The sequence below is a fragment of the Arvicanthis niloticus genome, chromosome 22 (genome assembly GCF_011762505.2).
Source record: "Arvicanthis niloticus isolate mArvNil1 chromosome 22, mArvNil1.pat.X, whole genome shotgun sequence".
Lineage (NCBI taxonomy): Eukaryota > Metazoa > Chordata > Mammalia > Rodentia > Muridae > Arvicanthis > Arvicanthis niloticus.
In genome coordinates, this window is record NC_133429.1 from 13,262,570 (window position 1) to 13,406,748 (window position 144,179).

Sequence of the window (144,179 nt, forward strand, 5' to 3'; positions counted from 1 at the left end):
CTTACTTCAGGAGAAAGGGAGATTTCAGCTCATTACTTACGGAAGGTGTTTCATTGTATTAAGCAAAGGAGAACAGGGCTAAGACGGCCACAGTTGAATAATGAAGGAAGGAAATGAACCAATTCCTGCTTTAGGGAAGTATCTAACAGCTGTGCACCCAGCTGCAGGAGAGAAAACAATGGGGGCGGGGGAGGGGGAGCTGGGGGCGGGGCTGGGGCTGTGCATGCTGAAGCCACATGGTACATTTCTAAGAGTTATTTGCATACTCTGTTCGTAAATGCCAATTCAAGACCCCAACAGCCTTGAGGGTGGGGTTGCTTCAGGGAATATTTTATGCAGAAAACCATTAACTTCCCGAAAGTTATCCCAAATGAATGAACACCACCCATGGCTTCTGCAGGAAGGGAAACATTACTTTTCTATTGTAAGAGTTTACTTTCTGGAAATTACCTGCCCTCCAACTCAATAAGATTTCCACCATCACTTAAAGAGATGCCCGTCAATTGTTTTTTTTTTTTTTTCCCAAATGAGAAGTCTTTTGCTATTACGTTTAGTTTATTTTCTCAGTTGAAAACAGCTCTTCAATAAAATATATATAATATTGTTGAATGGAGAATAAAACAAGGTTGTCCCTAGCTCAGTAGACAGAATTGAAGTAACAATTGATTTAATTAGGCAAAAAGGGCATGTCAGTGGGGTTTTCTGAGGCCTCGTAAAATACATTGTAGGGGAGGCAATTCTGTCAAGCCTGTATGTACAGTCGTGAGAGGTGTGTAATTGCTATATAAATATTCATTGGGATTCTTGAGTGAAACCAGGTACAAATGAAACAAGGGAAGTCCAATATCAGATTTCGCTTTCCAGGAGGATAGCCCCTCTCGGTGTCCATCACTGCACATCCCAGATCTCGCAGAGGAGTGGGGTGAACTTGTGGTCATTCACCCTCCAAGACATCAGCATCTCAGCGTGGTGATGGTTGAATGTCCGAAGTTCTGTCAGGCGACCCAGGAGGCAGGCGAAGTGCTGAGGGTTCTCGGGCTGGTAGATCTTGCACAGTTTTTGTAGCACATCAAGCAGAGGTTCCTGAAGTTTCTCCACTGCCTCTCTATCCTTTATATATTGTCTGTCTATGTGAGGGTTTAAAATAAAATAGCAAGATTTTAAAAAAGTGAAAAAAAAAAACCAGCAATGGGGGGGGGGGGTAATTATGGCAATTGCTAATCTTTTAAAAATGTGTGTGTTTATACATACATATAAATATTGTGCACTTAGATACACAAAATTTTCAATGTTAACAAAATTACTTGCATCTACATACACACATATCTATGCATATACATACAAAGATATATACACACATGTGTACAATGGACTTACATGTAGACCAAGATAGGGAACACCAATGCTCCCAGAAGTCCCCCTAAACTCCCTTCCCAATCAAAGTCATTGAAGAAAACCCACAGAACAGGTGTAAGCATCTTTTCTCAGGGGAACATTCCCAGACTTCCTGGGTCATGGGAGATCTGTGTGTGTAACTCTAGGTGGCTCTGCCAAATTTTTTTTTCTTCCCCTTAATCATAATTATTAATGCCCAAAGAATACCAACTAGCAGCTGCCTATTTATCACATATAAAAAAATCATCTAAGGCTAGCACGGTATGTTTTCTAAATGACAAACACAGTAGTACTTTCCCCCAAATTATTAAAGTCGACTTTAAAAATAGATTTTATGCAGAGAGATATTCAGGTCTACAATTTTTAAAACAGTAATAAGATTAGAGGCACATAATTATACAAACAGTGACTATTAAGTATGTCTTTGAAGAGTCAGACAGTGGAACATCCTAACTTTTAACAAGAGCCCTGTAAAGAGTTTCCTAAAGGATACACCCATCTCTGCTAGGTTACAATGTATAACATGTCTTTGATGTTTGTACACAACACAATGGTGTCTTCAATGCTACAATGTATACCATATCTTTGATGTTCGAGCACAAGTGTCTCTCCTAAGAGCCCTCCCTGACAACTAATAAACATGCCATTCTCTCTCCCACCTCCTTCCCATCCAGCCTCATCATTGTACGGTTTTTGAGATGAATTCTCACTATAGAGCCCAGGTTGAGCTCAAATTTGTACTCTTCCTCCATCAGCCCAGTGCAGACATTACAGGCACAGGGCACCGGGCCTGCCTATTATTATTACATAGTTTGTAGAAATTTTGTTATCTTTCTCATTTTTCTAGAACAATAGCCGCATAGGAGTGCCATTCAATTTACTCCTAAAGCCTAGAGCCATATTCAATGAGTAGGAGATGTTCAATGGGCAGTTATTGAAACCATAAGGGTAATTTTGTTTCGATATTAACTGAAAGTATATTAAGATAATAGTAACGTTCTATTTGAGTTTTACTTTCTTTTTGTGTCTCTGTGTTTCCCATGCTTTCTTTAATCCGCATCCTCATGACTATGCTGGGAAAGAAGCAAACAGTATAAAAATACAAGCATGATAGTCCGATTACCTGGAGAGAGGATGACGATTGCTGTGAGCAGAGCGTACTCCTCCTGAGTCATTTTCAGTTCCCCAACACTTTTATAGAAACTGAACATCGGGGTTATATACTCATCGGAGATGCCTGCGTAGGAAAGTTGAAAGGGCACAGTTACCGTAACAGGTTTTTAATTCTAGGTATCATTATTGTGGGGAGTGTGTGTGTATGTGCATGTATGCGTGTGCATGCATGTGCACGTGTGTGTGAACGTGTGCGGGCATGTAGAGGTCAGGGTATAATTTTGTGGCGTTGGTCCTCTCCTTCACATGGATTCTAAAGATCGAAGATCTAATGATGTAATGATCAAAGCCAGGGACATGTGACCATTCACGTTTGTCTCCATACACATACAATCATTTAGTTATAATAAATTATACATCTCAGCCAAAGGCGGTGTGTGGTAAGACCAGTAAGCAAAATCTTCCAAGGACAGCCTCCTGAAGGATGCATTTGTATTTGAAATCCGTACTGTCTTTGTTTGGCCACCAGTGTGTAACAATAAATGATAATGTTCGTGGGTTAGAAGAATTCCCATAATTTCACTTTATGCAAATACTTGTTTTTTTTTTTCTTTTGTTTTTTCGAGACAGGGTTTCTCTGTGTAGCCGTGGCTAACCTGGAACTCACTTTGTGGACCAGGCTGGCCTCGAACTCAGAAATCCGCCTGCCTCTGCCTCCCAAGTGCCGGGATTAAAGGTATGCGCCACCACTGCCTGGCCAAATTACTTGTTACTTTAAACAATATCAAGATACATTCAAGATAGAGAGTAACTTTAACAATGAACAAAGCATGATTGTGCTTCTCTTCAGAAGCAGAAGCATCCTCACTGAATAAGTTGGCCAGAGTTCTTATGAATGGGTTTGGATCTACCTGAAGTACACATTGCCTGCCAGCCACTTATCAGTATGATGTCACTTTTTTCAAACTCAGTACGTCAAATATGAAAGATTCCGGGTAGGGAGCAAACCTCCCAACTTTCTCCTAACCCACATCCTGATGTCTCCATTTTCAGTGATGGACATCCCTGGCATCTAGTTGTCCAGGTTGACATTCTGGTGTGCGGTCCTGTGGGCCTCATTGCTTCTCTTCACCCAGGGTGCCTTACCTTCCTGTAGCTCTTGGCACCGAGTTAGTTTCATCCAATGATGTCTCCTTATGTGGCATATAGCAACTGCTTCCTCATTCATCTTCCTGTCTTGTTTAACTCTCTTTAACCCACTCTCTATCCAGATAATGGAATGGCCCCCAGGAAGTTCAAATCACATTCTTTCTCCTCACTCGTTACAGACCTTAAGGACCTCTCCATGGCTTTTACCATATGCATGCTTTTCTTATAAATGGGGACCTCTGCCTCTTTCACCATCCAAGACTGTAGCACACTGAGTCAATTCACCAGGTCCTCAGCACGCACTATGCTCTGTGATAGGTACTTCTTGGTCACTCCTTTCAAGCCCACTATGTCAAATACCAAAGACACCAAGGATAAACCAAACCCTCCCCGCTTCCTACAAATCCACTCATTCCCTCTTGTTTCTTCGTTAAGTTTTCTAAAATCCCTCCAGACCAGCAGTTCTCGGCCTTCCTAAGGCTTTGAACTTTTAGTACAGTTCCTTGTGTTTTGGTGACCCCACCACCACCATAAAATTATTTTGTTTCTGCTTCAGAACTGTAATTTTTGCAACTGTTATGAATTGTAATGTAAATAACTGCTATGAAGGCTATCTGATATGTGACAAGCGGGTTGAGAACTACTGTTACTAGCTAAATACAGAAAAGTCAGTAAGTTGCCCAAAGAGACAGCCAGTGAGAGGCAGCACCATGACTCCAGCCAAAGTTGGCAGGCTTTGACTCAGTTTCCCCTGCTTTTCCATCACACAGTTTCCCTCTAGCCAGGTTCAACATCAGTTTCCCTCAACTATTCCATTTCCCCAGTGTCTGCACACCCACCACGGCTGTCTCTGCTTGGAATCCCCTCATTCTCCTTGAACTTTGTTCTTGTTTGTAATTTAAGACAACTTGTGTCATTTTTCCCCTACTTACTCAAATATTAATTTGGAGCTTGTACTACACATGGTCTCATTCCAGAGAAGAACTGGTTAGGGAGTCGAGGAGACAGGAGAGACGTGGATGACTTGCTGATGACTGGAGACGAGGATCAGTCTCCCAGGACTGGTCCACCTGAGAATCCATTGCTTTCTCCCTTTCTAAGCTAAATCTAGAGCCACAGAATTCTGGCTGAGCTAAATCAGAATATAGTTGGACTCCCAATGCTTAAGAGTATGACTATGAACGTATACCTTATAAAGTCAGTTTGTCAGCAAGTCAAATCCTCACTCTTAGACGAGCTTGAAGTCTCTTTCAAACTGAGCTCTTGGCCTCTCCCAGAGATTCAACACACCACACGCCACTACCCTCTCCCCAATCCTTTGACTATGTGTTTGACCCTAGTGGATTCCCTTAACAGCTAAGCCTTTGTTTAACAAGTGGGAGGTGACATCACATGGAAGAGTGCCCTTTATCCAGCTGCTACATAACTACCCATGACCAGATGAGACACAATGTTCAAGGACTAGAGCGTGAACCTGGGAATGCTGCCCACTGTTTCCATCATAGAGTTAGAGGTCGTGAGTCAACTCTTGAGCCATGGGACCAGAATATCAGCTTTGTGATAGCGTCTCCTAGATATGTCATGTACTACAGCCATGACATCTCAACAACATGGCTGCCTACATGAGATCTGCATAGTAATCACATCAGTGGATAAGCCAACATGGATGGGGAAACTTCCAAAGTCTGATTCATATAGTATTACATAAGAGAATACAGAGAGTATTTTCCTGCAAACCTACCTCACAGTAAGCCCTCAATGGTGGGGTAGGCTTGTAATTCCAATTAACTGGGAGCCTGAGGGAGGAAGACAGTCAGTGCAAGCCCTGCCTAAGCTACAGTGCAAATCCAAGGATAGCTGGGCCACCCAGTGAGACCCAAAAGCTACTACAGAGATCCACAACTGGCCAAAGTGCAGAGAGTACATGACTGTGGAAAGCCCAGTTGCAGGTATTACATCTGTAGTGTCACCCCAACACCTAAGGCTCAGGGAAATTACAAGAGCCAGGGGACCAGAATGTTGGCTTTGTGATAGTATCTCCTAGATACGTCGGGTAATACAACCATGCCATCCCAACAATATGGCTGCCCACATGAGATCTGCATAGTAATCACATCAGTGGATAAGTCAACAAGAATGGGGAAAACTTCCTGAGTCTCTACTCCTAGATGAAGAGTTGGAGGAAATCAATGGTTGGTAAGAGAGGGAGAATCCATTTTCTCCACGTATGAGCCCCCTGATCGGCTATCTAATCCCAAGTGGTCTGCCCTAAACCTATACGCATAGGAGCAATACTGAATGGATGCAGTCGATATGAGAGAAGGGGTCTTGAGCACAGAAGGAGTTGGGGGAGGAGGGAGATGTAAATGCAGTATCCAGGTGTACAATTCTCAAAATATTAAATAAGTAAAAATAAGTTTCCAAAGAAGTCAAAATAGAGCTGGGGAAAGCACTTTGACTAGCTAGCGGTAGGCTCTGAGTTTAATCTTCAGTATCCCCAAAATGAAAATGAATAGGTAATCGTGCCATTTACCATTGTTAAGCAGATGAATTGCATTAACAAACTAATTCATCATGCCCTCAGTCCGTTTTAGTCTAGATTTGTGTCCTTCTGCCTTTACAAAGCTATTTTTTTTTCTTAATTTCATGTGTGTTGGGGCTGTGTCACAATGCCCACGGAGGGTCAGGCAACAGCTCTCGGGAGTCAGTTCCTTCCACCGTGTGCATCCTAAGGGTCAAACTTTGATCATCAGCCTCCACAGCAAGAGCCCCATCTGCTGAGCCATCTCGCTGGGCCAGTACAGTGTGTTCACGAATGTGTATATGTGCGTATGTTTTTTTAAAAAAATCTTCCATTTTTTGTTTTTTGACACAGGGCCTCTCTATGTAGCCCCGGCTGTCCTGGAACTCACTGGGTAAACCATGCTGGCCTCTGCCACCCAAGGGTGGGGATTAAAGGCATGTGCCACACCCTGAGCTAAAAGATAATTTTTTTTCCTCCTGGGGACAATTATCCAACCAGTGATTTGCCTCAGGATTTTTCTGGACATTAAAGCAAAACAAAGATTTGTAACTATTTTTTTCTTTTTCTTTTTCTTTTTCTTTTTCTTTTTCTCTTTCTTTTTCTTTCTTTCATTTTTAATAAAGATGTTCTTTTTTACCTTTAAAATGTTATTAGTCTTAGCTGTGAATGGAGGTACATGTCTCTAATCCCAGCACTTGAGAGACTGAGGTAGGGGGATGTTGAAGTCAATTAGCCGCCCAAGGCACAGAGCAAGACATTGTCTAAAGTCAAGAAAGGCTGTCTCCATGCCTCTTCCTCATTCAGGGTCTGCACCTATCTGGAAAGATCACCTAAAATGCACAGTTGGGCCACAACCTTACTTTTTTCTGTTTTTAAAGAGAACCTCAGTAAATTCTTGAAAGTTGTTAACTTGTCTAACAGATTTATGTGGAACGATTCATTTTTATTGAAATTTCTTCAAAATACATTTTAAATTTGGAGGGGGGAGGGGTTCGAGACAGGGTCTCTCTGAGTAGCCTTGGCTGTCCTAGAATTTGCTCTGTAGACCATGCTGGCCTCAAACTCGCAGCGATCCTCCTGCCTCTGCCTTTTGAGAAGCTGGGATTAAAGGTGTAGGCTTCCACTTCCTGGCTCATTTGAATTGCTTGGTATGGCTACCAAAACAATCTTTTTCTAGCCAAAGTATATTCATGTTTTTACCGGCATGTGTGCACACGAATACACTTTCTACTTCCCACAGCTGTATCTCCTGTGTCAGCATCTGCATACATCATTAAATAGACTAAAGACTGGGTAAAGAAATGTACAGAGAGGCGTGTCATATCTGGATGTATTTGTTAGGAGAATGATCCGTTCTGTCTGCCAGTGACCACTCATACTTTTGGTCATTGTGAAGGACTCAACCGTGTGAATGAGCAATTTCGTTTTTATTATTTTGAATCACGGACTGACTTATTTATGAATGGCCGATTCGTCCCAGGAAGTGGCTTTCGAGAATAGTGATCTGTGAGCAAATGTCTCTCGAATCGAATGTAACTTGTTTCCTCGGAGCGTATAACCAGCAGGCAAGCCAAGGGGCTGGAGTACAGAGTAGAATATACCCCTAGTTATGAATTCATAAAAGATACCGCTATTGTTTATGTATGTGCATACATACGCATGCCAGACACATGTGGAGATCACAGCATCGTGTCTAGGAGTGGGTTCATTCCCTCCACCTCGTTCATCCCTGGGATCGAACTCAGGTGATGAGATTTTTCGACAAGCACTTTTACCTGCTGAGCCATCTCATTGGCCCTGGGTCATAACTTTAAATGCCATGGGATTTAGAGATACTATCCAAATCAATGGCATCTGAAGATGTTCGGTATTTAGAGTTCATCTTTGATTGCCAAATTGCCTAGCTTGTTCATGCCTTTAAATCTTCAGCCTCCCGTGAAGCTGCCTCCACCAGTTAATTATAGTCGATGAAGTCTGGGAAAAAATAAGTTAAAATGCTTACTATGATTGTTTTATTTTGTATGTGTAGACGCCGGGGTATAGAAAAATATAGAAAATAAGTAACATGTGAGTTTTCAAAATTATTTTTCCTACAAATCAGATCAAGGGTAAGTCTTCTCTTGGATTTAGAGTCAGCACCGTTACTAAGGACAGTAACACCAAGAGTGTTTCAAAAACCAGCAGTTTCTAGTATAAAAGCGTAATAACATCAACCAGAAGGGGGCAGCCCTTTCCCGTTTTCCAGCTTCCCTCTCTTTCTATAATTTGATTAACTGGTTTAGGACCAGTTGTCTCAACATTGTCCACAAGAAGGCGCTATTTTCTAACTCACCCACAGAGGCTGTCGGAAAAAGTTTTGAGTCAGAAAAAGAAAATCAGCTTACTACTGCACTTCTGTTTCTTGTTTTCCCTTTGAGGGGGAGAGGGGAGAGTGACAAAATGGTTTTTCATGGATCAGAAACGTTGTCTGAAAGAATGACCCAGAGCAGAACATCACTGCTTTCTCTCTCTGTTCTGTTCTGGGGATCAAATCTGGGTCCTCAGGGCTGATGGGCGAGTGCTCTACCACTGTGCTCTAAAAAAAAAAAAAGAGAACCGTTTCTTTCCTGATGAGCTTCCTAGTATTAATCAGAAATAAAAGCAGGCAGTTTCTTTCTGTGGGAGAATATATAATTTATGCAAGAATGTGTTACCATGGAAGGCACATTTCCCAGGACTCTTGATGCCTCTGTATGATTTATTGTTGGTGATCTCAAGATAGACTGGGTCTTATTTACAGCAATGCTATTTGTTCAAACTGTGTAATTTGATTTTTTTCTAGAAATGACACCATCTCAATAACATAGAGGTTAGATGTGTCCCTGAACATGGCAACCAAGCCTATGGGTGCCTTCAATATCCTTTTCAGACCAAGTTCTCCATACTCTGGTGTGTTCCTTGTTTGTTTGTTGTTTTTTTCTGAGACAGGGTTTCTCTGTGTAGTCCTGGCTGTCCTGGAACTCACTCTGTAGACCAGACTGGCCTCGAACTCAGAAATCCCCCTGCCTCTGCCTCCTAAGTGCTGGGATTAAAGGCGTGCACCACCACTGCCTGGCAGTATGTTCCTTGTGAATGAATGACAACTCCTCTGGGATCCTAAAGTTTAGTTTGCTCCAGCCCAAGGTCCAATCACTGTTGCTCTTGTTTCCATAACAGAGGCAGCAGCCAGAAATTCTGCACAATTCTGGCTGCCAAAATTAAAGGGAGCTCTGCTGAAACTTCCAGTAGAGACTTTTTTTTTGTCTCCTCACTTTCAGCCATGACCAATGTCTTGCTTAGAGGTGATGCTTACAGGCTCTGGCTATTAGCTAGAAGAACTTGCCTGAGGGTAAAACCAACACACAAGGAGAGAAGACCAAGGGGACAGACAGGTGCTGTGTTTCTCATCGTCAAGTTAACTGTTTCTGCTGCTGTCTCTTCTGGTTTTTCATTAGCACTAACAGGTTTTCTATTTTAGAAAACCATTACTGGGATCAACCCCAGGGCTTTGGTACATGCCTGGCAAGCATTCTACCATTAAGCTACACCCCCAAGTCCTTAATTACTTACTTGGAAAAAAAAGTGTGTGTGTGTGTGTGTGTGTGTGTAGGTCAGAAGTCAATACTGGCTATCTTCCTGTATCACTGAACCTGCAGCCCACTGATTTGGCAAGATGAGCTGGCTATCAGGCTCCAGAGACCTTGTCTCTGCCTCCCCAGCGCTGGGGTCCCAGGCGTACGCACCCAGATTTTCACATATATATTTATACTTTCATGGCAGCCACTTTGCTGACAGCCATCTCCACAGCCCTTGCCCCTCATTTTCTACACTTCTAGGGCTACATTTGTCTCAATTTTCTATCACTTCATCGGAGATCTTCTAACCAATAGTGTCTCTAAGAAATGATATATACAGTTTGTCTCCAAAATTTCTCCCCCACACCCCAAAATATAGTGCAAGGCCCCTGTTAATATGAGGCACTGCACCCATGTTCAAATGTTGCTATTCTGTGACACTTTCTCTATCCCGGCGCCATAGACTCAGAATTTCTTCTCCGTATTTAATTCCAGCACACCTCTCCAACTCATGGTTCACTGTGAACCAACTCACCGTGGCGTGAAAACTACACACAAATGCATGAGGGAAGAAATAGTGACCGAACTTCCACGCAGCTTAGACTGGGAAGGCTGCTCCATGGATGTTCCCATCAATCTCTGAAATGCATTTCTAATAAATAGCTGCCTGATGGAGACATAGAAGTTCACAGACTTTTGTGAAATTAGACAATGTTATGTTTTCCTGGCATTCCTTGTGACAAAGGTGGCATAGCTATAAAATGCAACAAAGGTAAGCAATGTCATTAAGGCAGTGGAAGGGCCAACAGGATGGTCCAATAGGTAAAGCGGCTTGCCGCACAAACCAGACAGCCTGAGTTCGATTCCTGGGACCTGCATAAAGGTGGAAGGAGAGAACCAAGCCCCACAAAATTTTCTTGGACCTCTACACAGGCACTGTGGTATGTGCAACCATAAGCATAGTTTGCACATAGGATAATAGTGAATATGTTTGTGAAAAGACCCTGAAGCTATTCTTATCATAATCAAACATGTTTGAACTGCTTAACCCTTACCAAGCCAGCCACCTGTGCCTCAACTACTGGCTTTAATTTTTTTAAAGCTCCAATCAGGCTACCAGTTTTTTTAAAAAAATGGTTAATTTAAAATATTAATAAATAATAAGCTTTGCACTTGTCCTAATAGCAAGATTTATTTGGTCAAATTTGTCCTAACTGGTGGTTAGGACTCTCACGGGTTTGAACAGCCAGGTTTCCAATTGAATTCAATGAGTTCCATCCAGATTAGATTACCTAGTATCACTGGGCATCACAGTCGTGTGGATGACAAGCCCTCAAGCTGTTAACTGATCAATGGAAGAAGCAGATATACAAGTAAATGCATAATGTCCAAAGCTGAGTAACACAAGGTCTTAGAGATGAACAATGTGTCTGCCCAGTGACACTAAAAAATATTGACTCGTAAAATACTTTGATACGTCTTCACATGAAGAAAATCTCTTTCTAGAAGTCAGCCTCAACTTGTCCATGAAATTAGAGGTAGTAAGAATGTAAGCTGACTTAAGCAAGCATTTGCCTTTCTTTCTTCCAAGCACTTAGAGCTTTGCGTTTTCAAGCCTTTGAAAGACACTACTTGAACTCATAGTTGGTTTACTGCTTCTCGGCAGAATGTAGTTATAACATATTCATCTTGTGCATGTTCCAAAAGACAGGAGCCTCGTATGTTTTTACCACATACAGCATCCTCCAGTAGGGCACTACGGCTAGCTACCACTTTATCACCATACCATGAGTATCTTGTTTCTCTGACCTTGTTGGCTGCAATCATTCACAGTGAGGCAGTCTGACATTGCTGGCTGACACTTATATTTTATTTCCTTAATGGAGGGCAATGATGTGTTTTACTGGGCTTTATCCTGACTGGCCAAAAGCTGGTAGATGTTAGACCTTGGTAAATAACAGGAGCAATGTATAGAAAGAGCACTTCCAGAACACCTGAACTCATGTCCTAGGTGTCTGCTGATTAGCTATGTATCCTAGACACACAGGAATGTCAGTCCCACCTATAGATGCCACTGAGACTACTTATAAGACGATACAAGAAAAAAAAATATTCGATATCTTGGGACATACTATCATTCTGACAAATACTTTTGAGCAGGATATTTAACTTATGTGTATTGTGGAGATTAAAAAAAAAAAGACAACCCCTAAAACCCTGTAAAGTTTAGGATTTACTTAAATTTGAACCAAAGAAGACAATTTGTTTCATTTTATGAGGTTATTGCCCAGTGTCTTACTGTTGAAATGTACATTCATTAGAGTTACCAAGCCGACCTCAGTCCTATCATTTTTATAATCAGTATTACATGATTATTATTTTATTAAAATTTTCAGCTTAGAAGCCTAGTTTGCATTACAATACTACATTAGGATTAAAACCATTGATGCAATCAAATTGTATAGAAACAACTCCACCACAGACTGTGTCACAGACTGAGACAAGGTCTCTAGCTTCCATGAATATAAATAAACACAGTAGCTCCCTTTAAGTAACAAAAACCTCAGGAGATGGTATCTTTGTGTATATAATTTGGGCATAATAATAGAAAAGAAAAAGAGGATAAATTTGCAAAACAAGAAAACTAATTTTTACATTATATTCTTTAAAGACTTCCGTAGACAACAACAGGGCAACTTTGAAAGGCTGTGCTATTCTAGAAATAATATATAATAGAAATAAGAAATACTCGTTAGCATGGGAATAAAAAGTTACTCTTAAAGGTCATCTTGCAAGAACAGGTTCTGATGTGACATGTGGACAAGACAATGTTCTGAGAATCCACCAGGAGCAGAGAGCTCATGAATATTAATAAATGGAAGAGACACCATTATGGATAATAAAATAGGAGGCAGCGTGCGAGCTCGGGTGGTTTTCGTTGTCACAATATGGGGTTGGTATTTGCAGACAGTTTCTTATTATAAACAAGAGACATGCATATTTATTGATGTAGAATGTATTCTGGAAAACTTTTATCACTGAACTTTTATGAAACTTGAACAATCATAGTTCTGAAACTTACATTATAAGTAGAGGGTTTTTTGTTTTGTTGTTGTTTGACTCTGACATATATTTAGCGTGAAAGAGCATCTCACTTGGATATTCTGTTGTGTCTGTATAAGTTTCTTTCCGCAGCTCTTCCAGCTCTGCATTTCTGCTATAGACAGAAGGATCTTTTTGTGACCTATCTGTTCAGAATATCATTAAGGTTCCCACTGTACTGGAATTAAACTACTTTTCTTGCATTCAGTGTCCTTAACAGTCTAGTACATTTTCAGCTCCATAAATAATCCTTTCCAATCATCAGGGCACTTGCAAGTGTGGGACACGAATGTCGTCTTGTTTTGCCACATCCTTGCATTTTCTGTGCCACATTACGGTAGCCTTAGACTTTCCTGCTGGAAGCATCCCCAGTCATCCTTCAGGGTTCACCTGCCCAGCACCTAGCAAATACTCTTGCACAGGAATGTGAGCACTCCTCCGTGCTCCAGTTTGCACTGTGCTCCTTACTCATGCTCTTCTACCTTCTCCACCAGTCTGTAGTTTCTGAAGGACAAAGGCCAGCCAGTGTATCGTACGTACCCTCAATAACTATACAGTTATACTAGTCAGCAGTTCCTAAAAGACAAGGGCCACACCCTTGACAACTGTACAGTTTCAGGAGCAGGGCAACCCCAATATTCAACATATATCTGTTTAGAGACAAGTGAATACCTGCATAGAAAGATGTCTGCGTGATGCTACATCACACTACATTTCCACAACATTTGCTGTGGGAGGCGTCACACAGATGACGCTGTTAAATGGCCCCGGTGCTCAGCTTTTGCCTACAGCAGAGTTTCTAAATCTTGGCATGACAAAAATCTTGAACTATGTAAATTGTTTGCTAATGATGTAGGGGAGTCCAGCTTCTGCCCACCGGATGCTAGTAGTGTCCCCTCCCCGCAGTGTGACGATCAGAAATATCTCCAGATGCTGCCAGCATCCACGGGAGGAAACAGATAAGCTTGAAGTTGAAGACCATGGATCTGTGGTGTAAAATCAGCTCTTTTCTCTGAGTACATTGTATGTTTGTAAAATCCACCTTTCCCAACAAAGTCGTTAGTTAAGAAGAAAGAAAGGAGTGCTGGAATTCTGAGGAAGGAAGAAGCACAGGACGACGGTTTCACATAAGAAAATAAATAGCTAGGGAGAATGGCAAATTGAGAGTTCTCAGCTGCACTTGGAATGTGTGGTCTGCACCACAGGTGAGCCAACCATGCTGTCTTAGTCCTCGGGTTAAAGCAAGCGATGAGCTGTACTCAGTCAGCCAAGTGATTTTTTTCCCAGGAGAGGCAAAAAGCTACTGAGCAGGCCCACAGGAACATGCTGTCTGTGAAACATACACACACACATACATACATACATTCATTCATTCATAGATACGATGCAAGTTGTGGACCATGAAGATGCCCCACTCAGATCTTTCTTTACAAGAGTGCTTTGTAGGTCCATGACAGTCTGAGAGCTGCTCCCCTGTGAATGTTAACAACACACTGATGTCAGTTGCATCCCAGCTGCTGTCTGATTACAGCTAGCATGTTCCTGTGGGCCTGTTCAGTGGACATCTCTGACCTCATCCCTCTCCTTACCTCAGCTGAGACCTCCTTAGCCCTGTGCTCTGAGTCTCTTCCCAGTCAAGTCTTCCTCTCCCCTCCCACAGACATGAGATCAATGAGGTAGTAGGAAGGTTCTCTCTCACCAGACCTGCTTCCTCCCCTTGTATTTTTCAGAGATTCTCATAGATTAATCCTTTGCAAATTAAATTTCATCCTGTCATTTGCTTTTACCAAGACCCAAAGCTTATACAGCTAGAATAAAGCCCTGTAATAGATCATGCAAAACTTACTTTTATAACATGGAGAATGTTCCTCTTAGGAATCCAGTAAGGGGAGAAAGAGATATAGAGATAGAAATAGAGCAAGAGAGAGAGAGAGAGAGAGAGAGAGAGAGAGAGAGAGAGAGAGACTAGAATATCTGAGTAATTGATTCCCCTTTAGATCTTTACTCATCAAAACACTTTAATTTCTGTGGCAGAAAGTTCCCTGCTATATGCTGTGTGGCACCTGAATGAACTTTAAACAACTCATCTTGAAAGGAGAGGGAGCCACAGCAGAGTTCCTATAACAACACTGCCTGTGTACTCAGCTTATGCACAGATCCCAAATAGATGCCTGATCCTTGAGACAAACAACTTTCAGAAGGACTGTAAAAAATGACTTTCCGGGGGCTGGAGAGATGGCTCAGCAGTTAGTAGCACTGACTGCTCTTCTAGAGGTCCTGACTTCAATTCCCAGCAACCACATGGTGGCTCACAACCATCTGTAATGGGATCCAATTCCTTCTTCTGGTGTGTCTGAAGAGAGTAACAGTATACTCACATGAAAGAAAGAAAGAAATCTGTAAAACACAAACAAACAAACAAAAATAACTTTCTGGTGCTTAGATTTCAGGGAGGGAAAAACTAGAAATTCTGATGCTTGGGAAGACTCTTCAGCACCAGCTCTTCATGCCAGGTCTGGCATGACTGTGGAAGGGATGATGTGACATGGTTTCTACCCCTCGAGCAGGCCCAGTAGGATATAAGCCTCCATGAGTGCTGATTGTTGTTGTGCTTGTAGGGTTTGTTTGCACAATAATGTACATATTTTGCTTCATGTTCCTCCTTTGGAGAATGTCCTCCCTACCAAGGTTAATGACTGCATAATAATCAGAAACAGCATGAGTCTTGGAAGCAAGAATGTGTCCGATGTTCCTCAGCAAATGCTGTGACCTTCAGGACAGCCCTTAAGGCTGTGGGAAAGAACTCTGAAAACATGAGTTCAAGAATTTCTCAACTATGCAAAATATAAGGATGCAATATGGATTGTGTAAGGGGCTTCACAGACCCAAACCAAACCAAACCAACCAAACAAATAACAAAAAATAAACAGAGGCATCTGCACTAATGAGTAAATAAAGGGAGAGGAATAGAAAAAAAAAAAAAAAAAAAAAAACAAGGCTCATGGTTTAAGTAATAAAGGAGCACCAGGGAGTGAAGGAATGGTCATCCTAGGACAGAAATCCCACTCAACTAAGCTTATTGTTTGTATTTACAAAGGCAGGCAGATTTCTGAGTTCAAGGCCAGCCTGGGACAGATAGAGGTCCAGGTATGATGGGAGTTGTGATCTCAGGGCAGGATCCCACCCAGCTAAGCTTATTCATTGTGTTTACAAAGGCAGGCAGATCTCTGAGCTCAAGGTTTGTTTACAAAGCAAGTCCAAGGACAGCCAAACGTTGTCAGTGAAGAAGTTGGAAAACAGAAAGTTAACTTTGTTACATAAAATAGCCTCTATCTCTAGATTTGACAACCACAAGTACTATGCTCAGTGAACCACATAGGACTTGCTATGTTAAAAAAATAATGTGCTTGCTGTCTTTTTCTAAGAATCAAGGGGCTAAGGTCACAAAATGCTGATTTATGGGATAATCAAAAGTGAACTTGAAGTAAATGATTGAATTGAAATGTAAATAAAAGACTGGTCTTTGGTCTGCAAAAGCAGAGCTATCCAGAGAGCTAACACAGCTCTTTGAGAATTTGTCCAGTTGGAAAATCCAAGCCCTATCTAGAAAGCTATCTCAAGCAGAAGACAAAGCTGTCAGCTTGCACTCATAATTGACTATGAGTCACATCTTTTACTGCTCCCATTCACCCCTTTCTCAAGACTCTCTCCCAAGCCAAGGCTGATTCTTAGCACCTCAGGGAAGCAAATGGCAGATAAGACAGCTGAAGGCAAACCTCCACCCATTTGTCCATTCTTCCTCTCAGTAATTCTCCAGATGTTTCTTAAGCAATAAAGCATCTACCCTAAGAAGCATGTGCTAGAACCCCTTACACACAAACACATATCTCCACATGCCCCCAACACACACACACACACACACACACAGAGAGAGAGAGAGAGAGAGAGAGAGAGAGAGAGAGAGAGAGAGAGAGAATGCTTAAAACAAGGTCCCAATCCATGCAAAGAATAAAATCTACCACCTGACATTTATCTGGTAGATTTTTATTGCCTACCTGTTCTGGGCCAGAATCAATAATTTAAAAATGTAGACTGTAATCCATATTTCTTGACAACACAATGCTTTTCAAAGAATGAAAGTCTGAGACAACAGCCTTAGACCTTTCAACCATCCCCCACGCCCCTTCCCCAGAGACAGGGATCACACCCTTGAAAACCCCTTATCTCCTTGTAGGTGTCTACCATCCTGGTTTATCCTAAGGAGACTTGCAAACATATGTTTTCATACTTGTCCTTTTCTGTTCCAAAACCTTTAACATCTCACTATTACTTAGAAAATAACAAAATTCAAGGCTCTTCACCATCTAGTCTTACTCCCATCCTCTCTGCTCACTTTCTTGTAAGCCTAAATCTAATAGCCTCAATGTCAAGATGTCTGGTGTTTATCCTTCACCCACACTAGCCCTTCCATCCTACAAGTGCACCCCAAGCATCCAGATAAATTACTGTTCAGGGCCCAGTTCAAATGCTAACATAACCTTTCCAGACTAGGTGCTTCCCACCTAGAGGTCACCTCTCAGCTAGCTCTGCTCCTCCATCTTACTGGACTTCATCTTATTTGTATAGCGTTCTCTCTCTTTACAAGACCTTAAATTTTGCAGGGGCATTCTGTTTGATTAATCTCTTCGCCATAGCACCTCCCCTCTAAATCCTCAGTAAACTAATAAATCCGTGGCTCCATGAGGATAGTGTATGTTTTACAAGTATGCACTGTTAAACTCTCCTAATGATGGAAACTATACATTAGGGTTTTGGGAAATGTAAACAAGGGTCCTGAAAATAGCTGTCGATTTTTAACTAAGAAAGCATTAACTAAGAAAGCATTACAAGGTAGTTTAAAAAGATAATCTTGAAGTATGTATGTATGTATGTATGTATGTATGTATGTATGTATGTATATGTGTGTGCATGTGTGTGTATAATACAAATACATAAATCCTTCTGATTGCTGTTCTAGAATACTGGTTTTAGAAGTTCTAGTCAGTCACAGAATAAGATCTTTAGGTGACATCTCTTGTAATTTACCTTCGTTTCCCAACCCATCCATAATTTCATAGTAAAATAAAAACACCTTATTTTAAGGATTTCCACAAGAAAAAAATGCACAGAATTTACGGAAATTTATCCTAGAAAATCTTGATATTTTCTACCACAGTATTACTCCATAAGTTACACTGAATTATGTGTAGTATGATTTCACTTTGGCTCTTAAGGGGTAGTGTAGTATATTGATTTAAATGTATGGTTTCTAGCTGGGGATAGGAGCTTTAGCTCAGTAGAAGGCCAGATGCCCATTACATGAAACACTCCACTCAGTTCCAATAATTGCAAAGTAAATAAAAATTTAAAAACATATGGCTTCTGAGATCAGACTTCTGTTTGTCTCTGGAGACCTGAGCTGTTCTGTCTTGGCTTCCTTGTCTTTAAAGTAGGGGTGATGATAGAACCCATCTCATAAGATGATGTCAGTCTTTGAGTAAACCATATGTAAGTTATTCAGAACCATATCTGAAATCTGGAACATATATATGAGTACTGATTATAATTGTTTATTTTCTTTTGAATAGGGTGGATAATAGCTTGATACTAGTCTTTCATACCTGTAGGTTAGGAATAAATGAATCTTTTTTCTGAACTGGATAGACCCAGTTCCATTGTACCACATTTAATCAAATGAAAAATTTAACATTTCAAAAGTCTTCATCTTAGTTCAGAGAAGACTATATTGCTGTTATTAAGAGGATTTTTGAACCAAGATTCCAAAAGTCCCACCTATTTAACCTGTATCTTTCACAGCCGTTCTTCATGCTAGGCGCATGGTCACGTGATGTTGCCTGGTTGGTTAGGGCTCATCTTCATGGTTTGAAAGCCAATTTTTACTTAGATTAACAAACTCTTTAACTACGTCACTTACCACTCTTTCGAATTCTTTCTTCCAACAGGTCTGCATGTCCAGCGGGAAGTTTCTTATTGAAAATCTCCGCTGAACGAAGAAACATGGCCTCAACTGCCGACCCTTTGAGCAAAGCAATCTGATCTTCATGGTCCAATGTCTGAAACCCTATGATGATAATCAAACAGGTCAAGGAGTCGTGTTTGCCCAACAATATAGCACACTGTTTATTATATAGGATTCAATTGTGTGCATACTATAAGATTTCATCATTGGACCGTCCACACTGATAAAGCCTTCCCATCAACTGATAGTGTAGTTGTTTCACAGTAGGTCTTTAAGTGGAGTCAACTGGATTCCTGTTGGACCCCTAATGAGACGCTTGACTTTTTGTCTGCACTGAGTCAGGCTTACTGAAGAAATGCAGTGAAAAGAGATGCCAAATGCACAGCAAGCTCATGCGTAACTGTAGAAATCTGCTGACTCCGATGAAGCAGCCCTCAGAAACTGGATGTAGGCAGAGTCTCTCTGAGCCATTATTCTGAGCATATCTGGCACGCAGGGTCAACTCAGAAAATAAAAGCCCTCAGAGCGAGAATATCGGGCTGACCCGTGAGGCTTAGTCAGAATGTAGAGAATGAGTAAATATCTCCCAAGATGATTTGTGTCATCTTGAGGTATGATTTCTGGGCTAAGGTCTGCACCCTGCAGCGTGGGGGAAACAAAACTGAGGGAGAACTATTCTTTTCAAGGAAGACAACCGTCATCTGGAAGGCATTCCTCATCCAGGCTTTTAGAGCACAACCTCCAGCAATGGCTCTGATGTCCTGCCCATCCCCCACCCTGCTCTCTCCTGAGGCCATGGCTCTCCTGAGATCTGGAAGTGCGCAATTGTCCCAAAGATGGATGTTCTTCCTTGTTATCCCCGTACCCCGCCCCCCACCCCAACACACCCCAACAGGCATCAGTTATCTACTGCAAGCTCATCCCTCGTAAAGCTCCAAGCTCTCATTCTCATTAGATGCCACCTGCTTCATGTCTGCCCACAGAATGTACCACTACCTGTCAGGAGACAATGGGTTCATGCTTATGAATTAGCCACTATCTATGTAGGAATATAAGCTTTTTAGAACAGGTACTGACTACATCACTTTTGTACCCTCAATGCCTGGTGCATGATAGGTGCCTGATATTACTTGTTGGGCAGCAGAATGAAAAAAATAAACGAATGATAAAAAAAATCCACAATATTTTGTATGTATACACACACACACACACACACACACACACACACACGGGAGGTCATCAGTGTCTAATGAATTAGGAGAGTGTTAAACACCAATGGCCATTCAAAGAGAATAACACTAAGGATTAACAGTCACTATCAGGGTTGGAGACAGCTCAGTTGGTAAGGTGATTGTCTAAGCCTGCTAGAATCCCTGGGTTCCAATCCCTCCCTAGCACCATGTGAAATTGGATACGCTGATAATCTCAATACTCATTAGGTAAAAGCATGGAGACCAGAAATTCAAGGTCTTCTTCTAATGATACCACATGTTTGAGGTCAGTCCGGCCTTTAAAAGGCCCTGCGTAACAGAAAAGTCACTGCTGGCAGGACCCTGCCTTTGCCTTACTGGGTCTCCAGCACTCTGGACAGTAACTGAGAAAGGATGTACTAAATGGATAGCAGAATTTCCCATAATCCCTTTCAATATTGGAGCTATACTACCATTGCTGATATTTGTAATATTATCTCTATAGTTGCAGTTAGGGGGAAATGATTGACAGAGCCTTTTGTCTATTGTTTCTGTCTGTGTTTTAAGACCTTATATTCTCCTCCCTGACTTTACACATTGGACACACACGCATCCTACCCTCCCTTTGGAACCAGGGACAGGGAATGAGGAGGAGTTGAGACATTTCCACTTGCATCTGGTCACTCATTCTTTTGCAGATCAAAAGAAACTGACCGTTTGAACTGAAAAAAAAAAAAAAAAAATCTTCATGGAGTTTTTAGAATCCCATCCCCCTCTACCTTTTTCGTTTCTTCTCCCCATGGTTTTTATTTTTGGGTGATCTTGGTTTTCAATCTAGATTGGTGTCACCTTAATTAGCATATAACAAATTAAGCTTCTCTTTCATTGTTGGTAGAGAAGCAGGAGAATATTAAAAGTTTCAATGGCAGCGAGAACTTTCCGCATCCTTTGAGTTTTGTTAGGCTAGTGTCTGTCTGTGACACATTTAATAAAGAATAGCACAGTGCTGGTAAAAAGAAGTCAGATGAGCAGGTCTAATTAAAACCTACGTCAGAAGCTATTGTCTGAGATTTAATGAGTGCTATGCTGCTGCTGAAGGTATTTCTTACACTCGGAGCTATGAAATTGTAAATGCACTAATATTTTCAAATTCTCTTGAGACAAATTTCATTAGGTAGCCCAGGCTAACTTTGTTCATTTTTTTTTCCCACTGAAACAATCTAAATCACTTCTTCGAGAGCTCAGACGACACAGATACACGGATAATGCGTGCTGGGAAATGTGGCTTGGCACTTCCGTTTCTTTAGTGGAGAAGTTCATGGGCTCAGCACATCAGGACGCAGCCCTTCTCTGTACCTTATACACAACCTGCATGGATTTTTGAATCCATCATCCACTCTTCCTCTTTTCTCTTCTACTCTTAGCGCCTTACTTTGAGCCTTCTTCCCTAGACTTGAGGGGTAGCATAGAAACAGATCCCCCTGCTTCCTGTCTTTTCCCATCCAAGCTCACCTCATAAACCCGATAAAGCCATCTATCTGCAACAAAAATGTAATCATTTCCTAAAACCTCTTTACCACCCAGGAGGCAATGGCTGCAATCCTTAATTAGGTCCTCACCACCTAGTGCCAATTTGCCTTACTACCTAACCAAAGAACATGCGAAAGACATGATTCTATAGCCACATTGAATTTTGTTTCCCATACTGTGTGTGTGTGTGTGGGGGTGGCATATATGTTCCTGTGTGCATTTTTAATTGTGTGTGTACCTACGAATGTGAGTGTGGCTTTGTGAAGGTCAGAGGTCAACACTGAGTAGCTATGTCATCAAACATTCTCCATTTTATTTTTTGAAACAGACTCACTGACTCTGGACCTCACTGTTTCAGCTAGCCTGGCTGGTCAGCAAGTCCTGGGGGATCCTTCTGTCTTTGCCTCTCCAGTGCTGGCACTGCAGAAGCATAACACCATTCATGGCTGCTTACATGTGTACTGGAGATCCAACATCAGATCCATGTCTTTGGCCTCTGTGTGTGTGTGTGTGTGTGTGTGTGTGTGTGTGTGTACCCTTTAACTACCCTTCTTGAAGAGAACAGCCATGTACTTGAATGACATCAACCACTGCTTACTGAATAACAGATAAATGACAACTTTGCCAAGTCTAAATTCTGACCTATGAATTTGGAAGTTTTTTGTTGTTGTTGTTGTTTTTAAAAACAGTATTTAATGTATACCAGGTATGTAATGTATACCAGGTGGGTCTCAAAGGCACCCAAAGATGACCATGAACTTCAGTTTCTCCTTCCTCTGCCTTCTAAGTGACAGAATTTATAAGCACAAACTATCAGGTCCGGTTTACACAGTGCTATGGATCAAACTCAGAACTTCATGACTATTAGGCAAGAATTCTAGTAATTGAACTTAGGACGGATGATTATGGATGATTCTTAGTATGTTTTCTGCCTCTAACTTCATATGTCTGTAGTAATTAGAAACATTAAAGTGACTTGAATCTCTTCAATGTCACAGAAAACTGTACAATGTAGTAGAGTCATTGCTAATGGAAAAACACCTAGCGAAAGAAATCCTGGCGATAGATCTGATCACATAAGAATGCCTTATGAACTAAAATAAAATATTGTACACAGAGTGATTAATATTATAATGGCACATTTTACACATTTCAAGAACATTAATTTTTATTATTAAAAAAAAAAATACCTGGAAGCTTTTTTGTGAATTCTACGAGAATCTGTACATGACTGGTAGCCATTTCTGTTAATATGAGAAAATTTTCTTCTGCACTAAATTCTTCTTTTAACTAAATTTTAAGAAAAAGTAAATGATTAATAAGTAGACAGGAAAAAATAACCCAACATAAAATTATTAAAGGGCAAAAACCAGACTTGAATAATGAAATTTAAAGATACAGGTCATATTTGGAAAACCATTACAATTTACAAGATAGATCTGAGACTTCTTTTGCAATTGCTTAATGGTGATAAGAGTTTGGACATATAACTTGAAAGTCTCAGAAAACAATCACTTTGAATAACACATTTACATATAAATCCCATCTTAAAAGGTAGTAAAAGGCCACAAAAAAATGCTAACTTTAAACAAGTGTATTTTCAGATAGAGTACATACGATTTTATTTGTGATTTCCTGAGGCATTCTCTGTTTACTGTATGAATCCATAATATAATCCAGGAGGGTCTGCTGGTCTACAGTGAGTTCAGTTTTCTCCTACACTGGCAAGAAAATGAAAGATGTTAAGGAGGGCGGCTAAAGACATATTCCAGTATGTGCACTTATCTGAAACAAACTAATAACGGAGGAATTTCCAAAGCCCCAAGAGCTGTGACCTTTCACATAGTGGGGGATAGGTTTCTCTAGGTCCTGACACAAGCAGTAACATGCTTCCCTAAAGTTATTTCTACTTGCTCTTTTTCTTTCTTTCTTTTTTAAATTTAATTTATTTTTATTGGATGTTTTATTTACATTTCAGATGTTATCCCCTTACCCCATACCCGCGGCCCCCCCCCCCGCCACCCAGGAGCCCCCTATCCCATCCCCCCTCCTTCTGCTTCTATGAGGATGTGCTCCCACCTATCCCCACAACTCCCACCTCCCCACCCTCAAATTCCCCCACACTTGGCATTTAGTCTTCATGGGACCAAAGATTTCTTCTTCCACCTATGCTTGACAAGGCCATCCTCCCCTACATCTATAGCTGGAGCCATGGGTCCCTCCCTATGTCCTCCCAGGCTGGTGGTTTAGACCCTGGGGAGCTCTGGTTGATTGGTATTGTTGCTCTCCTCATTGGGCCACAAACCCTTTCAGCTCCTTCAGTCTTCTCTCTAACTCCTCCATTGGGAACCCCTTGGTCAGTTCAGTGGTTAGCTGTGAGCATCCGCCTCTAAATATGTCAGACTCTGGCAGACCTCTAAGGAGAGAGCTATGTCAGGCTCCTGTCAGCATGTACTTCCTGACATCCACATCAGTGTCTACCTTTGGTGACTGCACATGGGATGGATATCCAGGTGGAATGGTCTCCAGACGGCCCCTTCTTCAGTTTCTGTCCCACACTTTGTCTCCATATTTGCTCCCTTGAGTATTTTGTTACTTTCTCTAAGAAGGACCGAAGCACCCACACTTAGTCTTCCTTCTTCATGAGCTTCATGTGGTCTGTGAGTTGAATCTTGTATATTTCAAGTTTCTGGGCTAATATCCAATTATCAGTGAGTGAATACCATGTGTGTTTTTTTGTGATTGGGTTACCTCACTCAGGATGATATTTTCTAGTTCCATCCATTTACCTAAGAATTTCTTGAATTCATTGTTTTTAATAGCTGAGTAATATTCAATTGTGTAAATATACCACATTTTTTTGTATCCACTGCTCTGTTGAAGGACATCTGGATTTTTTTCAGCTTCTGGCTGCTATGAACATAGTGGAGCATATGTATTTGTTATATGTTGGAGCATCTTCTGGGTATATGCTCAGGAGTGGTATAGCTAGATCCTCAGGTAATTCTATGTCCAATTTTCTGAGGAACCGCCAGACTGATTTCCAGAGTGGTTGTCCCAGCTTGCAATCCCACTAACAATGGAGGAGTGTTCCTCTTTCTCCACATCCTTGCCAGCATCTGCTATCACCCGAGTTTTTGATCTTAGCCATTCTGACTGGTGTGGGGTGGAACCTCAGGGTTGTTTAGATTTGCATTTCCCTGATAACTAAGGATGTTGAACATCTCTTTAGGTGCTTCTCAGCCGTTCGAGTTTCCTCAGTTGAGAATTCTTTGTTTAGCTCTGTATCCCATTTTTTAATAGGGTTTTTTGGTTGTCTGGAGTCTAACTTCCTGAGTTCTTTGTATATATTGGATATTAGCCCTCTAACAGATGTAGCATTTGTAAAGATCTTTTCCAAATCTGTTGGTTGCTGTTTTGTCCTATTGACAGTGTCCTTTGCCTTACAGAAGCTTTGCAGTTTTATGAGGTCCCGTTTGTCAATTCTTGATCTTAGAGCATAAGCCATTGGTGTTCTGTTCAGGAACTTTTCCCCTGTGCCTAAGTATTCAAGGGTCTTCCCCACCTTCTCTTCTATTAGTGTCAGTGTATCTGGTTTTATGTGAAGGTCCTTTATCCACTTGGACTTGAGCTTTGTACAAGGGGATCAGAATGGATCAATTTGCATTCTTCTACATGTTGACCTCCAGTTGAACCAGCACCATTTGCTGAAAATGCTGTCCGTTTTCCACTGGATGGTTTTAGCTCCTTTGTCAAAGACCAAGTGACCATAGGTGTGTGGGTTCATTTCTGGATCTTCAATTCTATTCCAGTGATCTTCCTGCCTGTCTCTGTACCAATACCATGCAGTTTTATCACTACTGCTCTGTAGTACAGTTTAAGGGCTGGTGATTCCCCCAGAGTTCTTTTTTGTTGAGAATAGTTCTTGATATCCTGGGGTTTTTGTTGTTGTTGTTGTTATTTCAAATGAATTTGCAAATTGTTCTTTGTATCTCTATAAAGAATTGATTTGGAATTTTGATGGGTATTGCATTGAATCTGTAGATTGCTTTTGGCAAGATGGTCATTTTTTTTTTTTACTATATTAATCCTGTCAATCCATGAGCATGGGAGATCTTTCCATCTTCTGAGCTCTTCTTCGATTTCTTTCTTCAGAAACTTAAAGTTCTTGTCATACAGATCTTTCACTTGCTTGGTTAGATTCACATCAAGATATTTTATGTTATTTCTGACTATTGTGAAGGGTGTCATTTCCCTAATTTCTTTCTCAAAAGGGAATACTCTCCTCAAACATCTCACGGGAGTATATAGTAATTCGAATATAGGGGCCATTGAGCACAGTAGCATTGAAGGTCAGTAGAATTTCAAGGTTAAATCATAGCTTCTAAAGGCTTCCTGTGTGTTAAGTGGAGAATCCATCCATCAATACTCATCTGTATTCAAGGGTGGCAAACTGTGGCCTATGGACCACATCCACCAGTGTAAATATAACGTTTTAATGGAATGTGGCCATGCTCCTTTCCAGGTATTTTGTCTGTGCTCCTCTTGAGTTAAAATGGCAGTTACATGGTTGTCAAAGAGAGCATGTGGCCAACACCTAAAGTCCTATGTATGTAGCATGTTATAGAAAAAAAGTCTGCTGAGCCCACAGTCATTGGTCTGCCCAACTCAAATCCCAGACATCCCTGTCCCTCCTCACAGAATCTTCACTCTCTACTTTCTACTCTATAAATAGAAATATAAAGTGTTGCATTAACTTTTTTCTTTCTTTCTTTCTTTCCTTTGTTTTTTCTTTCTTATACCAAAGCGTTACTGATGAGGCCTTGTAGCAGAATAATCCTTTTTCATAAGATTAGTTTTCCTGAAATCAGTACAAACAAGATTAAAAACCTAACAATGGAGGAAGTTCTCCTTGCCAAATAAATAAGGCCAAAGGTCTAGCTCGGAGATCTTGGCTTGTTGGCTTTCAATGGAAGATAAGAATTCTTCCAGATGTTCTGTGACTTACCATTGCATGGGTGTCTAACCAGCCCAGATGCAGTTCCCTCATTCCTACTTTAGTTATCCAATGGATTTCATAAGAGATTTTTTTTGATTCAATAAAAAGGGTTTTTTTAATTGGTTCACAGATGTATGGTATCCTGTTTACCCAGCTGATGAGGACCAACCCACAGCCTCTACAGGATCTAGACTTCCCAAGTTGGAACTTTCTTTCTCAAGGGCAACAGTAGGGGTGAGAAATTGGGATATATGGTCATCAAAAACTCACGCGGAGCCTAGGCATGGCACTGCACGCTTTTAATTCCAGAATTCTGGAGGCAAGTTATAGCACTTAGAAGGCAGAGGGAGGTGGATCTCTGTGACTTTGAGGCTATCCTGGTCTAAATAATGTGTTCCAAGCCAGCCATGGCTACACAGGGAGATCCTGTCTCAGAAAAAAACCTCAAGTGGAAAACTCCATCATGAAGACTAAATCATTCCCACTGGCAGCCATTAGGTCGTAAGCAGCCCAGGGAGAATCTTCACTTTCTACCCTATAACACTGCTGTTATTTAAAATTGAACATCAAAAGCATTCATTTCCCTCTTGATTCAAAAGAAAAGGAGGAGTCCATTCCAGGGCACAACTGAGATGAAAATTTGGCTGTAGCTGAGGTTCTAATCTGATAACCTCCCAGCCAGACTGATAGGCTCCCAGAAGCCCATTCGCCACTGGCTTTGCCCGCGCCATCCCAGAAGCCCATTCGCTGCTGGCTTTGCCCGCGCCATCTCACTGTTACCCTGCATGACTTGGTTGTGGAGGTCACTTGCCGCATGTCACGCCCTTCACTGTCCTCATTCACAGTCTGATCTGCATGCTGCTTCACATTTTTCCTTAGCCGTTTAGATTTACATTGAATTTCAGTTAACAAACCTGTGGGGGGGAAAGGAAGAAAGAAAATAAGGATAGAAAATTCTGTTGGGTGTGTGGTCTTTGAAGCAGCGGTTAGGTGAGCAGCTCAGGTGATCAGCAGAGTTGATTTTAGCTCATCTGGCATTTAAAAGGAGAAGGCCCGACGGAGGGATGGCTTTGTGGTTAAGAGTAGTTGCTGCTCTTGCAGAAGACTGGAGGAGGTTGGTTCCCAGCACCCACACCACATGTGTGGGATGCTTCAAAAATCACCTGTGATTCCAGTTCCAGGGGTCCCATGCCCTTTCCTGGCCTTCTCAGGTACCCTGCATATATGATACACATCCACACAAACACATACACTTAGACAAAAAAATAAATCTTAAGGAAAAATTAAAAAACCAATTTTTTTTTAAGATTTGATTTTGAGTGAGGCATTTGACTGTGTGTGTGTGTGTGTGTGTGTGTGTGTGTGCTTCTTCATTTGTGAAACACAAATATTTGCCACGGAGTTTTGCATAGGTATGATTAGGTATTAAAATAAAAACCTGGGCTTAATATATAAATAATTTGTGATGGTAAAGGTCACACAAAGCACAAGGTGTTTAGTCAATGGTATTGCAAATGACACACTCTGTGTTCCTGGTCTAGGAGACCAGGGAAGCTGCCTTCAAAGCATACAATTACTTTCAAACAATCAATTATTTTCACCTATATTAATACTGTTGAATAAAAAGCATATTCAGTTTTATATTAAACTTGTTGAGCAAAACCAACATAAAACCCTGTAGAAAGAAAATAAACCCTACTAATCTATGCAAATTTTTTTTTTTTAGTTTTTGGTTTTTTTTTTAATCTATGCAAATTAATTAAAAATAAAAAGGTTACACTACTTAAGGAATGCCAGCCATTGTTTAGTTCCCAAGTTAAAGACAAAGTCTCTAGTGTGCTATTGGGAGGTGGCGGGGCCATGAGGAGCGGGCCAGATCTGCGGGTCATTGGCGATATGCACTCAGATGGGACTGTGGGACCCCAGCTTCTTCCTCAGTCCCTTTTTCTTCCAGGCCACAAGGTATAAGCTTTGTACTATGACATCAGCTCCTCATCTTTGCCCTGCAGAAGCTTAAACACTGTGGAAAACTTCTAAAATGTATGAGCCGAAACGAATGTTTTCTCTTAAGAACTCTCTCAGGTATTTTTAGATATCGATAGAAACCCAACTAACACAAAGTGTCTGATTTTTTTTTTTTTTTTGTAAGCTTGTAGTCATCATTGATTATGCATTGAGCTTTAACAGGTAACGCAGAACCACCTTCCATAATTTTTGGATTTCTTTGTCCTTCTCTCTGCGATGATGAAACAAAGCTCCAGGAGGTATACTGTGCAAAAGACTCATGAAACAGCTACATCCCTGACGGGGAGATGCTTGTGCTTATAAATAAACCTACAGACTTTTGTGGGGAGGGTCTCTTACCAAATGGGCTCAGATGCAGCAAGTTCATATTTAAGTAATGAGCAACATGAACCGCCCAGTGTCAAAGGATGACCACCACAAGATTGGGTTGCAGCCGCTGCCCCTGGCCAGGTTCTTATTTCGTGTTTGCTAAACTGCGATTGTGATCAGCCTGTATAAAACTTTCATCCATCCAGGGATGGATTATTTATTTACACAGACCAGTTTTTCTCCCTCCTGAACACATTGTTTCTCCGGGAGCATCCCAGTCACCCGCACAGTTCGGGAACAATGGAGCTAGAGTCACCTTCCCCGGGCTTTTATTTCCTGTGGCGTTCCCTCCCTGAATGTTGTCATCCCCTTGGTGACATCTGTTTGTCGGTTTGTTCGTCGGAGGAAAGAGGCATATCTCTAAATCTGAGCGGGCTGGAGGATGAAAAATTAATAATGTTATACTAACATGCATTCTAATTTCTGATGAAGGCGGTGGTTCCTCATAGAGCCAGTGTCCCCTTATCAGATCGAAGGACAAAATTATATTAAAACTCGGGGGTCGTTAATTTCCTGTGTAAACCTATACAAATTGGCTCACAGCTGCACCAAGGGGAGGTGGATTCTTAATAAAAATGACTTAGTTTAAAAACCTATTTAGATAGCTCACAGGCAGTTCCTGTCCGACCGCTATGGGTTTTTATGGTAATTAAGCAGTAAATGAGGAGTGTGTTAAAATCAAATTTAGATGAACCTCTCAGAATGCTGTCCGACATAGCTCATTAAAGCAAGTTATTTCCATAATGACAACATCACTCCTTCTATAAAAGTCTTCGCAACAAAGGAAAACATAACCTCCCCCCAAACTCCAGTCATTTCTTTCAGAGAAATAAGTTGCTCTTCTGATGGCAGTTTAAGGAAGCCAGAGCTCCAGCATCCTGCTCAAAGAACAAAGAGGGCCTGGTAGAGCTGGCTCGGCAGGCAGATCGGCAGATCTTTGACCAGGGTGGTCTGAGTTACCTGGCGCCTGCCTCCTTCGGAGGTTTTACGGAGTTTAATTGCTTGAGGTGGATACCTGTATACATACATTCAGCCAGCATCCCCATCTCTCTGCACTTCCTTAGCCGGCACTCTTGGCACTTTCGTCGCATGTACATGTCCATCACGCAGTTGCCTCCGTTCTTACACTTGTACACGGCGTTTTTGGTAATGCTTCTTCGGAAGAAACCTGTGGGAGAAACACTGGAAACTGTAAGAAGAGCCCTAACAAGTTTTCAGGATATATATGTGGATTCAGAGTTCTCAGGAACAATTGAGGAATCATCCTGATGAGCCTTGAGCCATGGGGATGTAGCAATGGACGCTTTGCCATGCGCTGTCACGGAAAAGGGAGCAGTTTTAAATTTATCTCTCTAGAACAATAACAAGTGGAAATTAGGGACTCTCTTAGGGAAAAAGAAACATCAGTTTTATTTTTTTAAAGAATATATTACTTTCATTTATCTTTATTGGGGGACAATTATGGGCCAGTAAGTGCTACATGCCTACTTGCGGGAGCTATAAAGGCAAACAATCCATCCCTGCCCTTCCAGAGTTTAAAGGTTGAACAAATGCAAATGTATGCAAATAACCAAACAAGGGAAGAGTGGAGTTTGTGTGGATACCGCTGGATGCTGTGCTGGGGTAGGACCCATGCAGGGAATGGGTAATATAGCAAGTGATGGGGTTAGAGATTTGGCTCTGTAATCAAGAGCACCCCGTGCTCTTGTGGAGGAAACTGTTGGGTTCTCCAAACCCACTTGGTGGTTTACAACCACAGATAACTCCAGTTCTGGGAATCCAACACCTTTTGACTTCCGTGAACACAGGCATGCAGACAGTACACACACACAACCATGCAGACAAAACTCTCATACAGCACACAAAATGAAATAAAATAATCCAAAAAAAAAAAAAAAAAAAAAAAAAACCTTTGAACGTGAGGCAGTAAGTATTGCTTACCAGGTAGTTAGGAAGAAGGTTGTATTCAAGGTTTGAGTTTTTCAGCGCTTACTACGACTGCCTTGCCTAACCATAAAAATGCCAAGTGTGATTTAAAATGCAGTATCTCCTCAGAGAAAAACAGTCCAGCTGCAGCCAGCTCAGGTAAGATGCCTAAAGTCCGGAAGGGAATGTGACCCTTCCTCTGTTATGTCTCTCATCTGTTTGTTCTCCAAATAGTTAACCATAGATTCCAATAATTCCAGGGTTGGTGTGGCAGTAAGTGGGGATATGTATTTGGGAAGCAAGAGAAGTTAACAGAGAAACTAATACTTGTTTGGTACAGAAGTTTACACACTTCTGAGGTTTTACACTTTCTGAGGTTTCGATGACATGTGCGGTAAAGCATGGTTCAAAGATACTAATGGAAAAGTCCAGAAATAAGTCCCTCGCAAAATTTGAAATTACACGTTTCTGAATAGTGTGACGAACAGGATGTGTGTGTGTGTGTGTGTGTGTGTTTCTTGCAGCCTCACCCAGGAATAAAAATCATCCCTTTAGTCAGCAAATTCATGTTGTTCTGATTACTCACCCGGTGGCATTTGAGAGATCTCATTTGTGCAACAAATTCTATTGCATGTCATTCAAATATTTCTTTTCTGTCATTGATTATTACTGACAGCGTTCCTGTGCCTAACTCATGTCTGTATAGCTATGTATGTGACTCACAATTTGATGCCTACACTGAGTATCTTAGGATGTAGCCACTGTGGATGAAGTGGCACCATTTTGTTTTTATAAACTGGGTGTAGTATGTGGCAAGTTTTCAAAACTGACACTTTCTCTCTTGGCTTGGGCTCTTCCCTTCCTGTCACTGGGCTACTTTCAGTCACACTTCCTTGATGAGAACAAAGCTGTTTCAATTCTAACTTTTTTCATTCTAGGCTTATTCCTGTCCTACTTGGTGTTAACTGTCCAAGTTGACAGCACCCAGAGACATCAGGCTTTTTAAAAAGTCACAGTCAGTTGTTTTTATTAGGTTGGTCTGTGGGCATGTCTATGAAGTAATCCTAAAGGTTAGTTGATGTAGGAAGCCCAGTCCACCATGGGTGGTACAATTCCCTAAACAGATAGACTTGGGCTATAAGGAAGCTAGCTAAACATGGTCCTGACCATGAGCCAGCGAGCAGTGTTCTTTCGCTGCTTGGTTTCTGTTATATTACTTAGAGTGTAAATGAGTTCTTGGCTAGAGGCAGTACTGCGGGAATCAGCAAGCAGACCTGCCTTAACCTCACTCATTGATGAACTGTAACCTAGAAGCGTAAGTTGAAATAAGCCCTTTCTTACCCTACGCTGCCTTTGGGCAGTTTAATCACAGCAGCAGAAAGAAAACAGAACAACTCTATGTCCTTTCCACTGAGGTCTCCCTGTTTGAAGTTCTTGGCAAGGACTTAAAACTTCACCATTACTTGCTCTTGTCCAAGACCTAAGTTGTTATTTTAATAGATGTTGAAATAATAGCAAACGTTTATTACTTACATTCTATTACTCTAACACTTTGCCACCTCTTAGCTACTTAATCACAATATCAATTATTCCCTTCCCCTATATTATAAAGGAAAGGAAAATAATACAGAGAAATTAAATACTTTGGCCTTTAATACTTTAATTTAGAGAAATTTAATACTTTGGATTTTAGGTCAGCTCAAAACCAGGAAGATCCTCAATTTGTCAGTTGATGTGAATTTCAGTAGGGAAGATCATAACACTTTCCTAAATGTCAAATCCAACCCAATAAAAGTCTTTAAAACAACAACATTCTATTTAAAACAATTGCTCTGCTGTAGTTTCATCCCCTGGGGCACAGGACGTGAGAACAGCTTAACATTAAGCGATGCCAGAAATCTGTATTCTCTGATGTTTCAGCTATCAAGATGAGTAAGGCATCCCTGTCTTCAGAACTCTCTGCTTGGGAATATGAAGAAGTAAATTCAGAGCAGAGTACAAGGCAGGCTGACAGCTAAATATGTAATACATTATTGAAGTATGGAAGAAAAAATATTGGAATATAGAACAAAATTTTGAGTCATTCTATGTTCTTGAAAAGGTTGCAGTATGTCTTAGAGGGAGGAAAACAATAATACTGTAGACATGGAAAGTTGCATATTTATGATGAGAACTATGAAAAATTATTCAGCTATCATTCAAAAGTTATTACAATAAAATAACTATAATCTGAGGATCTCCCAATGCCTAAGACTCAAATGTTGAGCTAAGATGACCCTAATTCCAAGGAGGAAAATCAGAAAAGGCTTTATGAAAACTTAAAATGTGGGCTTACAGAATAATTTTTGAAACATGTAACATGCTGGAGGAGAGACCTTCCGAGGATGAGCAAGGCACGGTGCCACAGAAGTTCCTAGGAAAAATAGATGATCCATTTTGGTAGCAGAGTAGAGCCTGGAATATTAGCGAGGGGTGGCTAAGGCTCTAAAGTGAGAAAGTAGTGTTAAATGCCCTTGAAAGCCACACAGAGAAATCTTTGCTATGTAGAAAAAGAGAGCTCCCAGCGAACCAGCGGTGGCGCAGCTCTTAAGGCGTCTGCGGGTCCCTCTGTGCTCTCTCTCTCTACCCCGTGTGTTCGAATCCTGCTCGCTCCCACGCGTCTCCTCCCGCGTCTCGTGGGAAAAAAAAAGAAAAAAGAAAAAGAGAGATCCCTAAAGAATTTGGCAATAGAAGGTATGATCTAGCCTGCATGCAGAGAAAATCCTGGAAGACAGAACAAGATGAAGGGTAGAACTAGAAACTGGAGACGGAAGACAGGAGACCGTAACATAACATAGCTGAAAGGTTAGAGATCTGTAATCAAGATTGGGAAAGAGCTAAAAAGAGAAATCTAGCCTTGGGTAACTAGATAAATATGAAAACAGGGGCCGCAGGGAAAGGTAGATATGTCAAAGTTAACTTCGCCATGGACGCCCTTGTCAATTTGTCAGTTGATGTGAATTTCAGTAGGGAAGATCATAACACTTTCCTAAATGTCAAAAGCAACAGCACTCTATGCTTCAGATTAGCGTTGATAGCAAGAATGCAGATACCAAAGTGCATTTTTAGTGAGTAAAGCAAAACGAACTTTCCTCCCCAATGCCAAACCCTGTACTCAAAGAACATCTTAGCTCCAGTGACTCAGTCTTCCCATGAGTCTTCAGCTCCGCCTAGGAATGACTCCCTTTAAAACTGTCATAGATACTGAGAGACAGCTCAATAGTTAACAGAATGAAACTCCTTATTCCAAGAAGAATCAAAGAAAGGGTGCACAGAACAATACTGCAGGTTTTCTTTCTTTCTTTCTTTCTTTTTTTTCTTTTTACCTCTGGTATTAAACTGAAAGGGAAATCATTATCATATCAATAGCTGAATTAATTAGCTTTCACTCTGGGAAAGCAGCACAATATTATCACTGCATCATTTAAATGTGGGCACATATACTGTATTTATACTTATGCAAATCTAACCACTGCACACACTGTGCTTCTATCTTGCGCATATTCAACAATGCTCATATCAGAAGAATCATTTGAAAATGAATTGATAGGAAATTCACAGAGGATCAGAGCCTTCCTGATAATAAAAGATGAGTGGTGGGGAGGACTGGCCTTGCCAAGTTGGGGGTAGGGAATCTCTGGCTTATGGAAGAGCTCGAGGATGGTATTTTTATGGGTCTTGTAATTCGAATGTACATGTCTGCATGTATGTCACATTGGACATGGGTGGTTGACAGGGATGAACTGCACAAACTATCATTTGATATTTTACATGTTTAAGGATCTCTATGTTTTTAAAACAGCAACAAACATAGAACCCAGAGCTCTTTATGTAGAATGTGGCCTACGGAGAGATAACTTTACACAGCACTTATTTTCAGACAGACACACTGTTCCAAAACACTTTATGTATGCTTAATCCCATGAGGTAGATGCTATTATTCTTTCTCTCCTGTGGAAGAGGAACTTGAGCTGGACAGAGGCTAACTGGCTAAAGGTCCTACAGGTAATAAATTGTAGATGCGGATGGATTTGAATCCTTGTAGGCTCCCTTCAGACTCCACTTTCAACTACTACCTTCACAGGCCTTCAAAAAGAATAAGGAGTTCGTTCGTATCCCAAAAATGTTCTCTCAAGACTTTAATGTCTCCGAATTCGACACAGCATAGAAAAATCCAGCCAGTAACAAAGATCTGTTACCATACCACAAGTCTATCTCAGTCATTTTAGTAATGTTAAAATTAACCAAAATGTTGAGTTATGAAAATTAACCAAAATTATACATTATGCATAGTTCTTTCCCCTATTTATTTTTTTCTTTTTCTATCCATTCCAAGAAGATAGTCATCATCTTATGCCCACTTACTTCAGCAAAAGCTACATAAGACTTGCCCAGGGCTTTTCATTTTCATTTAGTCTCTCGTTGAAAGGGTTATTCTGGATCATTGAAAATGATCGAAATGATCGAAAAGATCAGTGACTAGCTCTATAGTTGAGAGGAGCAGAAGCAGCTTAGCTGGGAAGAGATGAGGATAACTTCCCCAGAGCTCTGGGATGCAGTGAATTCCACAGGCTCTGTGAGCGATAGCCCAGCATCCATGAAGAGTTCCCAGAAAAGGGGCAAACCCCAATAGGGACTGGGGATATAGGTCAGCAGTAGGCTGCCTGTGTAGCATAAGGTATACATAAGTCAATCTAAATCAAAGAGGGATACAGCTTGACAGTAGACGCCCCATGTAGCATGCACAAAGCCTTAGAAAAAATTGCACATAATGTAAATCTATGTAGAAGTGATTGCCTAAAGAGCTAATTGAAAATGATTTGATTTCAAAAGAAATTCATTTTAAAATTTATCCAGTGAAGTAATCTTTATATAACAGAGTTGAAAACACAATGCCAGACAACAACACATACAAAATAATTTTAATAGACTAACTTTAAAAAAAATTTAAAAATTTAATTTTACCTATCAAGATTGGTGGTATATAGCAAAATCAACACTCCAAAGGATGATCAACAGCATTAAAATGCACTTTCTGTTTGTTTGTTTTTTTGTTTTTTGTTTTTTTTTTTTTTTTGAGACAGGGTTTCTCTGTGTAGCCCTGGCTGTCCTGGAACTCACTCTGTAGACCAGGCTGGCCTCGAACTCAGAAATCCGCCTGCCTCTGCCTCCCAAGTGCTGGGATTAAAGGCGTGTGCCACCACTGCCCGGCTAAAATGCACTTTCTAATGTTAATATCTAAAACTCAGTAACCTAAGCTTTGCCTTCAAGAAGCTAAGAAAAAAGAGGAAAATAATTATAAAAAAGAAAAGATTTTTTTAAAAAAATCAGAGCAGAAACAATTAAAATAGGAAAACAATATAAAAAATCAGTGAGACTAAAAGACGATTCCTAGCAATAAAATTAATAAATCTCTAAAAAGGCCAACCGATTAAAAAAGATACAAATTATGAATATCACAGATGAAATGGGCCCCATCAGTATAGGAAAATGAGGGAAGAAAAAAACCTTATAGATTTTCAAGAACTTTAAGCTCACAAATTTGGTGACTTCAATGTAATTCCTTGAAGAATGCTTATCAAAACTTACTTGGGAGGAACTGATCAACAAAGCAGACCTGTCCCATAAAAGAAACTGAATTGATAAATAATCTCCCAAAACAGAACCTACCAGGCCCAGGTGATTCCACTGGTGAAGTCTATCACCCATCTGAAGATGAAATATAGCTTGTCTATTCTCTTTTCCAAAAGGCAGAAGGAGCATGTTCTAGCGTTTCTATGAGCAATACCTTAATACTAGAAAATATACAAAAACACTATAAGAAAAGTGTATGGTGCCATCTCATTTCTCCCTTATTCATGTAGGGGTATGAGGGGAGGGTACGCATGACTGCTGACACTCCTGCAAAGGTAAAACGGGATTTTCAGAGTGTGCTTCCCCATCATTCTCTGTCTTATTGCCTTGAGACTGGGCACCTCGCTGGAAGCATACCATTTCATCTAGTCTGGTTGACCAGATGGCTCTTGGGATCTACCTGTTGTCTTGTTCCTCCTCCTCCTCCTCCTCCTCCTCCTCCTCCTCCTCCTCCTCCTCCTCCTCCTCCTCCTCTTCCTCTTCTTCTTCTTCTTCTTCCTCCCCCTCCTCCTTCTCTTCCTCCCCTCCTCCTCCTCCTCCTCCTCTTCTTCATTCTTCTTAATTATTTTTCTTCCTCTTCCTCTTCTTCTCCTTTATCCCCTTCCTCTCCTTCTCCTCTTCCTCCTTTTCTTCAAAGCTGGGTTTCCAGGTGTGCACAGCTATGCCTGGCTTTTAATATACCTACCTGGGATTCACCACAGGTCTTTGCCCCTACAAAGCCAGTGTCCTCACATACTGAACCATCTCCCCAGCCCCTCAATTTTCTTTCTCTTATTTTAATTTAGACTGATTAGAATTGACTTTTATTTGTTTTTGTCTGACATTGTGTTTTCAGCTCTCTTATATAAAGATTACTTCACTGGGCAGATTATGAAATAAATTTCATTTGATATTATTTGGACCAAACTTTTTATCATTTTAGCCAAGTTTGCGCTTACCTCAGAACGCCTTGATTCTAACCCAGCAGGAACTATAACACACTTCAGGGTCTCTCATCCTTCTCTGCTAAGGATAAAGCCCATGTTGGCAACTGTTAGCTCATCAAGACCACTGGCAAAAGTAACTTAGCCAAGGTGAATCTGTCTGTCCTAACTCTCTAGAAAATCAGCAACCATGAATAGCATTGGTAATAATAAATAGGACTCTCTCAATTTCAGAGACCATACGAGAGCTGTATGTTGCTATACAAGCAGCTACAGCCATTGAGGATGGTGTGCAAGGGAAGATGAAAATGTGCAGCCAGGTTCAGTGTAAGCAGATGTCCAGCACCTCTGAAGTCACAAAATACTGCATCTCAGGCCCAGATGTGGCACACAAGTAGAGTATTTTTGTGTCATGTGAGTATACCCTGAACCACATTAAAAACAAACGTATGTGTAGAAAGCACTGCCTCTCAGATAATCAACAGGCTAAAGGCTTTGAAAGGCTGTCAGAGCCTCTTAGGAGACCAGAAGAGGAGCTGGTCATCCCCAGACTCCTCCTTCACACTGCAGAAGCTGGATAAGAATGTTCCCCCAGGATAGATCTCATCTGGCCCTCTGCTGTCTTCCAGGTTGAACAGAGGGATAATGTTTCAACTATCCAAACACATAACCAAACCACAGACCTAAAAACTAGAGAAGTGTGTGGTCATTGCTGGGAGTCTCTGCAGAATGGGTCTGGAGTAGAAGTGAGCAGGAGCAGAGGCCATTTCCCAACCATTCTCCCTTAATTTCATTTGGTGCTTGAATCGCCTGGACTCCCGTCAACGGCATGTTTATTAATGGGTGATGGAGTCTAAAAGAAAGGAAAGTATGATTCTGCTGATATCCTCCTCCCTTGCTGGTGTCTGCTGAGATCATGAGGGCAGGGGTCATGCTGTGATAAGACCTGGCTCAGCATGTCCTTAAGAGCTAATTAGATGCCCATATAGTCAAACTCCTGGAAGCTGCAGTCTGACCTCAGCACCCTTCAGGTGGTCTGGGCTTCTCTAAGCAAACTCCACCATGGGTAGCCTACAAACTAGCTCACTCTCAAGGGCATTTAATTCTTTCCCTCTGAACTGCTGCTTACATGCTTCTTGGGTTTCTTCTTGCATATGTATCAGTAGCTGTTCTAGTTTAACAGTTTGAGCTTTGGGAAGTTTCTCTTAATAACTATTTATGTATTATTTATGTTCTTGGGCATTTCCCATATTTAAAGATGTATTGCCAATATGTTTATTTGAGATTCCATTTTTGTCCACTTAAAACAATCCTTTTACCATTTATATTTTTGTATGGTTTCCCAGATACTATTTGTTGATTTTTTTTTTTTTTTTGAATCTCTGTTGTTGTTTGCCTTTTTGTTGTTGTTTCAATCATAGGTCAGCTAGATACATTGTTTTTTCATTATTGCTTTACAATGGTAACTATAAAAATATTTTTTCTGTTTTGATTGTCACTGCACCTCCTATAGGTTAGAAAAGAGCATGATATGTAAGGTAATACTTAATAATATTTTATAAATAAAGAAATTAATTAGTCAATGAATCACCAGAAAGAGATTGTTTTGAAGTATGTATGATAGTTTGAAGTTTTGATGGTTTGAAGATAGTCTTGATAGCATAATGCCAGTTGGGTCAGGTAGATGAACAAAGCAGAAACAACAATAAAATAAAAATTCATTATAAAAATGTAACAACAGCTAATGCCTACGAACCCTTTAGGCATGCTGGGTAGAGAGCTGAATTTTTAAAAGGCAGCATCTGGGTTTTTCTGTACAGCGATGCCAAGGGATTGGTAATAGCAACAAGCACATACTATTTACCATTGGCAAGTATTTACCATTGGCAAGGCGTGTGCTAAATGCTTCTCATACACTGAGAGTCCCAGTATATTTGATCTCACTGTACGAATATCAGAGCTTCTTCATGGCAGTCTGTAAATACCTAGGTAAGGCATTGTGCCAAAGGTCAAATGATTTAGCACATAGCAAGCCCGAGAATACTGCCGACATGTAGCAATCACCTGGTGTATGTTATCTACCTGACCATCTATCCGTCCTCAATGACACCATTATCTCCACAATCATCTCATCTTTCTTCTCATCAGCACCATCTCCCCTTTGTAAGCAGGCTGAAGCCCAGAGATACGAGCTAACTTGGGACAACCAGAAAAAGAATCCCTGGGATTGGAATTTCACTCGTTTGCCTTGAGAGTCATAACCTACCTATGATGTCGCAACTCTCTTATCAAAGGCTTCTGGTGTCTTGACATCCTTTGGGAACCCACACTGCAGCATGCTCTATGACACTTTAATCTTCCAGCTTATTGGCGTTGTTACTAGATTTCATAAGCCAGATTGTGCTTGATCCCCACTAGGGTCTCAATGCATGTGATCGCATCCTATGAATATTAGGGAACAAAGGGTCTATCAGAAACTGTCTGATCTGCCTCATGTGGCGATCATTTCCATCTTTTTTGAAGCTTTCCTAAAACATCAGAACTAAACCTACCTAATGCTGGTTCATGATCTTATATAAAAATATATTCTAAAGGACAATAGGGTCATCCATTAACTTAAACAGTGCCTTCCAGGACTGCCACCATTTCTTCTGTGGCATGATAAACTCTGATAAGAAGGCCCATGTGGCAGGGGCTGACCCATTAGGGAACACAGCCATTCAGAATTTCCAATCAGCTGCAGATTAGCTTTTGATGGTCAACATTTGAAATCTGAATCAAAATTCACTCAGACGTGGATATTTCATAAATGGCACTGGTAGCTCCCAGAGGAGGAAAAGTCTACATTCAATTTAGGGCCAAGCAAATGCCAGTCACCACCCATCCACACTATACCTGTGTTCAGAGGTTACTTAAAAAAAAAAAAAAAAAAAAAAAAAAAAAAAAACAACAAACAAACAAACAAAAAAAAACATTGAAAACTGCAATTTCTCTCACTAGTGCTGTATCTGTGACAAATCAGACATTCAGATCAATTAGAACATTACTTACGGAATTAGGGACAGATGCCAACAACAGCAGGAAATCTCAGTATAATCTCTAGTTTGTGTCTAAGCTTTAATTTTTTTCTTTTTGAGGGGGTGTTGTGTCTCAAGTGATACAGGCCCTGCAGCCTGTAAGCCAATCCCAAAACAAAAGAAAAAGCTTTATATACGATAATCTAACAACCCTCACAAAGACCCTATAGATCAGTGGTTCTCAACCTGTGAGTTGTGGCAACCCCAACCCTCTTTGGGGGTCACAAATCAGATATCTTGCATATCACATATTTACATTATGATTCATACATAACAGAAGCAAAATTTCAGTTACGAGGTAGCAACAAAAATAATTTTTATGGCTGGGGCCACCACAACATGAGAAACTGTATTAAAGGGTCGCAGCTAGGAAGGTTGAGGATCCCTGATATACCTAACTTCACTTTTACAGAGTTGGAGCATATAGAAATAACGTGCTAGATAGAATGAGATTTGACTAGCTTGATATCTGCTATGTCCTCCTTCCGGGATTCTGTGAGTCTATTCTGTACGGGAGGAATGTTGAACAAGTTTCCCAGGTGCCCTTGCAAAGCTCTTCCATGGAGGTAGCATTAGAAGTCAATGAAGCAGGGGCTAGAGCTGTACTCCTATCGTATCGACTGTGGAACAGAGTCGTGGAAGTGTGTCAAGGCAATAGTGTTAGTCTCCAGGTGAGAGTGTTGACAGAACAGATACAGGACATCACCGCTGGTGGACTCAACAAACAAGGTATGGCCCTGGAGCTGTTAATTTTAACAAAGGCAACTTCTCCAACCCTTGGTGGCAGCTAACTTGCTACATTTCTGTGGCAAATAGTTATTATGGCGCCTTCCAGCATCTCCGTCTTCCACGCTATGGCTGTTTAGTCGTAGCTCCAGCCGGCGAGCCTTGCAACCCGCGGTGGTGGCTCCCTTGACTATTCCTGGCGATTGTTCCATTCTACAACATAGAGAGCCTAGCACACTGTAAAGCCCGCAGTCTCTATGAAAATGTTATAGAGTGAAATCAGTTACATCCAGGGAGGTCGGATGCCAAGAGTTGCAGGTTTCGGGAGACAGGGTTGGCTGAGCTGCCACACCTTCTGGGAACAGGTCCTTGTTGGGCTCCATTGGACCCTATTCTGTGTGCCTCTCATCTCCCAGCAAACCTTTCTCCTTCCCTTCTTCCCTAAGCAAGGGCAGCTTTCACTTGTTTTCTCATGAAAGCATGTAACTCCACAAGGCTGACTATTATTGACTTTCCAGTCACCAAAGCCTGAACGCCCAAATCCCCAACACTATATGACAGTTAAGGAAGGTAGCTACTCCTGTACCCAACAGTTTTATGGTGGCAATTAAAGAGAAAGAACTGAGACATGTTGGTACTTTGGGAGGTCCAGGAACTCCTTTTCTCCCATGTCCCCACTTCCAGACAGAATCCTAGAGATGGGGTGTCATCTGGGATCCTATAACAGAGAGATTCCTGCATGCTTAAGGTTTCCTATGCCCCATCTGGCCTGGAGCAGATCACTAGTTTTATGGTTTCTTGGGATACCTGGATATTCCAGCACAACCCTGGAGCAACAGAAGGAACTCACCCCTGACCCAGAAGAAATGCATGGATGGGGGTCAGAGGTGGAGGAGGAATGCACTCAGCACCACGGGATGGGATGCTGCTACAGGGCTCTTCTCACTGGTGACTGGAGAGCAGCCAGAACATGTGCTGGGGTGCCAGCAGGCTTAGTTCAAGAGTATGACCCCACCACAAAGCCACCCAGTCACTCCACAACATTGAGCTAAACCTGGTACCTGACTACAGCTCAGAGGACATCTGGCAGGAGTGAGGGAATCAAATGAAATGAAACTCAGGGGCCTAGGTTGAATTATATCCAATTATTCAAAAGAGGCTCCATTTCTTGCCCGCATGTCTATAGGTCAGATATTCAGTGTTTACACTATGCTAGACGTTCTGTTACTGGCCTTGTCTTTGGTTGAGAATGGATGTTAGCAGGCTACAGAATACAACTTGGTATTCACTCTCCTGCCTGTGTCTGAATTAAATAAAGTTCAGGAGAATGAGGCTGTGGTCAGTCTTCACATGTCTGCATATGTGGTTTGTCTGGACAGTGGAACGGCTGCAACAGAGGCTTCTACGGTGACAAGCCTACTTTATCTGTAGTCTGACTCTTTGTGGATGAGCCCTTTGGCTCTGTCTTCTGTCCCTTGCATGCTTGTCATTTGCTGGTACCATTCGGGCAAAGTCTCAAATCAAAACCAATAGGAAAAAACCTCTGATTTACTCTGCTCTTTAAAATGTACCTAAATCCCAACCGTACTTCCTATGTTAGTCTCACAAGATCAGGTCCCCTCTGACCTCTTCATTTGCGCTATGCTACCTGCAGTCCTGGGTTTTCCTGGAGGCTCCCTGCCTCTGAGGTAGCTTCTGCCTACTGGTCTTTTCCTTTCCTGAATGTCTTTTAGGTGAGGGCTCCTTTCTCAGGTGAGTGCTCCTAGGGATTTTCCCTGGCCCTCTAGTCTCCCTGAAGTCACTCTGCCATGCCCCAGAATTCTTAGACCTTTTTTTTTTTTTTTTTTTTTTTTTTTTTTAAACAAAACAAAACGAAACAACTCATGTTTACTTATGAGGTGAGCTGTTCCAGAGTTCTGACTTTGGGTGTTTGATCCATGGCCTGACACAATACTGATACCTCAATATCTAAATGAAGCACTTGGCTTTCTTCCTTGGGCCATTGTTAACTGTGTTACCTGTGAGCAAACAGCCTTGGTTGGAGTACAACGGGCACTTACCAGGCAGATAATGTCTAGAGGCTCAGCCTGGAGGTCGTGCATACAAAGTTTGGAGTTAGATTTATAAGCCATAGTTCAGAAGCTGGATTCCACCCCTCCCCCTTATCAGCTATGGAGCCCTGTGTGGGTTCATTATCGGTCCGAGTTCTGGTTTGCTCATCTCCAAATAGACATACAGTATGAAAATTAATGAGCCTTATTGTGGAAATATAGCAAATACATCCCACAGGCTCTTAGCACTGGCCTCTGTGCGAAGACACAGCTTCGTTCTGGTATAATATGTGCATTCCTCTCTCTTTTCTTTTTTGTTTTTTATTTTCTTTTATTGAAAATAGCTCTTCCCCCCAACCTTATCTATCTTGATTACTGCCTGTCCTCCCTCTGCCCCTCCCAGCTCCTCCCCACCTCCCCTCCCACCCGGATCCACTCCCTTTCTGTCTCTCATTAGGAAACAGACTTCTAAGAGATGGTAATAAAATAAGGTACGATAATTAAATAAAATATAATAAGATAAAACAAAAAACTAAACATTGGAATTGGACTAAACAAACAAAAAGAAAGAAAAGAGCCCAAGAGAAGGCACAAGAAACAGAGACCGACTCAGGAATCCCATAAAAACACTGGTCTGGAAGCCATCATATATATGCAAAGGACACGGTGCAGACCCGTGCTGGCCCCGGGCTGCTGCTCCAGTCTGTGAGTTCATATGAACTTTGCTTGTTGATTTAGAGGGCCTTGTTTTCTTGGTGTCCTCTGTCCTCTCTGGCTCTCACACCCTTTCTGCCTTCTCTTCCTTTGATACAGACTTTTAAAGTAGACTCTGAGTGCTTTTTTTTCTACTTTTTTCTCTTCTGGCAGGAAGCATGATCTAGAACTGGAATTTGGGCTTTTCCAGTTAGATTGCCAGTCATTTTTATATACGGGTGAACGGTCACACCTCAAGCTGGAGATGGAAGCTTCTAGAGAAAGGGTTCTGCTGCTGACTCACTGAAATAGTACAGAGATGCACTGGTCCTTACCAAAAGCACTTAGAATTGAATGTGTCTTAGAATTCAAAGGTTTTCTGCATTCTAGGGATGTTGGGGAGAGCACTCAATAGTTGAAGTGTTTACTGTGCAGGCATCAGGTCATGAGTTCAGATCCTTAGCACCCTCTAGACTAGTGGTTTAACCATCCTAATGCCACAACACTTTAATACAGTCTTTCAACAGAGAGAGAACTTAGCAGGTTCTCTTATCCATACTGTTCTGTCAGGTGAACCCTCTTGGGTGCCTTGGATATCACCTATACCCAGGTTTTTAAAATTTTAGCATGAGGGGTTTGTGAAATCACAGAGTCTTAAGTTCTGATTCCAGAAATTCTCAATCCATAGGCCCAGAGTGGGACCCCAAATCTGTGCCTCCTAGAAACTGTGAAATGATCTTTTATTACGTCTACTTCATACTTACACGACTGGATCCAAAGACTCTTAGCGCGAATATAAGAGCGACTCATTGAGTGTTCCCTGTGTGTTATACATTTTACTAATTCTTTTACTCCTGTTAATTTATTTTTATTGATATGTGCTCTTTTTACATTTATTTTACTGGAGGGGGGCATGCACATGTCATGGCACTATGTAGGTCAGAGGACAACTTTCAGTGGTCCTTACACCATGCCAGTCCCAGGGATCAGGGCATCCAATTTGTTGGCAGGCAGGCTCTTTTAACTTCATAGCTGTGTCACTGGCCCCATATTAAACTTATTATTACATCTTATTTTATCATATTCCTTTAAAAACTAATAATAGCTTCGCTGGATCATCTCTATGGCCACCTTGTCCTGACATTTGAACTAATTACCATTAGAGTTCATGTGTGTGCCCATAATCCCATTAAAAGCAAGAAATATGAGTTCATTATCAAGAGTAGTGAGAAAATAACAAAGATAAACTTAATGTGCATTGTGTGCCCCCCAGCTCAGGCTAAATGGGGGCTCAGAATGAACCAAGACGCTGCTGGGACAGCAGCAGTCGAGAACTGGAGCCTTTTATGTCGCACGGAGTTAGCTTGCCAAAATCAAGAGGCCATGCTTCACTGACAGTTCAAACAACAAACACACATAACATATACTTTATAAATGTGGTTATTTTCTTGCCTATAAACCTGGTTCAAGACATTGTAGCAGCGGACACAGTAGAACTGTACTGAAAGCAAAACGAAAGCTCTCACCTTTGCAGCCCTCGCAGGTGAGCGCATTGTAGTGGTACCCAGAGGCCCTGTCTCCACAGACAACACACAGCTCATCCCCTTTTATTCTTCCCGCCGATGATGTGGCCATTCGCGGCTTCTTTGTCACAGGCATCTCTGACACCTCAGTCTCTCCCTGGTACACAGTCTCAACGGGCATTCGCCTGAGTTCATAGATTCCAGGAGAGTACCAGTCTTCCGGTTGTTGGGGGTAGAAACCCAGGTTGGAATAATAGGATGAGGACGAAATCTGTGGCTGAACTTGAGGAAACTGGACATTGTTGTACGGGGAGTACGATTCCAAATCCAGATTCTGCCCCAGAGGACCTGCCGCATGCTCGGTTAGCACACCTGAACCAAAGGATCAACAAAACCGGAATTAATGTCATCATTCTAGAAAGTAGTGCAACACGTCAGGTCTAATATTGAAATGAAAATTTATTTCAATATAAACTATGAACATATATAAAAGCTAAAACTACAAAATATTTTTAACTACATAAAATTAACTTTTAAAATACATGTTTATCTGTAAATATATCTAATCTATCTACATGTTTGTGGATATATATATATATTAAATGATAAATCATAACCTCAGGGACAAAATGTGCAACATGGAGAACTAATGAATGGCATGTTGATAATTTGTAATGAGCTCTTGAAAACTAAGAGAATACTCAAGACCCTATGGAAAAAGGATGAAAGTCATAAATAGTTTTTAGAAACTGTTTTATAAACCCACAAAACATTTCCCTTGTAAAAATAAATTAAATAATAAGCTCAAATTAAATCTACAATGTACTAATTTTTATACTCAAATTATGAAGATTTTAAGTTTAGTAATAGACACTCTTAGGAAAGCACTCTTAGAGGGAAATTTGTTAGTATCCTTCAGCACTTAAAACTCTAATCAGTAGCATTAATTTTTTCAGTGTCAAGAAAATATAAATTATATATATTTAATTCTACATGGAAAGAATTTTTGTACAAATGAAGACACCTTGTAAGAACCAGAAATTGGAAACACCCTCGTCTGTAGGAGTACGGTCGACAAATTGCAGTATTTGTACACAGATATTATTCAAATGTACAAGAATAATGATAGTGATGATATGGGAGGGGCTTTACTTCACGCAGCTATTATTTTAAAAGGTGAACTGTAGAAAAGTGTATGTAACAATGAACATAAAAGTATTGTGTGTGTGTGTGTGTGTGTGTGTGTGAGTATGTGTGAGTGTGTGTGAGTGTGAGCGTGTGTTATAGATAAAGCAACTTTCTTCATGATCTTTAACATACTAGGGTAAGAAATTACATGCGATTTTTAATGTTTGTGGGTTTTGTCACAGGCACGTTACTTTAATTATTGTGACATAGAAGGGAGCCTTTGAAAAGAAGAATGCACTACCTAGCAGCATTGATCTTCCTGGATTCAAACTCATGGTCTGTTACTTACTCTCCTGGTGCAGAGTTTACTTCACGCCTATACTTTTCTCTTCAGATAAAGGGAATAGTAACGCCTACCAATAACAACTGAGTTGCTGTAAGGATTAAGTGAGATCAGGCATGCCAAGCACTTCGTTATATTTGATACAGAGGTGCCCAAAACTTGTAGATGACATTAAAATAGGGAGTATAATTATGCTAAGACCATTATTACTAAATAACATGTTTAGATAAAAATGTCTAGGTAACAAAAACTAGCAGGTTGTGAAAGGCTTCTGTTTTTTGGAAATAAAAGCTATGCTCTTTAGAATACAAAATGGTTAAATTATGCAAAACGATAGAAGAAAAAAGACGTAGATAAAAGATAAGACAGAGCATCAGTACATCTGATTCTTTAACATTCTCTCAGACAACTCTAGAGGATCATTCCAGCTGTGTCTTCCCTGAATATCCCTGAATATTAGGACTTTAAACAAATAAGTTGTTGACACCCAATGTTCACACCTCAAGCTGGAGATGGAGTGACACCCAATGTTCACACCTCAAGCTGGAGTGTTCTTAAGTTAAGAACACTTAACCTAGAAGTTAAGTGACTCACTGAAATAGTACAGGTGCACCAGTCCTCACCAAAATTACTTAGGATCGAATGTGTCTTAGAATTCAAAACTTTTCTGAATCTTAGGGGTGTTGGGGAGAACACTCCATGGATGAAGTGTTTACTGTGCAGGCAAGAGGACCTGAGTTCAGATCCTTAGCACCCTCTAGACCAGTGGTTCCCACCCTTTCCAACACTGCAATCTTTTAATACAGTTCCTCCTGTTGTGATGACCCCCAAGCATAAAATCATTTCATTGTTACTTCATAACTGTAATTTTGCTACTGTTATGAATCATAATGTAAATATTTGATATTCAATCCCTGTGGGGATCACAACCCATAGGTTGACAACCACTGCTCTACAAAGCCCTGGAGGCTTATACATGTAATGCTAGCTCTGGGGAGGTAGAGGCAAAAAGACACCAGAAGCTCAAGAACCAGCCAGTCTTGCTGAAATGGTACAATTCCAATTCAGTGAGAGAACCAGAAATAAGGGGGTGGGGGGGGGGCGAGAGATAGAATGTGTTCGCTGGACTATACTTAACTTCAATCTCTGGCCTTCTACATGCACACATGGGTGAGCACATTTCCTGCACACACACACACACACACACACACACACATCTCCCCCTAACAACTATACAACTGATAAAATAAACAAATAAATAAAGTTTAGAACCTTTTGACTTGGGCAAGGGCCTGGAACTTGATCCCTAGAACTACAGAAAAGAGAAAAAGCATTTCTTTTAGATTTCAGAACATTTTGTATTTTTTCTTTGTTCTGTATGTGGTATTCACGCCACTAGGTAGAACTCAGTATCTGAAGTGTATGAAGCAAACAACAATGTTTTCCTCAGTGCTGTTCTGTGAATATTTACACAGGAGAATAAATAAATAATTTGTTTGTTTGTTTGTTTGTTTGTCTAACCAGTGTTTTACATCCTTCAGCCCAGGAATGGCCAATAAATAAATAAATAAATAAATAAATAAATAAATAAATAGAATATTTAAAATCCTACTGAACTTAAAATGGTTTCTACTAGTTTGGGAATTTGGAACTAGACTTAGGGATTCTGGACCTGTGCACCAGGCCTCAAAAATGTTCTTCAAGGCTCTCAAATGGTTGATGTTATTGTCATTATTACTAGTAGCGAAATGTTTATGAGAGCATTAACATATTATTGCTATTCCTTGCAATCATAGGATGAGCTACTATTACTTCTCCTGCATACACAGCTGTATTATTCACACTTACGACAATTCAGTACTGTTTCTACTGCAGGACAGAATGTCTTTGCTGTAGTTACTTCTTACTCATACCCATCTAAGTATTTGAGACTTTAGAGTCTGACTGCAAAGCCCAGCATGGAATCACCCTACTCTCAAGTGTGAGACGATTCCTAGATAAGTAGATAGATAGATAGATAGATAGATAGACAGACAGACAGATAGGGAATGACTTTCTCTTCCTCTGCTTTCTTTACTTAAGATTGTAAATCCTGCTTGCACATAAAATACAAATGGGCCTGCAAAGCTCAGCGTGCCTGATCCTTTTTCTTCCAACCATTCCCCATGTTCCAGTTTCTCTGTTTCTTGGGTATCTTGCTGTTTCCAGTCTCCCTCATGCCTCCTGAGCCTGGGTCCTTCCTCAGCATAGCCACTCTCTTCCAGAGCTCATTACATCCAGTTTCACATGGCTACAAATTTTACTGTAAGGACTGCTTTGCTCTGCTTTTTTCTCTGACTTTACATCTCAACAGTCATGGTTCTGAGTTTAATTAAATGGTGCCTACAAACCATTACTCACTACCTTGCCTGGGTCTCTCTTTGCTCATCTATAAAGAAAGGATATATGATATTCTAGTCCTTTCTATCTAAAAAAATCTCATAAGTATTAGACTTGTCTATGAATATTAGAATTCAGAACTTTTCTACAATGTCAAAGCAGAATATTCACATATTAAATATTGAGAACACATTCTACATTGACCCAGGAAATAACTGACCAAACACATAATATACTGTATCTGTGCAGACATCAATTTCCCTCCTTTCATGCCTAACTTGTCTGGATCAGCTGGGAAAAAAAATCAGTGCATCTGACTAACAAAAAGATTTTAGTAAAGCCATTTTGTTTTATGAGTACAAAATAGAAGAATAAAGTATAAAATTATTATAGATAAAATGTAAACAAAATCCCAATCCATTTCACAATCATATAATATGACTAAAAATCCAGAAGCAAATAATATGTAAAAGAACTTAAAAAGTAATAACATTAGTTTCACTTTTTCTTAGATTTTTGTCTTCTAGCATGTTCTCTCAATTCTCCCTCCACCCTGAGCCCAGCTTCCCATCATTACAAGGTCAAAGAACCAGTTAACACCAGAATCTGGATTCTGTAGGATCCAGGGAAATGGTTAACTTTTTTTCACATGACAGGTGGAGGTCTCTGAACATAATTTCAGTAAAGCAAATATCTCCATAATCAAAAAAAAAAAAAAAAAAAAAAAAAAAAAAAAAAAAAAAAAAAAAAAACCAGAGCCCCAACTTAGGCCAGTTAATGGCAGCAACATATATCTATTCCTGGAACTATCTAACATAAAACACGAAGAGGGATGGGAGATGGGCCAGGCAATCAAATACTTGCCACACATGCATGAAGACCTACATTCCTCAAAACCATGTCAAAAAGCCAGAAGAGCTCCAGGGTTCTTCTTGATTTTGAATTGTTAGTAAGCCCATCTAAGAACTCAGAGACATGAAGCCTCAGGCTCCTTCATCTGAGGATGACCTCTGGCCTCCGTATGCATTCAAGCACACACACACACACACACATACATACATACATACATACACACACACACACACACACACACACACGTATACAACTTTTCCAAGACTATAGATAATTTTATGCTAAAATAGTAAAACACTGCAAAATGTGAGAACAGTATACAATGATACAAACGAATCCCTCTGATCTCAAAGAATACCCACTTCTAGCTTTTCACAGTTCACTGAATAACCACAGAGCACAGTGGTAAGTATCCAGCCAGTATAAAAATGAAGAATCAGCAAGGCTGACATTTTCTAAATGGTCGGACCAGAGCAACTTCTACTACATAAATGACTACAAATCTTAACGGCCTGCACTTTATCTGTTACAATTTCCATAGACCATAAACCCCTGATCCAACCTTTTTTTTCCTCATTAGGTAATTCTTAGTTTAAAGTACAGTTGTTGAGAAATGGGGTTGACTCTGAAGATCTTAGAAAGATCTTGACTTTAGTGATAACTAATAGATAATTATTCTCACTCACAGTCTGTTCTACTGACAGGACAGTTGGGAGGCTTATTGCATCATCTATAATGGACTCTTGCTATTTGGCAAACATTGAACACACCATGAACAAGACAGAAAATGCCCAGCCTTTCTTCTGTTTCTCTGTTGGGAGACCAGAGATGTCAAGGACAGGACAAAGCAACTAAATTATTAAATATTGATCTATGTGAGAGAGAAGGTACCGAGTGGGGTTGAAGTGGATCCGTTGTAATTTAGAGTACCAGAATTTGGATCCTTTGGACAAGAAACTCCATGAGAGTTTAGGAATGGTCTTGAATAGGAACACATAAAAATAAACTCCAGGGGACTCTGAGGTCTCCCCCAAAAGCCAACGTCTGGATAGAGGCCTCTACGTTTCCATAGACTGTCATCCAGAGGAACTTCCTGAGTTGAAAGAAAGGTTTCATACTTACAATATGACAGCCATTAACCACATGAGGATATTGGACAGTTGTAATGTAGTTAGTAAAACTAAGGAAAAAGAGTTTTAAATGTACTTAAATCTCGGTAATTAAAAAATCTTAATTAAATAATCATAAGTGGTTAGTGACCGTCATATTCAACAGGACAGCGCTAGGGAGTTTGTGAACAGAAACTAGGGTCCCATGTTCATGGTGATGCTTGCCCCACTTCAGTTAGAGCCGGCACCTGGAGCCAATGATCCCCTCCCCTCACCCCATTTTTTTGTTTTCTTTTACAGTTTTGTGGTTATCGATTTTTTTGTTTGTTTGTCTTAATCTACCTCTGATGCAGTTCTAAGCGCAGCAAATGTTCAATGAAACTGAATCGAGTGGGAACTTGCTTTAACACAAATCTTATTTTCTAAGCCGTGACTTCTTAGCCAAATGACATAGCTTCATTGTGAAGTTGTTTGCAGTCCCCTGTGCTGGGTCTTGGGACATAGGTGTTTCTCCTGGCTGTGTCAGCATATGATCTCCTCCAGGAGGCCTGCCCCAGTTCCTCCAGGTAGAACTAATCTCTCCTAACCTCTGTCCACACTTCTAGTACAGCACTTATCAGAAACAGGAATAATGAAGGAATAATGAGTCTTTGATCACGGCCTTTATCTTCCAGTCTAAACCTGAGGCAGTAAGGAGAAACTAGTCTGTACTGCACAGAGGAGGAGACAGGTCTGGACTTAATTCACCTGCAAATTGCTAAACAGATGGATTTGGGAAGGGGCGACCCTGAGCTTCTTTTAGCTTCTGTTTCTGCCTCCATCAAGCTGGAGGAAAGAGCTGTTAATGTCAGAGGCTGCGGGCACTAAAGAGTAAGACAAGGATGTAAATTGTGATCTCCACATAGAACATTCAGTACATTCTGCTTTCTTGCTGCTGTGGTTAGCTGTGAACTCTCTGAGGGAAACATCAGATTATATTCCCTCTTATATCATTTATGGCCCTGGACACAGTGCCTGGCACATAATAAACATTAAATAAATGTGTATTAAATAGAAGGGGGTAGAAAATTTGCTCACCAAGCCACGAAAGTAATTTCTGTCTCTAAATACAGTGTCAGCCACTTTGAAACACCACGCTTAAGTAAAATGAGCCCCTGCCAAGTCTATTATCAACAGTATGCATGTCATTGTAATTACCGGGGAAATGATTAGTGTTTAATTCTTGGTGGAAATTTAGAAAGATGAGTGTATGTTTTGAGAAAAACAATACTTACATTAGACTGTCTTTTCATGGTAAAGTATATTTTAACTCAGAGAAAAATAAGAATCCTAAGTGGAAATCTCAATTTTATCTATATTACTTACTAAAAAACACTAGAAGAAACATGATACAAAACTAGTTCATTAAATCTATATTTCTTATTTTTTCTGGGTATTACTTTTTACCACATTCCATAGTCTGGATTGAAGTTTTTATCATGACCCTTACACATACTTACACATGTGCGACTGAATCCAAATTCCACTCAACAAATTTACGTTTACTTCTGGGTAGGTGTGTTGATGGTTTCTTTACTCTAGTTTTTAGTGCTGGTCTCAAGACACCAGACAAGTGTCAGAATTCAGTGACATGGAGGCTCAGCATTTTAAAGACACAGCGTTAAGTAGCACATTTTAACTTTCTTCAATTGTTCACGCACATCAATGTTAACATTTGACTGACTTGAAAGAACAGCACCAGGTTGACCTATTAACTCTGTAAGATACTCACGAACTTAGAACTACAGAAATCAACCCCTCACATTCCCAGTCTTCTCTGCTTGTCTGGGCCTCCCTCTGACAGAGACCTATGGCTTTGACCTCTGACAAAAGCCTCCCATTTTTCTCCAATCCGATAGAAGAGCCTACGCAAGCTGGGTAGTGACCTACCTTTAGCCGACTTCACACTCATCCCGTCCGGCACAAATCCTGAGAGCCGGTGGTTGTGGTGAAGACTGCTAACCTGGATTGGATTTTCTAAACCCTGGAACTGCATCACCATCCTTAGCTTCCTCACGGAGACTGAGAAGGAGCCGAGGTAAGAAGCGACAGGGGCCAGAGGTTGGTGCGGTTTACTGATTAACCCCATCGCTGAGCGGAATATTTGTAAATGTTTATGAGAAAAGTCCGCAATGCCAAATTGCCTAGTAAGCTGGAAACCGGTGTCTTAGATAAACATTTTGGGGAGCCCTTTCCCAGCCCAAGAACTTTTAGAGTTGGTAAATTTCCGTCCACTGCCTCTGAGGCCGGTTGGAGGTCAAACACTACGCTGATGGAGCTTTACTTTTGTAACCAGTAGGCATGTGTAATGGCAGAAGCATTAAGGACTAAGCCTTCACAGTTAGCCTGAGAAGCCTACTATGGTCCTGGACACATGGGTTTGTATCTAGTAATATGTGAAGAATTGTCCCGCCCGCACTCCAGTTCATATGTTGAAATCCTAGCCTGGAGGACCTTACAGTGACTTTATTTAGTGATTCCACTATGGCTCATGTCCTTATGAGAGGAGAAAGAGAGAGAGAGAACAGAACCTGTAGATGGAAAATGAAGCAAAAAGGCAAAACACGGCTTTGATAAGCCAAACAGAAAGATCTAGAAGGATTCCTTCCTGGCAGTCTCAGGAGGAGCCAAGCCTACTGACAGCCTGATTTTAGACTTCTGGCCTTCAGAACTCTAAGTCAATACATTTTGTTGTTTAAGCTGTGCATCTTATGATATTCAAGCACAGTAGCCAAAACCAAAATAAATTTAATAAATCCAGTCTTTCTTGATATTTACAAGCTCTGTGGACCACAAACACATACATAGAATATTTTCTGTCTTTATTTCCTCATTAAAAACAAAAAAACAAAACGAAACGAAACAAAACAAAAAGATTGAGCCAGCGTGGTCATGGCACACACCTTTAATCCGAGCACTCGGGAGTCAGAGGCAGGTGGATTTCCATGTGTTCAAGACCTACCTGGTCTACAGAGTAAGTTCTAAGACAGCTAGGTCTACACAGAGAAATCCTGTCTCAAAAAAACAAACTAAAACTAAAAAGTTGGTCTTCAACCAACCAGAGCTCCCAGGGTCTAAACTACCAGCCTGGAAGCACATAGGGAGGGACCCATGGCTCCAACTGTATATGTAGGGGAGGATGGCCTTGTCAGGCATAGTTGCGTGAGGAAGTGCTTGGTCCCATAAAGGCTGGACGCCTCAGTGTGGGGAAATCATGGGTGGGAAGGTGGGAGTGGGAAGGTGGTTGGTGGCATATCCTCATAGAAGCAGAAGGAAGGGGGGCGGGATAGGGGTTCCTGGGTAGGGGGAAATAGGGAAAGGGAATTACATCTGAACTGTAAATAAAATATCAAATAAAAAAAATTTTTTTAAAAAGTTGGTCTTTATTTTTATGCTATGTACATGGATCTTTTGCTGCCATCTATGTATGCATGACACATGTATACCTGGTGCTCACAGAGGCCTAAAGAGGATGTTGGATTTTCTGGAATTGGAGTTACAGAAGGTTGTGATCTGACACGTGGGTGCTGGGAACCGATCTTGGGTCCCCTAAAAGAGCAACAGGTGTTCTTAAATGCTGAGCCAGCTCTTCGGCTCCAATTTACTAATATTTAAAGGGTGGGAGGTGATAATAACACAGCTCATAGTCACATTGTTTTAATTAAAATAATATAAAAATGCCATAAGTACATTTGTGGCTGTTGTCATTGCACTGATATTGTATTCACACAGTTTGAAATTGTAGTTTGGCTTCCTTATTGAATAGAAATGGTTCCATTAAAAAAAAAAAAAACCCTGCACATAATTTCTGAATATCAACCTTAAGACTTTGCCATGTTGTTGTTTCTGAGAAAGCATTAGCAGGGGGCTCAAGTCAGTATGCTCAGGGTCGATTGCAGGCATAACGCTACCATGCATCTATGTAACTTTAGGTAAGTCTCTGGGCTGCTGTGGGCCCCATTTGTCTGCATCACCAGATGGAGAAATATAGATAATATCCCTGCCTACACCCTTCACAGGCCTGCTGTGAAGATAAAATGAGATTATCAACATGAAAGCAAATGCAGAGACAAAGGTGATACCTGCCGTAATTGCCGACAGCCCCGCAGCCTTTACAAGTGGCCAAAGTGTATTAACGTATTATCTCTCAGGAGCATCACTTCTACCATATGTGACAGCCTCTTATTTATGAGGCCCGCTGTCCACAGCCCTGTCTTACAGAGGATTAACTCAGTGAGCTTAAGTAACTTGTGTATAGATAGTTTAGAGGCGATGAAGCAGAGATGTTAACACTTGACTTTGGGATCAGAATCCGATGGTAGAAAGGTACATCTGCATCCCTCCCTGTAGGACTTAGGAGACCTCAGGAGATGGGCTAGAAAGAGTGTAAGAGGGAACAAAGAGGTGACTGTGGTACAGCATTGTCATGGGACACTATCACTATGCTCCTGACCACACAGCAGCCGAGTTCTCTGGCATAAGACCTGCATGAGATTGGATCAGGTTCATTGTATCATGAGGGAAAAGGGCCCTTGTGCTCACCCACCAGGACCTATAGGCAGATCATGGTAGCCAAGCAGAGGGTGTTCTCAGGGCCATATACCTCCCTGAACACACAAGCACTTAATGATCACTGGGGCAGAAAGAGAGCTTTTCTTCAGTGGCTTAGATAACTTCTGGCAAGAGGGTCACACTCCTGTAAATAAGCCCTTATCCAGGACTTGTAAACAGCTTTAATAAAACTTATTGGATCATTAATGTAAAAAGACATGAAAGTAAAAGAGAGATTAACTGGGTGTTTTAGTTAGGGTTTTATTGCTGTGAAGAGACCCCATAACCACAGCAACTCTTATAAAGACAAACATTTAATTGAGGCTAGCTCACAGGTTCAGATGATTAGTCCATTATCATCATGGTGGGAAGCATGGCAGCATCCAGGCAGACATGGTGCTGGAGAAGGAGCTGAAAGTTCTACATTGGGATCCTCAGGCAGCAGGAAGAAACAGTGACACACTGGCTAGGCTTGAGCATCTGAGACCTCAAAGACCACCCCCTCCTGACATCCAGCAAAGCCACGCCTACCATAACAAAGTCACGCCTGCTATAGCAAAGCCACGCCCACTCCAACTAGGCCACACCTCCTATTAGCACCTCTCCCCATGAGCCTATGGGGGCCATTTTTATTTAAACCATTACACTGGGGTATCAGCAAGAACACTGGGGGAGGGGAATGGAGAACTGCCTTCTGTTAACCACTCCTTTTCGCGCCCCCTCCCCACCCCTCAAAGGTGTGCTATCTGGGACAGTAGTGTTTTACTGTGATACAATACAGTCTTATTGAAAATGCTTTCTCTTGGGCTGGTGGTTCAGTCTCTGAGAGCCCCCAAGGGTCCAGGTTAGCTGACTCTGTTGGTTTTCCTGTGGAATCCCTATCTCCTTCAGGGCCTTACATCCTTCCTCCAACTCTTCCATAAGAGTCCCTGAGCTCCATCAGGTCCGCCAACAACTGGAGCGGGGCTGTCCCTAAAGCTGTAGCCTGCCTGTGGAATCCGTTCCCCAAAAGGGCTGCCTTCTTTGGCCTCAGTGGGAGAGGATGTGCCTAACCCTGCAGAGACTTGATGCTCCAGGGTGGGGGGATACCCAGGGGACCCCACTCTCTCAGAGGAGAAGGGGAATAGGAAGGATGGACTCTGTGAAGCAGGGATGGACTCTGTGACGCAGTGACCAGGATGTAAAATTAATTAATTAATTAATTAATTAATAAAAATAAAAGAAAATGCTTTCTCCTCTGAGAAGGTGAATAGAAGTGTCCTCTTAGCTGGGAACCTTCAGCATCAGATCCTATCCTTGTCCTAATTATATTTTGGGGGTCTACTTTAAACGAATGTGAATTGGATTGTTTGACATCTTTAAATACCTACTCTTTCTCCATAAAATGGCAATAGTAATGACAGTCGTCCCAGAGGAGTCTCTGTGAGAATTAGTATTAACAGCAAATAGATTACAGGTGCTTACAGTGCCCCTGGCTTTTGGGGGAGTACTGTATGAGGCCAGTAACTTGCACAGAATAATGAGATGTGTCTCAACCACAGACAAGAGATGGCAGGGATAGCAGTGAACCCGGAAGTCTGCTTTAAAACTATATAAAGTAGCTGGGTATGTAATCCCAGTACTTAGGAAACGGAGACATATTAATTATGGATTGAAGACCATCTTTAGCTACATAGGCCAATCTGAACTACACGAGACCATGTCTTGAAAACAACAAAGGGTTTTAGATTTTAAAACGTACTTAGTCAATAAGGTGTCTGACATACAGAAGGCATTCGGAAAACGGTCATCATTTCAACTTTCCTCACCACTGTAAAATTTGTTTGTGATCTGAGTTTATGGTTACTCTTTCTCAGCTTGGTGCCCCTAAGAATCTATCCTACAAAATTGAGAGCTAAATCACAGAGTTTAGAAGAATCACCCTGCAGCTGGCCAACTTGGCTATAACTCTCAATCTTTTGGCCTGCCTTTACCAAAGTATGCATGCCCTGGCTGGACACAGCAGCGATCCATGTTGACCTAAGGAAACGCTCACTCAGTATCTTGCCTTGACCTATTTCTATACCTCATGAATAAAAGACAGGATATGATATTTCCTGAGATAGAAAAAATTAAAGCCACAGGGAATTAGCAAAAAATTCTTTAGAGACTGTTTAGAGCTGTGGAAGAGTTAAGGATGAGGAAAAATAGTAGGGCTAGAGATAGCTCAGTGGCTGAGAACGTTTCTTTTCTTTTATTATTATTATTTATTATTATTATTATTATTTTTTTTTTTGGTTTTTGGTTTTTGGTTTTTCGAGACAGGGTTTCTCTGTGTAGCTCTGGCTGTCCTGGAACTCACTCTGTAGACCAGGCCGGCCTCCCAAGTGCTGGGAATAAAGGCATGCCCCACCACTACCCAGCGAATGGCTGAGAACTTGCCTAGAGTGTGCAAGGTCTGAGATTCAATTCCTAGCACTGAAAAAAGAAAATAAAGAAAAGAGAGAAGATCAAAAATACAGTTATGCTAAATAAGGCTGATTTTGTCTGAACCAGCCATCTCCTGTAAACTTCTAGATTTATTCTCCCAACAAGTTAGAACCACATTCGCTTGAGCTGAGCTCAGTGAGATGTGAAAATCCTGGAAAACAAATGTCAGAAATACTCTGTGAATTCTCATCTCAAGAATTTTAATTACACTTTGAGACATCTGGGTGGTTCCGTAACATCTGGAAGAGTCTTTTTTAAAATTGAAGTACACAGCTTTGGCAAGGACCAGATTCCAAGGTGCACATTTGTTAATTAAAAATAAAGTGGACCCAGAGAAGGTGGACATAAATAGCTTTGTGGCATTATAAAGAAGGAGGAATAATCAAATGCGATGGAGTGTGGAAACAGGAATTCATGAGGTTTACCTGTTGCTCCTTGCCGGGCTTGTGGTGTGTAGACTTGGGAGAATATTAGGTAAAATCACACACACACACACATACACGATACACACACACACACACACACACACACACAGAACACACACACACAGAGACACACACACAGAGACACAACATAGATTCCAAAGTTGTCATTCCTATAGCAACAGTGTAATGCCAGGGTGAGGCAGAACATGAATCTCCTTCCTTGAGGCACCCAGAAATGTATTTACATATTGTCGATTCTTTTAGACTCCTCTACAGTTCTTTATACTTCACAGTGCTGAGCTGGAGAAAGGAGCACTTCCTTCTTTGAGTGAGGGTACTATTGTTCATCATTTCAATCATTTAAAACTGTGGCTCTTGCCAGTCAAGCTCCAGATTAGCCATGATGTTTTGTGATGCCTTTGAGTTTCTAGAACACGCTCTTCTCACATGCACACTGCTCATTCTTTTTTCCCAATGTGTTTACACAGAAGAAAACAGAAGTGCAGAGAGTCTCACTTGCCTTTTATTTTATTTCCCTCAGTTTTATCGCTTCCTCTCCACTTGTGTTCAGTGCGTCTTCCCCAGTAGCACAGAGCTAAGTGGTTTTTGAGACTGGGAACGCCAGCCTGCTCTTGCCTTTGCTAATTCTGTCCTGTCATTAAGTATATGATCTTTCAAGTTCAGTGGAGAGTTTTAGTTTCTAAAATGTATTAAAATAAAACACGGGTTCTAATGAATATACTGCCTCCTACTCTATGTGCTGAACTGCACAAAGCCATGGACTTTGCCATTATTGCTTTTTATGGGGCACTAATTACATAAAACCTTGCCTTCTTTCATCAGAGATGCCCCCTTTAAGCCATCAAATTAATCTTTGACCAAGTTTCCGGCTTGCAGGCTCTCCCAGGGGAAAGGAGACTTATCTCTATGAGGTCATCTCGTCTTTCCATTCCTCGCCCTCCATGGGGATCTGTTTACCGATGGGCTAGGTTTCCATGCGGCTCTAACAGGTGGACAGGAGAAGTTCAAGGATCCTAGGAAGGTGATTCCTGTAATTCTATATCACATTTGTCCGAGCTTCTTCTCCTCCTTCTGATGCAAGAGTCAGAGCTCACTGGCCCACCTCAACTCTGAGCTGTGTTTCAAACAATTTTGCTTGAGTATAGGAACAGTCTAGAGGGTAAAGGAGTTGGTGTCTCAGGACCTTCAGCTAACGAAGCCAGCTATTTGCCTAATTTGAAAACCCCAGTGGCCCCAGCTCACTTTGCTCAGGACACTGATTTAGAAGCCTCGCCTCTCGCTGACATCCTCTTCCTCCCGCTCCCATTAGCCCACCCCTTCATGCCTAAAGTGGTTGCAAGTAGTCCCTCTTTCAGACTTTAGCTTTTGGTATTTCCCTTTTATCTTAAGCAAAGCCTTTGGAGAGTGGAAGAAGCTGGAAGCTGCCATTAGGAAGGTCATCAATGCCTCCAGGACCTGTTAATATATAGTCATAGGTATTTGTCTTGAGGACAGTCGTCACTTCCCACTATAGCAAGGCTAAGATTTCATGAATATAAAGGTTTCACTTTATAGTAACTTGAGTATAAAATAAATAGCCACTTGGCTAGTGTTTCTATTGCCCTACGTAAAAAAATGCAAAGGTAAGACTTTTTCAAGTCCAATTCTAGACTTGCCATTCCTCCTTTCTAGAATGTTCTTGATTTCTAGTTTCCAGCAGTGAGTTAATTGTCAATTCCACAGAAGTCTTCATTAAAGACATTAAAGCAGCCCATCCCTCCAGGCAACATCAGTGCTCAACATTTGAAGATAAGATGATAGCTATCCCATCTGCTTGTTATAAAATCTACTTGCTCTTGTAACAACACAGACTCTAAGTATAGAAACCACTGAAAGGAGTTTACCTCCCTGGTCAGTTGAAGCCACAGGTTTCTAAGACTCTGTCATAACTTAAAGTTAAGTCATAACTTGCAAGAGTGAGGGGATAGGGGCTGTGGGTTACTCATCCATGGCTAGCCATCATTGTACTGATGTGTACAGACTAAATGTGGGGAGGGGCCATATTTTCCATCAGTGTCTTCTGGACAAGAAAATGGAGTAGTGAAACGAAGGACTCTGTTTTCTTCATTCTCTCCTTTAGGCCAAGTGTGTTGAGTAGGGTGGGACTGAGGCTCCAGAAGAAACATATTTGGAAAGAATGCTTAGGCCTTGCTCTAGAGCAGTGGTTCTCACCCTCCCTCATTCTACAACCCTTTAATATGGTTACTTGTGTTATGGTGACTCTCGACCATAAAACTATCTCACTGCCACTTCTTAACTGTAATCTTGCTAATATTAAAAACTGTAATGTAAGTATCTGATACACAGGATATCTGATATGTGACCCCCAAAGGGATTACAACCCCATGTATATGTGTATAGGTACACACACACACACACACACACACACACACACACACACGGGAGCCACAACACAAGAAGCAGCACATGCTTTGCTGTCATTTGTAGGGGCATCTAATCTGACAGAACCTTCTAGCTTTACTCTTTAAGGTCAACCTTGTACCTGGGGTGTAAGGCTAGACTAGTATGTAAGCAAAAATCTACATTTTCCTCTCCATGTGCAAACTTGAGTCCAAGATGTTACATTTTAACAATGTTAAGACCAGCGAATTTCCATTGACCAGGAAGTGATAGCTTTTCTTTGAAAAACTATTGTAAAGGGAATTTTGCTTCATCTATGATGTACCGTAATAATCCTAATCATTCTGTGAGTTCTGATTGATAGAGCAAAAAATTACCCAGATCTCCATGTGCTGATTTTTCTAAGGCAGCATAGAATAGCCGGCTAGAACAAATGGCCAAGTGATCAGAAGTGGAGGCCTGACCTTTCATTGATTACAACTGACCCACAGGATGGAGGCCTACTGAAAGAAACAAGATGCAGTGACGGTGTGTGAAAACTGGCATTTCACAAATAATTTCTGCCATACATGCTATCTCTGAGAATTACTAATCAACAGTTCCTTTCTCCCCTTTAAGCCTCTTTTATGCTTCCTCCCCATTATTTATTACTAGATTGTTATTGATCTGGTATTCAAAGACAAACAAAGCATAATTGCTGCCGTTAAAATGCTCTGACACATCTGGGTAGGCAGATGTGTAGATAGGCAGTGCGAGTACTACCCTACTTGTTGGAAATGCATCAATTATTACCACATAGAAAAAATAATAATGGCTAATAGACAATAGAGCACCACTAGTCAGTATCTCCTAGGGAGATAGTTGACACCAACTAAGGGATCATGTTTTAATACATCGATCTGGGTGAGATTTCAAGTGCTATTTTCCATTTTTATTGTCATAGTCTACTATTGTTTATGTGATGCTGGACGGGAGCTGGGGGCCACCTAGCCTCCGAAGGTAAGTTAGACAGAAGGAAGTCATTCAAAAAAAAAAAATGGCAGAGTGCTCCCCACCCCACCCAAAACATGCCCTCAATTTGACTCTTTGCTAATGTCCTCAATCAAACTCTTTATACTTAGATGCTTTTCATAAATGCATAAAGTGGAGCAATATATCATTTTATGGTGTCATCTGGTTACAGATCTACTTAAAACCACTTAGGACAGCTTGTCCTCAACCTAGCTTAAATGACTAATCATGACACAGTGCCATAGATTCCCCCAGTATGGGAGGAACAGTGGGAGGAACCTTAGTCCTGAGCACTAAGTAACTTCAGCCTTTAATAGGTATCATATTAAACCATAAGCATTATGATTTCATTTGTTAATACCTGTTATAATAATACTAGGATTCACTCTAGATCAGGAAGTAATATCTACTCCCCACTCAGTTAATTATCTGGTCTCAAGGCCTTGGCAACCCACAGAGACAGACAGTCCTCATCTATTTAAAAAAAAAAAAAAAAAAAAAAGAGGAGAGAGAGAGAGAGAGCATTGAGTTCAATGAATCCAAAGTACAACCCACCTGAAGAGTTCACATTTATTGAGCACTTAGAAGAAGCGAGATCATTTTCTATCGCCCAGGCTCTCTTCTGACATGGTTAGTTGTGTTGGACTCCTATTAAAATCAATTTGACAACTTACCAAATAAGTTTTCAGAAAGGGAAAACTCATCCATGGCCTGTACATGGGAGTGTCCAATCAGATTCATTTTGGATACCACTCCAACTTTTCAACTTGAGGATGTGCTTCTGGGATGGTGGTCTTCCAATAAGAATCCTGGAAGGCAAACACACAGACAAGTTCATAGTTGTAATATAGGGTCAGGAGTTACTCAAGAGACACAGAGAGAAAGCAGTTGGACATACAGATGTTCAAATGCCTCCTCTGTAGAGATTTTCTATAACCTCTCTGTATGTATTTTCTCAATATTATGATTAATGATTATATCTCACATGTACTTGAAAATAAATGTTCAAGTTATATGCCTTCAGAAGAGATATTTTCCAGTTTAATATACCATACGTTTTTTCATTTAAATTCCACTGTTTGGGAATTTAGGCAAAATACGATAACATTTGAGGTTTGTCTTGTGATTTTTATATATAGAAAGAAAAACAAAAACATATATAAAAGTTTTAATTTAAAAAGGGGTCATCTTTGATTTATTTTCTTAATTTTATTTAGAAGTTGAACAGGGTTGTGTAACACACACAATAGCAGTTTTATGGTACTTCTTACTATAATTTCCTTGGTTATTTATGCATTATGTCAACAGGTCAAAATTCAGAGACTGTTCTGCTAGGACAGACATGATTTCTTGCTGCTGGGGAAATGTTTAGGAAGTCCTATTTATTCTAATGTCTACATTCGCTCTACATTGGACTAGGGTAAGACTAAACTGCAAAGGATGTAGGGTAAATAGAGAGATAGTGGAGGCTGGAGAAATGTCTCAGCCCTTAAAAGCACTTACTGCTCCTGCAGAGGGTGTGGTTTCACTTCCCAGCACCCACAATGGGAGATTGCAATTGTCTGTTCCAGAGATATGACACCTTCTTTTCTGCCCACCGCAGGCTCCAGGCATGCAAGTGTGCACAAATATATATGCACAAAAGTTTCCCCATGCAAAATATTTTTTACTTTAGAAAAGAGGAATAGTGATAAGCCTTATCCAAATGTCTGAAGCTTCATTCTGAAGGAATTTCTAGAGTTTATTTAAGAGAAGCAATGTCTACACTGAACTGTTTTTATAGGTCAGCTTGCCTGCCTGCCTTCCTTCCTTCCTTCCTTCCTTCCTTCCTTCCTTCCTTCCTTCCTTCTTTTCTTCCTTCCTTCCATTTCTTACCTCCCTAGAGAGGGGACAGTGAAAAGGTGAGTCCTCAAAGCTTTCCCCCTAGGCTAAGAATGATTTTCTAAACTTTTTAATCTTTTCTTCTCTGAGAAATATTTTTCTAAATATTTATATTTTCTGCCCTGGAAGAAAATATTAAAGTTTTGTTGGACAAATATTTATCTCATTAGAATTTCCCCACCAGGTCCTTCCCAGCTCAAGCAGGAGGGAGTTTCTGATCTGTCTGGCAAGGTGGCCCACAGGAACCGTTTTGCTTCACTCATTCATTTGTTCACGCTTTCAACAAACACTTATTGAGGGCTCATTTCAGGGTAAATCCTGGGCTGGATCTTCTGAGATAAAGTGATGAAGGCCAAATAGCATCCATGATCCATGATGTCAAGCTTAATGACAAACAGATATCTGTAAAGTGACCACACAATTCAACTGATTACATGTTATAACGAATGTGGTTTTAAAAGGTCCAAAATAACATGCTCTGATCCATGTGGTGTCAAAAGATACTGAGGCTGGTGAAAAAGGACATGGGCTTTTTTCTATTTGTTTGTTTGATTGATTGGTTGGCTGGTCTGTCAATGGTTTCACTATGCATGCCAAGCTGACTGGCCTTGAACTCACTATGAACACAGGCAAGCCTTGAACTCATAGCCTCCTGACTACTGAGATTACAGGTATTCACCCCCATACCTGGCAGAAGATATGGTTTTTGAGAGATGGGAAATTCTGTGGCTTACCTGAAGAGACACCAACAGCCTTGATCACATCTAGACAAACCTGCTCTATATGATAAACCAGGCATATAGCTTTCCTAAACTCTAGAAGAACTCTACCATCAAACCCACCATTTAGAAAGATAAGTGACTTCTGAGAGACACCAAGAGCCATAACCTTCATCCCAGAGTGAAACCTGAGTCACAAGAAAAACGTATCATGGCCAGTTCAGCTGCATTCAGCTTGGGAGATTTTTCTGGGGTGAGAAAGAAAGGCCTGCTATAAAAAGCACTGAAAGTCAAGACAGACCTTTCAACAGAATCCAACAAGAAGAGAAAACCTATTTCACCTTCATCAAGAAAGGCCCACCCACAGGCGTATGCACTTGAATAATCCTTCTTCAGTTGGTGGAGTGGTTAGGGGAGTTTTAGAACCATTAGGAGGTTCCATTGAAGGAAGTACATCACTTTCAGGGTTTATAACCTTGCCCACTTCCAATTCACTCTCTCTGCTTTCTCCCTATAGTTGACGATGTAATCTCTTCTGTGTGGGCTCCCTAATGCCACGTCTCCCCTGATGTTAAGGACTCTCCTTCCAGAACTGTAAGTTAAAATAAACTCTTTCTTCCATTACTTGTTTTTAGCTGTGGTGTGTTTTGACAGCATCAGAAAAGTAAGTAATACAACTCTCCTCCACAAATGACTGGCACATATCAGAGTGGACCTTTGAACCCATGAGGGCCCAGGAGCTTTGCGGGACAGTTGTGAAATAGGAGAAACACTGTAGCCCATGCAGAATGTCCAGCAATGCGACTTCTGGGTGAGTAAGATTCTCTCTGAGAGACAAAAAAAAATTGTAGAAGGAGAAGCCAGAGTAGACTCTATTGTGCATATGAAGAGACATAGGTCCTTCTGAAATTCCTGGGGACTTTCAGAAGACAGGCTTTGATAGCGAGCTGGAGGTCCAGAGGAATAAGCTGGCAAATGCTGAAGCCAATAAGGTAATCTCATACATGCTTGCAAGCCAGTTTACAGCTAGAGAAATTCAAGCTTAACTGTTAAGTATCCATTGTATAAATACATACATGGAAAAAAATACACATGGAAGCCATGTACCCCAAATGTGTGTGTGTCTGTACACACACACACACACACACACACACACACACACATATACACACACACAGAGAGAGAGAGAGAGAGAGAGAGAGAGAGAGACAGAGACAGAGACAGAGAGACAGAGAGACAGAGAGAGAGAGAGACAGAGAGAGAGAGAGAGACAGAGAGAGAGAGAGAGAAAGAGAGAGTCTATACACTTTTATTGTCCCCCAGTTCACCCAGTGACTATTGGAGTCTTCCTGTCTCTAGAAGAGAATATTCTACAATGCTAAAAGCTGCTAATCATTCTTCATTTTCAACCCAAATGTATACTCTGCACGTTACCACCGTTTGATGCTGACTCTGGCTTTAGGTCATACCCCCTTGCTCCCGTCTCTCAGTTCTATAGTTTGGTTTCATTTGGTTAGGGTCAAATTCTCATTATGTTTTCCAATCCAGTCCTGAACTCCTGAGCTTCAAGGATCCTCCTGCTTTGTTTAGCTAGGAATACAAGCATGTCGCTGTTCATGACAGCTACTGTTTCTAACCTTGTGTGTTGTTCACGTGGCTATAAAACATAATTCCATAACACATTACAGGTCTCCAGTGTTTTGTTTTTAAATCTTCTTTTTTCTATATTAAATGTATTTATTTACTCACTTTACAACCCAATATCAGCCCTTGCTCTCCTCCCAGTACCCCCTCAGGTAAGTCTTCCTCCCATTCCCCAGGATAAAGGGAAGCTCTCTTCTTGGTGTCACCCCCCCACACACACACACACATACCCATCCCACACACACACACCAACCCCCCCCCATGCACATCAAGTTGCTGTGAGACTAGCCACATCCTCTCCCACTGAGGTCAGACAAGGCTGTCCGTTTAGGGATGTGGGATCCACATGCAGGCAGGTAGGCTACAGGCTCAGGGACCACCCCTGCTCCAGTTGTTTGGGAGACCTGCATGAAGACCAAGCTGCTCATTGGCTACTTACGTGCATGGGGCCTAGGTCCAACCTGTGCTCACTCTTTGGTTGGTAATTCTATCTCTGGGAGCCCCAAGGGTCCAGGTGAATTGACTCTGTTGGTCTTCCTATGGAGCCCCTATACTCTTTGAGTCCCTCAATCTTTCTAACTCTTCTATAAGACTACCCAAGCTCCATCTACTGCTTGTGTGTGAGTCTCTGCATCGCTTTTCTTTGGCTGTTGGGTGGAGCCTCTCAGAGGACCACTATGCTAGTTTCCTGTGTGCAAGCATAACTCAGTATCATTAATACTGTCAGGGATTGGTTCTTGTTCATTGAATGGCCTCTAGTGTTTTATAGGTGTATTGTTTTTCATTTGGATTTCTAGACATTCTACTGTGTGTTCATTTAAACATGGTATCTTCAATTCAAATGACAGGCACATAATAGTCCCCGGAGAAATGTTGGCTCCCTTAAGCTACTTGTGTTTATAATTCCTCTTGTATAGTTCTGCCAAGTTCCATTATATCTGGAGTATTCCCTTGGGAAAATGGCATAAAGACCACATTCTCTGAATACCACAAGTCTTTGGATATAATTTATCATGACTCACCCAAAGAAAACCTCAATTCCCCCAAGTCTGCCTCATTTGGGTGATGATGTCCCTAAGTCAACAACAGAGTTGTCTAGTCACAAATAGTTAGCAGGGCCCACTCAAACCTATTTTATTGAGTTCACTAATACCTAAAGGAGCTTTTAAAAAGGAAAGTCTTTAATTTTTGGAAATGGCAACACAAGCGCAGGATGTTTTAGCGTATGTTGTGTAGCTATAGCGAAATATCCGTGTCTAAATTAATTACAAAGTAAAAAATAATTTCTTTGACTCATGATTATGGTGGCTTTAGAATGGTGGTAACAGCCTGGCAAGGGCATCCTGGCTGCCCCAGAACACAGTTGAGAAATGAAAAAAAAAGAAATCTTGCCTTATGTAGAGAAGGGGCCACTCAAATATTTTCTGCAGTACATTTTCTAAAGGCTTTAAGATTTTAAACACTTAAACTTTTTCTTTATTGAGTTTAGTTTAAGTTATTGCTGGTATCCACTCAATCAAAACTACACCTTGCCTTGTACTCTGTTTCTGCAGGTAGGTGACTCTTCCTTTATATCAAAGCACAGGATAGAGAAAGCAGTTTCTCATACAAGAGTGAATGCAGACACAACAGGCTCCGCCCACAGGAAGGTGACGTCTCACAGCTCCAAAGAAGCAGACATGCTAGAAACACAGCTAACTGTTTTACTTGGTATGCCAGGACAAGCAGAAACTGCCTGGTTATATTTACACACACACACACACACACACACACACACACACACACACACACACAAACACACACAGGAGTCAGACAGAGCAAGCAGGAAGTCTGATAAGGACACACACCCTCAAAGTTCACCCCCTGATGAACTTCCTCCAGCAAGCCTGTGCCTCCTAAATGTTCTATTACCTCCCCAAACAACACTAAGGACAAAGTGTTTAAAGACATGAGACCCTGGGTGACATTTCTCCTTCAAACTACCACATGCACATACAGAAATCACAGCTGCATAAGTTCAGGGATACCATACCTGTTCTGAGTTCCTACAGCTTCGTGTGCTGCCTGGAACTAGTCACTCAACACTTCCGATCCTAACCTTTGAGGCATAAAGTTTTAAAACCTTAGTGTCAGGTACTGCAAAGGTTAAAGGGTCAACCTTTCTCATACTTCAACATTTATCTAAAAGGGTGACATGAACGAAAAAATGTTTGCCATACTCGAAACATCAGAAACAGAACTTGTCAATCAATCATCAAAAGAATGGATACTGTAAATAAACATTGTATAGACACTTTGGAATTAAAATGACTATAAACTAAGCAAAACTATGACAAGACGAACCAGGACTTCGTGGGCTCATATGGATAAGTGAAAGCATCATACCGAACAGGAGAATCAGGTTTTAGAATAGCACATATGATTCGATGTAACTTACATGTGTTTAAAGATTTGCAAAGCATGTTATACTATCACTGACACTCTGCTGCTGGGCTCAGCAAGCTATGACTTGAAAGCTAAGGGTTTCATTTGCCCTTTGGTCTTTAGCTGCTATAAAACTACAAAGAGTAGAAAAGTTGCAAAACAGTCCACGTGCTCTGCAAAGCCTGGAATAGTCTTTCGCTCTCTGCCCTTCACAGAAAAAGTTTGTAATCCTTGCTCTCATTATATATACATATATAAATATATGAATATTTATTCATACATGATATATAATAATTTACATATTGATTTATAAATTATAAATTATGTATAATTTATAATATTATATATTATATATCATGTATTATTATATATGATGATATAAATTAGTATTCATATATATATTATATATGAATAAAAGCAATGGCTTCATTACTCAGAACATTATTGAGTGCACAGAACATTTCTATGACATCCTAAATTCTGTCCTAACTGTGGCTAGCAAATACAAGGGGGATAATTACATTACTCTGCTTTTTGCATGTTAAAACATATTTCATAATGAAAAGCTCAAACAAACTTATATGCACATCATATAAAATTACATATCCACATGTATACGTAATGAAAATGACTGAATGAATCCTAATGATATAATATCAAGAGCTCAAACAACTGTAAAGACATGGGAGCTCAGAGAGAGCTTCACTCTTACCCTTCTCAAAGCTTTGAGAGAAGGTAATTTCTTCCCATAAAACATTTTGACAGACAGAACTGTGATCTGTGAGGATATGCTGGAGATTCTGGGTGACACAATGAAATCTGTGTTTGAGAAGAACTCTGAGGGCTCGAGAGATGGTTCAGTGGGAAAGAGCACTTGCTGCTCAGGCAGAGGACCTGAGTTTAGTTCTCAGTATCTACTTCAGATGGCTCCATACCACCCATTACTTCAACTCCAAGGGACTCGATACCCTCCTCAAGCCTCTGTGGGTACTTGAACTCAGAAGTGCATACATGCACATGGACACACACACACACAAATATAAATAATAAAATACATCCTTAAAAAATAGGACTCTAGGAGTTGGAGAGAGAGATCAGTGCTTAAGAATGCTTGCTGACCTTGGAGATAACCTGGGATTAGTTCCCTGTACATACACAGTGGCTCACAACCACTGGGAACATCACTTCCAAGTGACCTGAGCACCCCCCTCCCATGACAGGTACTTGAACACACATGATGCACATATATTCATAGGGGCTATACAAGTTACTTTTCTCTTGCTGTGACAAAATACTATAACCAAAAACGGCTTACAGAAGAAAGAGTTTGTTTGGGTTTATGGTTCCAGAAAAATAAAGACTCCATGATGGTAGAGAAAAGGCATGGTATCAAGTGTCAGGCATGGTGGCAGGAACAGGAAGCTGGGAGCTCACATCTCAACCAAAGTAGACAGAACAATCTGGGACTGACATGTGGGCTTGAAAGTTCCAAGCCCAGCTGTGTACTATGCATCTTCCCCCGCAAGGCAAGGCCATACCTCCTCAACCTCCCCAAACTTCACCGCCATGTACTGAAAATTATGGCGACATTCCTCACTCAGACCAGCACATAGGAAAGTGATAAAATAAAATAATAAATATATATTTTAAAAAGAAGAGCGCTTTCATGGAAAGGCTGGGAGCAGAAATAAGTCTGTGAATAAGGGGAGGGAAATTAGAAAATGGTTGATAAAGGAGGGTGATTAAAGTACACACCACGGTGGCATTTGTAGACACAGGGAGAGAGGACCTGGAAACAGCATCGTCAAAGGAAAATGAAAGAGAGGCAGAAACCTAATAATACAAAGGGTAAGCCTTGGGTCTTGGTGGAAGCAGGGACAGAATGTTGATTTTATTTGATGTCTATTCCTATGACACTACAACCAAAAATTTAATTTAAAACCTTGTGAGTAATGTAGAAGAGGATTGCCTTGTCTGGCCTCAGAGGTAGAGGATGCACCAGGGAGGGGTGATGCCGGGGAGCCACCCTCTTAGAGGTGAAATGGAGGGGGGATGGGAGAAAACTCTGGAAAGGGGGAAGGGGGGACCAGGGGGCAACATTTGGGATGTAAGTAAATAAAATTACATATATATATATATATATATATATATATATATATATATATATATGTATATATATATATAATATATATGTTATTTATTTATAAAAATATACATAGTAAATATATAACAGCAAATGCCAAGACTATGTGAAATATCTAAAAAATATATATCAACATTTTATAATAATATATTGAAATAAATATTATACGTAAATTAAAATTTTATTCCCGGAGAAGAAAAACCTGGGGAATAAATTCTAAAGGAATATATGCCATTTACTTTTGTTGTGATATGATATATAGTTTCTGGTAGCATGGACCCCCACTTTTTGGTTATCAATTTTTACTTGTTTAGATATTATGGGTCACAGGAAGTTCATGGTGGGAAAAGATTCCACTTTGGCATACACCATTTGTAAATGGAGACCTTGAGTAGACACTGTTGCAGTTGAACAGCACTGACTGGTATAGAGTGGCCAGGTCTTGGGAGATGCATGTAAAAGCTGATCACATGTAGATTCACTATGTATAGTCACACAAAGGCACCAGTAACACTGTCCTGTGAACACAGATGCTGTGGAACACAGACTGTGGTAGGTTATTTTTCAAAGCTTAACTCATCATCATGACTCCATGTTCAGAGGGAGCCCAAGATTCAATGCAAAGGTATGTGGTTAAGGAGAAAGAGAACTGAACTCTAGAAAAAAGGGTAATGTTTCTGTTTCAGTATTTATCCCATGGGTAAATGAATTCCAGAGTACACTGACATGTATTTCAGACATGAATGAGCTCTGAAACTCTAACTTACTGAATCCTTCTCTCTCTCTCTCTCTCTCTCTCTCTCTCTCTCACACACACACACACACACACACACACAGCATTCAAGCAAATCGCATTAGTGTATACAATGCCATCTTGAGCCAGAAAATCTTGAAAATCCTCCCATAAATAATTAGTCTATTGCAACCCTTGAATGGGCTGTCATTGTGACTTAATTTTATGACTAGAATTGTACTACTTCAGATTATTCCTGAAGAGGGCATTGAACTTCTATTTTTTCCCTTGAAATGCTAATATTGACATATGAAGAAGAAAGAGACTCAGATACAAGTGTATCAGCCAACATCAAGTTCACATGTGTGGAAGCAAAGACTTACCTAACTTAGCTTTGCACAGTTAAAACTAGTCGCTCAATTCAACTCAGGCAAAAACACATTAAAAGGTATAAAATCAAGACTAAATTAGTAGATAGAAGGGTAGCCTGTTATAAAAGTATATACAACCCCTTTCAACATGACAAGTTGGCCATTGTCTGATCTAAAGTATGTTCTTTAAAGTACTCTATTCTTTTTAAAAAGAATCTCAATATCAGTTTCTGACTCACTCACTCAGTCAATATACATTTATTGACTCTTTGTTAGACAATCAGACATATAAAAGCCCCAAATCTGTCATCATTATTATCATGACAGAAGAAAGCCCAGATCCCAACAAAAGTATAAGTTTGTCATTCATTCACCCAACTCATTAATTCTCTATTATGTTCTAAGCTCTGATTTCGGTATTAGGAAAACAGTGGTTGATAAAGCAAATAGCTTGCTCAAATTCCAGCAGTAAAAGCACAGCTAAACAATGGTGACCATAATAAAATAAAGGAGATAAATGTAGAGGGGTATAGGGGGTTAAGAGCAGGTGACCAGAGAAGAGATCTCTTAAAAGTGTGTCTTTAGGGCTGGAGAGATGGCTCAGCAGTTAAGAGCACTGGCTGCTCTTCCTGGGTTTAATTCCCAGCACCCACATGGTAGCACACACCTGTCTGTAACTTCAGTTCCAGGGCTTCTGACATCTTCACACAGATATACGTGCAGTCAAAAGACCAATGAACATTAAATAAAAATAAATTACTTTTAAAAGTGGGTCTTTAAACCAAATACAGTTATTTGTGAAGGGCAAGAAACATGCTACACAAAGGAGAACTAAGACCTGAGAAGCATACAGTAAGTGCTACCAGCCTGTGCTTGGCGTGTTGAAAGAGAAATGCAGGTTCAGGAATGTGGGCACGAATCATCCAGAGAAAGACTCTAGAAGATGAGGCCCAAGCAGGCAGCATATCCATGGCTGAGGGAGTTTGGAATTTATCCCAAGCGGAAATCTTTGGTGGTTTATCAACAAGAGTGTGACTCAGAGAATGAGGGGTCTTTCAGCAAACAGAGGCTGGAGCCTAATATTGAAAGAGGGCTGAAGAGATGGCTTCAGAAGAGTTAAGAGCACTTGATCCCCAGCACCCATGTGGTGGTTCACAACCATTTACACCTCCAGTTCTCAGGGATCTAATGCCATCTTCTGACTCCCATGGGTACCAGGCATACATGTGGTGCAAGAAAATGAAAGAAAGGAGAAAGGGGGGTAACCATTAGGCTGGGCGAACAGCATGTTGGAATTGGCTAGAGGTGAGTGTTGTGAGCAAGTTTAAACAGCTCAGATCAGTGGAAGCCAGTTGAGAAGTTGTACCAGGAAACCCCATTACTGCTTTAGAGATGAAAACAAAGATTTCTTTCGTGCATTATGCTTGGAAATGGATTCCTCGTGGTAGCTTCAAATGGATTCTACTTCAAAATTTATCAAAACTATTTGACAGAATAATGGGAAGTTATGTTGCTATCATTATAATATCGTGGATTAAGGACTAATTTACTAAGATGTAAGTAGGAAAATAATGATCTTGGCAACGTCATCACACAACACAGAAATTAAAAACACTATAGACAAAGCTAAATTCTGAAACTGGAAGATGATGTTTTTAACGCAAAGAACCACCGAACCATTAGAACAAACATCATATAAGTAATTCTTATAAATAAAATCAGGAAAAGACAAACAATCCAAGGCACAAATTGGCAAAGAGGAAGTGACCAAAGGAGAAACCCAAGTGGCCAAAAAGCACAAAAACAAAGAAATAATAAAAAAAAAAACCTAATTAACAATTAGAAATATTAAAACCTTTTATCAAGTTGTATAAAAATTTTAAGTTTGAAAGTATTCAGAGATAAGTAAAGCACATGTAAATGGATATCGTCACACACCACTGGTGGGAGTGTGGTGTCTAGTTTCTTGGAGGAGCACTTAAGCAATGCACATTAGAATATACAATCAGACAATGTCTGGTTTGATCTAAGGCTCGATGTAGGAGAAAGAACCCACGCCCAACACTGCCTGGGTAACCAAGAACCAGACTAGATAGCCCAGAAACCTAGGGTAAAACCAAACGCTACTGGTAAAAAAAAAAAAAAAAAAAAAGTATCAATAAAATGATTCCTAGCGAGATTACTGTTCTAATGTGATATTCTGCACATTAGAACAAGATGCAATTCCAATTCATAGGCATTCTCCCTCAGGAAACCTTAACCCATGATTGTCATTGCAGTGCAGAAACTATGATTTCTAATGAATGGTGAAAAGTGAGAGTTATCTAAATGTCTATCGAGGGTAGGATGGATCGACTACCTTTTACGTATTGCATTAAGGAATAGTTAAGAAGTTTGAGGTAGTTTAAATGTCTCAGCATCAAAAGAGGGAAGTACAGAGAATGGGGTGAGGGGAGATCATGAGAGATCTTAGACTTCATTACACTGTTGAAATGCTTTTCAAAATCTGAATTCACCAAGATACATCAATTCTGTAAGAATGGAAGACAGCGCCGTGTTTTCCGTTTTGCCAATTTTATGATTGAACACTACAAGCAGGTATATTTACATGCCTTGGGGGACTTAAGCAGGTAAGGATACAGCTTAATGATAGTGTATGCATAGTAAGTACTAAGACCCTGTGTTCAAACTAGTAGGGGTAGCCAGCCAATGTCTGATTTGATCTAAGGCTCGATATAGGAGAAGGAAACCAAGCCCAACACTGCCTAGGTAACCAAGAACCAGACTACATAGCCCAGAAACCTAGGGTAAAACCAAGTATTACTGGTCTAAACCAAAAAGTATCAATAAAATAAGTCCTAGTGATATTCTGCTACCCATAGATCAGCGCCTTCTCTAGTCGTCATCAGAGAGGCTGCCTCTGGCAACAGATGGGGAAAAGATGCAGAGACCCACAGCTAGACATTATGTGGAGAGAGAGATTTCTTCATCAGATCCCCCCCCACCCCCCCCCCAGATCTCAAGAAACCTCATGGAACAGGTCACAGAAAGAATGTAAGAACCAGAGAGGATGGAGGACACCAGGAGAACAATGCCCTCTGAATCACCTAAGTGAGGTGCATATGATCAAGCACAGGGTTGACATGGGTCTGAACCAGGTCCTCTGCATATATATCATTTAATTGGGTATTTTATGGAACTCCTGACAGTGAGAGCAAGTGCGTCTGACTCATGTGCCTGCTCTCAGCTTTGCTCATCCTGTTGGGTTGCCGTGTCCAACTTCAATATGATAGTTTTGGCTTCATCTTATATTTTATTTTGTCATGTTTGGTTGTTAACACTTAGCAGCCTATTCTTTTTCTAATGAGAGACAGAAAGGAAGCAAATACAGGCAAAAGGGGAGTTGGGGAGGGACTGAGAGCAGTAGCGGGAGGGGAAACTGTAATCAGGACACATATTATGAGAAAAGAATCTATTTTTCAATAAAAGAACAAAGAAGACCCCGTGTTCAACCACACACAAAATAAATAAAAATTTTAAACACAATAAGAGTAAAAATTACTTTTTAAGAATTGTGCAGTATTTCTGTGCTGGTGTGAAAATTTAAAGATCTCTATGGGAAAACATAAAACATACATTTAAAAATAATTTGTGATGGGAGAAGTTCTAGGTTCAAGGAAAACTGAGCAGAAAGTTCCCAGCTTCTCCCTTCCTCCACCCAGGCTCAGACAACACCTCCGCCATCTGCATCCTCCACACAGGCTCAGACAACACCTCCAACATCTGCATCCTCCACACAGGCTCAGACAACACCTTCGTCATCTGCATCCTCCACACAGGCTCAGACAACACCTCCGCCATCTGCATCCTCCACACAGGCTCAGACAACACCTCTGCCACCTGCATCCTCCACACAGGCTCAGACAACACCTCCATCATCTGCATCCTCCACACACGCTTAGACAACACCTCTGCCACCTGCATCCTCCACACAGGCTCAGACAACACCTCTGCCACCTGCATCCTCCACACAGGCTCAGACACCACCTCCATCATCTGCATCCCCCACCCAGGCTCAGACACCACCTCCATCATCTGCATCCTCCACACAGGCTCAGACAACACCTCTGCCACCTGCATCCTCCACACAGGCTCAGACAACACCTCCATCATCTGCATCCTCCTCACAGGCTCAGATAACACCTCCATCATCTGCATCCCCCACACAGGCTCAGACAACACCTCTGCCATCTTCATCCTCCACCAGAGCCCCACATACTTCATGAACTGATGAACCTATGTAGACATGTCCTTACCTGGAAAATATCTTAGTCTTCCTTAAGGTTCACTCTTAGTGTCATATGTCCAACAGGTTTTGACAATGTGCACAAAACAACTGTATCCACCCTGTAGTATTATTTACATTGGGTTTGTTGCCTAAATATTCTTTGCAAAATGTGTGTAAATTAAGTCTCAAAGGATAGCTAGATCCTAGCATCTACTCATGGCCTCAGATTCAGATCTGAGAGCCCTATGGAACAAGAGGTTTCCAAATAAGCACTTTGGGAGGATGTCGCTGTGTCTAACCCTGGACTTCAGTCAGATTTTGCTTCTCCACATGATGTAGACTGGTGTCTAGGCTGAGAACACCCACAGCTCTCAGGCAACTGGCAGTCTCTGGCTTTCTAGTCCTTCAGAGACAAGCTCAGCCCTAAATAGTTGGCATCCTCTGGTTGACGACATTCCTCAACAGGGCTCTTCTCAAAGCAGAAGCAGAAGCAGAAGCAGAAGCAGAAGCAGAAGCAGAAGCAGAAGCAGAAGCAGAAGCAGAAGCAGAAGCAGAAGCAGAAGCAGCAGCAGCAGCAGCAGCAGCAGCAGAAGCAACAGAAGCAGCAGAAGCAAGAAGAGGAAGAAGAGGAGGAAGAAGAAGAAACAGCAGCAGCATCGAGGATGTAATTTTGTGTGATGATGGTTGTGTCCTCGTTCAGCTTAGGACTGAAGAAACTCACATGGTGTTCCCTTTTAGCTCATCTCTGGTGGCAGAAAATGCATGGACAATAAGAAATAGCCAGGAGGAAGCTGGTACCACAGCTTAGTGATAGATCTTATACTTAGTGTGGACAAGGCCCTAGGTTCAAATCCTAGCCCTACCAGCTCCATAAAAAAGACTGGGGGTTGGTTTTCTTTTTCTTCGCACTCCATGTCACCAGCACTAAAGAGAAAATGAGACTAGAAGCAGAGTGGGGAATGCTTGACCCTTCAAGAGAAGAACCTATTTCCTTCCTTTCCACCCCCAGAGCCTTTGAAACTCTGTCTCATCTAGACAAGCGCTGCAGTGTCCATCACCCACGGCCTCTGTGAACCACAGAGCTCGGATCCTTTCCAGAATGTCCTGAAATCACAGGACGCACTGGGATCATTCCAGGCTTTAATTAAGATGCTGATAACTGAAGTGTCCAATCAGCTCTTGCAGCCTGGCGGGTTACAGAACACAGAGCTGTGCTCTCCACTTCCCCTGCTGATAGGGCAGTCATTAGAAAAATGACCGTGAGTGAGGTTTTAGGAATCTTCAAAAATATTTGTGGTTTTCAACAACCAACCCTGTCAAACTGAAATGGCTGCCAGCTGTCAATTCCAGGTTTTTCCCAGACCGCAACAAGATCAGGGGAGCAAGGACAGAGCCATACTCCAATCCAAGTACTGCTCCTTCTTAGCCGTCTGTCCATGGAGACGTAACTCATCCTCTTTGAGCCTTATTTTCCTTATCTGTAAAATAGGTACTCACAAGACTTCCACACCACAGAGCACAATTGTGAGAAGAAAATAGGCAGTTTATGTAAAGCCTGGGACATTTAGTAGACATGAAATTAAAGTTAGCTTCATCTCTTTCTGTTTCTCTGTTTCCCTATCTCTCTGTCTCTGTCTCTTTCACACACACACACACACACACACACACACACACACCTTATCCTTTTTTGATCCTTTACTTACAGGGTCCTTGGTCCTTACACCTTCTGTGTATTCTGCATAGTTTGCCCTGATCTTGGAGTCAGGCTAAGGATGGTACCATGTTCTTTCTTCCTCTGCAGGAGAGCTGTGTGCTTCAAAACACTGCTAGGGATATTGCAAAAGGGTGTGTGGAGAACAAAGCTCTGACCTGTCCAGAACTTCACCTGTGAATTGAGAGTTACAACAGTACTGTTGCGACACTGTCAGCAAAACAGAAGTGTCCAGGGTGCAAATGGCACAGGTCCACCATTTGGGAGATGGAGGGAGGGACTCAGAGATGAACTTGTCTATTGTTTTAGAAAACCAAAGCCAGGAACACAAGACAGCTTCTTGACTATCTTTTCCTACCTCTCATGCCCATTTTTAATGGAAAAGAATTCTCTCCCCCCCTCTCTCACACACATACTCTCTCTCTCTCTCTCTCTCTCTCTCTCTCTCTCACACACACACACACACACACACACACGTTCATGCCACTTTATGAAGGTGTGGTTGGCATAAAAATGATACACACTTATCATCATAATCTACACCATAAACCAATTCATCTTCCCCTATGGTTTCTTCCTCATTTTCTTCTTAGTAACATGAGCTTAAGGATTCCCAGCCTTGTCTGTCTTCAGCCCAGCTGCAGCGGCTCTAAGAGAGCAGCAATGACAACATCGGATCTCCAGAACACAGGTGGGACTCGCTCACACTGAGAATCTGGGGCAAGTCACCAGTCGTCCCCCCAGATGCTCCTTTCTAAATAAAAGTCCAATTAGGAGGAATTACCCGAGTTCCTCGATTGCCTGTGTCGCTGTGGCAGTGAGCAGGCCGGCAGGCCTTATCTGCAGCTTCCCCCCTAGGGGTGATTTAATAATGAAGTTCTTCCCGAGGATTTTTCTATCTCCTTTTAAAAATATTTCTCTGATATTAGTGTTAGAAGTGGGAGGCACTAGACGAGAGTATAACTGAAGCTTCAAAAGAAAGCACTTTGAAGCTACCCAGCTAAGGAGATTCTTCACATCCCTGAAGTGTAGACTGGGTAGTCTGTTCTTCAGTCCATGGTCACCCGACAAACGGACATGGAGATTTGGCAAAACGCCAAAAGGTAGCGCAAGGTATATAGGTCAGGTTTTCTGTAGAGTTGGTGGCGTTGGTCCCTATTTTTTTTGGAAACCCACTATTTGCAGCGCTGCCCTCTCGGGGACCAGAACGTGGAAGAGATGGTTATCAAGTATTGTTCAATAAGAAAGTAGCTTCAGTTCTCATCTTTAGAGTTAACTTCTCTCCTGGTGCCTCAGCGTTTTTACATCAAACTGCTAACTCAAGAGTTCATTCTTTGACGAAAACCACCGGTATCTAAGAGCAGCCTGCAAGCGATGTTCTTTCTCCGCTACCTTGAGAGACACACTCCCACTTCCAGACGACTGGGTACTTACTTGGATTGTTTGGGGTCAGAGATGTCCAAGGCCCTGAGAGGATTCAGAGCCCAGTCTTCTTTTCCAAAGCCCAGCAATTTCGCTGTAGATGCTCAGAACTCAGTTCTGCTCTGGGGTGAGATGAGGAGACAGTGGGCTGAGGAGGAGAAGGAGGAGAGTCTGGGTGACCACAGGCGGCCTTCCGGCATTAGCTTCAGCATCTCTCCCTTGGCTCTGTGCCTCATGGACACAGATTAGTCATTAACAGTCCTTCCCTGGTAAATGATGCAAACACGGAAAGGAATCTCAGACAGCCTTGGAATTGCCAGCATAATCCAGAGACAGGGAAAGTGACAGGCGCAGAGGACCATAGCTCACCTTGTATAATAGGTCTGCTGGCTGTTTTCTAGGGTCTCAGGAGCCCAGATTTCTGCCTCACTCTGCAGTTTCTTCTCATAGTTCTGTTACTTGCCAGAAATGAAAACTAGAAAGGATGAGCCACCTTGAGCCTTCTCTCTCCCAGACTTTCTGCATCAAGTTGTAAAGATGCCTAATGATTCTGTCTTGGGAATGCCTCCTTTTTCTGAGCCACCCTGATCCTCTGCTGGGTCAGGGCTACCACAGCTTCCTATCTGAAAAACAATGGTGGTCCATCGCTTCCTTCTTGCCTTTTTTTTTTTTTTTTTTTTTTTAATTTTCTGATTGCATTGAGCATGAGCATTGAGCATGTGGCTTCTCTGAGATTTGGTTTCTTCATCTGTGTATGTACAATGGTATGTGTGTGTGATCGTGTGTCTCTGTCGTGTGCCTGCATCTCTCTGTGCATACTTGTGTGTCTCTCTATGTATACTGTGTGTCTGTTCTTGTGTGTTTCTTTCTGTGTGTGTGTATCCTGGTATGAAGTCTGTTTAATGGGAGATCTACATTCAAATCTATTGGAAATGTTACTTTATGCTTCTCTTTTGCACAAGCAGGTCGTATCCCACCACCACCACCATCTTTAGGAACTTCCTTGTGTTCTACAGCACACTCCTCGGATTTTGTCAATTCTCCTTTGTTTGGAGAAACATTGTGCCAACACTTTCTGTTCTCTTCAGCTCTGATCTGCCCCAGCAACTCCAAGGCCAGTTCTTGCTGGTGGAGAAATATCTGCTATATGCTTTTCTTCTCTAGAATCAGTGAAAAGGATGGTTAAAGTCTTGTGCCAACCACTTGGGTTTCATTCCCAGCTCTGCCACTCATGAGCTGGGTGACCTTAAGGCTTGGGCTTTTGCTTGACAGCTCTTGGTCTTGGTCTCAGCATCTTATCTGTAAGATGAAAATATAATTCCTGTGTATTCCATGGAGAGGTTGTAAATAGTGTATGCAGAGTGCTAGTATCACAGGCAGTATCTGTTATAAGAAGGTTCTGTGCGAGGAGTAGCTTGCTAGAATTTTCTCTGGAAGTTTTTTCCAACAGGACCACATGCTCCCTAAGGATAGAAGGGTTTCCCCGACCTCTGGATTACTGTTTTTATACCACTGGCCATTACATACCTGCTTTCTCAAAAATTTCAACAATTATGTGTTTTAACTTCATATCATTAAATTAATCTACTAGAAAAAAAAACCTTTGTCTGAGGGTTTTATTGCTGTGAAGAGACACCATGACCAAGACAACTCTTATAAAACAAAACACTTAGATGGGGCTAGCTTACAGTTTCAGAGGTTTAGTCCATTATCATCATGGCAGGAAGCATGGCAGTGTACTGACAGACATGGTGCTGGAGAAGGAGCTAAAGTTCTACATCTTGATCTGAAAGCAGCCAGGAGACTCTCCTGCAGGTAGCCAGGAGGAGACTGGAATTCCATATTGAATGGAGTTTAACTAGGAGACCTCAAAGCCCACCCCCACAGTGACATACTTCCTCCAACAAGGCCACACCTACTGGAACAAGGCCATACCTTTTATTAGTGCCATTCCCTCTGGGCCAAGCATTCGAAGACACGAGTCTATGGGGGTGGGCGTGGGGGTAAACCTATTCAAACCACCACAATCTTTTAAAACTTTGCCTTCAAAATACATATCCCAAATCTAACACCTTTTACCACCTCTGCTACCATCCCTCTGGACTGTGCCTGGCTGCTTTCACCTGGATTCATGCCATAGGCTCCCAATTGGTCTCTTATTTCTGCATTATCTGCCATTCATGCCAGCACTGTGGCTAATTAATGCCATTAAGACAAAAGAACTATTCCCTTCTCAAGCCCCAATCTTCACCCCTCAAGGCTCAGGGAATGTCAAGAAGGAAGAGGTAGAAAGATCTGGGGGTGGGGTGGGGAGAAATGCTTATGAGATGCTGTTTTCTGAACATTGCGTGGCTACAAGACCACGTATACCTTGAACACCATCCAATCAGTCAAAGCTCAGGCTTAGGTAAGGGAGTGCTTTCTAGGCCCTGCCCATTGCTGAGGCATTCTTGGTGGTTGATAGCTGCTGGGGGAGGAAAAATCATTCTTTTGAGAGTCTAACAACTGGGAGGTTTCCTATGCCCTGGTGGCTGGAACCGTACCCCTTACCCCACTTGGGCAGCACTAGCTGGACATAACAAAAGGACACAAGGAGGATTGGAAAGGAAATGGAAGTAGATTTGATTGTGTTTTATTGTGTGCAAGTATGAAATTCTCAAGAATAAAGAAAAACATTAAAAAACACCATGTCACTACTTTGCTCAAAATCCCCATGGGTTTTCATCTCCTCCAGACCATAGATCTAATCAAACTTCTTACTGTGACCTCTAAAGATCTACATGCCCCCCCCCCAACTCCATGACTTCTCCTTACTCTCTTCTATAACTTGCTGTAGTCATATAGCTTCTGTCCCACTCACTAAACCTGTGAAGTATCTTCTCTTCTCAGAGTCTATTATGGTGGACGGCCCTCAGGGTCAAGAAGCCATCATCTTGGGACCCTTGCAAAATGCTTACCCTAGCTGTGCTTGTTGACTGTTTACATTCCCCTCGTAGAGAGGTGGATCCAGACACTCCCTATCTATGCTGCCCTAATTGTCCCAGCCTGGGGTAAGTAGAGGTATAGGAGATCATTCAACTCTAGGGGAGGGGCCTCCACCTATTTATACGAAGGCCATCATCCCTGCTGAGTGAAGACTGGACTGTCAGGTTCAGTGTTTGTGAAGGAGGCACCCACACTCCTATAGGTAATCCTCTCACCTATGGTCTGTAGGAAACCAGTAAATGTACCGATTCCCTATAGGGTCTTTTGGTGGAATTGTGCCTCAATCTGTTGTAGGTATGATTTATGTCTTCCCCTAGGGGAGGGAGGGGAATTAACAAAGGGGTGTCTATGTCATCTGTTTCACAGCCTAGCAGGATCTTTGGCCAGATACTGGCCATTGTCATTTGTTCAGTTTATCGCTTATCTGAGAGGCCTCTCTGGACATATAAAATATAACAGCATGGTTCTCCCTGCTCCTGCCCCATCCATTCTCCATCATTAAGAGAGAGAGAGAGAGAGAGAGAGAGAGAGAGAGAGAGAGAGAGAGAGAGATTTATTTTATATATGTGAGTACACTGTCGGTGTCCTCACACACACCAGAGGAGGGCACCAAATCCCATTACAGATGGTTGTGAGCCACCATGTGGTTGCTGGGAATTGAACTCAGGACCTCTGGAAGAGCAGTCAGTGCTCTTAACCACTAAGCCATCTCTCCCGCCCCTCCATTCTTCATCTTACTTTGCTTTATTTTCCTCACAGCAAGTGACATGTACTCACTTGCCTAATGTCTGTCTCACCACACAGAACATGGACAGACATCTCTGTCTTGTTTACTGGTGTGTCATTGATTGCTAACTGTCTGAAACAATGAGCTGGTGTAAGTAGGAGGTGCCATAACCTAACCCTGGATGTTTTTCATCCATGCATGCACAGAGGCACTCAGCAAGATGATAACAATAAGTGAAACCACCTAAAGAACTGGTAACATTTATGTATATTTTGTGATTTGATGTGAAATCCCATGTTATCATAAAAATGTGGTGCTGTTTGCCTTTAATCCCAGCACTTGGAAGACAGAGGAGGGTGGATTTATGTGACCAGCCTGGCCTACAGAGTGAGTTCCAGGTCAGCCAAAGCTATACAGTGAGGACTCATCTCAAAATGTTCTGTGTTAATCGTGACAAACAGAAAAAGCACTCTTTATAGGAATAATTTCAACTATCACAGGGAGAAAGAAGGAGGAGAGGAACAAGCATTTATTAAGCCCTTAACGTTTTCCACAAAGACATTATCAACTCAGCAGGGAACAAAACAGCATGGTCTTCACCTCCCTAAAACTTACCTGGTGAAAGCGAGTGGTTTAGAATTTTCCTCATGGCAGGATATTATGAAGGAGAAGAAGGATTTGGTGCTGTGATGGTATTTGTCAAGACCTTGCTGTTGCATATGAAGTGAACCTGGAAAAAAAGATTACATGTCAAAGACTTGTTTTGAACTGTGGAGCTTTGAAGAAATAATTAGATCACAGAACTAACTTCATCCATAAATTAATCTCATGATGAGTCTTGTAAAAATGAATTATATATTCTAGCTAGCCTGTATAAAAGACAGAAAATTCTGGTATGTATTTACAAGCTATAAGCCTAGATTGGGAAGGTTTTGAGCTATTCTGACTGATATCCCAGCCATATGTCCCTTGTGACTTGTTGTGTGTCTTCCCAGGTTATTTCTGCTCCATCAGCCTGTCCTCAGGATTCCTTGCTCCTGGCCACATGCTTGTGGTCCATCTCCTCTCCGAGCAGCCTCCTCCTCTCTTGGTGTCCTTTCTCCTTTCCTGGTCTCTCCTGAGACCCATCACTGGGTCCTCAAGTCCCACCTTTCTCCCTCACTTTCTCTACCGCTCAATCATATGTTCTAGCCTTTTATTAATTACATATTAAATATTACATAACACAGCTGGCTTAAGTCGAATCCACTTCTGCTTCTTGGAGCATCCAGATCTTGGGGCACAGCATTTAGCATTTGAATCCATAGCAGCACCACGCCAACCCCCAACAAAGTTCATATCTGTCTGGGTTTTTAGGAGACTGGAGGGAGGAGGGGTATGGTTTTGATAGGCCTATCATTTCTACACCCACACCTGGGTTCTCCCCACACCTGCCTTCTCTCTGGCCTCTCTGGCCTCCATGAAGGGAGCATCTCTGTTTCCTCACATCTCTTCTTTGTTCAGCCTCTTCTCAAGCCCACAGTAATGGAGCCAGCCTGCCATGGGCTCAAACCTCTGATGGAAATCAGGAGCCAAATTGAAATTCTATCCTTTGATTTTTCTCAGGTGATTTTTTTCACCAGAATGCAAACAAGACCAAAGTAGCAACCATGTCAGAGGAGTTTGAAATGATTGTCTACAAGAAAAAGGAATTTCAACTAATACCTGAAGGGTATGTGCACACACACACATATGAGTGCCCACACATGTGCGTGCACACATGCACATACACATATGTGCACATGCACACACACCACAAAGACATACACATTTTATATTTTATTGATACAACACATATAAATGCATGCACATTATTTATGTAATATATAATTTTTATAGATTTATATTATATATTATATCATTTATAATACATTATGTTATATTTTATGTTGTATATTATATATTGTGTGTTGTATGTTGTATATTACATATTGTATGTTATATGTTGTATGTTATGTGGTACATGGTAGATGTTATATGTTATATATTATATATAACATAGTATAATGTCATATATAATTACATTTTATATAATATATACATAATTTTAATATATTGTGTATATTGTATATTATTATATTATACTATACTATATAGTATACTCTTATATATGATATACTATATGCTATATATGTGATATATAATGTATTATGTATTTATATAATTATATGCATAATTATATATAATGTAATATAATATATAAAGAATATAATTATATAACATATAATACATTATTATATATTCTATAATAACATATAGTATTTATCATTATATAATATATAAATGTATGAATATAACAAAGATATTTATGTATGTATAAAATAAAAATATTTTTAAAATATGTAATGTGTATGTAAAATATATAACATGTATTTTATAAATAATAATAAAATATGTGGCTTAAGAATAATATAAATTCTATTTAACAACCAAATCTATTAGGAATGTTTAAATTGAGTTTTCCTGAACTTTTAGACCGATAGGTGGTGGACAGTTGTAGTTCAGCCATGGTTTGATAAGTGGAATTGCATCTCAATCAACTAATTTTTTTCCCTAGCACAGTTATTATTGTGAAACTTTACATATGATCTCCTCTTATTCTCACTCATACTGTTCAAAAGCTAAACCATCTTTCAGTCCCAACACTACTATGTTAAAAACCCATTGTTCATTTGTGATGTGAGCAGTGTCTTTGGCTCATAGATACCAAACCCTAGAGGAATCTTTTCTCCATTCTCATGTGTGCAGTTCATGATAAAACAGCTACACAGTAACACATTTATGTTCCATCTACATTAACAGTTGCCCATCAGAAGGTTTTTTTTCCTCTAGATAAAAAGTAAATTATTTAGGCCTTATAGACAATATATAATCTTTATCCCTGGAGCTTTCTGGCCAGCCACTGTAGCCTGGTGAGAAAGCTCCAAGTTCTGTGGGAGACCCTGTCACAAAGAATAAAATGGAGGAGTGGTTGAGGAAGACAACCTACATTATGAACCTCTGGCTTGCACATGCATACACACACACACACACACACACACACTTTGTTAGAATCCAAATGTGTCTGTTTCACGCTCTTATATCAACACATAAGGGTCGTGATGGTTCTTTTTCAGAGCAGCTGTCCTGTGACTTGCCTCCAGTCCTCCCTACCCTACCAAGAGAGAAGCCATGTGGACAACCAAGTGTCATTTTTAACTGTGTGATGGGCCACGAATGGCTCATAAGGTCTATAGGTCACAGGTTGTATTACTTGTCTGTGAAGGAGTAGCTGGCAGAACAGGATAGCAAATCCAAGGCTGACGCACTGCTTGCTGCACTTGGGAGACAAGTTGCAGTGCCAATAACAAAACTGGCTATCGATTAATGGAGCCATTGTTCTCATCACATGCATACACTGATAAGAGCTGGATTTCAGTGGATTGTTATTTTCAGGCAGTTTGGAGACACTGGTTGGTCAGAAGTTCAGCATATCAGATCTGAGAGAGAAGATTAAAACTAGGGAGACAGAGAAGGGACACTCATCCCATCTGCCTTCTTGGCTGGAGCAATGGAACTTGTGGGCTCCATAAAAGCAGCTGCTAAAAGTCTTTCTATCGTGGCTGGGGAGATGGCTATGACGAGAGGGAGTGTTTTACCCGCAATCACAAAGTCTTGTGCTCGATTTCCAGAGCCAAGAACAGTATCACACATTAGTAAATTCAGCTCTGGAAGAGCAGAGACAGACAAGCTACTGACTATCAGCCCAGCTTGCTTTTTGAGCCTCAGGCTCTTGCAAAGAACCTAGTTTGATTCCCAGCATCCTCATAGTGGCTTGCCACCATCTCTAAGGCCAGTCACTCTTCTGACTGCAAGTCCTTTTCTGACCAGGAGTGCACTTGGTGCACATACATACATGCAGGCAAACACTCAGATACATAAAATAATACAGGTCTTTTAAAGCGGGGCGTGGCACCTGAGGAATGTCATTTGAGGCTCTCCTCTAGCCCAGTGTATGTACACACACATGCATATACATGCATGCGTATCTCCCTCAACACACACACAAAATCCATACAACACAAGTCCTGGCTCTGCAGAAGTTATACGTTTCAAGATGTGACAAAGAACCTGTACATCCCTTTCTCCATATACGTTATTTTGTTCATTCCATGTTTGTGGACATGGCTCAGCTTCTCAATTGCCTACGTTTGATGCTCACAGTCCTCATTTGGAAACTCAATAATTTCTAATAAGAGACCTCATGTGTTTGGTTTGTATGGAGTTGAATAAGTTATGTGGCCGTAACTCATCCATTAGTTCAAACAACACAACCTTCCTTTTGTTTGGTACTTTTGAGAACTAAAGCAGAAACTCTCAGCCAGGCGGATGAAGGCAGGCCGGCCCGATTGGCAGGCTTATGACACAATATTCCCGGAATCAGCTCTGCTTGAGAAGTACAGAACCACACATAAAGGGGGCGCTAGATGCTTAGAACTTTTGTTTTCCTGACTGTTGTTTCAGCCCTAGGTGGAATTAATGGTCTAAACTACACTTAATTCAATTTTTTTAAAGGCAGGATGACCCACTTTATGGCATGTGTTGCTATACAGGTTAATTAGATGTAAAATATTGAAAACAAGTAATTCAATAAAAGACATAATAGAAAGATGAAAGTCATTGTGGTGCTTGAGTACTATCTTGTGTCCAACCTGCATTTAAAATAAAACAAAAGTTGCTGAAAGATTATTAATAGGCAGAACAAACGAATGTGCTGGGGGATATGACCTACTTTACGTTTAGAAAGGGCTCTATCTCATTGGGAAATAGAGCTGACAGATTTCTTCCTAGAAGATAAATAAAGACACTTCTCAGGAAGGCAAGGGCTTAGGCCTCCCAGATGGACTGCTGTGTTCACACCGTTCCTCTTGTGTCTCGGAATAAGCCTGACTACAGAGAAGAATCAGATACAAGGAGAATCATGGTGTTTGGCTCCTTAGAAATGGCTCTGAAATGGAAGCACTCACCGGCTTACACACTGAAAGCAAGCATCCGGGTGGCATCTGCTATTCAAGGCTTTGAACACTGCTTGCAGAATTCTCTACTTAGACACAGCCCTCGTGGATGCTTCTCTCCTCTGTGTTTCCAAAGAGCACCACCATGCTCAGAACTTTATGGCAACTATTTATTTCCTTATCTGTCTCCTCCACTAGCTGACATCTTCATAAAGCTAAATACTGTGTTTCATTGAGGCTACTATTTCTCATCTGGCCCGTAATCTTAAAAGAACACCTCACCTGCCCCAGGTACTCAATGAATCTCTATAAATAAGTCAAACAATGAATTGCATGTAATATATAAACAGCTCCTATAAATCAGTAAGAGACCACCACCAAAAACAAAAGAAAAATTGAATAAGGTCTATGTGATAGTTTGAATAGGAAGGGCCCCTACAGACTCATGTGTTTGAATGCTTGGCTCATAGAGAGTGTCACTATTAGAAGGTGTGGCCTTGAAGTAGATGTGGCCCTTATTAGAGGAAGTATGATGACACACTATGAAGTGGAGGCGAGTTTTGAAGTCTCATATATGTTGAAGATAGGTTTAGTGTGACACAGTCTCCCTCTGCTGCCTGTGGATTAGGGTGTAGAACCCCTAAGCCTCTTCTCAACCGACTGCTTGTGAGCTGCCATGCTTTCTGCCATGATGATAATGGACCGAACCTCTGAACAGTAAGCCAGCCCCAATTAAATGTTTTCCTTTATAAGAGTTCCTGTGTCCTGGTGTCTCTTCAAGGCAACAGAAACCCTAACTAAGACAGTGTACAAAAACAATAGACAGAAAGGTAAGTAAAACTACCTGCTAAGCTTATAAAGACATTCGATCACAACCGGAATAATAAGTAGAGAGAGTATAAATGTCTTCCAGATGCATTCAAGGACTCAATCATAAAAGTGGAATGCAAATTAAGACTGAAGCACCATTTTTCAACCATCAGATGAGCAAAAGCATGAAGACGCTCACCGACATAGCAGGAACAGCACTTCCATATTTTGTTGATGTGGCTGTAAGACTCCAAGAAGAGAAACTGCAAGTGTGCAAAACCTTCCCTAACAATTGCACATCTAAGCATTTATCCTGAAAGACATGGACTCATGGGTATGAAAATGGATTTGACTGGTGAGCTGACTTCACTCTTGTGTGTGCCATGCCTACTTGTTAGAGCCTTGGGACACTTATACGTCTTTCATAGCCAACACTGTTGTCTGAGATCCAGGCCTTTTCCAAGAACCTGCAGATTTGCACAACTCATCAAGTCAAGAGGCAAGTACCCATCACTCCCAGGGTTCTCTGGGCCATACATCAACACTGTGGACAGCATTGCTCTCATTAATCAGTGTCCATGGTATAACGGTTGTTAAATATTTGGGTATCATTCCTATATTCAAGGTTATTCGCTGCAACCCACAGGGTGACAGCCAAACTGCCTACTTGTGCCACACACTCCTGGACTGGTGAGACTAATTAGCATATTTAACCCTCATGGTCACCCAAAGTGGAGTTACCATTGCAGCTTTCGTTCTGCAGTTATAAAGCAAACAAACAAAGAAGTGGGCAGCCATGTTTTTAGAGCTAGCACATGACGGTGACAGAATTCTCTAGAGAAAGTCATTCCAAAGTCTATGCTCTTAAAATCACGTGTGTGTTAGAAAGGGCTTAATGAAATAAATTAGGATTTATTCCCCAGAACAGAATGCCATATACAAGCTGAAGTTCTTTATAAGTGCATAAGGGAATTACTGTCTTAGTTAGGGTTTTACTGCTGTGAACAGACACCATGACCAAGGCTCGTGTAAGGACAACATTTAATTGGGGCTGAATTACAGGTTCATTATCATCAAACCAGGTGCATGGCAGTGTCCAGGCAGGCTTGGTGCAGGAGGAGCTGAAAGTTCTACATTGTTATCTAAAGGCCTCTAGGAGAAGACCCCTAGCTCCCCTGTGGTTAGAAGGAGGGTCTCAAAGCCTACCCCCATAACGACACACTTCCTCCCACAAGGCCACACCCACTCCTACAAGTGCACACCCACTCCAACAAGGCCACGCCTCCTAATAATGCCACTCCCTAGGCCAAACATATTCAAACCACCACACTAACCAAGCTACAAAGAAAATACCAAATAAGGTAGCCATCCAGTTTGTGCATGACACACACGTGTGTGTAGATGTGTGCCTATCACAAAGTGCATACGGATCATACACAAATTCATGCATGAATATATGTTAATAATCATAAATTAGTTGTCTAGAATCTCTAGAATGTCTAGAATGTAAGAATGATGCCTCTGAAATTGCCAACACTAGTCACCTATCTCTAGAGGACAGCAGATTAGGAAAAGTATGTGCTCTGTGTGTGCCTTATTTGCTGTTTGAATTTTATAGCAAGTCCATGTTTCATCAATTAAACAACAAATTGACAATATTTAAAAGAATGATGACAAGTACATAAACAGTCTGAGACAAAGTAAAAAGGGGCTTAGAGACAAGGAGGAATTGTAGGCAGACAAGTGCAGCCGAATGTTCAACCCTCTTAGAGGACAAAGCATGTGAGGAGCTTTAGAGAGCAAAGGTGGTCATCATGAGGGGAAAAAAAGAGGTGAGGAGGCTGAGCCCATTGTTAATAGTGAGCCAGAAATGGCTCAAAGGTTACTGGAGATGCATGTGTCATGAGCCACTCGGGGCAGCTGACCTGTAAGTGTGGCGGGGTCCAGAGGGACTGGCAGGGTGCACATAAAAAGTCCCCGCACAGGTCTCAGCCTATGGACAGAGGAATATATAGAAATGTCTACACCTCATTCTGTCTCCACAGCCAGGGCTGATAAGGATAAGTAAGCTGTTGCTCTAGCTCCAAGGGACAAGGCAAGAAACAAAGAAGTAATTGAAGGCTTGGGAGAAAATAGGACCAAGAAAAAAATGGCTCAAGAAGCTGAGATTGTTGTTTCTGAAGAAGGACAATTACTGTGCCCAACTTGATGACAGTCTTACCAGTCATTGTCAAGGGGTGGGGGTGGGGTGGGGAGGGAGGAATGGTGACCAGCTGTTCTGTGGCACCACAAAGAAAACAAAGAAGGAAAGGGCTTCAACATAGCATGAGCCATTTAAATGGAACTCCCGAAAATTCTTTGTCAGGAAAAAAAAAACCTAACTTGTTAAGCAGTGAGAGAAAAGATTCTGGCTGAAGATATGGCCCCACTGTCCTCTCTCCCAACTGACTTGAGGATGGAGAAGTCAACCCGTCTTGAATTCCAGTCCTTAAAGGCAAGGTGCCCTACTGTCTCATATGGGTTTCTACATCTGAAACAGTAAGAAAACACCAGATCCGTAGCAAGACTGTGGGTTGAGAAAAAAAATCTCAGAAAGGTATCATAAGGGTCACAAGAGATCTCATGCACACTGCTTTTGGAATGGGACCTAGCATGTGGTAAATTCTCAGTAGACGGCATCCACTATTCTTCTGTGTAACAGAGAAGCTATTTATTCACAACAAATGTCTTAAGTTCTTTAGACAGACACGTAAGACAGACATTCCCTGAAGGTGTCTTGAAACTTAGGACTGCCACCTAAAGTCATGTACACAGCTCCCAGCACTATCTGTAGTCTCATGTTTTCCAGGCTAGTCTTGAACTTTCTAGATTGCCAAGGATGACCCTGAACTCTGGCTCTTTGGCCTTCAAAAGCATAGAGCACCGCAGCCAGTTTAGGTGATGCTGGGGAGAGAACCCAGGGCCTTGTGGTTGCCAGGCGAGCCCTCTACCAGCTGAGCCACAACCCCCAGCCCCTATGTGCACCGTTCCACAGTGAAAGTGTAACCTTTCTGAAATGGATGTTAGACTACTCACCTCATCCATTTGGCTGTTAGTGTTCAGTGTTAGCCATTTTTCCCAAATTTACATTTCCAGCAACTCAACCTCTATAACCCTGCAGTAGAAGGCAACATTCTTTTCCCCTAATGGTTTGGACTATGGCTCACAGTGACAACTAAATTTCATACTACAACATGATACAGATGATCGTTCATACAACAGTAACTAAGATGGAAGCCTACAGGAAAATACAATTTTTATTAACGATATATTTCTTTCTTTTATTTTACTTTATTCTTTGTTTCGTGAACACATCTTGATCCCCTAAACTGATTTTATTATCCATCAGTGATTATGGTCCATTCTTTGAAAACCTTGAGCAGGTTTAATAGCAAAGGTTTTGTGTGTTCTTCAGTGCCCAGGACTTTTTGCAGGCTAGGCAAGCACTCTACCTCTGAACTATGTCCTCAGCCAAGGCCAACTTTCTTAATTGCTCTGACGGTTTGTCCATTAGGTAAAGAGGAATTAAGTGGTTCCTATCTTGCATCTCATGGAGTCCAGGTTTGGAAACAAAATAAGCTGTGTCTAATATTTATTGTCACAGGTCCTCCTGTGACATAGCCTGTCTTAAGAATAGCTGGGCAAAGCCCTGATCTCACCTGTACTCAGGTGACAAGCCAGAGACCCTAAGCTATTATGTGGCAGTTAAGTTGTCGCCACAGGCCACAGCTCAGAAGTGTTGGTCAGAAGTGAGGAGCAACATAAGAGGGGACAGTAGTGACAGAGACTAAGGAGCCTACAGCTGCCCACTGCCACCCATGACTGCCCACGGCCACCCACAGCATGAAGCTAGCTTAAAGCCTTCCTGAGAACGAGAGTCTGGGGGCCACAGAGAGAAGAAAATAAAGCTGTGTATTGTTCATTGTGAAGGCAGAATACAACAGGACATGTTTGGGGAATATCTTTTTCATTCCCAGTGGCAAAAAATACAAAGCAAAAATATGATAAATGTTAAATTTTTTTTAAGGAATAAATGTGTGTAGGGTGCAGACAAATTAGCATCAGAGAACTCTTTCTCCCGCTAAGTGAAAGACACATCATTATTGTTCAAACTAAAATTTCAGAAAAACTATAGGCACCCTCGACATCATAATCCTTGGTCCTAAAGAAACCAAATGAAGGTGTTTTCAAATTCTGTTCTAGATAATGTTTGTAATTTCTAACCTTGACAAATCAGGCAGGGGAGTCAACGAATGACCACTGTGGGTGTTGTTCCTCCTCCACAAAATTGATCTCTCAGTACAGAGAAAAGAAGAATTTATGCATTTTCTTCACACACACACACACACACACACACACACACACACACACACACACACAGGGAGTGGGGCAAAGAGAGAGACAGAGAGACACAGAGAGACAGACAGACAGATAGATGGATAAAGACAGAGACACAGAGAGACACAGACATAGACATACACAGAGACAGACAGACAGATACACAGACAAACAGAAAGAGACAGAGACACAAAGAGACCAAGACAGAGACAGAGACACAGAAATAGAGACATAGAGACAGACAGACACAGATACACACAGAGACACAGAGACATAGAGACAGAGACACAGAGAGGCACAGAGACAGACAGACAGAAAGACTGATTAATTGGCCACTGGAACTTCAGAAGGAGCAGATGCAGGAACCCTGGAGGAACATTGCTCCCCTGCTCACTAGCTTGAGCTCCATGACGTGCTCAACATGCTTTTGATACAGCCCAGGACCACTTGCCTATGGATAGCATCCCCAAAAGGGGGCTGAAGCCTTCCAGTTCAGGTTTTTTTTTTTCTTTTGAGACAGGGTTTCTCTGTGTAGCCCTGGCTGTCCTGGAACTCACTCTGTAGACCAGGCTGGCCTCGAACTCAGAAATCCACCTGCCTCTGCCTCCCAAATGCTGGGATTAAAGGCGTGCACCACCACTGCCCAGCAGCCTTCCATTTCAAACATTAATCATGAGAATGCCCAACAAACATGCCCATGGCCAATGGAAACAATTTCTCCATTGAGATTCCCTTGTCTTACATGATTCTGATTTGGGTCAAGTTAAAAAAAAAACAAATCAGCACAGTTATCACTCTCCAAAAACAACTGCAGACAGAAACAATACGAATAAACAGTGTTGGTAACAGGAAATCTAATTAGACTTATTTTTGTTTTCCATTTGACCAAAGGTCTTTGTGCTACTGAATTCTTCAGAAAGTTCTGCACATAAGAGCAAGTCCCTGTTTTCCCTATATCTTTGCTGCGTGTTTACTTTGGCTTTGCTTCAGCGCCCTAAGACCAGGAAGTAGATGAGAGTTAATGAGAATTCATGCGCCACCCAATCTTGAATGATGGGAAGATTTCCAAGGGTAGCTACAAGGGACTTCTGGAAAGTTGGTCTTTTAGGCTCAAAGTTCTTAAGTCTTACAGAGTCTTCCTTTGGTACCCCAAGTGCAGTGTGAGAAGCTGTTACACCATAAGAGCCCAGGATAGAACAATGAGCAGCCAGATGACGGATGCCGCGGATATCTTGCAGTTGGAAGGGCTATGATGGCTCCAACCCAGGAGCAGAGTCCTAATGAGAAGCAAGGTCCAGAGAGATGGCTCTTCGGATAAAGAATTTACATGAGCATGGGGAAGGGAGTTTGGAGCCTCTAGACAGGCATGGCAGCGGCCTGCCTGTCTGTACCCCAAATCCTAGACAGCAAATATGGGGATCCCTTGTGCAAACTGTCTAATTAAATTGAATCCCTTCAAGTTCAGTGGTAGACCCTACCTTAGTAAATAAAGTGGAAAACAGATGATAAAGACACCTTCCTTTAGCTTCTGACTTACACACACACACACACACACACACACACACCATGTCCTTGCCAGAATTTGCTGTTGTTTATTTTCCTGGTGATAGACATTCTGACCATTGTGCAATTGTGGCTGCTGTCTTCCTTGAGCTATGCTCAGCTTCTCCCATTTCAGGTAACCTAGTCCTTGATCCAGCCCGACAATCAGAGCATATGCCTTTGGGGATATTCCCCCAGGTTGTTCTCTCACATGTAGGGCTTAGACAATAGGCAGAAGATCAGTTGAATATCTGTGCTAATCTCTGGGGTTTTGCATTTCAGAGACAAACCGGGCCTCTTATGACTGTCATTTATCATGGCCCTTTGTATTTGGAGACTATAAGAAAAGGTGGCGTTCTGGGAGACACTCGCTGCAGGATGATGAATCACTGGCACTGCAGGTATACCCAGCCCTTTATTTCCTGTTCCTAGGCAAAGGATTGGAGTGTATCTGTATCAGGTTTGGCGATCAGATAGCACAGATAAAGCTAAAGCAACTGAATGACTTGTTATTTTATCAAAGCTCATTTTGAAATTGTTACCCGTCCCTGTTATTGTATTTAACAAAGGCATTCGGATCATCATTATAACAAGGCTCAACGTTGTTTTATTAAAAAAAAAAAAAAAAAAAAAAACTGGCTCGTTACTCATTGAATTTTAATTACCTAGTTTAATTTTGCCATGGATGCCTTCTTTAATTTTCTTCCTTTGGAGAGAAATTTTGGAAGTTACTTCCATTATTTCTGACTTTATTACCTATCTATGAAGATTAACTACTTGGCTTATTAACATTTTAAACTGATTTTTAATTCAATCCTAACACTGTTCTCCATTAATCATTTTGGTAATATCTCCCTGGTGAAATCATAGCCAACAATCAACTACAACTAGTATGGGCTTTTTAAATAAAAGTAATGGCTAATTAATTAAAGTACTGACTTTATGAAAGTAAGCACCTATCAGCAAATGTGGATGCCCCTCGTACTTAACCTGCTGAGCATATTTTATTGAAAACCCAAAGTCTCTATCTGTATAATAAAATAAAGTGTGTCCCTAGGAACCATGCACAAATTCTAAAGTTAAATTCAAGCAAGTCAGGTTGGAGAGATGGCTCAGTGGTTAAGAGCACTGACTACTGTTTCAGAGGTCCTGGGTTCAATTCCCAGCATATGGTGGTTCATCTGTAATGGGATATAATGTCCTTTTCTGGTGTTTCTGAAGACAGCAACGGTGTACTCATATACAATAAATAAATCAGTCTAAAAAAGAAAAGAAAATATTAGGCCAGTGGTAAGAGATCATTTCTCTTGGCTCCTTCAAAACCACAAGATATTCCATACCCTGTGTGTAAGGAACCATAGTTGTAAACTCTGGAACTTCAGTGCTTTGTGTGATGGAGGTGAGAGTAGTTGTGGATACAAACCCTTCCTACCCAACATTCCTGAATTAACTCACCTACTCACTCAGTACATATGTATGGAGCCTCTGCTCTGTGGCAGTCCCTGGCTGTTCAACAGTGCAGAAGTCGGGTGTATTTCTTGTCTGATGCATTCTATCATCTAATTTAAAAAAAAAAAACTAAAATGGAAAAAATCAGAAGCATATAAGAATACAGGTCAATATTAATTTAAACTTCCAAGACCTCAAACAGAAGAATCAAAGAAAATTAGATAATCATCTGTATTAGTTTCTTTTCTCATCGGGACAGAACAATGTATGATAAAAGCAACTCAGCTTGAGGAGCTGGGGGGGGGGGGGGGGGGTTGGAGCGGTTCTTCTGGCTTGAAGCTCCCAGGCTGTCATCAATCATGACAGGGACTTAACAGCAATGGGACTGTCAGGCAGATGACAGGTTGGATCCACTGTGAGAAAAAAAGAGAGGTAAATACTGGTCTCCAACTTCCTCTTTCTATTGATTCTGGGACCCCATGCCATAGAGATGGTGACTGCCACATTTAAGGTGACTCTTCCCAAATCGGTTAACCCTTTCTGGACTTGCACAGACACAATCAGAGATGTCTTCCCCTCACAACCATGAAGATGAGCCACCACCTCATCCCAGGTGTCATGTATAGAATGCTACTTTCACATAATTATTTTAACACTTACACAGACTTTCCAAAGTGGATCCAGGTCTCTTTCTACACTGCTAAGGTAGCTGACGCTGGGTAAAGGCTTGTCTAAAGCCAAAGGTTAGCAAGTCCAAATAACGATGTTTGAACAGAGGCCCACCAGTCTCCCAACACTGTACTCTTTTAGATCAAGAAATCTCTGGGAAGAAGTTTGTCCTCCACTCAGAGCCAGGGCCTCTGGGTGTACCTGATGGCCAGTAGGACATGTCTATCAGTCTACACATAACACCCCCCACACACACACACACACAAGATGGTGTCCCTGGCTTGCTCTGTCATCCCTGTTTACCTAATTGCCCAAAGTCATTTACTAAGTGCACACCTAAACATGCCACCCAGCTAGTGGATGACAACCTTGGTGGTGGCTGGATTGGGAGAAGACAAGGGTGGTTCTTTCCTGATTAGATATGAGGAAAAAAACAAAACAAAAACTCTGCAATGACCTCCATAACCATGTGGCCATTCTTATTGACCTCAGCATCTGTCCCTGTGCTCCATCAATACACAAATGAGAAGTCAGAAGGAGACGGGAATAAGATGACACGGAGGTGGGAGTAGATTTGGATCATGGTCAGTCAGTAATATCCCACCCACTGAGTCTCTCTCTGCTCTATCACATTTTCTCGGGCCTTTAGGAGTCTGTGAGTTCTTATCCAACCTACTATTATAATTCTGCAGTGTGTGAGCTCAGTGGCCACATTAACTAGTACAGTAGAAGGAGACAGGCCTAGGGAATAGAAGCTTTTTCTTCATAAAAGTGTCTCATAAGGGTTTGCCAGGTGTTTTAGAAACGCTATATGAAAATGGTTTTTGCATATAAATAATCTCAGTTTTTTCTGCACTGTTACCCTCCCATATATGAAAATGGTTTTTGCATATAAATAATCTCAGTTTTTTCTGCACTGTTACCCTCCCATACATCACCTACGCTGCCCCAGTGTTAATGCCCATAATTCTGTTTTGCTAACAAACTGTTTCACTGAGTTTATTTATATGGCTTTTGTGAGAGATATATAACTCACATGTTTTCCCCTTCACTGTAGATTCTAAAGACTTCTAGGTTTAATCTGATTTTTGTTTAATTCCTTAATCTACGTTCTCACTAAACATTTGTGTGGAAAATTATTGGTTTGATGATATTGCACCTCCTTCAAAGAGCTTTTGGTTTTCTTTCCTCCATTGTAACTGGTTTCTATATATACTTATTAAAGTATGTTTTACTACACATATCTTTTAGAAATGAGAAGAGTGTATATATATATAACAAAGAGCTAAATAGTCTTATTGTAAAGATTATAGGGTCTGAGGCTTGAAATACAAAGCTCATTTCTGCTCCTCTATTATCATAAAGTGAATGAATTATGCTTTCTGACCCTCACTTTCCACTCCTATAAAATGAGGCCAAGTATCCCCACATGACATATTCATGAAGATTGAGACCACATATAAAAAGCTCCAGGCACTGCCTGGCACACTGTCTTTAATGGTTACTATTTATATTTTGAAAGGTAATTACACAATGGGGCCTTTTGTCTGGTTCCTGAGATGGGTCAAGCTTGGTTATCAATAGAAATCTATTATTTTAATAGACACTTTTAAAAGCTGAAATTAGAAATTAATTTCAGGCTGCTTCCTTCCTATCGCCTCTCTGATTCCTAGCTGTGTTCCATCTTCTCTTGTTTGCCAAGCCCTCTTGTCTAATTATAAACTAAATTTTGGCTCATTAGCAGCAAAGATTTTTCTCAGGCTCTGTTCTATAAACAACACCAAGAAATCCCAGATGCTTTGGAAACCAGAAGGGATCTCCCAGTCTGCAGTTTCTTTTTCTTTTCTTTTTTAAATCTAAAAGATACCACAAATAACTGTGGCTTAAAACCTTGTGTATTTGGCATCCCCAGGCATAGCCCATTAAGCCTGTCTATTCTGTAGCAGCCTCACACTGGCTTCTACTTCTTCTTTCCTATGTCTGTCTCACCCCTGGTAAAGTCCTTGCAGGCTAGAAGGTTGCCTCATTCCTTATTCATCTACTGTCCCCAGCTCAGGGCCATGTGTATAATAAATGCTCCAAAATATTTGCTGACTATCACACAGATACTTGATACTGTGTTTATCACAGAACCATTCACAATAGTTAAGTTAATAAACTGACCTGGGTGTTTGTCAGTGGAGGAACGGATAAAGAAAATGTGATGTGTAGGCAAAATGGAATTTCTTTCCAGCCACAAAGAAAAACAAATTTATGGCATGGGAATTAAGCCAGCCTCAGAAAGACAAATATTATGTTTTTTTTTTTCCTATGTGGCTCTTAGATTTCATACAGACACACTAAATCACATGTGTATACATTACATGAAAATAGAAGTGTAAATGCCTAAGAAAACAAAGGAGCCTGATGGGAATGGGATGACAAAGATGGGGGAGCATGCAAAAAATGTGCTCAATGTAAAATACATACTTACAAGAAATTGCCCATATATAACACAATTCCATGAGCAAGGAATATATACAACAAAATCCTTTAATGAATTTGTTGAATCAGTGACTGGAACTATTCCCTTTTCTATCCCTTGGTTCCTAGACCCATGGATCCCGGCTATTGGAGAAACTACCATATATCAGACAGCACATACTGCTTTCTGAAGAATCCTACCCCATCCCTCCACGCTGCTGTCACCTCATTGGCACTGTAACTGCGTCTTCAAAAGGCCATTCCATCTTCCTATCAGACAAGCTGCTTCAGGATGATGGGGAACATGGTAATACCAGTGGAATCCATGATTGTGGGCCCACTGTCACACTTCTCTGGCTGTGAAATGAATTCCTTTGTCAGAAGCAATAGTTTGTGGAATACCATGATGGTATTTAAGGCATTCTGTAAGTTCATGGATGGTGGCTTTGGCAGTAGCGTTACGTGCAGGAAAGGCAAATCCATAACCAGATTAAGTATCTACTCCAGTAAGAACAAAGCATTGTCCTTTCCATGGAGGAAGTGGTCTACCTGCCACCAGGTTGCTGGTTGGTCACCTCAAGGAATGGTGACACATCTGAGACTCAATGTTAGTCCCTGCTGTTGGCAGATCCGGCATTCAGCAGCAGCTGTAGCCAGGTCAGCCTTAGTGAGTGGAAGTCCGTGTTGTTGAGCCCAAGCATGACTTTCATCTCGGCCACCATGGCCACTTTGTTCATGTGCCCATTGGGCAATGACAGGAATGGCTGGGGAAAGAGGCTGACTGAAAGGGAAAGAATGGGTCATCTTATCCACTTGATTACTGAACTCCTCCTCAGCTGAAGTCACCTTTTGGTGAGCATTTACATGGGACACAAATACCTTCACATCCTCTGCCCATTTGTAGAGATCTGTCCACATACTTCTCCCCCAGATGTCTTTCTCAGCAATTTTCCAATTGTGATCTTTCCAAGTCTCTGACCACCCAGCCAATCCACTGAGTTTCTTGAGCTATGTAGGACTTTGAAAACAATATCAACTTAAATATTATTTTTAATCTTAAGCTACAAAACAATAGCTTTTTAAATCACAGAAGGATACCAGCGTCTAAGACACTGACAGTTTTATTCATGACTGGGTTAGTGGTTATTTTTGTCCAAATTCTCAAATATTATCACAACAAAAATATATTGAGCTCATACACTGTTATGTGAGCCTGAGCTTTGTAAGGCCCATGGGTAAAGGCTGGTCTGTGTTCTTCCAAGGGCCCAGGCATAGCAGCATGACTAAGGAACCCTTGAAAGGTGTCTTGGGAAATAACACTTCTAAAACTGGATTTGAAGGTGACAATCAGGTGTGATGCTGATGGTGGCTCTGAGTATGTCTGTTTGGAGGGTTTGTTCTGCCATCCTCACATCTCCAGGCACTTAAGGCCCTCTTGTAGAATGGCATAGTGTTTGCATATAACTTACCCACATTGACCTGTATACTTTCAATTACTACGGTGTAAGTGTTGGTGCATTGTGCTATGTGTGGCATAATTGCACACACACAAAAAAAATCTGTATGTGTTCAGTTCAGATAAAACCATTTTGTGTTGACTTGTTAGAATTCACAAGGGCAGAACTGATGTGTCCAGCATGCCACCATGTCGCCCTTGTGAACTGTCTCATTCCCAGATGCTTTTACTGTTGTGCACAACATTTGATCACACAGAAAATTAGTTCTTCTCCTGGAGCCATATATAAAACCCAGACTCATGAAGGCTTTCATTGTGTGGCAGACTTAATATAAATTTAAGGTGGTCAGGCTTGGCTCATGGAACTTAACACTTCCATCTTTCCTCTTTGTAAAGAAAACTAATCCTCCCATTTTCATTTACTCTTATAAAGAAACATTCAAATTTCTTTTATTCTGCCTTCTCTTTTTAGTTGTCTAACTTCTTCTATCTTTACACCCTAATGATCCATAAAGCCTTTTCCCCCTAAACAAATGTATTTCCTTCACTTAGAAGCTCCTCACATCAACAGGCAAAAGTTTACGTTCATAAGCTTGAGCAGAATTTCCTAATTGTTACCAAACATCTATTCTTACCTTTCTACTAAGGACTACTGAATTTTAGCTAGGAGCATAGATACTCATAATAAAGAATATCTTTCTCAGACTCCCTTGCAGCTAGGTGTAGCTATGGAATAAATGTAGATGTATTGACTTGCATGGAGTACACCCTTTTCTTCTTTTTACCTTCTCTGAGTTGTTGGTTGAAAAAGATGTCAAAAGCCAGAGCAGCAGCATCAAGGATGGCACATATTGAGAATTAAAAAAACAAACAAAACAAAAAAACAGGTCTGGAGAGATAGCACAGGATATAAAGTGGTTGCCTGACATACATCACTTGGACCTGAGTTCAAACCTCAGCACCACACACACATGCTCACACACACACACACACACACACAGAGAGAGAGAGAGAGAGAGAGAGAGAGAGAGAGAGAGAGAGAGAGAGAGAACAAAAAACCCAAGTTACATCACAGAGTTCTTTTTCCAACACTACACTAAGGAGGAGAGGAAGGTGACCTCTCCCTTGTTTAAGCTATTTTATTAGTTCTTGGTGGCAGCCACTAAAACAGCATTCTGTCTAACACTCTTTTTACTCAAACACTGGCAAACATCAACAATATCAAGTCGTTGTCATGACAAGCATTCTAATTGGATTAGCATAAGCCTAAACTCTGTCCTTTACTTCCTTTCTCTTTTCATTTTACTCTTTCATGAAAAAAAAAAAACACCCCACAGGCCTTTATCAAGTCAACAGAACTTTGCAGTTTTGGTTACAAATAAGAAACTTTTCCTTTTGCATGCACTAAGCTATATTTCAGCTAATTCTACTTAATGTTGCATGCTCCTAAATTTAACTTTAGACTAAAGTTCCATTTAAAATTTCTATTTAAATTGCAGCAGGCTTACAAGTCCTACTCCTTCCAGACTTGCTTCTGCTTTTTAAAAAAGTAAAATGCTTTCAAATGTTTAGATCTATATTTATACATTTTTAAACCCCAAGAAACTAAAAGTCAGGGGCTAGGGGAATGGCTCAGTGGGTAAGATTTCTTCAACAAAAACCTGAATTCAAATTCAACAGCACCCACATAAAGCCAGTTGTGGCTGCATGCACTGTAATCCCAGCCCTTGGGGACAAAACCAAGCAGAATCTAATGTGTGACCAGCCAGCCTTGCCCAAAGGGTACAATTCAGGTTCAAGGAGAGACTCTGTCTCAAAGAAATAAGGCTAAAAGCAATACAGAAAGGCAGTCAAGGTCTTCTTTTGCCCTCCAAACATACCCATAAAGGAATGTATACCCATATATACGTATGTACACACACAAAGAGAGAGACAGAGAGAGATAGAGAGAGATAGAGAGAGACAGAGAGAGACAGAGAGACAAAGACAGAGAGACAGAGACAGACAACACACACACACACACAGAGAGAGAGAGAGAGAGAGAGAGAGAGAGAGAGAGAGAGAGAGAATGGCAAGTAAGCTTTGTGCATAATCACTCCTACACACATTTCCACATCTTTATAGCACACCTAATCATAATCCACTATAACACTCCTTGTGGTGTTTTCAAATTTTTGGTTAGCAAAAATCTCACCACGACAGTTGGTTTTCCCCTTTCACAGTCAGTCAGCGCTGGAGCTGGATATTTAACCTTAGGCACGTCAGCTTGAATATCCTTTAGGTCTCTGTCCAGTAAGTGCAGCCGTAGTGTTGTGTTGGATCCACACTCTCAACTTAAGCTTTGTTGAGCGGGTCTTCATATTTGCTCTACAGTTTACACACTCATTTCTCTATATCTTCTCTAGCATATGGTATTGTCATTTTTTCTCAATATACTAAATTCAGAATAACAGGTTTCTCATTTTAATTTTTAATTTTTTATTTATTTATGTTTATATTTCTTTGCTGTTAAAGTTTTTATTCAATTATTTTCCTCTAATTTTTTTGGCCTACTTTATTCCTGGGTTGTTTGGTCCTTGGTTGATATATGCTACTCTTTACATACCTTTTTAGATGGATGCACTGGCAATCTCTCTCTCTCCAGCTTTTTTTAATTTGACTGACAAAAAATTTAACATTTCAGAATTAATTCATTTTTTCTCTGGGTTACAGTTCTGAATTCTGATTTAAAAATCTTCTTTTGGGTTAATGAGATGGCCCAGCCATTAAAGGCTAGGCTTATAACCAAAAACATAAAAGAAATCCTCTTATGAGAACTTTCTATTTTATTTTAAGCCAATCATCTTAAGCTTTTACTTTTCAAATACAAGGATTTCATTTGGGAAGAAGATAAATGAAAAATTTTAATGTAGAAGTTTTCATTCTAAGTGGGCCAAATGATGGCATTTTGAGGAATTAGTAGAGGAAAAAAAATTAATAAATTTTTGAAGAAGTAGAAATGGACAAAGAAAACAGAAACCAAAGTAGCAAAAAGAATCATGTCCTGTGTGTGTGTGCGCACGCATGCATGCACACATGTGTGATCATGTGTGTGTGTATGTGTGTGGGTAGTGTGTGTGTGCATGTGTATGTGTGTCTGTGTGAGTGTGTATGTGTGTGCATGTGTGTCTGTGTGAGTGTGTATGTGTGTGCATGTATATGTGTGTCAGTGTATTCTATGTGTGACCATGCACATGAGTGCTTGTGTGTGCATATGTGTGTGCACACACATGTGTATGTATGTTTATGCATGCGTGTATATGTGTGTATACATGTGTGTGCGTGTGTGTGTGTGTGTGTGTGGTGTGTGTGACTTTCTCTTATGTCAAATTTTAAGTCCTTTAGTATCCTCCCCCCTCTACTTCATGTGACATGCAATTGTGGTATGCAATACTTGTGAAATTTAGTTCATGCCTTGCTGAAGTTCTATACACCCTCATTCATTCTCCAGCCTTTCTGTCTGGAAACAGCCATTCCAGAGATGGCTTGTGTCCCAGATACTGTCACCATCACTTCATATCCTAATGTCTTCCATTTTATCTCCTCAGAGATATGATCTGGGCTTAGGCATGGAACACAGGTTGAATAGGAGAGTCCCATGAGACTGCTTCTCTAAGCTCATCATTGTCTGAATGAGCTGTCAATACAAGGAGCAAGTTGGGGAGACTGACAGGCAGTGCTTGCTTGCTGGTGGGAGACAGCCACTGGGTGATTGCATGCAATTGCTACTCCTCAGAACTGTGGAAGAAAGGGAGCAACAGAGAATCAAAAAGAAAAGTTATAATGCCTCTTGTATTGTTGCTAAATGTAACCAGTTATTCAGACTCAATCATGTACTGGTCTAGAAATCAATCCAATATTGGAAATAACAGTCTTCATTTGGAAGTCTGGTTCTAGACATTTTCAGAGACATATTTGGAAGTTACTTGCAGTTCTCTATGATGTTATGTTAGCAAGAGATAAAGTTGGGGCAGGATCTGGATGCCAAACAGGTATTAGTACATGTGTTAAGGCTCTTTTAATTGTCAAGTTAAAAATACTTTTGTTCCTCTTACAGTATTTAATATAAGTTACATTGATTATACACCTTCTAATTGTGTTTGGGTTTTGAAATCTAGCATGTCAGTTACGGAGGCCTATTAACCAGCTTTTGTTTTAGTGCCCTGAGTATCACAGAACCTTGGTATTCTAAAAATAGCTTGCAAGTACTGGAAGAAATGAGTCAGGCTTTAAGCAGAAGCAAGAGGGTAATGGGCTTGATTGTTGTTGGTATAATATCCTTAATTACATTAATTGCTAGCACCACTGCTTCTGCAATTGCTGTGACACAAGAAGTTAAGACAGCTACTTTTGTTAATTATTTAGCGAAAAATGTTAATAATGTATTGAATATACAAGAGGATTTAGATAGGCATTTGGAAGAATGGATAGGTGCTCTCTATCCTATTTAAATTATTGGAATGAGGTTCAGAATTTAAAGGTAAGGAGCCATTTCAAGTGTCATGCCAAATACCATTAGATTGGTGTTAGTGCTAAAATTTACAGTGGTAGCCATTATAATTAGGAAGAAATTCAAAGACACTTGCACTGTATTTGGCATAATTCTAACACCTCTCTGGATGTTTTAACCATACATAGGGAGTTTATGAATTTGAAGAATGCTGCTCTGCTGAGTGTTGATGTGGTAGATACTGCAGATAAAATTACCCATGGCCTGAGGTCAGTATTTCTATTTTGGTCAAGCTTCAAGAATAGCATATATAGCTTGAGCATGCTAGCCTTTTTTGTCCTGGGAATACTTTTATTTCTGCCCATCATGTTAAAGCTTTTCTTTAACAACATCAACATGTTGGCAGCCAAAGTACATGGCTTGAACCTGAAAATGGACCCCCAGAAAGAGTTATTAAATTAACAGGCTGGCAAGCCAAGGACAGGTAAGATTCTGCACAGAGCCTTACCAACCTAAGACATAAATGCATTGCTTGGTATAATGCATATTTCATGACGAGTAAGGAAGGCATTCTTGTCAGAATGACTAAGACAGGCTCAGTCTTGTTAATGAACTAAAAAGGGGGAGAGGTGGAGAGCCTTTGGGGCTGCTTGGCAAGAAGCTGACATGGGCCAAGGACAAGAAAATGGGCTACTTGGCAGAAATATGACATTGTCCAAGGACAAGGAAGTGGGCTTCAAGCAGGAATCGAACATTAGGCTAGAACAAAGAAGTAATTTCAGTCAGAAATCTCAATCTTAGGCTAGAACAAAGAAGTAATTTCAGGCAGGAATCTCAATCTTAGGCTAAAACAAAGAAGTAATTTCAGGCAATTATCTAAATTTTAGGCTAGAACAAGGAAGTAGGTTTCAGACATGAAAATGACTTTGGGCTAGGACAGGGAAGTGGGCTCAGATACTTTGGTCATCCTGATAACCCCTTAGAAACAGTGATCACAGGAGTATTCACATAATTGAGTTTAATGCCTTGCTTGTCCTTTGACTATTTGTGTCTATTGTATTTCATGGTCCTTGACTATTTGCATCTATTGTGTTACTAGTTCCTCAACCTAGAACTGACCTTAATACATACATGTAATTAAAATGGTATAAAAGCAAAAAGGAAGATGGGGGATGGGATAGGAGGTTTTAGGGAGGGTAAATAGGGAAAGGAGATGACATCTGTATTGTAAATAAATAAAATATCCAATAAAAAAATGATCTGCAAGCTGATGCCCATCTGCTGCTTCATCCATGAAAGCCTGGCCCTCATGGCACTGAATTAAATTTTATAAGGGAGTCAGAAAAGATGTCAATGTGACAATGTGACACAATGTGACAATGTGACAAGACAGAGACTCCCTCAATAGACACTAACACAGCAGCATCACGGCTTAGCACTTTGGCAGAGAAATGAATGAAAGGAGGTGCAGTCATAAAAATACCTCATGTGGTAGCATAATGGAAGATACATAGCTCCATGCACATATCCCACCTTACAGGATACACAACTCCAGACACAAACCCCATGGAATTCAGGTGGTGATGCTGAGTGGTTGAGGGTTCATCAGTTATAACAAAAGTGACATTACAGCAGGTGATGTTGACGATGGGAGGAGTCTGCCCTGTCAGGGAAGACATGTGTGGGGAGCATCTATACTCTGCTTTCAGTGTTACTGTGATGCCCAAACCATTCTAAACCTTAAAGTCATCTGAAGAAAATGCAACTTGAGATTACCAATTTAACTTTTGAAGGTGCAATTCTGCTCTGTTCTTCAGCTTAAAGATACTGGAGGGGAGAAGCACAGAGCCCATAGCTGTTGAAAAAAATGTGTATTTTTAAATTTCCGGGAGCTACTATCAACCTTCTATGTCTCTACCACATCTTTCTAATCAGGAACTCATTTGAAGTCATCTGAATGAATAGAATGGGCATCTTTAAATTCCATGCTCATAAAATTCACTTGGCACTAGAAAGATAATTGCTTGTCAGCTTTAAGCTAAGCTGATGAATAGTTTTGACACCACCACACACCAAATTAGTGAACTGGCCAGCTTCAAATCTCTCTTCTAGCTCCTGCTCTGGCCAAGTATTTAATTGTGAATGAAAACGATAAGTTACCCCCTCTGCCTTCACTTTGAATAAATATTTGTAAGCTCTCTGATACTACACTGTGCGTACAATGTACTTATTCTTAGGTGACTGGCTTGGTGGTTTATGGGAGCAATACACTTGCACAGAAGATGAGGCCAGTGGACATTTTATTGAGATAGTTGTGAAATGCTGCAAATGTTCAAGGGAAACTAATTTAGCACAAGTGAGAAGAAAGGGCCTGAGAAAGAGCTCTGAAGTTAGACAGAGTTTGGTGTTGAGTTTTGACCCTGCTTAAAAACTGCAAAATTTTTTTCTAAGTCTCGGTAGAATAAAAAAAAAAAAATCAGCCCTAGAGAAGTAGTCTGAGAACTAAACTCATGTGTATCAGAAGCCAGGATACTCCCTGTAACGAGACTGTGGGCCAGCTAATCCAGCAATGTCTGTCTACCAATAGAAGGTCCAATAATCTAGTAGTTGCTCAGTCCATTTGGCTGGATGTCTCAGCTGGTCTTCAGTATCTTCTGGAATCCAGAAGACGTAGGCTCTAATATCAGTGAAGGGATAGTCTTCCTAAAGCCACTTTAAGCTTATTTCTGACTACAAATAAATGAGACTCAGACTATGGTTATTTTATTTGGCTTTGACAATTATTGGGGGGTAACCCTAATTTACTTTTCTAAACTGCTGGCCTGTCTACTTCCCCAGTGGTGTACCACAAATACTTCTTGTTTCTCCTGGCCATGTGTGTATTATGGTCTCCTTTCCCTCTTGGCGGCTTCCTCCCCTCTTCTGGTTCTTCCTCCTTCTCCACCTAGACTCTCATCTCCTCTTCTCCACCCCCAACCAGTAGCTCTAAACCCATCTACCTCTGATCCCTCCAGTAACTGGCTCTAGTCAATTTTATTCAACCAATAGTTTTAAATCAAGGAAACAAAAGCACAAAATCAAGGAAACAAAAGCTTTTGCACAACAAAAGCTTGTAAATGTGAGAACTTACTGTGGGATTAGACCTTCCCTTCTGGTACAGAACTTAACATTACAATACATCACAACAAACCAAACCTCAGCAAGCAAGAGAGAGTAAGAACAATCAGACTTCCTTCTTCCTTCCCCTTGGTATATGCTGCCAGCAGAAAGTGTGGCCCAGACTAGATGTGGATCTTCCCTCTTCAAAAGATCTGCATTAAAAGTGGATCTTCTCACTTCAAATAACTTGATTAAGAAACAAGTCCTTCCCAAGTGTACCCAGCCACTTGAGTTTTCATGAATTCCGGATGTAGACAGCAAAGAATAGCCATGACAGTTATCATTATAGAAAAGTCAAATAATCAAAAAGTCACTTTATACTTTAAAAATATTAACCAGGCATTTCACACTTAGTAGTTTCTCCTGAGATTATCATTCAAATCATATACAATTATTTATGGATAGAGGTTGTAACATTACTTTTTATCTCACAGAAACAGAAAGGATGTGAGTTTCAGCAATGGAAGACCAGCTTAAAAGGTACTTCACAATCAACACCATTAGATATATTATGCAGTTATTAAAACTACTTTTTTTTCTAAAAAATTTTTGATGACATTGGGAAATACTCAAGAAACCAGAAGGGAAGCTTATATAAATTCCAATGACTAATTGGAAAAAATGTTTTCACTTAATGTTAGGTTGTTTTCAGTGGGATGTGTTTACATATAAACCCCTAAAATAATTAATAAAGAAGAAAATATAACCAAAGAGAAATAAGGTCATAATGTCTAATAATGACAAAGAAGATTATGGCAATATATTGACTCTTTATATTCTAGATATCATATAGATAATCTGCGTTCATCCTGAGTTACTTTTGCTTAGGACAAAAATCATGTACCCTCCTCTGGCCTTCTTTCTTTTTCTACACCACACATCTAACCTCCTAGCAGAGCTGTCCGCTGTTCACCTTCAATCTTGATGCTATCCACTCATTTTTTTACCTCTATAATTTTGCTTATCCAAATCTCCAAAATCAGTTGCCTGGACTTCCAGCACTGTTTTCTTTCTTGACTTCCTCTCCCTGCCCTTGTCTCCCTGGCCCTACCTACCAGAAGAACCAGAAGGAGGGCTCATGGAACTGTAGGGCACAAAGTGCCCATTTAGAAATCCACAAGCCTAAGAGGGCCATCTCTGATACGGAATCTGAAGCAGATGGTTAAAACATTTTTAAGGTAAAGGCTGTCACAGAGAGGAAGTTGCTTTCCTGGTCCATGTTTAAGTTACATCCCCTCATACCGCATTAACCAAACAAACTACATAGTAAAAGCCTCTTCTCCATGGTAATTGGAGTTAGAGAAGTGGTGTTGTGGCCCTTCCTGTGGTTAGGTGTGCTCAGATGGTACACAGGGAAAATAGGAAGTGAGATGACAAATACCAGGACAGGAGGGGGAAATGACCAACAGGAGTCTTCAGAAAGCCAAGGGCAGGACTCAGAAAGCAATGGGGGCTTGAGCCTCTTTCTTTCTATATGAAATGGGGCATTTATATCAGACTCCCTGCTAGTCCCCTAAGGCTCTGGGAACACTTTGAAAGACTCTAGAGTGGAAATATTATAAGACACAGACATTGTGAACTACTGCAGGGAAATAGAATCTTCTAGACGTTGACAGGGACATTGCACTAGTGAACTCACAACAATGGTGGTCACCTGAGCAAGACCTGCAAAAGATCGATCCAGTCAGAGTGCCAGCATGGGGAAGGGCAATACAGGCCAGCATGGAGGGATACAGGCTGTAGTTGACTCTACTCCTAGCTGAGAGGCTATTGGCAATTAATGCTTCCCAAGGGAGAGAGGATAAGCTTCTTCAGGCTCATCCGCCCTAGCAGGCTGACCAGGCCCCAGTGGATGGCCCGTCATGTACATATGGACAGTGCTAATTGGACCCAACCTAGGGAATTGTTTAAGAAGAAAAGTTAGGAAGAAGAGGAAGAGGAGGAGGAGAAAGAAAAAGAGGAAGAGGAGGAGAAGGAGGAGGAAGAGATGAAGACGTGGTGGAAGAGGACCCAAGAGAAGTTGGAGGAAAAAGTGGAGTATAGATAAGAGCAAACTACAATGTGTGTGTGTGTGTGTGCGCGCGCGCGTGCGCGCGTGCGTGTGCGTGTGCGTGTGCGTGTGTGTGTGTGTGTGTGTGTGTGTGTGTGAAATTTCCAAAAAATACATGTAAAATTTTTAAACGTTAAAATGTTCTACTAGTCCAGATATTTAGATCTTATATTAAATATTATTTTACAGTAGTTAAGGCGAAGGACTTGGAGATCTAGGGCACTTAAGGGCAGTCCCTCAAGCATTTGTTTCCATTAATTTAGTAATACGATGTCAAGGAAAGGTTGAATGTTACCAGAGTCACTTTTTTATTTCCCAGTGCTAGGGACTGAACCGGAGGCTCAAGGGTTTTCTCACAGAAGCACAGCCCGGGATCACCACAAGGTTGGCTCGCTGCGGTCACGTGATGATCACATGCGCAGAGGCATTGTCGCACTCCTGGTCCTCTGCGTGCAACTTACCCTTCCACAAAGCAGGTGTCAGCGATCATATATGAGGTAAATGGATCCGGGAGGGAGCGGGAGAGTTTGCACTGGGATGGAGTATGGTTAATGCTTCCTGCCAGGGATGGAGGAGGGGGAGGGAAGGGGGAATTGCTGTCCCCAGTCCTAAGTGCTTGACTCGCCCCGCCCTTCACAGTTCAGACCTGGAGTTCCCTACCTTCTGCACCTGCTGTTCTTGCTGTGGGTCTCATCACAGATCAGATACAAGGTGTGGAGAGGCTCTCTAATGTAGCTGGTAAGGGAACAGCTGTTCTTACATTTAAAAATCAAGTTCATCAAACCGCTCTTATGTCAGCTATCCAGATGCTATTGGCTAATGAAAGTGTGTGTTGGGCACCAGGGGCTAGAAACTCCAGGAAGCATCTTTGTTATTGCGTTACAGGAACAACCGGAAATGACAGGAAGAGGTGAAGCAAAGTAATTACCTTGTGAATTCGGGCCCTGCCACAAGCTACCTGCCTCAACAGCTGTCTTATTCACTAATAATTAACCTGGCATGGATCTATGTATTTTTCTCAAATGTCTTTGAGAACATTCTCTTTCACTTAGTCATCCCAACACTTAATTTATTAAGAACCTACTATGTGCCAGGTACCTTTGCTAAGTGCCTCGGCCAGTATTATTCCAAGCAAAGCCACTGTCCTTGTGAGGTCCTATTGCCTCATAATCTGGGCAGAAGAGTAACCAATGTTTCACAGCAAAAGAAATGAGGACTTAGAGAGTCCAAGGGCTCTATCGACCAGTCTCAAGAATGGTCCAAGCAGAGGGCTAAGGGAATTAGCTTCTGAGTTTTGTATTTTCAAGACTATGCCTTATAATGCAGTGTTTAGATGAACTGTTTTATAATATTTAATGTCTTCTCTGTCATAAGCTATTTGTTAATACGCTACATACATTGGGAATGTTCTTGAACCCTCCATTCCCTTGTGGCACTGTGCTTAGAGGATTCAGCCCAGGGAGAGAGATGGACCCCTGTCAGGAATGGGGTAGGTATACTTGATTCCTTTCTTTCCTTCCAGTCCCTTAACAAATTTTATCCACATTCCACTGCTGCCTTCTACCGGTGTTGCTACCAGCTGACTTAACTGCAAGCCCTCCCGTCTACATTACTTAAGACTCTGCCCTGCCCTGACCTTCCTTTCCACCCTTCACTCAGCCAGAGGACACTTTCAATATGTAATCTGAATCCTATTATTTATCCCAACCCCCTCTGAGGCTCCCTCATTTCACTGGGGGAAGCATATCTGTCTGTCTGTCTGTCTGTCTGTACAATGCTCTGTAAGGCCACCCACAGCCTCTCATTAAGCTCACCTCACCACCCACCAGCTCCTTTTTGTGCTTAAGTCCCTAAAAAGAGTGCCCTGCTTGGTGTCTCTCGAATCCAAAGAGATCCAAAGAGTGTTTCTACCTCAGAGCCTTCGCCTCTCTCCTTTCTATATCAAAAAGTTCATCATCCAGGATGCCTACTTCTCCAAGCTTTTGTGCCAGGGTTGCCTTCCCTGACCACCCATCTCGAGCTTGCCTCTGGGTGATCCTAACCAACACCCCGCCCCCCCCCATACTTGCTCTACATTTCCCCACCACACTTAACCACCCTTAGAAAAATGAACATTAGGTTTACAATCTTCATGTCTCCACAAAAGCAAGAGTTTCTTGTCTTTTAAATATGTGTGCATTCCCAGAACCTCCAGTGTTACACCTGCTATTTCTGGGCAGCACCCACTGAATATGGCGTCATCGTCAATCACTGGTGAATGTCAAGGGGAAGAAGTGACGAGGCCTTGGAGTCACGTTTTCCCACTTGGATGCACCATCATTTAGAGAAAGGCCAAAGACTTTCATAGTCCAAGATGACTAGGATTTGAAACTCCAGGCTGTCTGTCATGTGTGTGACATGTGTGTCATGTCTGTCATGTGAGACCTTGGGGAAATTATTTAACCTCCATGTATCTTCATCTCTTGTCAGGGGAAAGATCGTACCCGTCTCCTCATGTTGTGACAGCAGTGACAGGGATGACACAAGGGTCAAAGGTCAGCTCCGAACTGAGAACAGTTAGTCTTCAATCTCTCACACTAGGAATTTCCACTTGCCTCAGCCAGACTTTATTTAATACAAGTTTTGAGCCTGTTCTTTTGCTCCCTAGTCTCTGGTCAGACACGTGTATCATGAAGAGGGGCTGATGGAACCTTGGGCCTCCCAAGACATTGCTTCACCCTTCCGGATAGGTTGGCTAATCTATAGCTGCCCGCTACTGAGCCTTTCGAAAGGTCAACAGATAATAACAGGAAATAAATAAAACCTTTGCCACTCTCTGCTGCCTCAGTTTAATACAGGAGCTGCCAAAATGGATTGCATCAGGAACCTTTGAACAGTCCAGCAAATGGTGTGTGCTGATAAATGTTTCTTTCCAATGAAGCTCCTTTTCCTGGAACTTCTCAGTAATGACACAAGTGCTCTAAGACCCTCTCAGATGGAAATTTGGAGCAGTTGACCCCAAGCTTCTTGTCACCAGGCATCCCCTTTGTCTCCCCCATGTAAATCCTAGGCTTCCAACTCTTTTTATCTTCTACAAAATATATTGATGCATTACATAATCATTTCTGTGCTTTTTGAAATGGGTCTAACTGATGAGTCTGGTCAAAGACCAATCTATACTCAGTAGAACTTTTGATCAGCATGGATTAGACTCACAGTACAAGGCACACTTCCAGCCAGACACAAAGGAGTCTGGTGGTTTTATATAGGCTGGGCCAGCCACTTGGTGTAGAAACGTGTTCACTAGCTCACGTTACCTATACTTAATGAAGACCAATCAATCTGTCAGGCGCAATTTTGTGTGCCACAGATGTAGCAGTCAAAGGGACACAGAAATAAAGTGATTTCTCCCTCCATGGGCTCTGCATTCAAATGGAGAAGATGACATGCTCACTGGAGGGCCCAGAGTAGAGAACAGCCACATGCTTGAGCAGCAGATAGAGGCCCAGTGAGGCTGACGCACAGGAGCCACCCAAAGAAAGTGAGAACAAACTGAAGATGGGCTAGGGGTGGATTAAGGAGCAGCCTTTCTTTTCTAATTTATTTTTTTATTGGTTATTTTACTTATCTACATTTCAAATGTTGTCCCCCTTCCTGGTTTCCCCTCCTCAAACCCTCCATCTCATCCCCCTTCCCTTTTGCCTCTATGAGGGTGCTCTTCCACCCACCCACCCACTCCCGCCTCACCCCTCTACCATCCCCTTCCACAGGATCAAGGGCTTCCCCTCCCACTGATGCCAGATAAGGCAATTCTCTGCTACATATGTAGCTGGATCCCTCCATGTACACTCTTTGGTAGGTGGTTTAGTCCCTGGGAGTCTGGGAGATCCTGTTAGTTGATATTGTTGTTCTTCCTATGGGGTTGCAATTCCCTTCAGCTCCTTCATTCCTTCCCCTTAACTTTTCCATTGGGGTCCCTGGACTCACTTTGATGGTTGGCTGTAAGTATCTGCATTTGTATTCGTCAGGTGCTGGCAGAGCCTCTCAGGAGACAGCCATATCAGGTTTCTGTCAGCAAGTGCTTCTTGGCATCAGCAAGATGCCAGGGAAGTGAGAGGGAGGTTCCCAAGACCTAACAGGGATGACATTAGCCAAAATACCTAACAAAAGGAGAAATAGAACCTGTAGAGACCATATCCAGAGGTTAGGAACAGCCCCCAATTGAGAGATGGGGCCGCCCACCCATCTCAAAAATTTTAACCCAGAATTGTTCCTGTCTAAAGAAAATGCAGGGACAAAAAAAATTGGATCAGAGACTGAAGGAAAGGCCATCTAGAGATTGCCCCACCTTGGGATCCATCCAAACCCCGAGACTATTGCTGAGAACTGGCTTTTTAAGGAAAAAAAATAAAGTATGACACAATCTTTGTGTGCATGCATGAAACACAGAGAGTGAGCGAGTGAGTGAGAGAGAATGTGTGTGAATGCACAGTGTATGTGTAGTCTGCACAATCATGTATACATGCACCCATGTGTGCACATGCCACACAGAGACCAGAACAAGACATCAGTGTCTTCCTGTACCACTCTGCCTTACTGCCTTGAGGCAGAGTCTTTTGCTGAACCTAGAGCTCTCTGTTTCAGATAAGCTAACTGTCCTGCAAGCTCTCATGATATAGTTCTCAGTGTCTACCTGCCTCAGCCGTCCAACCAATGCTGAGGTTACAGGCATGCATAGTCCCGCATGGCATTTTATGTGAGCTCTGGAGATTCAAACTCATTATACTTGCAAAGCAAGAACCCTTACCCACTGAGCCATCTCCCAAGCCCCCATAACCTTCTATTTTAATAACTCCCTTCTAATAACTGTGGGGAGTCAATGAGATGTTTCCACCATATCTTTAAAACATTGAAAAAGGCCCATGAAACAGTAGTCAAAAGCTTCCTTAAAGAGAAAGGATATAAGCACTGTTTCTAATGTTCAAAAAGTATAAACAAACCAAATTCCTATCAACTGACACATAAAAATAAAGCACGGTGTACCCATATGGTGTTCCTTGGGATATGGCTGTAGTATATAGATGAACCTCGAAATCATGCTAAGTGAAAGAAGCCATACACAAAAGGCCAGACTTTATAGGATGCTAATTATATGAAGTGGTGGCAATGGGCAAACCCATAGATACAGAAGTAGGTAGGGAAGGGAAGAATGACTATTAATGAGTACAATGTTTCTTTCTGTGGTCATTAAAAGTCACAAGGACACCACAAAAAGACCCACAGAGTCAACTAACCTGGGACCATGGGGGCTCAACAGAGCCTGAGCCACAAACCAGGGAGCATGCAGGAGTCGGACCTAGACTTCCTAACACATTTGAGGCAAGTGTGCAACTTGGTGTTCATGTGGTTCACCTAACAAGTGGAATGGGGGCTGTCTTGGTCTCTGTTCCCTCCCAGTGGACCCCCTTCGCCTATCTGGACTGCCTGGTTGGGCCTCAGTGGTGGAGGAGGTACATAGTCCTGATGGGTGGTACCCAAGGGGGGCCTTCCCCTTCTCTGAGGAGAAAGGGAGGGAGTAATGAGAGTGGGTTTTGTAAGGATGGGACAGGGAGAAGATGAGTGAGTGGGAGTTGTGATCTGGATGGAAAGTGAATAAGAAAATAATTTTTAAAAAAAAAATCACACAATGTATGTAACTTATATCTTATTTGTTGCTGTTGTTATGGATTGCTTGTTTATCTGCTGTAGTTTGGGTTTGTTGTTTTATTGATTTTCTTTTATGTGTATAATTGTGTATCTGTACCACATGTGTGCCTGGTACCTGAAGAGTTTAGAAGAGAGTGTGGGATCTGCTGGAACTGGAGTTATGGTTGTAAATCACCATGTGGGTGCTGGGAATCAAACCTGGGTCCTTTGGAAGGAGAGTGCTCTAAAGCTCTGGGTCATCTCTTCAGTCCCTTCAGACCAAGTCATCTCTTGGTCTTTTGTTTTTTTGTTTGGGTTGTTTTGTTTTTGTTTTAGGAGACAGGGTCTCTCTCTCTCTAGCTCTGACTGGTATTTGCTGTGTCAACTAGCCTGGTCTCAAATTCATGGCAATCCTCCTGACTCAAGTCTCCAAGTGCTAGGATTAAAGGCATGTGGGTACATGGTCTCGGTTCTTTTCTATTTTAAAAATATTTGCATCAGTCCTTTAAGAATTTCATACAATGTGTTTTGATCATATTCATCCAAACTCTTCAAACTCCTCCCACATCCACCACCTTCCCTACTCTCCCCCAACTTCGTATGCTCTCTTAAAATAGCCCTACAAGTCCAATTGGAGCTGTTTGTATTCTTCTGTAGCACACAGAAGACACGACATTGTGAGACAGTCTGAGAGTTGACTGCAAGAGGCACTGTAGCTTCTGTTATCTCCTCCACACAACTCTGACCCAAGTCCACCCTGGTTTAAGATGCTGAGTCTACCTGAATGGAGCATGCGAAGTCACATGGTATGGAACAGGGGAACTACAGTCTACTGGTGGCTTCACTACTAGTGAGGCCAAGTTACAGCCAAGCACCACATGACTGCAATCACAGGACTGAGCCCCTGGGAGGCCAGCCAGAGAACCATCTCCCTGAGCACAGCCCAGATTTCTGACTCAGAGAATTGTGAGCAAATAAATAGGTTTGTGCCCTGAAAACATAGAAACTTAGTAACAGTTCACCATTTACTGATATGTAATATACAACTCCTCAAGGTACTTATCTCAAATATATTGATAAATCCATCCATAAGAAGCATAGTCTTCAGTATTTCTAACCATAACCAGCAACTCTTATAAGGATGACATTACATTGGTGCTGGCTTATAGGTTCAGAGGTTCAGTCCGTTATCATAAAGGCCAGAGCATGGTAGCATCCAGGAAGATGTGGGGCTGTAGAGGCTGAGAGTTCTACCTCTTATTCCAAAGGTAGCTAGCAGAAGACTGATTCCAGGAAGCTAGAATGAAGGTCTTAAAGCCCACGCTCACAGTGACACACCTTCTCCAACAAAGCTACACCTCCTAATAGTGCCACTCCCTGGGCCAAGCATATACAAACCATCACAATATAATATGTATATATACACACACACATATATGTGTATATACATATATGTATATGTATTGGCTAAGACTTGGCTGCAAAATGTACATACATATACATACATATACATATGTATATACATATACACATATATAAAATACATATATATGTATGTGTGTACATGTGTAATATGCATATGCACATACACAGGTATACACGTATACACATATACATGTACACATAGCACATAGACACATACATATATACATATATATACACACATCTATGAAATGGCCTTTGTCAAAGAGAAAGAGCTGATCACATGTCTTTGTTGGACCACTGGATCTTAGAATCTCCTCCTTAAACTGAACTGTTTTCTCAAGCATAGTCAAACACATGGACCTAAAAGCACTAGAAAACATAAATAATTTTTTTAAAAGCAGAGTCAGTTAACTCTTAACCACCATTATAACAAATGATTTTGAAATCCTAGTAACAATCAGGATCATATTTGAGATCACAACTGATTATGAGACTTACTCCTGAAGATTTTTAAGATGAAGTACGCGTGAACTCCACAGTACTCAGGTCCCATGAGACCAAAACAGCCAAGGAAGCATTATGTCATTCTTTAAAATGTAAATTTCAGTGATGATCTTTGACCATAAAATCTTGGAAACAACTTTGAACAAGTGGCACTCTTAAAACACAAAAAGCTGTTTTGTGAGAACGTTGTATAATTAGTTAAAAAGCTTATTCATGCTGTGCATAATTATTTAATCTGGAAAGAAATGAGATTCGCTTTAGTTATATAAATAGCCTTATTTTGAACAATTCTTTAAGTAGTAGTATTTATCCAGTCTTTGTGGTTATTTATTCCCAGTACCTTAGAGTATTTCCCATTAACTTCTCAAAGACATTAATTAGTATTGTCCCGCTAGAGCAGTGGTTCTCAACCTTCCCAGTGCTACAACCCTTTAATCCAGTTCCTCATGCTGTGTTGATCTTCAAACCACAAAATTATTTCATTGCTACTTCATAGCTTCAATTTGGCGACTGTTATGAATCATAATCTAAATATCTGATATGCAGGGTATCTGATACATGACTCCCAAAGCGTCCACAGCCCACAGGTTGAGAACCGCTGCCCTAGCGTGCTGTTCATCTTGTTCAGGTACATATCGTGATCAGGTGATGCATGGTTTGCGAGGAACCTATGCCAGGACTTTCCTATTGAGTTTAGCCTTTTAATTTCATTGGCTTATACTTTCCATGTGGAGTGGTTGAGTTGGATCTAAGAGGGGTATACTGAAGATATTCTTACCTGCCTAACTACCCATGACAAAGGTGCCCTTCTGTGACCTAAGAGAGAAAGGAGGAAGGGGGAGGGTACAGAGGAGGATGGAGAGACCAGAAAAGTTTAAATGGAGGAAGGAAACAGTGAACTGTGCCAGGGAATAAACAAGGAGAGAAGAAAATAAGCTAAGAAGGAAAACTGTGCACTCGAGCTCTGGGACCAGGCTTCCAGAAAAGGCACCATAGCTAGAACTTTTCTCTGCAGCCCCTACTCTGTTAGATTCTCTTGTATCAAGTCAACACTAGGTTATGGCAGCTGGTGATGAACACAAAGATAAATTACAGATTCACTGACATTCCCATTACCCTGTCTGAATATGTTCTATAAGTCACACCCATGGACCACAAATGTCGAAGTCTGAAGGCCTCACCTTGATTCGCTGGATGTTCTCTCATACAGGCTGTAACCAAACGCCTATCTAACTTTAGGCTATGACTACAATTATTCTTTCTTCTTCATGATGTTCTCAGCAAGAGAAAGATGTGTAACCAGTGTGTGAGCTTCACCAAAAATCTCTGCCCTCATGCTGGTTTAGAAAAGGAAAATTAATCTGCTCTGGCTGAGGCTTGATGCCATCCATTTCCATCAGAAAAGGCTGAGGGGTGCCCCCAGGAGATTCTACCATGTAAATCACCAACAAGGTCAACGTTCTCCCATGTTAACCATATGTCTTAGTGGTTTCTTGCAAACTTTGTTTCAGAGTCTAGGCATTATATTACAAAGGGGGAGGGGTGAAAATTATATTGGGTACTCTTATATTTAAAGTGCTTTCAAGTCCTGGAATTTCAGTCTATTTCAAATCTAAAGAAATGTGTTACAAAGCTACTGTGGTGGTTTGAATATGCTTGACCCAGAGAATGGTACTATTAGGAGGTATGGCCTTGTTGGAGTAGGTGGGGCCTGTTGGAGGAGGTGTGTCACTGTGGGGATGGGCAATGAGACTCTCCTCCTAGCAGCCTAGAAGATAGTCTTCTCCTTTTGACTACCTTGGGATCAAGATACAGAACTCTCAGCTCCTTCTCCAGTACCATGTCTTCCTGCACGCTGCCATGCTTCCTGCCTTGATGATACTGGACTAAGATCTGAAACTGTAAGCCAGCCCCAATTAAATGTTTGCCTTCATAAGAGTTGCCTTGGTCCTGAAGTATCTTCATGGCAATGGAAACCCTAACTGAGACAGCCATATTGTAATCAGTTGCTCTGATCACAGCTGCTGCTTTGGTTTTGTGCTGGGAGCACAAGGCAGAAAGCTCTCATAGCTTGGTACAAAGGAGATAGGGCTCCTTCAATCCACTTTGAAGGTACAGCTGGAGGAACCTAAGACCTCTCATTGGGCCCCACCTACTAAGTTCCACCACCTCTGATGGTTCTATGATAAGGGGTAAGCCCTTACTCTTGGGACTTTGAAAAACTAATAACAAAAAAGCATCACAAACCAAACAACTCAATACAAAAAGGGTTCTGAGAAGACACACAAATGGCTAATAAATATTTAACCAGCATCAGAATGACTGTTCTTAAGAAATCAACAACAGCAAATGTTAGTGAGGATGTGGGCAGAAGGCACCCTTAGTCACTGCTGGTTGGAACAATGCTATCTCTGGGAGTCTTGATACTCACTCTGTATCCAACGCCAGTCTCAAATACATAGCAATCCTACTGCCTCAGTTTCCTTTATGCTAGGAGAATAAGCATCCTCCATCATACCTAGCTTCTTAATTTTCAATTAAGATTAAATTGGAGATGTAGCTCAGCAGTTAGGAATACTTACTGCTCTCACAGAGGAGCCTGGTCTGTTCTCAGCATCCTCATTCATGGCTCAGAACTTCTGTGACTTCAGTTCCAGGGGTTCTGACACCCTTTTCTGGCCTCTGAGACCATCAGGGGCACACATTCATCCATATATATACATTCATCCATATATATACAGAGACACGTGCAGACACTCATAGATACAGAGAAACAAACCAACCTTTAAACAATTAGTAAATTAGTCTTATTAATTATTTTGTGCTGCGGATTAAACATAAAACCACACAACTGATAAACAAATATTTCATCGCTGCACCAGACAGCAGCCCTAGTTCTTAACCCAATCTAATTAAATAGGTTTCATCCAGTGAATAAACTAATTAAATATCAAATTTAAGATTAGGTTCATATTTTAGTCTAATTTTAATTTAATCTTTGGCTTAGTTCCTCATGCTTCCTTTGTTCTTCTCAGCTTCTCTTATGTGGCAATAACTGAAGACAATGATGCCCTCAGAGTCAGGACCAGAGACTTGTTTATTTTAGTGTGAAGTGAAAAAAAACTGCCTGGGAGCTTGGTCCAAAAGCCCAAGGACAGGCAGAGGTGAAAACCAGATGAGTCAGTGGGCTTCTTCTTCTCAGCAGCTGCTCAGCTGGAGTGAGACAGGAGAACCAGGGGCTTCTGTTTTCTGTTTCCCTGGATACCTGGTAATTATGTTTGGAGTGGGCTAAACCTGAGAGAGAAGGAGGGAGAGGAGGAGAGGGGGAGGGAGAGGGAGGAGAAGGGGGAGAGGAAGAGGGAGAGAGAAAGGGGGAGAGGGAGAGGGGGAGGGGGAGAGGGAGAGGGGGAGAGGGAGGGACAGGGAGAGGGAAAGGGGGAGGGGGAGGGGAGAGGGAGAGGGAGAGGGAGGAGAGGGAGAGGGGGAGGGGAGGGAGGAGAGGGAGAGGGAGAAGGGAAGAATGGAGAGAAGGATGGAGGAAAGAATGGAGGGAGAGAGAAGGAGGGAGGGAGGGAAGGAGGGAGGGAGGGAAAGATATTAGGGCATGGAATTTTTCTCTCAGGCGCACCCAGGGTTAGAAGTAATTTACCCAGTGGGCTCATTTTTCAAAATCTATGGTATTTAGGGAGGATCATGCTGATGATGGGGCAATCTGGTTGACTTATTAAACACAACAGATCAAATTTCTCAAATTGTAATTAAAAATTTAAATCCATGTGGGGGGAAAAAGTTATATTGAGGATGTTTTATGGGGGGATGTGTGAATCTAAGCCAGCTTCTGAAGAACTAACTCCAAAAGAAGGGAACTGTCTTGTGTCACAGCTACCAGGAAAGCAGCAAAACTGAAGGCATTGGATACCAGCACCTCCAGAGGACAGAGTGAGAGGAGTGAGGTGGGTTTGGGGGAGAAAGACTGAAGCATTAGGATTGGCTGAAATTTAGGGATGCTCCATTTAGCAGCCCTTTATACTGCATGAGTGGAACAGCAGTAGCTCAGAGGCGTTCCTCCATAGCTCAACCAGGAAACTGCTTAACCCCACTCCTAACCGCTGGAACTAAGGTAGAAGCCTCTTCTTTGCAGGCTATCCTTTATAGGCTGGAATGTTCTATGCAGGCTACTTGGAGGGGGTAGAGTTTTTTAATAGCCTTATACTGGTGTGGATACTGTCTCCTACATTACAACTGTCAGGCAAGTTATGCCCACTTGTACACCAGCGGTATAACCAATCACTTTCTGGTTGGAACTGAAGCCCACTTCACATAAGAAATCCATGCCTTGTGCTGTAAAACTGGTCAGTAAATATAGGTCCCACCGAGGAAGCTACTGGTACTATTTTGCTAAATGGAACAATGTGCCAATCAAGGTACCTTCAAAATCATGTGTATGCCTATATATTAATGTAGCTGTCAGCTTTAGTCAGAGAAGGTAACTTCAGAGAAGCATTACCGATCAAAGTAACAGTTGAACAGTCAACCCTAAGTGTGACATCTACATCGCCCTCTCCAAGACTCAAGGAACACTGGGCAAGAGGAGGTAGAGAAAAATTATCAGAGCCAAGGGGAAAGGTAGAATGTTGTGGGATGCTATCTGCCAGGTATGCCCTGGCTTTTGCACTCTCAAATTACGGCCACTGTGGTTACCAGCACTCAAGGCCCCCCACCTCCCTGAGGATCTACAAACAGTTAATGGTTGCTGGGGAGAAGGGACATTTATAAGTGCCACTGATAGGGTGCTCGTGTGCTTGTGAGCAAGCCCAATGAAAGTCATTGGATCACAAAAGAAAACAACAAAAATTAATGTAGATGGGGGACTAGATTGAAAGAGAGGGGATCAGAAAGGGGGCACAATCAAAGTAATGGGGGGGGAATATGATCAAAAGACATTGTGTGTATGTGTTAATGAAACTGTCACAACAGAGCCAACTGTTATGAATAATTAATATATGTTAATAATATTTAAAATAAAGCCACATCTTGAGAAAGGATGGTGAAGTGTTCCAAAGCTCTGTCAGACGTGGATCTACAGATGGAAGAAGAAACCTGGCAGAGAAAAGAAAGAGAACTCTGGATATTTTCTTAAGTCAGAGACAGTCCTGAGCGGTCCAGCTTGATGTGATTCCAAGATGATGCGATTAACCAGGGGAAGATAAAAGAAAGGAAGAACACGTTTGCTAAGCTTGAGAGACTGTGGTGTGAAATAGAAATACTGGGTTCCATATAGGATTCAACATCCAGGAAAATGAAACCAATAGTCCATTGTATCGAAAACATAATTACTCTCTTCACTTTCAGGGATAGCCAAGACTTTAATTGTTTGAAAAAGTACAACCAAGACTTTATTTCAGTAATCCAGCATTCTCGAGACTCTTTCCACTGGAATCCACACTCTATAAGTATTTTATTGTCTCCAAAGAGCTCAAATTGTACTTGTGATCAGGATCTTGTTTCTGGAGGTAGGAAACTGAGGTCTCACTTGTCAGCCTACTGCACGGTTTCCTTCTCGGACACATAGATGCCACCCAAAAACTTCCTGATATCCTTGTTTTTAACTCTTGGGGCCTGCTGACTCAGAGCCGCTGAATTTGAAACAAGTTTAATATCATTTCCTTCCAGGATTAACTCAGCCTTCTGGGCTTGGGAGACGGAACAAGCAACACCTGTCCTCATCCGAACCCTGCGGATGTATTTTTCACCCAAGAAATGTCAGATTTCAACCAAAGACCCATTATCCTGAATGACGACGTTGATGGGGAAGTGAGCATGCGCAGACCTCATCTTGTAACGGAAGCCCAGTGTTACACCCTTGATCATGTTGTGAACACGACTGCAGATGGTTCTGACAGTGGCCAGTTCCCACTGTTACCCCACCATTTGTCAACCCGGAGCCTTTTCTTTTTCTTTCCAAGAAGGCTCAGCTCTACATTGATGTGATTGAAGTCCCTCTGCAGAGTTCCCCCGGGGCCCTTCACAATGACTGTGTGCCCCTTCAGAGCGATGTCGACATTTTCTAGAATGTCGACAGTCTGATTGCTGAGAATGGTCTTCATTCTCACAGTGGATGGGGCAAAGAGAGCCACCCTCCACACTTTAGGGTAGCTCTGCAGATGGACAGCAAGGACAAGATCTACAAGATCTGGGCCCTGTCACTTGTCAATGCTGTGCAAGTGTAATCAGTGGCCCAGTGCAACCTACGTGGAAATAACATCACCACAGGCAACATGCTTTAGAGAGTTTAATGCCACGATCCAGCCCACCATAAAAAAAATATCATACACGCAAGTTAAAAGCAAAATGTGGTATTTCTGCATGACAGCAACACTAACAATAGATTGTGTCATAATCTACATTACCTTCGTGATCATCATAAAGTCTTTTTCATACTTATAATGATTATGATTTATTAACACACAAAGAAATAAAAACTATTTTTCCTAATTTTTTTTTTACTAAGGAAACAGTACAATTTTCATAATAAACTCTGTGGCCAATGCATGACATGACATGACACTCTTTCTTCACAGAAGACTACAGTCACACAAGAGTTAGAGATGATGCCGATGTGACAGCTATTTCTTGAGTACTTCTTTATGCCCAGAACTGCTCTAGGGGACTTACATGGACTCACCCAATAAGGAGATTTAACAACATCTGATAACACAAACTATCTACAAATGACATAAAGAACATTATTTAATGGGAAGTCAACTCTTCTCTTTTAAAATCTATGATTAGTTTTTTTTTTTTTTTAGTCTTTAAATATAACAAGGGTCAAGAAATAAAATGGAAAAAACCCAGAAAATAAATATTATGCAAGTAAATCTTTATTTTATTATTATAGTATATTTTCCTCCTAAAAATAGAAATAAAAATTTCAAAACCAAGGAGAAGGAAAATAATTTTATTTTCTAATATTTCCTTACATGCTAACATTACATTTCAAATGTATTTAGAGAGTATCCATGTTATTGCTGTACACAATCACAGATAAATTCTTTAATACAAATTATAAGTCTGGTTCTCTCAGATATTTTGACTGCAGTATTTCTCTATGAAACTACTGCTATACTTTTGTTCTCTATGAACATTCTAGTTGAAGTCATCGTGAATCTTTTGGGCATAGTTTTATTTCATCTGACTACACTTTTTAAGAAAGCTGGTGGCACACATTTGTTTGAACATGATTCTTTCAAGAGACTATTACCTAAATAGTCTCCCCTGAACATGCTTCTTAGGTTATTGAATGTCTTAGGGGATTATAGTTTGAGACATTATTTAACCAAATTCCTGATACTGTAGAGGGTTTTAATTTAACAGCCACTCTTTCATACATTTCTTTTCAGCCATTCCTGGAAACTGAGCTATCTTGCTTAGCTGATAAATAAATAAAATAAATAAATAAATATTGCTATGACTTTTTTTTTAAAAAGCCATTGATTTACCAAATTGTTTGGTCCAACAAGCAATATAGTACTTTAAGCGTCTTTAATGCTAGAATTTCATACGTTTGAATTCCCTCTGCCACACTAGTCTAAATATTTACATACATACAAACATACATACATACACACATACAAACATACACATGCCCTTGACCAAACATGGAATTACCCACAAAACAGCTGGTTCCAGGTTTAGTTTTTGTCATTGAAAATGTCCCTACACTGAGTTCGCTCCCTCCTTCCCTTCTTCCTTCCTTCCTTCCTTCCTTCCTTCCTTCCTTCCTTCCTTCCTTCCTTCCCTTTTCCCTCCCTTCCTCCCTCCTGCCTGCCTTCCTGCCTAAAACTCCTGTTCATCTGCCAGTCTCACCCGTGTTCCTGAGAGGATGACCTTGGGTGGGGTCAACCTATTGTTTCAATGTTCTTAGTTCTTAGTTGTTTTAATGTTCTTAGTTGTAAAACGGGTATAATAACTGTATTGGGGTGTGGGGTTAAATAAGAATATTCATAAAGCACCTGGCATAACCAAGGGCCCCCATGAGTGATTCCCTTCATTAGGTTTAGGAAAGTCTCCTCTGCATGGGTATTCTAGGAGATGTGGTGGCAACCACCATGTACTCTTCTCCAGACCAAAGAGATTTCTTCCAGTGTTTACTTGAGCAACAAGCTACTCCTTCTTCTACCCATTTCTTCCTGAGTAACTAGATCTTTAGAGAAGGCTCAACTCAACTGCCAATGCCCAATCCATCCCCTCCTCCACAAAAAGATACGATCAACTGTTTTATCAACTGAGACCAAGATCCATATTCTCATCTTTGTAAGAAGGTGTTTCTCTTTTCTCTGTTGTTGGTTTAATCTCCCCCTTTACCACAACCTCTAATAATGTCCCAGATTTGGGCCCCTGGCAAGCCGAGGTATGAGAAAGGTGATGGATGTGGATACTTCCGGCTGTAAGCTGAGGGAAATAAGGATGTTAGGATGTTTCTGAGAAGTCTCCTTCTTCGGTCTGGTAGGATAATGGCTCCTCCCTGTCGAAGGCAGCTTCTCTCTGTTGTCTCCACTCGGTCTTCTGGACCTCACAATTCTGGGTTGTGGCTCCATAAGACGTCTTCTTTCGGGGACTTACGAATGCGTCGTGGTTGAGTTCTGTCTCTTCAGCTAATTCATCTTGATCAATGATTCCACATTTCTCCTCAGAGAGATTCTCTGGATCAGCCCAGTCTTGTTTTTCCCCAGAAGCGAAGACCCCATAGAAGATGACCCCGCTGTAGTGTACCAATGCCGCTATGAGGAATACATTCTGCCATTCCTCCCGGGTCTAGCAAAGGAAACATAGAGGCAGTTAACAGGTTACCAGTGAGCCCTAAGCATTTGCCTCTCAAAGACCACATTGTGCTTCCATATAGACCATAGACTTGTATTAGAATCAACATCCAGAACACTTACACTTCATTTGAGTGCTTGAAAATGAAAGACCACAATGAATGCCATTTTAATATAACTATGTGTGTGTGTACGTGTATGTGTGTGTATATATATTTATATACATATATATTAAAATAAATATGTAAAAATGACAGGTCACATGAGGTTGAGGGGTGGCTCAGGGGTTAAGTGCCCTTTATGTCCTTGCAGAGGATCCACGTTCAATACCCAGCATCCATATCATAGCTCACAACCATCTGTAAGTCCAGCTCCAGGGAGTCTGATGCCCTCTTCTGTCTTCCATGATATATATGTGGTATTTATAGTCACAAGCAGACAAAATGTTCACTCACATAAAATAAATCTTTTAAAGTTAAAAATAAGTTTAAAAACCACAAAGTTTAATAATGACTAAGTAACCACATCCTTGAAGGTTCAGGGTTTTTAAAGTATGTTTGTGGGTGTTTTGTTGGCATATAGGTCTGAACAACATATGTGTACTGGTGCCAGGGAACCCAGAAGAGGAATGAAGAGGAGGAGGAAGAAGAGGCAGTTGTTCAAGACCTAGTCAAGGACAGGGATACACACACTGATACACTGGGGTGAGTCACCGAGTTCTCAAGTTCATGTGAGGCTTCTGCCCTGATACTGCAGCCCACAGCCATGAAGGAGATCCTTACCTTGTGCTTGGTCATTGCACCAACAATGAGAGGACAAACCATGCCAGAGAGGGTCCCCACGCCATTTGAGATCCCCATGAGGATGCTGGCATAGCGTGGAGCAATGTCCAGGTGGTTGACATTGAAACCTATAGTAAAAGCCGAAACCTCAAAGTCAGAGTTGGGAACAGAATCCCTAATACCCTTTGGGAAATGTGTGGCTTGCCCCAAGGCTCATCAATCAGTTTGATCCTCTCTAGTATATGTTTAATGGCTATTCTACCAAGAAGCTCTGATTGGCCATTGCCAGGCTGTGCCTTCACAAAGCAGGACTAAATGTGCTAATTAGCAGTGTTTCTGTGGGCTCTGGAATTAGAGCAAATGTGCCCAGAAGATGTGAAATTCCAAAGCCAAAAAAATCCACGGTCTACACTGTATCCATTTAAACAAGTCAATCAAATCCTATAGAAAAGAACTTGACCTTCCAATGTGGCATCACTTGACCCACCACTAAAGGTCCAAAAAAGAGACTGCCTTGGTGGCCACGTGATGTATTACAAAGGATGTTTTCTAACCATTTGCATAAATATAAGCAGGAGTCCCATTAACTTATAAAGGATCTTCATGTTTCAAGCCTGTATGTTGGGGCTCAAAGCTTATTTCCCATGTGTAATCAAGTAGAGAAATAATCTTACTATTTATCTGTAAAAGGTGCTATGACATGAGACATAAGAAATATATAGATGTGGACATCCGTGGTAAGCAGCTAAGTTACTCTAGCCACACAATACCATGTGAACAGCTACACTACTCTACCACACAACAGCTGCCGGGCTATCACTGTCTCACTCATCATTAATGTCTTCTATCAGAGAAGATGCTGCTGGAAGCAGCAAAATGATAAATTGCCACTGCTATTCCACCACCAGAAGGGAAGAGTAATCAGAGGAGGCAGAGGATGGACAAGCATTGCAAGCAGCTCAAGTCCCCGGAAACCAACCCTGGCCTGTATCCCAGGGGTGCATTTTGGTATTAGACCTTAGCTCTGATAGCTTAACTGAGATGCTAATCCAGACTAAAGATTTAACATCTTTGGCCCTCAATTTCTTCATCTACAGATTGGAGTGATCATTCTTATAAAACTATTGCAGAAACTAAACTAAATAATAGTGTGTTAAGTACATTGTAACTGGAAGTGAAAGCCAGGTTCAGTCTTTTGTACTTAATTTGTTTTAATTTCACCTTTTGTTCATTTATTTTATTCATTTAGAAATAACATCTTAGGTTAGTCTTAAACTCACAGACCTAACCTATCCTCTTGCCTCAGCTTCCTGAATACCTGGGATCACAGGCATACATGGTGTCTAGCAATATACATGGATGTAAGGCATAGGCAGCTGTCTGTCCTGTATCTGTCATGTATCTGCCTTATAGGAATCATTCAAATGTGGGGAGCCGATAAAAGGCAGCTATCATCCTTGCAGCCATCTTGAGCCATATACCCTTACAAGAGACTTGTTTACAACAGCCTACAACAGCTGAGCACACGCTGATAACATCTTGTTTTAGATACCCAGGATCTTCCCTTGGGTGTGTGAGACTTAAAGGTGTGTGACTTAAAGGCATGACTTAGGAGTGAGACATATAAAAGGGAGAGGCAGACAGAAGAATGGAACTTGAGACTTAGGGCTTAGAACTTGGAAAGGTGACTTGAAGAGTAACTTGGAACTTGGAGAAAAACTTGGAAGTTGGAACTGGGATTAGGATTTGAGACTTATTACAGCTGGATTAGGACTTGAGATTTGGTGCTAGGAACTAGGGTCTGCGAACTAGGGACTTGTAGAGAAGAAGAGAGACTGAAGAATAAACGGGATTGAATCACACTCTGTCTGGTCTCCAGTCTTTGCATCCATCCTCACTCTCTCTCTTGCTGAACCCCAACCCACGGACTGGAGCAGCTTGGGACAGTGCGGGCTCTAACAATTTAGCCCCCAAGGCTTTTGGCAGTGCAGGTTCCAACATTGATAGACCGGTCCCGATATTTTGGCCCCCAAACATGGGGCAGAGCGGTCTGCAACACTCAAACACTTGTGATTATTTACCAGTTTAAGCTACTGAACGTATAGCAAAGAATTCTGGGTTTTGTTTGGTTGCGTGTCTGCTTCCTTTTGTTTTATAGGCTACTTTTTACATAAGAAATTTGTCCCTTGACACTTTCAAGCTCAGCTGTTTTATTTCTAGTTTTGTGTGTGTGCATGAGTTTGCACATGAGCACAGATATCTGCAGCAGCCCAGAAGGTAGCGTCAGATCCCTTGGAGCTGGAGTTATGGGTGGTATGGAGGCCCCTGACATGGGTTCTCAGAACCAAATTCAGCAAGCACTCTTAACTGCTGAGCCATCTCTCCAAGCCCCAGCCTGTTCTTTGACAGTTTCATACATGTATATAATATATGCTGATTAGTCTCACCTGCCACCCCTACCTACCTCCCCTCTGCTCTACAAATCCCTTGTGCATATTCTTGTCTGTTTTGTTTTTATAGCCTGCTAAGTTTAAGTAGGCTCTCTATCTGAACAGGGTTTCGAGCTATCTAATGAAGTCTGGACGGCTCAGTGACCAGTGCACAACTGAAGCGATGACTCCCTTCTCCTAGAATCTGTCAGTATAGCAAATAGTTGAGGAATGAACGGAGGGCCCATTAGTCCTTCACCCATTCACTACTGACGGTTGGTTTGGTTTTTAATTCTCTGTTCTGTACTTCCCCTCTACCCCCCCACAAAAGATAACCCTGAAAATCGGTTTTAAAATAAAATTTTCATTCAATCTGGGTAACTTTCTCTCTACCTACATTCAGGGGGATATTTTTAAAAACCTGTTCTGCAATAAATACACCTCTTTCAGATCAAAGTACCAGACAATTGGAACATAAAACAGCTGAGTGGTTAGTTAATCTTACTGTAATTTGAATGCAATAAATACTTTATTAGAAAAGAAACCAGAGATAAGAGGCAATTAATGGGACTGTGGAGCATTCTGCTCTGTTATGAAGCCAGCCTGGGCATTTGCACACAGCTAAAGGGAGCCTGAGGAATTCCATTAGGTTTCTATCTACACAATGCTGGTGCTCCGATGGGAAAGTCACTGAGAAACGGGGGCACCGGTTTTTGTAGCACATGAAAGTCACATGCAGTCTGACAGAACTATAGGCGAATGGGACTGTGACTTTTTTAAACCTCCTCTTGAGAATTAATTGGCAGTCCTGAAAAGGAAGCAATGTGAAGCTGAAGGTTTCTCAGTATCTCTGGGGACAGGATATGAATCTCTTTTGTATAGCAGACTTATTGAGAGAGGAATTTCCCTCAGCATCCTCCTAGATGCACGTGAGGATTGCTGTATTCTCGCTAGTCAGCATGTAGACTGTCACCAGGTACAATGGCACACACTCACAGTCCTCGTAGTGGGTGGCGGAGGAAGGAGAATCCAGAGTTCAAGGCTAGCCTGGGCTATATAGGAAGTCAGACATCAAGCTGAGCTACATAGAAAAATCATGGTCCAAAAGGGCCAGGGGTTGGGGTATAGCTCAGTGGCAGAGGACTTGCTTAGGATATACAACGTTCTTTAAAAAAAAAAAAAAAAAAAAGTGTGGATGTTGATCCAGGTCACTCTGCAGAGCTTGTTTGAAGAGCAGAATCATATGCTTTACTCTGGATCTAATAACTCAGAAACTATATATTGTTAGGTCCTGGGCTAGCTTCTATGTGCATGAATGTTTGGGAAGCATTGGGCCCATAGAATTCAGAGTAATTAATCAATGATAGTAGTAAGTACATAAATAGTAAGTACTTTATTCTTCGTGCAACTCTCTGGTAAAACCTTTGAGTAGCTGATTTTCCCTACAACATAAATTCTTTTTCTTCTTCTTTTTTTATTATCAAGTCATAATTTTTACTTCTTAACACAGGGGTTATAGACACAAAAATGCAGAATGTGGGGAAAAGGATGACACAGGAACATAGGTGTTCAGGGGGAGTACAGATATCTTTCAGAACAGAGTATCAGCTGGGTGAAGGCTCAGGGGTCAGGTCACTATGACTCCGCCTATGATTCACTTGTCCTTATCTAAGTTGGTACTATCCGCCAAGGCTGCCTATTTACAAGGTCTATGACTACTCAGGCTGGTAAATTTCCACAAATGCTGCCTGTTTACAATAGCTTATAGCCATCTGTTTCAGTGTTTTTCCACAGAGACACAAGACTTTGTGTTAGCAGGCATGTATGTCAGGCCTATTGCTGATTTTAGGCTTATGGCTGATTTTAGGCCTTCAGTGTATAAGCAGGGCTGCCCCTGACATCTCCTCCCTTCTCCAAGTATAGAAGGGCCGTGACAATTCTAATCTTGCCAAGGCGGATATAGGGGCAAATTCTACGACGGTAAAGATTTTTAACTGTTCGTTATAATATCCAGTGCCGAGAGAGCCCAGCACTAAAGGCTGCCCAGTGCTGATGAGAACAGCAAGTACTGTGATCTAGCAAGTACTGTGAGAAATTGATGAAAGACTCCAGGGCATCCTCCCGACAACATACAGACACTGCTGTCACATGCCTCCAGTCTCCAGATCAGAATTTAAGTAATCTAGCACATTATTTATACACAAAAAAAGCAGTCAAAAAGTGCCTCGGACCCAGTTCTGTGTACCCCCAGCCCCAAGTTGTTGGCTACAAACTCTTTGGAAACAATCTTTTCCTAATGTACTTTCTGATGAGCTCTATTTTGATAGACACTTCAGGCCTCTCTCTTAGGGTAGTTTGGGAAGCAGATACAATATTTTTCTGTTCTGGTATATTTCCATTCGGTTTGATGCTTAAAGTGGCTTAGGGACAAAGGGAACTTGGAGGCAGGTGGACCTCTGTCTCTGTCCTCCCTTTACCACTAACTGTGGGACAATGGGAAGAAGAAGAAGAAGAAGAAGAAGAAGAAGAAGAAGAAGAAGAAGAAGAAGAAGAAGAAGAAGAAGAAGAGGAGGAGGAGGAGGAGGAGGAGGAGGAGGAGGAGGAGGAGGAGGAGGAGGAGGAGGAGGAGGAGGAGGAGGAGGAGAAGAAGATTACAATTATCATTCCGTAAAATAGTGAAAAACTCAGTAAAATGTTGCCATCACCGCTTGTTTCACAATGTTGTGGGACAGAAGCGATTATTTCAACAGACACATTCTCATTGGGATTCACATAGGGCATTTCTAGAGTCTATAAGCACACTGCTTTGCACACTGCCCTCTCCGTACAGTCAGCTGGCTTCTGCGCCTGTCAAATGGAGACCAAATAACATCAAAACCCCCCTGGGGTAGTTGTGGGAGTGACACCCAGAGGGTTTGTGAACGTGTCCTCAGCATAGAACCTGTGCTTGATCACAGTAAGACCACACCATCATCGTCGTCATTGTCGTCATCATCACTACCACCACCACCATCATCATCACCACCACCATCGTCATCACCATCATCATCGTCATCTCTACTAGTTCTGAACAACTCCCACCCCACCCCACACCTACACCTTCTTGCTTGTAAAATAAAAATGATAAAGTAGACAAAAGCTTATTGAAAACTATAGAAAGTGCTCTAAGTGCTAGCAGTGCTTGTGACCACATGCCAATGGCATGGCCATTCAAGGTAAAATGTTAGATAGGGTGACCTGGGACTAGCCTGGGACACATGCCTGGGTTCTACTTATACCTCGGGGAAATCAGCTGCATCCAATACCTTCCCATGGTAGAGTGAGGACAGACAATCCCAGCTTGAATGGGCTCTGAGCTCATCCTTGGTGAATCTCATGTCGCCGCACATGATGAAGCTCTGTGCAGTGGCCCTGTTCCTTGGGAATCCCTGAGCTATTAAAGGAATGTGCTCTAATTTCCTTGCCCTTCTTTTCTTCTCAGGCTTAATGAATCTACACACATGACTCAGAAACTCCAAGGATACTTTACCTGAAATAGCAAAGCCACTAAATCCTACAGCAAGCACCAGGAAGGAGATAGCCACTCCTTTGGTATGGGAAAATCCAACCACCAGGAGCAAAGTTGCCTCCATGCCAAAGCCTGCAAATAGAAACAGAAGAGGAATTATCATGTTTCTGACCAACTGTCAAAGCTATTGACTTAGCACATGGAACTCATCCATGTTTGTGAATCTGAGCTTTTAGTGCATACATCCTAGCTCAGTATGTACAATATTCCCCGATGATCATGACTGTGTGACTATGTTATTGCCTAGGTGTTCTGTGAACTTTCTACCTTGCTACCTGGTGCATCCTGAAGAACAAATGGTCCTAGTAGGGTGAGCGATGGCCCTGGGATGAAGGATGTGAGTGGCTGATTCTTCAGTAGTTGCTCCTGCTACTCTGAGTGGTGCATATATATGATCAGTGACCCTCTTGACTGTGTAAATTGTGGTCTCCTACATAGGCAACACTCTCCTAGTATTTTCTTCCAATGCAAATAGCTATAATTATCCTCAGAAATGAAAGTCCCTCAATCAGATATGGTGGCTTAGGCCTGGAGACTGAGGCCAAGTTAGAATGATCACAGATTTAAAGATAGCCTAGACTATATAGTGAGTTTAAAGTAAGTCTATCAAATAATGAAATCATATTTCAATTTTTAAAAAATGAAACCAAGAAGATTCTAGTACTTGGAAGGCAGAGGTAGGTAGAGCTCTGTGAGTTCAAAACCAGCCTGGTCTACATAGTGAATGCCAGGTCATCTAGAGCTACACAGTGAGCCTCTGTCTCAGAAAGAAAGAAAGAAAGAAAGAAAGAAAGAAAGAAAGAAAGAAAGAAAGAAAGAAGAAAGAAAGAAAGAAAGAAAGAAAGAAAGAAAGAAAGAAAGAAAGAAAGAAAGAAAGAGGTAGAGGGAGGGAGGGAAGGAAGGAAGAAAGGAGGGAAGGAGGAGGGAAGGGAGGAGGTGGGAGCACAGGAAGGGAGGGGAGAAGAGAGGAGAGAGAGGAGAAAAGAGAGGAGAGGAGAGGAGACGAGAGGAGAGGAGAGGAGAGGAGAGGAGAGGAGAGGAGAGGAGAGGAGAGGAGAGGAGAGGAGAGGAGAGGAGAGGAGAGGAGAAGAAAGGAGGAGAGACTTTCTTAATGAAAAGCTCAGTGATAGCTCAGTGGTTGAATGCTTGAGGGGCTTGCACAAGAGTCTAGGCTCCATCTCTAGTGGAGAAAAGGGAAGACTAAACAAAGAAATAAAACAAAGGCACGCCTCACTGCTAGTGAAGCAAAGTCAACATTCCTCCCTGTCACAGCTCGACTCAAGTCTTCAGGCTTCTGAGAAGAACATGAGGCACTTGCACAGAAAGCATAGCAGGGGAACATACTCTCTGTTCATCTCATCCAGCATCCAGAACAAATGATTACGGCACAACAAAAAGAAAGATGAGAAAATTATGAAGACATGTATTCTCATGGGGGAGGGAGAGGGAGGGAGGAAGGGGAGAAAGAGAGAAAGAGGGAGGGAGGGAGGGAGGGAGGGAGGGAGGGAGACTTATAGTACACAGAGGGTGGGGAATAATTAGAGCAGAGGCTTTATTCTGGAAACCAGCTGCTAAGTCCACATATCTCTACACAGTGATCCTGTAGTTGCTTCCAAGTCGATGGGACCAATCCAGTGTTCCTCTTTTTTTATACTCTCCCAAACCCCAAAACAAAACACCACTCCCACTTCCTTCTCCCTTTCTCTAGGTCAGTCAACAGCCCACCCATGTTTAAGGCTTTAGACTACAGAGTCAGAAAGGCCTGACATCAGATTCTGCCTCAAAATCACGACTTGTGTAACCTTGGACCAGTTACACCATCTCTTCATCTCGTGTTAAAAAGAAGAGCCAGATGGCCTGAAGGAACAGTGGAGGAGGAAAGGAAGTTGGGTATTCAAGGCACTGAAGTGCACATAGGTGTACATGTGGTCACAGACAGTCAAGTAAAAACTTCAGGACAATTGCAGGCTTTCTTGAAACCTTGGCTTCCAAATAAAATTACACATACTCAGTCTTAGACATTACTATCTATCAGATCTCACTTCTGCTTTTTCCATCTCTGCCTTGGTCTGAGTTCCGGGTTTCATAACCAGTATCACTTAATGGGATTGATGGCCTTCCCTCTTTGACTTCAGATGAATTTGCCATGCAGTCTTTCTAAACGACACGCTCAGTGAGACTTTCTGCCAAGGGCCATGTGTCACTAGTACAATCTACTGGCAGCCTTTCTCGCTCCTCTGGGTCCGTCTCTGCCAGCCTCACCTCTGCTCCCCACCCAATTCTCAACACAGGCTTCTGTGTGGTAGCAACGCAGCCCTCTAGCCACTTCCTGTGGGTTCACAGCATCCTCATCCTCAACCAGTGTGATGGTTTATATGCTTGGGCCAGGGAATGACACTTTAGGGCCAGGGACAATGTCCTTATAAGTGTAGCCTTGGTCATGGTGTCTGTTCACAGCAGTAAAGCACTAAGACAACCAATAAAACCATCTTCCTCCTCTTTCTCATCTTCCTTTTCTCTTATTTTCTAAAACTTGTCAATAATGCTTTATCATTTCTTACTTTTATTTCATCTCTACTACGAATGTGTACATTTTTATACATGCTAAACAAGCTAGGCTAGGATTATAGGTATGTTTCACAACACCCAGCTTATAGAGTTACACTTCCCTCTGGCTCGTGTGTGTATGATTTATACATGGTGTGCATGCACATCTCTGTGTTCCCATGTTGATGGGTACATGCATGTTCACAGGCATGTGGAGCCCAGAGGTTGAAACTGAGTGTCTTCACTGGTCACTCTCTACTTACTAAGACAGGTTGTCTCATTGGACACAGAGCCCACAGTTCTATAAGTCTAGCTTGTCAACTTGCCTTAGCGACGCTCTGCCAAGCAGACACACCTACCCAGATTTTTGTATATGAGCAATATAAATCTGAACTATCACCCTCACTACTGTGGCCAGCACTTTACCCATTACCCACGGTCTGAACACAGAGTCAAGCTGGCATGCAGTTGGTACTGAATATATAAGAATTCATTGGTGGGAAGAAAGACAATGAGATAAAAATACAAAGTTGTATACCGAGCCTGTCAGGAAAGAGCCACCATCGGTATTACACAATGGTGGACCCTACATGTTGTAATAAGGCCAGCCAGGTAACCTGTTCCCATTGACGCAAAGTGACAAGGATGTTACAGAGATAACAAACCACGCCCTGATTGTATTTGAGGCCTCTTTCTCAGGACGCCATTTATACCTGGTTCTGTAAGTCTGCTCAAAAGCCCTTCACTAAGACAGTCATAAGCCTTGGGGGGTGGGGGGGGGGAGCAGCCTATTACTGCTAAGTGAACACTTTATCAGACCAAATTCTTTTATGTTTATAACCATAGGTTTATGCCAACTTTTGTCAGAAATGTTTTCGTTTTTCAGCACATCACTCTGCACCCAATCCTCACAAGACTTGAAGAACATCACAGGAGAGAGCTTTCCATCAGGAGAGAGCTGTGGAACGCTGTCTTCTGCGCATGTCATGGTTATTTCACACATACACTGCAAGCAGCAGAAGCTACCTGTACAACATCTGCACAAGATCAAGCCGGTCAACATTCTAACATAGACGGGGAAGTGTTCTCCTAGCTGAAAGGCTACTGGCAATTAATGACTTCTGGGTGAGGGGAGTCATTTTTCTTCAAGTATAGAGCTGCTGGTAAGTTGGCCATGATCCAGTAAATAACCACACACCCATACACATGTAAACAACCAAATCACACTCAGTAGAATATCTTTTAAAAGATAAGAAAGACAGAGGGGTCATATTAGTAAAAAGAAGAAGGGGAAGATAGATCAAAAGGGAGGATTTGAATGAATATGATCAAAATACATTATATGTGTATGTATGTAAAATTGTCCAAAAAATTAAAACCAAAACAATATATATTATATATACATATACGTATTATGTGTATATTTATATATATTTTATATATGCATGTATATATGTTTTATATACATATGTGTGTATATAGATAGATATAGATGATAGATAGATAGATAGATAGATAGATAGATAGATAGATAGATAGATAGATAGGGATGAATACAAGCTACAGAAACTTGTAGACCTTACCTGTTAATTGCTTTTCTAAATTCATGGGGTCTTTTTTAAAGACACTATAAAGTAGTCAAAGAATCAATATTTCTTAAGATGAATATCTAAGGAGAACCATTTAAGTGTGAAAGCATCATGCTTCTAAAAGTGTGGATTTGTGAGCTAGGGAGATTGCCCGGTGTGTATAGTACTTGCTGCATGGCATAAAATCCTGAGTTCAGATCCCCAGCCCAGCGCCCACATGAAAGCTAGGCATGCCGTGCACATCTGTAACCTCAGCCCTGAGAGAGTACATACAGGTGGATCCCAAAAGCTCACCAGCTAACCAGTCTAGCTAAGAGTACATACAGGTGGATCCCAAAAGCTCACCAGCTAACCAGTCTAGCTAATCACCAAGCTCTAGAGTCTGTGGAAAAACTCTGTCTCCAAAAAAGAGTTGATGAATGATAAAGAAAGATACCCAACATTGACCCCTGCCCTCCATTACATGGACACACACACTATCTACACACAAATAATTTTTTATTTGTACTTGGTATATACTAACTCAGTGGTAGACACTTGCCTGGGGACTACATATGAGGGTAGAGATTAAAGCTCCAGTCCAGATATTATACCCTTCTGGTGACTAGCCTTGGAACCAGAGCTTCAGATTTTCAAGGCAAAAATAACTTACATCTGTTCCTCTATTAAAATCCAGTTCCCAAATGGTTTTGCAGAACAGGGAATGTTACAGTAACAGTAAAAGTCCAGTAAGGGAAATTTGGTATGTTTCCTTCTGGTCAAGAGAATAGAATCAGTGGCCAGAGAGAGACTTAAAATTCTAATTAAGCAAATCAGTCACCTAACTAAGAGACTCATCAGAAAGTTGGATCTACCTTAAGCTATGTTGAAGAGGTAGGAGAAATAATTACCCCTTTAATAATATATTTGTTTTAAAAAATAAATATTTTTATTAATTGTTTGAGAACTTCATACAATCTATTTTGATCACATTCCCCCCAGCTTCTCCCTTTAACTCCTCCAAAAGCCATCCCCAATCCCTGGACACCAACTCCATGCTCCTTTTAAATAACCTATGGACTCTAATTTATGCTGTCCATATACTTTTAAGTATGGGACCATCTACCAAGACATGGTTAACCTACCTGGACCCACACCCTTAAAGAAAACTGACATTCTCAATACTGAGAACCAAAGATTACAAAAGAGTTGAGATGCCAGAAACCTACTTCAGAGTCTTACTTTGGAAGAGGATTGATGAGTACACTCAAATAAGCAGATTATGAGGCCAGGAAATACATTCAGGACCTAGATTAAAAAGTTATCAAGGTGGATTATTGGCAAATGGGAAGGTAAATTTTAAAACATGGAGGAAAATTGAGATTCTGAAGAAGAAGAAGAAGCAAACAGAAATACTGGAGATGAATTAATTGGCCAATTAAAAAACACAGTGGAAAACAGTGGAAAACATCATCTACAGACAAGACCAAGCAGAAGTAAAATGTCAGGGACAGAGCACTGGGTCGAGACAATAAAACATCAGACACATGTAAGGAAACAAAGTGAAATGAGCATGGGCAAACCTCCAGAACTCTAAGACACATTCAAGAAAGCAAACCCCTAAGGGCCCACAGGCCAAAAGAAGCATTAAGATGAAGTAAAAAAAAAAAAAAAAAAAAAGAGTGGACAATGTGTTTGATTAAATGTATAGTGAAAAGGCTCCCAAGTCTAGAGGAAGAAGTGGACATCCAAACCCAAGAAGTTTCTAGATTCTCAAGCAGGTATAGCCAGAGAACATCTCTATTTCATAGGTGTATGTCAAAACTACAAAACAAAGAAATGTCAACTTGACTACAAATGGAAACATATCAGAATGACATTAGATCTCTTGCCATCAAACCTAAAACACAGGAAAGTGTCAGATGATGTTTCAAGCCCTGAGGTAACTTCCAACCAAGCATGCTATATCCAGCAAAGTAATATTTTTAACTGATGGAAAAATCCTATTTCATAAGACACTCAGATAAACACAAAAATTGGCAATAAGACAACCATACTGGCATTGTGGAAAATACTTAAAGGAATACTATACTGAGAAGAAAAACATCTCTTTTATTCATCTGTGAATTAACCTACTCATGAAATTAGTAGCTTCATGACCCAATCACTTCTCAATGGTGCTACTATCTGGGAACCAAAACTTCAACACATCCTTTGAGGTCATTCATATCCTCACTCTTGCATACTTGTAGAGAAGAGTGGAATAAGGAAAGAATGTGAACAGCACTCACAGTGGAGAGAATGTGAATGAGTGATACGTAGACAGAAGATATGTGCACATCTGTCTAGGAGGACAATGAGCTGGAGTGGAATGAAACAGAGGAGTGAGACATCTGCTATTTTATTAGCTTACAATCACTGATTATCATAAGCTTACCAACTCAAAACAACACACATTTACTGTCACAGTTCTGTAAGTCAGATGTCCTAAGTGGGCCATCCTGAGATAAAAGCAAGCTGTCAGCAAAGCTGCATTCATTGAGAAAACTCTAGAGGTGAATCTGTTCTTGCTTCATCTGGCTTCTAGAGTCTACTTGGGGTTCTTCCCAATTCCATTGCAATGACCCTTAACCTACAGCCTCCTGTCTCAAGACAACTTTTAGCTATATGGGGATGTACCCAATGAATGTAAAATAATCTCTCCATCTCAAGACCCTTTAATTTAAGGCATGAAGATATAAGTTGGTAGACTGCTTCTCTAACATGAACAAAGCCCTGGGTTGGATCCCTAGCACCAGATAAAATGGGTGTGGTAATGCATGCCTAAAATCTCAGCACTCAAAAGGTAGAGGCCTGAGGATCAGGGGTTCAAGACCAGCCTCTGCAATGCATTGGATTCAAGACCAGCCTGTGATACATGGGATGCTATCTCAACAAAAAACTCTTTAAGTTAATCACACCTGCCAAGTCCTATTTGACATGTGAATAAACAGGATCCTAAAACACAATGCCCTGAATCTTCATTTCCTGCCCACCATTCAGGTCCCCCAATCATAATCACATGTCCTTGTGTTTTACTCAAACATATACATACACATAAAATGAAGAAGAAAAAGAGTAAACTATGTAAGCAAACAATAAGTGGATAGCTATATGGAAAAGATAAGTAGCAAGCAGATACATAGACAGAAGTTATACTACATTGGATTCAGAATAGATGGAAATGTTTCTTTGGTTTTAAGTGTGTCCTGATTCATCAGCCATCAACTAAATTATCCTGCCCCAGATTTCACAAGTACATGACCACTTGGCAGGAATATAGAGAACAACATTCAACTATATACAAGGAGATGGATTCAGAGGTCTTTGGGATCCATTACAATGGTTAGACCAGTCTGATAGAGGCCAATCTCAAAAACTAAGAATGGGTGAGCTGAGTTAGCACTTGAATGGGAGAGCGAGTCTGGGCTGGCTCTAAAGTAATCTCTGCAATGCTGTTTGTTCTTCTACAGAAACCACTTGAACCTCCTGTCATGCACAGTACCTCCACAATTCATGATCTTTCTGACAGCAGTTGTGGTCAAAATCTTTCGGCTTCTTAAATAATCAGCCAGTTGTCCTCCGATGGGTACCACAATTGTCATCACCATGTGTGGGACAGCTGACAAGAGACCCACCTGGAAGGAAAAGAAACAAAGAGCTGCCTTTCATTCTTCTGAGAGGGCTTTACAAGTCCTCACTTACCCCTGATACACAGCCCCACAGCCATTACCAAGCTTAATTATCTAATGTAGGGTCCCAGGAGGTCTGAACTAACCATTAAGCAATGACTGATAGAGTGATTCTGTGTATGGACTAACTCTCTTCCCCACCAGACTGAAAGCTCCCTAGGGTCAGAGACAACTCTTACTCATCACAAAGGTACCAGTATCCAGACTATTCTGGCTTTTCCAACCTCTGCTTGCTATCAAGCTTGTATCTAGTCAAATACCTACTTCTGCCTTGCTGCAATTCTTTCTCTTGAAGAAAAGATTTTTTTTTCTTTTCTGTCTCATAATGACTCATTTGTTTCACTATCAAAACCTCCCTGAGTCACAGGCAACCTAATGACAATGGCTGGGGGCACTGAGGGAGGTTCTTTCTAAACTGTCATAAGCAACCATTGCTACTGCTACATTCACCATTATGGAAAAAAGGCTGGTCTGAAACTTAGCCTCAGTGTTCTTTCTGCCTCCTATGGAGCAGATCGTTGCATTTGTTTATTAGGAGGAAGGGGTCTGGTCATAGCACATGTGTTGAGGTCAGAAGACAGTTTACAGGAAGTGGTTCATTCCTTCTGCCATTTGAGTCCTGGGGACCAAACTCAAGTCATCAGACTTGATCATAAGCACCTTTACCAATGAGCCATCTTGCTAGCCCACAAAGGGTAGGGGGTGGTTCCGATGTTAAGGTCCTGTTCCCCAATTGGTTCTTGATCTGTCAGTAAAACAAAGCCATAGGCCAGTTGCTGGGTGGAAGGTACAGATGGGACTTCCAGGTTTCTGGAGGAAAAGAGGATGCAAGGGAGAGGAGAGGGAGTTCATCATGCTTTAGAGAGAGGAGAACCAGGCAACCATGTGAGGTCTCAGGAGGAGCCATGGGTAGTGGGTGCTCCTATAGGTGGGTGGTCAGGGGAGTGTAGACACTGAAGTTTAGGGCAGGTGGGAAAGATGAAGATAAGAAATTGGTAAGGGCATGCTTTTCCAGGCAGGAGATAGTAGTGCCCAGCAATTGTGCTAAGAAAGCAAGTTGAAAATGAACAAGTGTGTGTGTGTGTGTGTGTGTGTGTGTGTGTGTGTGTGTGTGTCTTTTATTTGAGAATTCAAGGAAAGCTGGGAGGGGGCTGGTAGCATGGCCACTTCCTGGAGCAAAGGCAGGTAGAGCTAAATGACATGCAATAACAATAAGTAGTTTATTAAGAGAAAAGAAACCACTCCATTGAATCTTTTTACCTTTGAACTAATATTCAATGTTTACGTTAGCTTCAGAAACACTCTCAGACTAGATAGAGCCAAGATTTTTTTAAAAGCAGATTAATAAATCTTTGATCCTTACTAAGAAGAAATTAAATAGACTATTGTATGACCTTCAATATGCTAAGCGTCATAGAACTGTTAGGAATTATGACAGCCCTTTTAATTATTTCATCATGCGGAATTATTCTCACTTGGATCAAGACAGTTAAAGTTCAAGAATATTGGAAGCATTTGTGCGTTTACCTTACTTATTGCAAATCCAAAGACCTCTTCAAAGTAAGCAGGCTGACTTATTAAGAGCAAATAGAAGGTCCAGCTTCTACAGAAGTTTGCCACAATGATGGCATAGACAGGCAAGGATGTGAAAAACCTTCTCCATGGTGTGTTGAATTTCTAGGGAGTAAAAAAAGACCATGAGATTTCAAGCAAAGGTACCATCTTATTTCTGTAAGATCTTTATTTATGCACGTGAGATTGAGAGAGCATGATGTCTTTGAGCTCAGATAAGCACTAGAGAAACCAGACATGTTAAGCATGCAGACTTGTCTCTTAAACAGAAGGTATGTATATATATATATATATATATATATATATATATATATATATATATATATATGTTTTCCACCCAGAAGGCTGGGAGTAGATATAGTTATTAACATGGTAACCTGTGCTATCTGTAGGGCCAGACCTCACCCGAATCTCCCAGAGTGATGCTTATCTCAGACTCTCCCTCCATAGACCAATCTTATGGGAGATGTCATATGCACTTTCTAATGACCTCTACACTACCTGTATGACTGAGACCACAACAGATCCTAGTCCCTTAAGTTATAGAACACATCTTCACAGTAGAAGTCACACATATTTTTGCAAAAGAGTTCCAGTGTCATCATGCCCTAAGCTTTATTATGCACGTGGGATTGAGATCATTTCTACCAGGAACATTTTTCCAAAAGTGTACTGTACTTAAATATGTCTAAAATAAA

General features: G+C 41.3%; 2 protein-coding genes and 1 pseudogene across 6 annotated transcripts in view; all 3 read right to left on the reverse strand.

The window, feature by feature from the left end:
* Positions 1–536: 536 nt before the first annotated feature.
* Nr1h4 (nuclear receptor subfamily 1 group H member 4) lies at positions 537–79,889 on the reverse strand. 5 transcript variants are annotated; one of them, XM_076919941.1, is made up of 10 exons: positions 79,676–79,889; positions 63,002–63,136; positions 45,604–45,972; positions 30,024–30,176; positions 27,395–27,528; positions 23,233–23,331; positions 22,806–22,905; positions 18,851–18,997; positions 2,519–2,632; positions 537–1,127 (listed from the first exon to the last, which is right to left on the reverse strand). In XM_076919941.1, exons 2-10 carry the CDS (start codon positions 63,066–63,068, stop codon positions 889–891), a joined length of 1,422 nt encoding a protein of 473 aa, XP_076776056.1. In that variant the 5' UTR covers positions 63,069–63,136; positions 79,676–79,889; the 3' UTR covers positions 537–888. The 5 variants fall into 5 exon arrangements, with proteins under 5 accessions (XP_076776056.1, XP_076776058.1, XP_076776057.1 ...); XM_076919943.1 differs by having other exon boundaries at positions 30,036–30,176; positions 79,676–79,886; XM_076919942.1 differs by lacking the exon at positions 79,676–79,889 and adding an exon at positions 78,234–78,377.
* A 44,061-nt stretch (positions 79,890–123,950) lies between these two features.
* LOC143436064 (large ribosomal subunit protein uL6 pseudogene) lies at positions 123,951–125,525 on the reverse strand (annotated as a pseudogene).
* A 9-nt stretch (positions 125,526–125,534) lies between these two features.
* Positions 125,535–144,179, reverse strand: part of Slc17a8 (solute carrier family 17 member 8) — a 50,714-nt gene continuing 32,069 nt past the window's right edge. The window contains exons 8-12 of the mRNA XM_076919944.1: positions 143,437–143,586; positions 141,723–141,855; positions 134,025–134,135; positions 128,067–128,194; positions 125,535–127,279 (exon numbers count right to left, since the gene is read on the reverse strand). Coding sequence (XP_076776059.1) covers positions 126,935–127,279; positions 128,067–128,194; positions 134,025–134,135; positions 141,723–141,855; positions 143,437–143,586 — 867 coding nt within the window. The 3' untranslated portion in view covers positions 125,535–126,934. The remainder of the gene's footprint in view (positions 127,280–128,066; positions 128,195–134,024; positions 134,136–141,722; positions 141,856–143,436; positions 143,587–144,179) is intronic.

Excerpts from the sequence above, each read along its gene's own strand:
- Nr1h4 (XM_076919939.1), bottom strand. The coding sequence starts at position 53,452 with ATGGTGATGCAGTTCCAGGGTTTAGAAAATCCAATCCAGGTTAGCAGT. Across the intron at positions 27,529-30,023 it reads GGCTGAATGTATGTATACAG|GTTTGTTAACTGAAATTCAA; the intron begins GTATCCACCTCA and ends TCCCCCCCACAG. Across the intron at positions 2,633-18,850 it reads AGAAAGAATTCGAAAGAGTG|GCATCTCCGATGAGTATATA; the intron begins GTAAGTGACGTA and ends TTTCCTACGCAG.